General features: G+C 37.7%; 8 protein-coding genes and 3 long non-coding RNA genes across 20 annotated transcripts in view; all 11 read right to left on the bottom strand.

Moving 5' to 3' along the window:
- The window catches only part of LOC125271244 (polymeric immunoglobulin receptor-like), a 477349-nt gene extending 460288 nt beyond the window's left edge, over positions 1–17061 (bottom strand). For 3 of the 5 annotated variants that reach the window (XR_007185543.1, XR_007185541.1, XM_048195296.1), the window contains exons 1-3: positions 16182–17061; positions 15697–16017; positions 9218–9538 (exon numbers count right to left, since the gene is read on the bottom strand). Coding sequence is in view for 2 of the 5 variants with exons in the window: in XM_048195296.1 (XP_048051253.1) it covers positions 9218–9538; positions 15697–16017; positions 16182–16221 (682 nt within the window). In the remaining 3 variants the exon portion in view is untranslated. The remainder of the gene's footprint in view (positions 1–9217; positions 9539–15696; positions 16018–16181) is intronic. The other 2 variants (XR_007185542.1, XM_048195298.1) reach the window with 1 other exon arrangement.
- LOC125271319 lies at positions 4612–7442 on the bottom strand. The gene is made up of 3 exons (XR_007185557.1): positions 7348–7442; positions 7165–7264; positions 4612–7047 (listed from the first exon to the last, which is right to left on the bottom strand). It is a non-coding gene; the product is annotated as an uncharacterized LOC125271319 (long non-coding RNA).
- Positions 17062–21762: 4701 nt separating the features above from the next.
- On the bottom strand, positions 21763–22934 carry LOC125271320. Its single transcript, XR_007185558.1, has 4 exons — positions 22716–22934; positions 22539–22632; positions 22379–22421; positions 21763–22128 (listed from the first exon to the last, which is right to left on the bottom strand). It is a non-coding gene; the product is annotated as an uncharacterized LOC125271320 (long non-coding RNA).
- Positions 22935–23131: 197 nt separating this feature from the next.
- On the bottom strand, positions 23132–24982 carry LOC125271326. Its single transcript, XR_007185565.1, has 3 exons — positions 24523–24982; positions 24050–24358; positions 23132–23291 (listed from the first exon to the last, which is right to left on the bottom strand). It is a non-coding gene; the product is annotated as an uncharacterized LOC125271326 (long non-coding RNA).
- A 28122-nt stretch (positions 24983–53104) lies between these two features.
- On the bottom strand, positions 53105–74230 carry LOC125273097. The gene is made up of 13 exons (XM_048198365.1): positions 73923–74230; positions 73432–73758; positions 73024–73173; positions 64153–64243; positions 63993–64035; positions 63603–63680; positions 60721–60735; positions 57189–57345; positions 56089–56397; positions 55798–55908; positions 54708–54797; positions 54501–54538; positions 53105–54249 (listed from the first exon to the last, which is right to left on the bottom strand). The coding sequence occupies exons 1-13, from the start codon at positions 73960–73962 to the stop codon at positions 54172–54174; spliced, it is 1527 nt and encodes a 508-aa protein (XP_048054322.1). The 5' UTR covers positions 73963–74230; the 3' UTR covers positions 53105–54171.
- A 6108-nt stretch (positions 74231–80338) lies between these two features.
- LOC125271255 (CMRF35-like molecule 1) lies at positions 80339–85435 on the bottom strand. The gene is made up of 5 exons (XM_048195312.1): positions 84022–85435; positions 83528–83848; positions 81867–82061; positions 81549–81601; positions 80339–81464 (listed from the first exon to the last, which is right to left on the bottom strand). The coding sequence occupies exons 1-5, from the start codon at positions 84059–84061 to the stop codon at positions 81018–81020; spliced, it is 1056 nt and encodes a 351-aa protein (XP_048051269.1). The 5' UTR covers positions 84062–85435; the 3' UTR covers positions 80339–81017.
- A 938-nt stretch (positions 85436–86373) lies between these two features.
- LOC125271268 (CMRF35-like molecule 8) lies at positions 86374–94399 on the bottom strand. 3 transcript variants are annotated; one of them, XM_048195340.1, is made up of 6 exons: positions 93880–94399; positions 93444–93782; positions 91871–92008; positions 91673–91771; positions 90184–90236; positions 86374–86918 (listed from the first exon to the last, which is right to left on the bottom strand). In XM_048195340.1, the coding sequence occupies exons 1-6, from the start codon at positions 93917–93919 to the stop codon at positions 86829–86831; spliced, it is 759 nt and encodes a 252-aa protein (XP_048051297.1). In that variant the 5' UTR covers positions 93920–94399; the 3' UTR covers positions 86374–86828. The 3 variants fall into 3 exon arrangements, with proteins under 3 accessions (XP_048051297.1, XP_048051296.1, XP_048051298.1); XM_048195339.1 differs by lacking the exon at positions 86374–86918 and adding an exon at positions 89438–90101 and having other exon boundaries at positions 93880–94390; XM_048195341.1 differs by lacking the exons at positions 86374–86918; positions 90184–90236 and adding an exon at positions 91497–91556.
- Positions 94400–97284: 2885 nt separating this feature from the next.
- Positions 97285–107975, bottom strand: LOC125271249 (CMRF35-like molecule 5). Of its 2 annotated transcripts, XM_048195303.1 has the most exons (7): positions 107838–107975; positions 107350–107673; positions 106795–107049; positions 106546–106692; positions 105122–105171; positions 104738–104894; positions 97285–97904 (listed from the first exon to the last, which is right to left on the bottom strand). In XM_048195303.1, exons 1-7 carry the CDS (start codon positions 107875–107877, stop codon positions 97759–97761), a joined length of 1119 nt encoding a protein of 372 aa, XP_048051260.1. In that variant the 5' UTR covers positions 107878–107975; the 3' UTR covers positions 97285–97758. The 2 variants fall into 2 exon arrangements, with proteins under 2 accessions (XP_048051260.1, XP_048051261.1); XM_048195304.1 differs by lacking the exons at positions 104738–104894; positions 105122–105171; positions 106546–106692; ... (1 more) ...; positions 107350–107673; positions 107838–107975 and adding exons at positions 98254–98303; positions 98654–98800; positions 98903–99028; positions 99332–99658; positions 99823–100260 and having other exon boundaries at positions 97285–97992.
- A 1031-nt stretch (positions 107976–109006) lies between these two features.
- Positions 109007–131791, bottom strand: LOC125271291 (CMRF35-like molecule 1). 2 transcript variants are annotated; one of them, XM_048195372.1, is made up of 6 exons: positions 126979–131788; positions 116353–116664; positions 116144–116242; positions 113124–113198; positions 109233–109337; positions 109007–109143 (listed from the first exon to the last, which is right to left on the bottom strand). In XM_048195372.1, the coding sequence occupies exons 1-6, from the start codon at positions 127016–127018 to the stop codon at positions 109055–109057; spliced, it is 720 nt and encodes a 239-aa protein (XP_048051329.1). In that variant the 5' UTR covers positions 127019–131788; the 3' UTR covers positions 109007–109054. The 2 variants fall into 2 exon arrangements, 1 of the variants encoding a protein (XP_048051329.1); XR_007185545.1 differs by lacking the exons at positions 109007–109143; positions 109233–109337; positions 113124–113198; positions 116144–116242; positions 116353–116664 and adding an exon at positions 126248–126863 and having other exon boundaries at positions 126979–131791.
- Positions 118790–125562, bottom strand: LOC125271296. Its single transcript, XM_048195381.1, has 4 exons — positions 124615–125562; positions 121707–121817; positions 121578–121612; positions 118790–121458 (listed from the first exon to the last, which is right to left on the bottom strand). The coding sequence occupies exons 1-4, from the start codon at positions 124784–124786 to the stop codon at positions 121159–121161; spliced, it is 618 nt and encodes a 205-aa protein (XP_048051338.1). The 5' UTR covers positions 124787–125562; the 3' UTR covers positions 118790–121158.
- Positions 131792–133162: 1371 nt separating the features above from the next.
- Positions 133163–140261, bottom strand: LOC125271276 (CMRF35-like molecule 1). 2 transcript variants are annotated; one of them, XM_048195352.1, is made up of 9 exons: positions 139639–140261; positions 139534–139602; positions 139116–139424; positions 138939–138989; positions 138719–138829; positions 138536–138619; positions 138318–138431; positions 138086–138132; positions 133163–133609 (listed from the first exon to the last, which is right to left on the bottom strand). In XM_048195352.1, exons 2-9 carry the CDS (start codon positions 139571–139573, stop codon positions 133517–133519), a joined length of 849 nt encoding a protein of 282 aa, XP_048051309.1. In that variant the 5' UTR covers positions 139574–139602; positions 139639–140261; the 3' UTR covers positions 133163–133516. The 2 variants fall into 2 exon arrangements, with proteins under 2 accessions (XP_048051309.1, XP_048051308.1); XM_048195351.1 differs by having other exon boundaries at positions 139534–140205.
- Between the last annotated feature and the right edge of the window lie 3918 nt (positions 140262–144179).

Genomic DNA, 144179 nt, shown 5'->3' with positions numbered 1-144179 from the left:
GAGGAGCGTTCGCTGCCGGACGCGATGATGTCAAACATGGATGTCATCGTCATCCAACAACTCATTCTTGTCAGCCCCGGGGGGGCTGAGAGAGAATACAACTCTCTCAAACTTCCCAATGAGCTCACCTGCAAGCCCCATGATTGCAGCCACCGTTTTGCCTCAGCACAAACGGGGCCAGAATCACAGGCACAGATGCGGACACCTCTTCCCTCGAGAAGAGTGCCAAATGAGAACGGAGTGTCCCGATATGAAGACGCTCACAGTAAACAACAGACAAACACACAGACAGCGCCCTCAAGCACTGTCTATGCGCTCCTCTCCAGACAGAAAACGCCCAGAAATGTGTATATCAAGTGTTAAAACCTGGGACACGGATGAACACACTCTCTTGAACGTTTGTAAGGCATATTATATATTCCCTTACCGGAGTCGATACAATCGCGATCACAAAGACGAAAATATACTGACTGTTTCTCCAGGGGCTCCTTTTATACTTCCGGGTCAAGCCATATTACGTCATAGGCTGTCGCCGTCCAATAGGATTTGGAGTTGTTGTATATTTGGCTTTCAGACACTGGGTCACGTGTGATGTTCCCATAGCGTTTCAAACGCAGAGGGTGTTCCCTCTCGAAAGGGAACATAGGCATTTCATAGTGCTTCCCTATGTAGAAAATCACTTCCAGCCCTCCATCTGCATTTTGCGGCACCCTGTGACGTCATGTGCAAACAACCTGTTAAAAGAGTAGAAAATAAACAATGAAACTTAAAAATGAACAGACCAGAGAAACAGATAAAAAATAAAAACTAGAAATGTGACATATTATAATTTATTATATTATATTATATTATATTATATTATATTATATTATATTATAATTATATTATGACAATAGTTTATGAAACACATCTGTAAAATACAGTTGTAATTGTGTCTCTGTCCTCTGGATCACAGTGACGTTCAGCATCTTTGATCTACAATCACAGGAAACATTATTAAGTTAGTTAACAGAGAAAATATCTCTATTTACAGTTTTAACACAGAAATATGATCATTCACACACAAATTGCTGGAGATTCAATGTCAAAGTACTGAAGATCAGTAAAAAAACAGTTTCTGTTTCAGTGTCATTACAGTGTTGAGAAAGAAACAAAATCTGTGTTTCAGTGAATCTGCTAACACAATTACTGCTGTAAAACACTTCGAGTTCAATAAATAACCATAATCATCAGTTTCTGATCACTCACCTGTTCATAAAACACTGGATTAAACTCTTCCAGCAGACCTGTGAAATAGATCAATGTTAGATACTCACTTCTTCAATTATCATATAGTTCATAATTATAAGATCCGTTATTGCCATCCAAATTCCAACTCTAGGCAATCTTCAGTCATTTGTTGTATGCCAAAAATGCTGAAACATAAGAAAAATTACTTTAGTGTAAAATATTACCTTTCTTCTTCTTTTTATTTCTCACATACACTGTAATCAGTGGAACTGCTATCAGGAGTAAAACCAAAGCCTCCACTGTGACGATAATCACAACTGAAACAGTCAAAAGAATCATAATAGAAACCGGTTTACAGAATGATTAAATAAAAGACTAGGGGGAAAAAAATGGAAAAAAGAAGGATGTGAGGATTATTGAAAGTTATGTTGCCAATGACAACCATCAGTCACTTCCTGTTCTGATGACAGTGTGATTTAAAGGGTTAATTCACCCAAAAATGAAAATTCTGTCATTAATTACTCACCCTCATGTCATTCTACACCTGTAACATCTTCGTTCATCTTCAGAACATAAATTAAGATATTTTTGATGAAACCTGAGAGGTATATGACTCGTCCATAGACAGCAATATAATCAACACTTTCAAAACCAAAACAAAAATAATGACTTTATTCAACAATATCTTCTCTTCTGTGTTATTCTCATGTGTTGTTTACGTCCAGCGCTTCCATGTTTACGTCAGAACATCGGCTCAGTATTGGCCTGCTCCTGCGTCAGCATAACACATGCTGATCATATGATCAGATTCAGCCAATACTGAGCAGGCGTTCTGATGTTCTCTGTACATCAGTTCCCTGATGTACAGAGAACTGAAATATAAATGTCTGTTTGATTCTCATCTCTCGTGATGAAAGTCAAACAACTGAGCCAACATACATTGTCTTTGTGTGCGTTTGATGTTGAGGGGCAATGTGTGTGAAAATGCATCTCTGTGAAACTCAGGAAATGAGCTCAGCTCTGAACTTTAATGCTACACACTGACCACAAGCAGTTTTGTCTGTGCAGCGAAGCTTCTTTTTTCCTTTCAGTATTTTATTTTTTTCTTTTCAGTATTTTTATTTATTTATTTTGTATTGTGTCATAATGGAATGCAAACCAAAAGGACTTTGGACAATTAATATCTAAAAAAAAAAAAAAAAAAACTTTATTGGTCATACGCTTCCTTTCATGACACACGAGAGCTTTTATAGGCCTACAAATCTTACTTTATAACAGAATGGAGAATGCATCCTTCATAAAACGTATTCCTTTCTTCCTGAATAAATGTATTAGTTTAAACGTTTATATGCTCTTTAACACAATTTTTTTTTTTTTTTTCAGTGCAATTAAAGACTACAGGGGGTTTCAGCAACCAATCCATCTCCACACTGACCTCTTATGGACAACATATGAAAATAAAATATAGACTGAACCGAAACATATTAAAAGTCAAATGTTCAAACCAATTTCCTGTGATGTGAGTTGAATTATGGGTAATATTCCTGTAGTATTTCCTGTTCTTGTTCCTGTTTCAGTTTCTGTTTGATGAGCTGAAAGACACCAGTGACGTGTGAATGAGCTGATCATGTGATAACAGAACAAATATCATTGTTTCGTTATCTTGCCTCCCGAGTCTTTCTAATTTCTTCATCAGTTCAGTTCAGAGAATCAGTCTGAAACTCTCAGAAGCTATTCTGACTTTCTGAAACTCAAATACCAGTAATACTGTGCTCTTTTATCTGAGAGTAAAAAAGACATTTATTGCTCATCTTACATGATTCAGAGTGTTTCCATGTGGTGTTCGATGAGAAAACGCCTCTTAGATTTGACCAGTAAAGTAAATAATAAAATGCATAATAAAAACAATAAAATCATTAATTGTTAATTCAATTTGTAAGTAAAAATCAGCTTTTAATAAGTAAGAAAGTAACAATAAACAAGTCTTTAACCAAATATATCTGAGTACATTAATGTTGCATGAGATCAAAGGAAGAGAAGAAGAGCGAGTGAGATGCAAGAGCTCATAAGCTTTGCCAATATTAATACTAAAGTTCAGATCAGAACAGGAAGAGTATGTTAATAATGTCAAAAATATATTTTCTAAGAATCAGCTCTGGCCTCTTGGTTTTATATTCTGCCAGCGTAGAGAAATATTGTGGTTTAACACTATAGAAGCAGCGAGAGCCAAATATGTATCTTCACCATGTCTGGACATTTTAATATGAATATACAAGGTCCAAGCTAATGGACACTGATCACCATTGAGGTGACTTCAACACAATTACAGTAATAAACAATATAATTTCTTACAGTGGCATGATTAAAGACCATTTTATCATGTCATTTCACAGTAAAACTAGAATAGTAAAAAATGACTGTGATGTCAGGATCATTTTGTTGATGATTAACAGTAATGCGTAAGAAAATGACCCAAATTTCACTGTAAATTTCTGACTAAAGTAATTTATTGTAAAATAATACTCTTTAAGCCAGTAAAGTCCCATTTTACAGTGTATCACTGATACTGGCCTTCACTCATGAAATGATACCATTAAACAAATATTTACAATATACTGTCTTTAAGTTGTTTCTACATTAATTTGAAGAGTAACAGTGAAATTATTACAATATAAAAATATTAAAAACTCACAACAATGTTATTAATTGTGATTAAAAATTGCAAGGCAAGGCACATTTATTTATAAAGAATATTTCATACACAATGTAAATTCAATGTGCTTTACATATGAAAAGGAAACAAATACATACGAATTAAAAGATAAAATGCATTAAAACAGTTCAGTAAATACAGTGCAATCAGTTAATACAAGTAGAAAATAAAAATTGATTAAAATAATATAAGTTTAAAATAAAAAGAGGATACATAAATAAAATACAGTGCAATCAGTTCAGACATAGCACAGCGCTCATTCAGTCATGCATGTTAGCTCGGACTTGAGGTCTAAATTTTCTAAATATTCAGTGTTGGTTCTGGGAATGTAAAGTTTTCGTTCTAGAGGAACACTTTTTATAAGGTATAATCTTCTTCAAATGTTCTTTCAACTTAATTTTGATCTAAAATTCAACATTGTAGGAACGTTGATTTGTAACATTCCAAGAACATGAAAATGTTCAGTTTCCTGAAACATTCTTTCAATCATTCAAACACCTGCTGTGAACAAACACTGAGAGAAAGAGAAATAAGAACACAAACTACAACTTTCTTCAGCCACAGCCTTAGATGAACTGAAGATAAAAGACATTAAATCTCTGAAGATCTGATTAAACAACTCCACAAACAGCATTACCAGCTTCACTTATTACTAACCAGACTGACTTTATTTCTGTCACATGTCTACAGAAGATCTTAATGAGATTAACAAAAGTTTAGATGTTGATGTCTTACTGAAAATGTTTAGTTTGAGGTCACCACAATGGAGATCAGTATTTGCTTTAGTTGAGCTCTTCACCCTTGAATTTTGTAGAGGTGCTTCTTATTCAGCAATTGCAGATGTTTTCAGAAAACAATTCTGCATTGATAAAGCAGATCAACATGTCTGTTTCAATAACAGATAAATGACTGCATTAAATTGGTTTAAATAGCTGTTCATTTATTTATTTATTTTTGCTTACTTCTGGAATTGAAATGTTATATGAGAAGGAAATAATAAACTCAAATGATGTGATAACTTTTTGTAACACAAGTGATTTGTGTAAAATTGTCAAACTTTTAAAAGTTAAAAATGACACACTTAGACATCAGCAATCTTCATACAAACCTCAACAATGGTGACAATCTGTTTGGGTTGGAGCTGCGTCAAGTTGATTCCTAATTGTCTGTTTTTCTTCTTAAAATCAAATTCATAACCTATTTTTTTTCCTTTTACAGCGGGTGAACAGATCCCTGACATTTTCCTATATAAAAAAAAACAGTCAGATTGCCTTGATATCGCTAGTTTTATCTGACTTCCCAAACATCCGCTACTAGCTTTAGCCCGTTAGCAATAGTAGTGTGTCCTCACTAGCATTTGTGCTGTTTGCAATTCTCACTCACATTATTATTCATCTATTCTAATGGCGAAGCTATCAGATGTGTCTCTACCTTTGAGTGTAGGTGAGGACATGTTCGAGCTGCATGCGGTGCAGTTGGAGCTGGAGGCCGTGGAGAAGCAGATCCACAACCTACTAGAGAAGCAGGCCGAGCTACGGGATTGACAAACAGCGCAGGAAACATCCCAGGCTGACGCTTACCAATCCGCTGCAAGTTTGCAGCGTGATATTAACAGTCCTGGTTCCTCTACCCTGTGTGTTTATCTGCACAGGGCCCGAGCACCCAGAACACGTTATTCCCAGCCCTCGTTCACACTGGCACCGACACACCAGGGACCGTGGGTGCTTCAGCAGTGGAAGGCGTGATCCAGGCCTTGGAACCGGACCTCTCCCCCTTCGCCACCCCGTGGTCTTCGGCATCTCCACGTGAAACTGCTTCTATTCTCTTCACAAAACGAGATGCAACGCTGTGGTCATTGGAGACTCAATCGTCCATCATGTCCACACTACCTCAGCTAAAGGTAAGGTGCAGTCACTGTTTTCCTGGTGCTCGTGTTCTCGATGTCTGGGGTGAACGACACCCGGCTGCGGCAGATGGAGGTTCTGAAGCAGGACTTCAGGAGCCTGATCGAGACGGTACACAGCACATCGCCCGCGACGAGGATCATTGTGTCTGGACTGCTTACAACGTAACGACAAGGACATGAAAGGTTCAGTAGATTATTTGCTTTAGATGAATGGTTAATGTCTTGGTGTAATGAACAGAAGCTGCTCTTTGTAAATAATTGGAATCTTTTCTGGGAGCGACCCAGGCTCTTCCGTGATGACGGCCTGCACCCCAGCAGAATAGGAGCGGATCTTCTTTCAGAGAACATATCTAAGACGCTATGCACCGTATGACTAGTAAGTCAAACCTCAAATCAGTCTGTGTTCTGCCCACTTAATTGATACAAATGTGAGTGTAGTACAGTCTATAGAAAATGTGACAGAAATAAAGTCAGTCTGGTTAGTAATAAGTGAAGCTGGTAATGCTGTTTGTGATGAACATGTTTGAATGTCTGGGACAGACAGAGAAAATGATTTAACAGATTACATGAGTTTTGAATGCACAAACTCTTTTGCATGTGTGGCTTTTGATATTTCACTTACGCACGTCAACATATTTTGTTGATCCTGGAACAACATTCCAGGCTGACAATTTAGTCTTAACCCTATTCCTACCCCTAAACCTAACCCTACCCATAAGTTATCCCAAAAATCAGAGGGAAATGATAGATGAATAACACTGATGTAGAAGCACCAATTCATGATTTTAAACCTAAACTTTACATAATCTGTAAACTTGTCCCTCAAAGTGCTTCACGCACTGTGAGTGTGTCGTAGGGGTCAGATGATCTGGACTTGAGGTCAAGAGCTGCATATGTGCCTGCACTGGGATCAACGTTCTACAGGGAAACGGAGAGAAAGACTTACAATACAAACATTGAAACATTGTGAGTTCACATCTCAATCAGTGTCTGTCAGTTTGCTATGAGATGTTTGAGCAGTCTCATAATTTCCCAACATATGATGTGATATGACTTGAACACAAGTTGGACCAGCCATAAAAAAAATTCTAAATATATAAAAAAGCTAATTTTATTCTTTTAGTACTATTTTCTGTGATTCTTTGATCATCTCACCTCGTACTCATTTATAGATCTTCTGTTTATCCTTTTCTTCCGACTGTCAAAAACACAAACAAGTAATTTCATTGTTTCATGTACAATTAATAATCAAATATCTTTATGAATTAGTTTGAAAATATATTTATGTACTTTTTATTGATAGATTTTTATTTACATTGTAAATATGATGATGATGATGATGATGGTGATGATGATGAATAATCCTCCAGATGTCGCTGCGATCACAATCACATTCCTACCAGCACCATGATGAACTGAAAGAGGAAGATCATCATGATTAACTCTCCAAACTGATGAATGATGTGAAGATACAGGAATGTGTTAATAAAAGCTTCACCTGTGACAGTTACAGCGTCTGATCTCTGAGATCCATGTTGATTGTGAGCCTGATGCTGCGTTCACACCGAACGCGTCTGATTTACATGTTAAAGGGTTAGTTCATCCGAGGGGAAGTGTTTAGGGGAGTTTGCGAGTGCGTGTCTAAAACTGGAGTGAAACGCAGCCACGTCTTTAACTCATTTTGTGTGTTTGAGTTCGTCGAGGTAAGATCTCCATGGGTGAAAACATGAAGACACTGGATAGCCGCTTTATAGTATGAAATGAAGTTGTGCTTGTAAAAAAAATGAGGCACTAACATTGTTCTTCATGTTTGATACTGTAAAGCTGCTTGATTTTAAGCAATTTATTGAATAAAGTGCTATATAGTAGCACTATATATATATATATATATTAAAGTGATACTGTTAGAAAAGATTCTGAATAAATCTGTTCTTTTTAACTTTTTATTAATCAGTAAATCCTGAAAATAGTATTGCAGGTTCCAAAAAATATTCAGCAGCACAACTGTTTCCAACAATGATAATAACCAAGTATCAAATTAGCGTATTAGAATTATTTCTAAAGGATCATGTGACACTGAAGTAAATAACACATAATTGCTGCAATGAAAATATATTTATTTTTACATATTTACTAAATTCAAATTAATTGAAAGTGAAAAATAAATAACTTATTTCATGTTATGACCAACACAATGTTTATATTTGTTTTTATATGATACTTTTTATATAAATATTATACATTTATATAAATTTCCCAAAATTTCCAATTAATTCCCATAAATTCCCGTAAATTCCCATAAATTACTATTAAGTTTCCAAATTGGAATATTTCCAAAATTCCCCAGGTTAAGATCCCGTTGAAAGTTTCCAGAAATTTACCAGAAATTTTCCGCCCCTTTGCAACCCTAAATCTGACCTTGCTGTGAAAGGCCTGTTTGTGAAACTCTTGGTGGTTTCTTGCTTCTCTTCCTACACCACACCATCAGCATCATGAAGAAGATGATCACCATGATGACTAACCCAACACTGACGTATATGACAGACCCTGAATGTGAGATGTGACCTGTAACACACATTTAAGCCGCGCACACTTAACGATTGTAAGGCTGATTATGAATGTAAATTGATACTTATTGTAGAAGAGGAAAGTCAACTGCGCCATCTCCTGGACACTCTTAGGCATTTAGGTTAACAAGCATCCAGGCCACCATAGTTATCACGCACCGATCACGCGAAGGGACAGCCAATCACACCACTGCATTGTAGGGTGACTGTTTAAATAGAACCGTTAATTTTGTTTGTGCTCAGTCAGAAAGAGATGGTTTGTGTGTTTTTCTGCAGATTCCTGTCGAAGTTGTGTGCGTTAATGACCAAAAGTGTTTATTAAGTAAGTGTTTATTACATGCTGCTGTTGGTTAATGAAGTTTTGATGGATGAACTCGCGGTTCAGTTAGTCTCTTGTCATGTCAAAAGTGATAATACTTTTCAGTTTTATGGACGTCGCCATCTTTAATATTACGTTGGTCACTGTTGTCATGGTTACTACACTGATAGCACACGTACATCTCGGAGAAGTCTATTTGATGTGTGCGTTTATGTCTGGAAGACGTATTTTTTAGAGTGTTTGCTCATCTGCAATACGTCTATAGGACGTTTCCTGTCAGATGTCAAATAGACATTTAGAAGATGTGTTTAAGATGTTTATGATTTAGAATGTATGTAAAACTGACATCGTAAAGATGTCTATCAGATGTTTGTAAACAGCAGATGCTTTCTAGATGAAGTGATCTTTAACAGACATCTTGGCCTGTTCATTTGTAGTTCATTTCTACTGAAGCTCCACTTATAAAAAATATAATCACTTACCATATTTAACCAGCAACATAATCTCTGATAAGACATCAGGACCTGTCTTCTCCACACCACACCAGTATTGTCCTTCATCCTCTGTTCTCAGATCAGTGATGGTGACGGTGAAAACTCTGTTGGTCGTGTCGTCAGTCAGAGAGAATCTCTCGTCTTTAGCTGGAGATCCTGATTTAACCATGAAGTTTCTATTTCCAAAGATACACTCGCCTTTACAAAAATACTTTACATTTGATTCATATCCAGGTTCATATGGGCATCTGATCTCAACTCTCTCTCCTCTGTGTCCTGTAACTGTATCTGGAGCTCCTACAACAACAGCTGAAACACAAATATCATTATATAGAGCTGTTATGTGTGAGCAAGAGACATCAGCAGGCCAGAATAATAACTTACAAATATCATTCATATGAGTCTGATGATCATGTGCACTGTAAAATGTAATTAGTTGAGTTTACTTAGAAAGCTCAATTAAACTGTTGGGTTTACTTAAAAATCTTAAGGAAACCGATTGCCTTAAATTTAGCAAGTAAGTTAACTCATCATTTTGAATTGATAAAACTAGCTACCACACAGTACAGAGTACTTAGAAATCTTGAGTATTCACTGCAAGGGCGTAGATTTGGTTTCAACATTGGGTGGGTTGAACGTTGGTATGCTGTCTGTTTTTTTTTATTTTTTTTAATTATTATTAAAAAAATAATAATCTGTTTTGTGTGTAACGTTTATTGGATAATTTATTTCCTGTCTATCTATCTATCTATCTATCTATCTATCTATCTCATAACTTTATGAAATTTATGTATAATCATTCATCAAATTCTAACATAACTGTGATTCTAATGCTGCGTTCACACCAAACGCGAATAGAACGTCAAATTCGCGTCTACCGAGTCTAGTTTGCCGCTTGAACATTTTGAATGCATTCGCGCGTCTAGAGCGAAATAGACGCGCGTAAAAAACAAGCGTTTGAAGCGAAATTGACGCGCGTCCGAGGCGAAATCCGCTTCTTGTGGGAGGGGCAAGTGCTAGGCGGTTGTCTGTTTGCAAGATGGCTGATGTTGATTGTGCGTTCATCGAGAGAGCTACCGCTTTGTATTTGCTCTGGAGAGCAGAACAGCGGCGTAGGGGTCAGCGTCGCGGGAAGGCCGCGGGTCGATAAACGTGTACGTGACTCAAAAGTGAAATGTGTATTTACAACTTACCAGGTAGCCCAATCTCCTCACCGACACTCTTCCAAGCAAGGTCCTTTTTATTCCTGTCTGAAGTATGAACTTGTGTCATAAATCTCTGGGTGACTGCTCACTGATAATATCAGTCGTTCCTCCATTTTGAATGAGTGATTCCGGGCGGGCCTGCCGCCACAGCAGCAAGCAGGCTCCTGATTGGTTAACGCGGCGCGAATTTACGCCAAAGTTAAAATTTTTCAACTCGGGCGTCAGACGCGAATTCGCGTCAAACGCTAAATGCACAAAAAGCACCATTCGCGCGAAACGCTCAATTCGCGTCATTCGCGCGAACTAGACGCGCGAATGAGGCGAATTTGCGTCTTCCGCGCCGCGCTAAACGCCTCATTCGCGCCGCGAGACCTCCAGACGCGTGTAAACGCGTCTTTACATTGACTTAACATTGAAATCATTCGCGCCAGACGCTCTATTCGCGTTTGGTGTGAACACAGCATAAAAAGAAAGAAATTATGTTAAATATTAACACCGCCAGTAGGTGGCAGCGATTCGTTTTTTTTATTGAGTCAGTCACTTAAATCGTTCATTCAGCCAATTCGTTCAAAAGTCAGATTAATTTAGGAAGAAAACAAACACCGATGTGAATACTTTTGTCATTGATACAGACACTATTAAAACATGAACTAACAAAACAGATGGCTGTTTTGGTAACTGGTTGCAGTTACACTGTTAGCTATGGCTGAATTGCAATGGATTAGCTCGCTAAAATATATGTGGACTGTACCTAGCTATTACAATATTCTCATACCTCTTTCTCAGTACATGCTTTATTCTTTTTAACGTCTCTCTTTGACCCGCAGTTTAATATAGTTGGCTGGGAAGCGGTTCTCTTCATTTTTGAGCTACCCGTACTCTCTCATTCAAACAGTAGAGCGCCACTCGCGTTGTTTTGGTGAAAGTGCGACACGCATTGGTTGGACGTTACCAATCGGTTCAATGGAGGGGGAGTATTTTTTTCTCTAATTTATTATGACGAACTCATATTTGAATAGAAACGAAATTATTGCTTCAAAATAAATTAATTCTACATATTTTTCATCTGATCTATGGTGATTTTTATGTTGAAATATTGGGGGGTTGTAACTGAAGCATTTGAATATTGGGGGGGGTTACCTCCCCCCATCCCCCCCACAAACTACGCCCCTGATTCACTGTAAAATGTAATTAGTTGAGTTTACTGAGAAAGCTTAATTAAACTGTTGGGTTTAGCTACCACACAGTACAGAGTACTTAGAAATCTTGAGGATTGGTAATTCAATTTTACAAATTGACTACTTAGTTCAGTCATGTTAAAAATCTTGTTCACATTATGTAGAAACTGCCTTAAATTTCTCAAGCATTTTTTACTCAATGTTGCAACAATGGACCATACATTTATTTGTATTTATTAAACTGGAGATACTGTTGAAAATAATAAAGTTTGATGTCACCATCATGATGGAAAGTGTTTGCTTTAGTTTGGCTCTTGACCTTGACTTTTAACATTAGTGTTTCTCTGGCTGTCGTAACTCAGTGTTTGTAAGACACAGCTGTTATGGTGAAAAAAGCCAAGAGAAATGCTGGGATTGATCTGTTGGATCTGTACTTATAATGTCATCATCAAAAATCCACAGATTTCATTCCAAGGTTTGTACTTGATCAAAAGTGTACTTTGTTACTGTAAACAATTAAATGTTTTATTGCTGAAACTAGATCAAGAGACTGAGCACGGTTGAGATCATATATTTTTAAAATTATTTTTGTCAAAAAACATTTTGGGCTACTTTAAGACACACAGAGACATCAATAATCAGTGTGTAAATCTCAACCATGGTGACATGCAATGCATAGTGGGAGACATCATAAGCTGTGTCCCAATAGACCCCTTAATCGCCTACGTCACTGTGACTTCACCGCTCTAGCTGGAGGCAAAACATAAATAAGAACTAATAGCGGGTGCGCTAAAAGTTTGAGGATTTGACTTTAAAATGTCGTCTTCTTGTGTTTTTGGCTGCCAGAATAGAAGGAACAGGACTTTTGGTTCAAAACTAAAGTTTTACCAGATCCCGCCAGACATTCCTGCACAAAAATCAAAAAGATAATTGTGGTTGAAAGTAATACGCCGTACAGACTGGACTGACACGATCATAAATAATGCTCGTGTTTGCAGTGCACACTTCATATCAGGTAAAATAATCGATGCATATGTAATGGTGTGTTGGTTTTATCTAGTACAAATCAGCACGTTTCTGTTTTATAGGTGAAAAGTCGCCCACTAGCTAGCTTAAATGTTAAACAAACATACAGCGACAGATGTGTGTGCCATCCTTTGAATGGTCTCTTAAAATAATCATTTTAACACATTGCTAGCCATAATCATAGTTAGCCCAGCGTTAGGTTACATTAGACATTAAGCCTTGACAAAATTCCCCGAACCACCCGAAAGTAATTCATATGTTGTCTAGGAAATATCCAAAACTTAAGTTAATTTACAAAAATATCTGTCACGGTCCCGCAGAGTCAGTGACTGTACATATTCGGACAGTTCTGAACCTTCTTCTGCATCTATGTTTAATAAATCCCTCCTAAAACATGCTAGCTTACGCTTGTCAACATTGAGTCCAGCGTCTCTTTTTGCCTCCAGCTAAGCCCCGCCCACCAGGAAACGTTGCAATGTTTACAAACTTTTAAGGGGTCTATTCAGGGGTCGCACACTTCGAAGTGCGTGAAAGGGGTGGGGTTTTGGAGTGGAGGGTTGCCAGGTCTGCGCAACAAAACCATCACAAACTTGGCGCAAGTGTAAAAGTATCCTAATCACAGACGTGGCAACAATGAGCCGAGCGTCGTTACATGGCTTGCGGCTGTGTGACAGACAGCTGATGTTTGTGTGCATTTTAAAGTTTGATTTGAAGTATGACTTTATGGGGTTTTGACATGCTTCACTGCCGAAGACGACGGGACACTGGACCAAAATATGTATGGTGTAAGGACTTAGCCTATTTATTAGCTCAATTTAATTGTTACAGGGAATAAGAATTGAATCAACTGTAAATGATTCACTGTAAATGATTCAGAATTAATATTTAACACTTCATCAATTATTCGTCCAGCGAAAATTGAGGTTAGAGTATTTTACCAATTCTGGACAAAATATTATCCTGCGGCCAACAGTAACAATATTTTATTATGATTATTGTTATTATTGTAATTATTATATTATAAGCAAGAGGTAACTTTGATCTTTGAGTTTAAGACAGTAATTTGATACACAGCACAAGAAACTCGTATATGTGAAAATCAAAACAAGATTTATTGACTACTTCTAATGATTACAGGAAACTAAGGCTAAACACACACACACACACACACACACACATACATACATGCACACACATTCGCGGAGTTGATGAGTTATGAAAAGTCCCAAGTTCAGTGCTAACTTAACTCATAACCTGAGGAAAATCACAAAAGCAGAGCTTTGGCTTGATTCTTTAGGTTTAAAGGAGTTTCACCAGTTTCCAGCAAGAGAGAGAGAAGTTTGCTTGTACCTGCGTTTGCTGTGACAGCTGAGGTAGTCGGGTTGTTCCGTGACTCGTGTACAGCGGAATCCCGTTCTGGATTGGCTGTCTTTCAGGTGACGTCTTCTCGGGAAAGCCCTGTGGGTTGCGCGGAAGCTTTGAAGGATGCTGCTGGCTGAGCATCTGGCTTGAGCGGCTCTCTTCTTGGGAGACTTTGGTCAGATATTTCACGAAGTGTTTTGGAGTCTGGATGTGACGGCTGTCGAATGATCAGCGGCGCAGCTCGTGGTTGAAGTCGGGTGTTCGATGGAAAATCAGCCCCGGTCAATCAGTTATCAATGACCCATGCGACTTTTCCGCCGTGGTCAAAGTAGCGGTGTTTCGGCTACCGGCTTCTGACCGATTTCGAGCGATTTCTGACCGACTTCTGGCCTTTTCTGACTTCCAGCTTCTGACCTTAGCTTGTTCGGACAGCATAGTTTTAAGGGAGCGATCCTCCAATGAGACGTTGCTACGGAGATTAGACACGCCTCGTCTATTGTCTATTGATCACATCGCGTGATATCTGCAGAACATTCTCCTGTTTTATTAACAACTTTATAAAGTTTCTTAATATTTTCCTGATACTGAATTTCAATGTTTCATTCACACAGAATTACACAGAATTATAAATTCTGTATTTAGAACTCAAACATGACACTTCTTACACACATATTACTAGACTGACCTAATTAAAACAATGATTACAATAATGCATTTGAAGAAAACCCACATATTGAATACATTGAATAGACATGTTAGTAATTACATTTTATTATTCTGTATATAGTTTAAAAATGATCTCTTAATGATGGTCCATTTGAAATTCAAGATTGAGTCTGTAAGCATAAAGTCATTGAACAGCGACCGGAGTCACAAGTGACCGGGTCAACATGGATTGCTCCACACAAAAGGGGGTATAGAGAGGACATATTCGTCTTTAAATCCGTTGATGGGTCTTTTCCTGTTCCGTCCGATAATACAAGAGGGTTTTGTGAGAGAATCAATAGATTTAATGTGATCAGATCCACGTGATGGGTTCTGATTAGTTTATTGCTGATGAGCTAAGAAGTCCTTTAGACAGAGTCCTTTGTTAAAAGAAGTCACGTCATCACTTCAGGAAATGGATCTTTTGGACCAAATGAAGCTTTGTTCAATCATGCCTCTGGCTGATGAAGCCATTTGGTAACGTCTGTCGAACGAGTCCCTACAATGGTTAAATTATGTAATGTTAGTTTTAAATCGTTAGCAACTAGTTAAACTTGTTTGTTTTTATGTTAAATGAAATGTTAACTGTCAGTTGTTTTAACTAAAAGAAACTTGCACTGACAGCTTAAAATATACCTGCTGAGCATGACTATTTGTAACAGGCAAGAATTTTAAAGCTATGATGACTATGACGGAGAAGTCTATTTGATGTGTGCGTTTATGTCTGGAAGACGTATTTTTTAGAGTGTTTGCTCATCTGCAATACGTCTATAGGACGTTTCCTGTCAGATGTCAAATAGACATTTAGAAGATGTGTTTAAGATGTTTATGATTTAGAATGTATGTAAAACTGACATCGTAAAGATGTCTATCAGATGTTTGTAAACAGCAGATGCTTTCTAGATGAAGTGATCTTTAACAGACATCTTGGCCTGTTCATTTGTAGTTCATTTCTACTGAAGCTCCACTTATAAAAAATATAATCACTTACCATATTTAACCAGCAACATAATCTCTGATAAGACATCAGGACCTGTCTTCTCCACACCACACCAGTATTGTCCTTCATCCTCTGTTCTCAGATCAGTGATGGTGACGGTGAAAACTCTGTTGGTCGTGTCGTCAGTCAGAGAGAATCTTTCGTCTTTACCTGGAGATCCTGATTCAACCATGATGTTTGTAAATCCAATGATGCACTCGCCTTTACAAAAATACTTTACATTTGATTCATATCCAGGTTCATATGGGCATCTGATCTCAACTCTCTCTCCTCTGTGTCCTGTAACTGTATCTGGAGCTCCTACAACAACAGCTGAAACACAAATATCATTATATAGAGCTGTTATGTGTGAGCAAGAGACATCAGCAGGCCAGAATAATAACTTACAAATATCATTCATATGAGTCTGATGATCATGTGATAATCAAGAGATCATGTCAAACTGTGTGTAAAAGAGCTCAGAGTCTCAAACTCACCTGTACAGATGCTGGAAAAGAGCAGCAGAACGTCCCACATGATCAACTTTGACAAGCGTTTCACTAAAATAAAAGACCAATCTCTGCGTGACAAACGTTACTGTCGTTCTCTTCTGAGTGAACAATGTGGCGTCAGCAACTAATATTGACTAATATTAGTAATCTCCTTCCCCTTCTGTCTCTCTAACCACATCAGCTCTACAGGACATCATGGAAGAGCACATTTACTCTGACAAACTGAACATGCTTTTCTTATATAATGATCTAAACAGCTCAATACTTAGTTTCATTATATATGGATGTTATTTTTACCAAAATCAAAACTAAAGGCAGGAACACACCAAGCGGACGGTCGGCCGTCGGGTAGTTTTTTTGTTCATTGGCTGACTAACGCCTGTTTCACACTGCAAGCTTTAAGCCCCGGGTATACTTCAGCTGTTCACGTTCGTGCACCGTTCGCAAGACGTAATTTTCGTCATGCGGAGGGCTCGCGGCCGGCCGCACACCCCGTCTGTGTGCAGCCCAAATTTCGAGGCTGCGCGGACGGTGCGCGTGCAACAGTGCATGCGCAAGCAGGAAATAAGAGTCCACTAGGTGGCAATACGCACAGTACTGAGCACAATGAGCAGTCGTTGAAGAAGAGTGTGTGAAGAGTGAAAAAAATAATACGATATTCAAAGATATTCAAAAATAAGACAAGCAAACTCAAAAGCATGCCCTCTACATCGTTTTTGATTCCTGTTCTCTTGGTGCATCTTCTGAACTATGTTGCAATGGTGGATGCACTATTTTTCTTCTCCATTCCTGCCCAGCGAATGTCCCGTTGATGACACGGTGTCTAGTAAAGAGTATAGAAAAAATTGTACTGCGCATGTGTCGAACTCGGTCATCCGCACGCATTCGTGGTTAGTATTCTTTGAAAAGGCCGGAACACACCAAGCCGATGCAGACGAACTAGTGGCGACGAAAGCAGACTGCGGGGTTGGCTCACGTCGGAAGCGTCTGTAAACAAAGGTGGCCTGACACACCAAACCGACACTTGACAGCCGACGGCCAAGTAGCACGTCAGTTCTGCGCCTGCGTGAGATGAAATGCCTTTCCGAACCAGCAGGTGGCAGTAGCTGAACATCCAATCAGAATGATCAGATGGCCCGACGGACCGATGAGCTCAGACACCGATTCAACATTTCAAATCTGCCGAAAAAAAGGCGACAAGGACCAACTTCAGCCGACGGTGCGAAAACACTGAGAAAACTTAGTCGGCCGACCATCGGCTTGGTGTGTTCCTGCCTAAAGATGCGTGGAAGCGACTGCGCGCGTGATGAGTCCGGGCGAGGAAAGTGAAGTATACCTGGGGCTTAAGCAGCGCGTGAGTAGCGCATATGTTCTTTTTAACTTTTTATTATTCAGTAAATCCTGAAAATAGTAGCGCATATTTTTTTCCGACATGCATGTTAACCAACGGATGCATTCACACAGGCAACAGGAGCAGCGTCAAGCAGGAGTGTTGCGTAAGCAGCAGTGAAGCGGGGGTTTCGGCACCGAGTCTATTTTTGCTGTGCTGTTGACGCTCAATTAAAGTGAAAGCACACTTTTGATGGACAAAATAAATATAATTTTACACAAAACGTGTTCAAAATGCACAGAATAAGCATGTCTAATGTGTTTTAATAAGAATTTGAGTATGACAGAAAAGAAAATTAAGAATCAAAAATAATTATAGAAGACTTACCCATTTAAACTTGTTTTTAATTATTCAGTTTGGGTTAAAGTATAGTGTATAATAAAAAAAAAAAAAACTTGTAATGTCTGTTGTGTGTTCTCAAATGAAGAACGGCGATGATCGAAATGCAAGCAGTTTATTCCACACTAAAACAGTCACATGAATACAAACTTGGTTCCAGGCATGACAAAGTAATCCACAGGTTTGCAAGGCATGAATCCAGGCATGGCAATAACATAAACTCCAGACAAGACAAGGCATGAACACCATGAAAGAACAACACACAAACACTACGTTGAGGATCTCAAACAATAACCAACAAATGCAGACTAAAACAGGGACCTATTTATACAGAGAAGGCTAATGAGGTAACAAGGTAACAAGGGGGAGTGGGAAATCGTCATGGTAACTAACAAGGGAGTGAGGACAAGCACAAGGTGAAGACAAACATGACAAGACAAGAATATACTTCAAAATAAGAGTCCTGAACTCAGACACGCATGTTTTGAGTTCCTTACAAAACTAAAGTAAACCAGCCAGAAAATATGATATATAAACATTATTTTAGTTATTACACAGAGATATATATAGGCTGCAGCATACCCAAATCAAACCAGAGTTTGCTGGCTTTTTTCGCCGAGTTTGCTGTCTTTTAAACGTGCACGCGGCAGAGGATGTCAAACACAAAGTTACCTCATTCGTGTGCAGCAATGGATGGATGATACGAGGATTTTATTTATTTATTTATTACGTTGATATGAGAATGTTGTACACCTCCCCATGTTAACAAACTTTCAAGACTCTCAAGTTTATAAATGACCAACTTATAAAAACAAATGTATAACTGTCTTTGTAAAGAAATGCTCACTTTATATGTAGCTTCGAGCTGCTGCTGTGACGCTGTACAAACGCTTCCAGTGTGAATACTCGTGCATCTCTGCAGCTGCAGTGACAGTGTAGTGACGCTCATGCTTGTAGTGTGAAACAGCCGTTTTCTCAGTGTTTTCGCACCGTCGGCTGAAGTTGGTCCTCGTCGCCTTTTTTTTGGCCGATTCGAAACGTTGAATCGGCGTCTGAGCTCATCGGTCCATCGGGCCATCTGATTATTCTGATTGGCTGTTCAGCTACTGCCACCTGCTGGTTTGGAAAGGCATTTCATCTCACGCAGGCGCAGAACTGACGTGCTACTTGGCTACTCGGCTGTCGAGCGTTGGTTTTGTGTGTCTGGCCAATTTTGGATCATAGCTTTGGACACAGATGCTGCCGCTGTTCCCAAGTGCCAGGGACTAGATTTGATGGATTGCAGTTGTTGGATAGTTGGCTTTCAGACATCAGGTCATGTGTGACGTTCCCCATAGTGTTTCAAATGCAGAGTATGTTCCCTTTCAAAAGGGAACACCAGTGATGTGTGAATGAGTCGCTCATGTTATAATATAATAACAGATAATAACAAACAGACACATAACATTGTTTGTCCTGTGCTAATGCTGCACATGAACAAAGGTTGTGTTATTACTGTTGTGGAGACCAACGAGAAAAATTCTTAAACCACAATAAACAGATGGTAATTAATGGAAATGTTTTTAGTGATAAAGATGTTTTTCTCATGATGTGTGTGTTATATTCTTCATATTGTGATGTCTGTCAGAATGGCTCCTCCTCTTTCTCTGGTAATTCTGCTCATGATTCACAGCGTCACATGTCTACAGAAGCTCTTATTGAGAATTAACAGAGTTTTAGATGTTGATGTTTAGTTTGAGGTCACCACCATGGAGATCAGTATTTGCTTTAGTTGATCTCTTGACCCTTGACTTTTGTTGAGTTTCTTCTGTATCAGAAATTGCAGGTGTTTTCTGCTGTTTGAACATAGAACCGCCCTGAGCGAGTTCACAGCGAGTCCGCCATTGCTGCACTGACGAGAATGACGAGTTTCTTGATTCTTGTTGCTTTTATTCTTATTTTTTATTTCTTTGTTTGTTTGTATTTATATATATATATATATATATCCATGTACAAACAATCCTGAATTTGAAATAAGATATTGGTAAATCTTTATGCTGAAATAATGCTAATAATAGTATAGTTTGACTTAAAATCAGCCAATTAGCTTATTGTATATTCTAGTTTGTCACTGTTTTAGGAAATCTTTCATTTGTCACACTTCTGACTTAGATAGATCAGACATTTTAATATGAATATACAAGGTCCAAGCTAATGGACACTGATCACCATTGAGGTGACTTCAACACAATTACAGTAATAAACAATATAATTTCTTACAGTGGCATGATTAAAGACAATTTTATCATGTCGTTTCACAGTAAAACTAGAATAGTAAAAAATGACTGTGATGTCAGGATCATTTTGTTGATGATTAACAGTAATGCGTAAGAAAATGACCCAAATTTCACTGTAAATTTCTGACTAAAGTAATTTATTGTAAAATAATACTCTTTAAGCCAGTAAAGTCCCATTTTACAGTGTATCACTGATACTGGCCTTCACTCATGAAATGATACCATTAAACAAATATTTACAATATACTGTCTTTAAGTTGTTTCTACATTAATTTGAAGAGTAACAGTGAAATTATTACAATATAAAAATATTAAAAACTCACAACAATGTTCTTAATTGTGATTAAAAATGGCAAGGCAAGGCACATTTATTTATAAAGAATATTTCATACACAATGTAAATTCAATGTGCTTTACATATGAAAAGGAAACAAATACATACGAATTAAAAGATAAAATGCATTAAAACAGTTCAGTAAATACAGTGCAATCAGTTAATAAAAACAGAAATAGCAATACAAGTAGAAAATAAAAATTGATGTAAAACAAAATAAGTTTAAAATAAAAAGAATACATAAAAATACATAAATAAAATACAGTGCAATCAGATGTGTTTTGAGTCTGGATATAATGTGGCTACTGTTGGAGCACATCTGATCTCTTCTGGAAGCTGGTTCCAACTATGTGAGCCACAACAGCTAAAAGCAGACTCTCCTTGTTTAGATCAAACTGTTGGTATTTCTAACTGATGTGATCCTATTGATCTGAGTGATCTGTTATATATCTGCAGTTCTAAGCCATTGTGTGATTTATAAACAAGTAACAGTACTTAAAAATAAATTCTAAATGCATCTGGAAGCCAGTGCAAGGACCTGAGAACTGGTGTGATGTGTTCATATTTTCTGGTTCTGCTCAGAATCCTGGCAGCAGCGTTCTGTACGAACTGCAGCTGTCTAATGGTCTTTTTGGGAAGACCAGTGAGGAGTCCATTACAATAATCCACCCTGCTGGTGATGAAAGCATCAACAAGTTTCTCTAAGCCTTGACTGGAGAAAAAGCATCTAATTCTTGCAATATTTCTGAGATGATAATATGCTGTTTAGTTATTGTTTAGTTATTGTAGGGCTACGTAAATCTCGGTGTCATTTGCATAGTTGTGATGTACATAAATAAAGCCAACACTAAAATGGTACAAATAATCTTTCTTACAGATTTTAAAAAAGTGATTACTTTTAAAATTGGTTGTATAGTATAGATTGAAAAGACTGAATGTAAGGACTGTTTAGTATCTTTTGAGTAATAGCAATGACAGTTTCTTCTTGAGAGGACTTGAGGTCCCAGACAACAGAATTTTGTTATAAGAACGTTCTCTAAATATTCAGTGTTGGTTCTGGGAATGTAAAGTTTTCATTCTAGAGGAATGTTTTTATAAGGTATAATCTCCTTCAAACATTCTTTCAACTTAATTTTGATTTAAAATTCAACATTGTAGGAACGTTGATTTGTAACATTCCAAGAACATGAAATTGTCCAGTTTCCTTAATGTTAGTAGAATGTTACAAATCAACGTTCCTAGAACATTATAATTTATAAAAACTTTCCTCTAACGTCAAGAAAACTTGATGTTTTTAATGTTCCGAGAACCAACACTGAATGTTTAGAGAACGTTCTTATAACATAATTCTACTGAAGAGACAGATTCTTATATTCAGAAGAGTTATATTCACTGGTGAACAGCATGTCTGGGATGGACAGTCTTTGTGAAAGACAGAGACTATTATTTAACATATTACATGAGTTTTGAATGCACAAACTCTTCTGCATGTGTAGTTTTTGATATTTCACTTACTGTGAGTGTGCCATAGGGGTCAGAAGATCTGGGTCTGAGGTCAAGAGCTGCATATGTGCCTTCACTGGGATCAACGTTCTACAGGGAAACAGAGAGAAAGACTTACAATACAAAAACATGGGATTTGAAACATTGTGAGTTCACGTCTCAATCAGTGTCTGTCAGTTTGGTAATGAGATGTTTGAGCAGTCTGATAATTTCCCAACATATGATGTGATATGACTTGATCATAAGTTGGACCAACCATATATATATATATATATATATATATATATATAAGCTAATTTTATTTTAATAGTATTTTTCTGTGATTCTATGATCATCTCACCTCATACTCATTTATAGATCTTCAGTTTATCCTTTTCTTCTGACTGTCAAAAACACAAACAAGTAGTTTCATTGTTTCATGTAAAATTAATAATCAAATATCTTCATGAATTAGTTTGAAAATATATTTATGTACTCTTTATTGATAGATTTTTATTTACATTATAAATATGATGATGATGATGATGATGATGAAGAATAATCCTCCAGATGTCGCTGCGATCACAATCACATTCCCACCAGCACCATGATGAACTGAAAGAGGAAGATCATCATGATTAACTCTCCAAACTGATGAATGATGTGAAGATACAGGAGTGTGTTAATAAAAGCTTCACCTGTGACAGTTACAGCATCTGATCTCTGAGATCCATGTTGATTGTGAGCCTGACAGTAGAAGCGTCCACTCTGTAGTGCACTGAAACTCTGTCCAGATCCAACAGCTGAGCTTTCATTCTCCTTAAACCAGCTGAAGTTCAGAGCAGGAGGGTTTGAATCACTGCTGCAGATCAGAGTCACTGAACCTCCTGACACTATTTCACCTGAGATGGACACTAAGACATTCTTTGGAGGATCTAAAATAGACAACACAATCAATTTTTAGAGGACAATGTTTAGAGGATTTAATGGCAACAGTTACTGAACCATCATTAACTCACACATGATGTTTAAAGTCACAGCATCAGAGTATTTCTCTCCATGTTCATTGATGGATCTGCACTTGTATTCTCCACTGTCATCAGAGCTGATCTTTGAGATGCTGTAGATTCTTCCAGATCCTACAAACGTTCCTCCTTTAAACCAGCTGATTTCTGCAGGAGGGTTTGAATCACTGCTGCAGATCAGAGTCACTGAATCTCCTGACACTATTTCACCAGATGGACTGATGGACACTGAGACACTTTTTGGAGGATCTAAAACAGACAAAAATGAAGATTCATATAAATATTAGAAAATCATGAATTTAGATGTGAACAGTATGTTGTTTGGTTCAAAACTTTTCTGAAAGTGGAACAAAAGATCAAGCTGAATTCAGTTATTACATTTATATATTAGTACAGTCATCTGGAAACTGCATATAACCATGAATCAAGCATTTTATTGACAGTTATATAATAATATGAAGCTGCTGGCAGATTTCCATCTACAAACCCAATTCCAAAAAAGTTGGGACACTGTACAAATTGTGAATAAAAACAGAATGCAATGATGTGGAAGTTTCAAATTTCAACATTTTTCCGCAGCATTGAGGGAATTGGTGATCCTCTGCCCATCTTGACTTCTGAGAGACACTGCCACTCTGAGAGGCTCTTTTTATACCCAATCATGTTGCCAATTGACCTAATAAGTTGCAAATTGGTCCTCCAGCTGTTCCTTATATGTACATTTAACTTTTCCGCCCTCTTATTGCTACCGGTCCCAACTTTTTTGGTATGTGTAGCTCTCATGAAATCCAGAATGAGCCAATATTTGACATGACATTTCAAAATGTCTCACTTTCAACATTTGATCTGTTATCTATATTCTATTTTGAAAAAAATATAAGTTTATGAGATTTGTAAATTATTGCATTCCTTTTTTATTCACAATTTGTACAGTGTCCCAACTTTTTTGGAATTGGGTTTGTACATTTCTACTGTAGATATATTTGCATGTCACAAGAATCACTTACTAAGTTTAAGCAGCAACAAAATCTCTGAATAGTCATCAGGACCTCTCCTCTCCACAGCACACCTGTATTGTCCTTCATCCTCTGTTCTCAGATCAGTGATAGTGATGGTGAAAACTCTGTTCGTCGTGTCGTCAGTCAGAGAGAATCTCTCGCCTTTAGCTGGAGATCATGATTTAACCGTTGCATATTTACAGTCTCCTTTACAAAAATACTTTGAATTTGATTGATATCCAGATTCATATGAGCATCTGATCTCAACTCTCTCTCCTCTGTGTCCTGTAACTGTATCTGGAGCTCCTACAACAACAGCTGAAACACAAATATCATTATATAGAGCTGTTATGTGTGAGCAAGAGACATCAGCAGGCCAGAATAATAACTGACAAATATCATTCATATGAGTCTGATGATCATGTGATAATCAAGAGATCATGTCAAACTGTGTGTAAAAGAGCTCAGAGTCTCAAACTCACCTGTACAGATGCTGGAAAAGAGCAGCAAAACGTCCCACATGATCAACTTTGACAAGAGTTTATATAAAATAAAAGACCAAATTCTGTGTGACAAACGTTACTCTCGTGCTCTTCCGTACTGAGTGAATGATGTGCAGCATCAGCAACTGATATTAACATTTCCTTCCCCTTCTGTATCTCTAACCACATCAGCTCTACAGGACATCTTAAAAGAGTGTTTCATTAGTGTCATATAGTCACTGGTTAGTTGTGTAACAGTGTTCCTCTCGTGTGCAGCAGTAAACTCTCTACAATCACCTCAAACTTGTATTTTAAATACATATATTGATTTTTCCACACTTGATAAAACTGCATGCACTGAATATATTTTTGGATCTCTTTTGGTCGAATACTGCATCTTTCATGACAATGAAACAGTGTCAATAGGCCTACACTTAACAAAATGATAAATCTAATGATCTGTTTTATTCAAGTCTAAAATATTATTCAGCATCATTGGATCAAGCTAAATACATTAATTGATACCAACAACACTTTTATGGGTTAAATCTGGTAGAAATAGCTAAGTGCATGTATGAAAGATGCACCTTTCCATTCCTTTAGGTGTATAATTGTGTTTTAGAAATAATACTTCTTGGTATAAATGTATTACATGTACAGCATCTTTACACATCTTACAACACACAATTTAAAAGTCATTTAAATTCTCAATCAAAAGCTAGTTTGTCAACACTACCCTGTTCTTGTCGAGTGGTTGAGGTTTAGCTGGTTAGCTGGAACCAATTAACGTAGATGGCGTAACTACACTATATTTCTTCAACAGCATCTGTCTCCATTGATGGCCATTCAAACTGTGTTTCCTGACTGAGACAGTTTGTTTTCTTGTGAGGTCATCAGCCAATCAGTCGTGTCATGATGTCATTGTTTTGATTATCCACTCCCTAATTAGTGAAAACATTATCACCCATTTTACATGTATTAGATTATTGAAATTATGAGATTATTTAAAGGTCCCGTTCTTCGTGATCCCATGTTTCAAACTTTAGTTAGTGTGTAATGTTGTTGTTAGAGTATAAATAAAATCTGTAAAATTGTAAAGCTCAAACTTCAATGCCAAGCGAGATATTTTATTTAACAGAAGTCGCCTACATCGAACGGCCAGTTTGGACTACATTCCTCTATTTCCTTCTTTAATGACGTCACTAAAACAGTTTTTTGACTAACCTCCGCCCACAGGAATACACAAGAGTTGTGTTTGTAGAGTGTGTTTGTCGCCATGTCGTCGAAACGCTGTTATTTTCATCCCGCAGTCCAATCACCGGGTCTGATTCCAGCTCAAATTGATAGGGTAAAATTAAAGACATGTTTACAATAACACTGAGCGCGTGCATCTCCACGTTATGGTAAGAGGCGTGACCTTTCCGGGCAAGATATGCGCTAAACTGCTGTCGAATCACAACACAGGAACCGCTGGCACAATCAGAACTCGTTACGTATTTCTGAAGGAGGGACTTCATAGAACAAGGAAGTCATCAGCCCGTTTTTATGACAGTGGAAACAGCGGTATAGATAAGTAAATTATGTGAAAAATACTGTGTTTTTTTACACGCGAAACATGAACACATGTTATATTGAACACTATAAACACAATCAAAGCTTCAAAAAACCACGAAAAACGGGACCTTTAAGACTACGGTACCATTTTTCAAAGCATAATGAACATTCACAACAAAAGTCTGATGTCTGTTTAGTTGTTCATTTGATCAATATTGTGACCGATCGACTCTTCTTGAGCAGAATCAGCTGTAAGACACTGATAAATGTCACTCTGTCTACTGGCGTCGAGTTCTGTGTAGATCTGATCCAGATTCTGACTGTTTGTCACTGTGTCTGCTGGTTCTGTGTTCACAGGTCTGTGAAACTCATTTGTTGCCGAACTATTATTATGTTCAATGAAGATGATCCTGATTCCTGACTCACCTCTTTTCCTTTTTCTAATGTCAGATGAAGCCCTTCAGTGGAGGAGGAGACCGGACCTGTGACAGATGAATGTTATTTAAGTTTAAAAACTTACATAATTTCAGTCCTTCATGTTAGCTTGAATCCAGACATTGTGTCAGTGTCTCAATTTTTGGGTTTAGACAGCAATAATCTGACTAAAAAAAACTAATAATTTGAACAGAAATAAAACATGAAATCCTATTTTACAAACCCAACTGTTTTAATCTAAATGATTACATCTGTTTTTATGTATTTTTTCCCATCATTAGGGACTATAAAGTGTTAACAGATTACATTAGAGTGGGGACTGCATTTACTGATTTAATGTAGATTTCATTTATTCATATTAGTGTTAGTAGCCAAAACATTTGCATTTTAAACTACTGATACATACCCAGATAGCGAGCAACCATTGAAACAATGTCAAAGGTGCCCTAGATTGTAAAATTGAATTTACCTCAGCATAGTTAATTAGAGTTCAGTACATGGAAATGATATACAGTGAGTCTCAAACACCATTGTTTCCTCCTTCTTATGTAAATCTCATTCGTGCAAAAGACCTCTGAAGAACAGGCGAATCTCAACATAACACCGACTGTGACGCAACAGTCGGGATTATTAATATGTACGCCCCCAACTTTTGCATATGCCAGCCCATGTTCAAGGCATTAGATAAGCCAGTATTAACGTCTGGAGCAGCACAGCCAAATTATCAGACGTGCAGGTATTGTGAAGCATGCAAGGACAATAGTGAAAAATGGACAATAACTGTTCATGATCCATGATATCATGATATAGTGATATTTGTAAATTGTCTTTCTAAATGATTTGTTAGCTTGTAAAAGCAGCTGCACTCTGACTGACAGAGCAACATTCATCTGGTACAGAAACTCACAGAAGATATTAACTGAGAGAAAATCCAGTAACAAACACAACTTCAAGTCAGTCAGAAGAGAGGATGCAGGCAGATATAGCTGTGCTGTACACGGACACAATCACGAATGTTTGCAGCAGTCTGTATGCCTAGGTGCTTGATTTATACACCTGTGGCCATGAAAGTGATTGGAACACCTGAATTCAATGATACTTTTGGCAATATAGTGTATTCATTTAAAATATGTATAGCTTATTATATAGTGAATAATAACACAAACTTATTGTAATTTGTTTCACTTGATAAACTGTTAATTACTGATAATAATATAATAGCAATAGCCAATTCATTGAATAATTGAACATCATTACATTGTTCTTTTTATAACTGAAATATTTGGGCACACTGTAAATCATAAAAATCATTAAAAAATGGTCAGACTGTCAGCTACGGCTGCCAAACAAAATCTGTAAAATTAATATTCTGTAAAAAAATATTCTAATTTAAATACAGTGCAAAAACGTCAACAGAAATTTTCATTAAACTTTTTTTTTTTTTTTTTACAGAAAAACACTTTTATTTTACAGGTATTCCCTGAATTATTACAATAAAACCCATTTACTGTAAAAAAAAAAAAAAAAAAAAAAAAGGTCAAATGTCTTTCAGCAACTGCTGCCAAACAAAAACAGTAAAGCTAATGTAACATATCCTAATTTAAATAAATTTCAAAACACTTTTAAAGAAAAAACATTTTACAGGTATTTCCTGAATTATTACTAACAAAACACATTCAATGTAAAATGTGAATCTCTTGCATTTAAACAGAAATAGCACACATGCATGAATTAATGTAATTATATATCACTGCATCACCAACTGCAGTCACTGTCTCTGAAATAAAGCATCATGCAGCAGAACATCAGTGTTTTCTGGCTCATCCTGGACTGAAGCACAGGCTCTACTCTTAAATCATGCAGAAAATATTAAGACAGGATGCTGGCAGCCCTAAGTGGGTCTGTAAAGGCTTGTTTGCAGAGTCACGGACCATTTAAAATTTGGGCAGAGAATTGTTGCATCACTTTTTCCTCTGTTCGTGTGGGCAGGAGTGAAGAAAGAGGAAGAAACATTTTTTGTTGCAAGCATTTTAAAATGAACAGTGTGTAATCATGAGAAATCTATCAGTTTAACATCTGCTGAAGATCAGACTCACCAGAACACAGCAAGAGTTACTCTGGTTAATATATGAATATAGTATGTGAATAATATGTAATTATTACTGTTGTGGAGACCAATGAGAAATATTCTCAAACCACAATGAACAGATGGTGATTAATGGAAATATTCTTAGAGATAAAGATGTTTTTTCTCATGATCTCTGTGTTATATTACTCTTATAGTGATGTCTGTCAGAATGGCTCCTCCTCTTCCTCTGGTGATTCTGCTCATGATTCACAGTGTCACACGTCTACAGAAGCTCTTATTGAGAATTAACAGAGGTTTAGATGTTGATGTCTTATTGAAAATGTTTAGTTTAGTCACCATCATAGAGATCAGTGTTTGCTTTAGTTGAGCTCTTCATCCTTGACACTTGTTAAGTTACTTTTTACAGGAATTGCAGGTGTTTTCAGAAAACATTTGCATTGATAAAGCAGATCAACATGTCTGTTTTAATAACAGATGCTTGACTGCATTAAAGTGGTTTAAACAACTGCTACTTCTGTATTTGTTGACTTCTGTTTCACGCACATTTGATGTTTAATGTATCGTGACTTCCCTGAATGACGCATTTGAGAAATGATGGTAAGATCAAATGTAGGACATTTTCTGCTTAATATTTTATAAATGAAAGTCAATTTTAAAGAAGCCTTTAAGCTAAAGATGTTCTAAGTAAGGAGAGATGTCTTTCATGTTTAATAGGTTATTTATATATTTTCTACAAGCTGCTTAATCCATGAAATTTAATTAAAATAAGAAATAAATGTAAACAAATATAATGAATTAAAACAAATGATGGAAACCTATAAAAAGTTCCAGGTATGAATCACCTGACAGAAGCCTTTAAGGTTCAATTTAAAACCGCAAACTGTTAAACTGTAGCATTAACTGTATTAGAAGAATCAGAGGGGTTTGTGGGTAATTGTGGAGTAGCATAAACAGTATCAGAAGAACCAGAGGGGTTTGTGGGTAATTGAGGAGTAGCATAAACCACATTAGAAGAATCAGAGGGGTTTGTGGGTAATTGTGGAGTAGCATAAACAGTATCAGAAGAATCAGAGGGGTTTGTGGGTAATTGTGGAGTAGCATAAACAGTATCAGAAGAATCAGAGGGGTTTGTGGGTAATTGTGGAGTAGCATAAACAGTATCAGAAGAATCAGAGGGGTTTGTGGGTAATTGTGGAGTAGCATAAACAGTATCAGAAGAATCAGAGGGGTTTGTGGGTAATTGTGGAGTAGCATAAACTGTATCAGAAGAATCAGAGGGTTTGTGGGTAATTGTGGAGTAGCATAAACCACATTAGAAGAATCAGAGGGGTTTGTGGGTAATTGAGGAGTAGCATAAACAGTATCAGAAGAATCAGAGGGGTTTGTGGGTAATTGAGGAGTAGCATAAACAGTATCAGAAGAATCAGAGGGGTTTGTGGGTAATTGTGGAGTAGCATAAACAGTATCAGAAGAATCAGAGGGGTTTGTGTGGTAATAGTGGAGTAGCATGAACAGTATCAGAAGAATCAGAGGGGTTTGTGGGTAATTGAGGAGTAGCATAAACAGTATCAGAAGAATCAGAGGGGTTTGTGGGTAATTGAGGAGTAGCATAAACAGTATCAGAAGAATCAGAGGGGTTTGTGGGTAATTGAGGAGTAGCATAAACAGTATCAGAAGAATCAGAGGGGTTTGTGGGTAATTGTGGAGCAGCATAAACAGTATCAGAAGAATCAGAGGGGTTTGTGGGTAATTGTGGAGCAGCATAAACAGTATCAGAAGAATCAGAGGGGTTTGTGGGTAATTGTGGAGCAGCATAAACAGTATCAGAAGAATCAGAGGGGTTTGTGGGTAATTGTGGAGCAGCATAAACAGTATCAGAAGAATCAGAGGGGTTTGTGGGTAATTGAGGAGCAGCATAAACAGTATCAGAAGAATCAGAGGGGTTTGTGGGTAATTGTGGAGTAGCATAAACAGTATCAGAAGAATCAGAGGGGTTTGTGGGTAATTGTGGAGTAGCATAAACAGTATCAGAAGAATCAGAGGGGTTTGTGGGTAATTGAGGAGTAGCATAAACAGTATCAGAAGAATCAGAGAGGTTTGTGGGTAATTGTGGAGTAGCATAAACAGTATCAGAAGAATCAGAGGGGTTTGTGGGTAATTGAAGAGTAGCATAAACCACATTAGAAGAATCAGAGGGGTTTGTGGGTAATTGTGGAGTAGCATAAACAGTATCAGAAGAATCAGAGGGGTTTGTGGGTAATTGAGGAGTAGCATAAACAGTATCAGAAGAATCAGAGAGGTTTGTGGGTAATTGTGGAGTAGCATAAACAGTATCAGAAGAATCAGAGGGGTTTGTGGGTAATTGTGGAGTAGCATAAACCACATTAGAAGAATCAGAGGGGTTTGTGGGTAATTGTGGAGTAGCATAAACAGTATCAGAAGAATCAGAGGGTTTGTGGGTAATTGTGGAGTAGCATAAACAGTATCAGAAGAATCAGAGGGGTTTGTGGGTAATTGAGGAGTAGCATAAACAGTATCAGAAGAATCAGAGGGGTTTGTGGGTAATTGTGGAGTAGCATAAACAGTATCAGAAGAATCAGAGGGGTTTGTGGGTAATTGAGGAGTAGCATAAACAGTATCAGAAGAATCAGAGGGGTTTGTGGGTAATTGTGGTGCAGCATATGCACACGTATCAGGATAATCAATAAACTTGGGAATGTTCAGAACGCTTTTAGCATGCTGGACTGGGTTGTAAAACCATTTCGGCTCCGAATAGTCTGCCATAAGATGAGCCCACTTGACACTTTTGTGGACCTGCGATGGTAAACAGTAAAGTCCAACTTCCTCTCTTTGGTGACTTCAAAAGGAGCACCCCCCCCAGAGACTGACCAGATCCACATTCCAACACCCCACACACACAGGAACACACAAAAGCACACACACAGGCACGTACAGAAACACACAATCATACATTTTTAACTGTATATGTGAACTACCACTATGCTGGAATATATATATGATATATTTTAGAGCCTATGCATGTTTCCTAGTGTTTAAATGAGTGTATTTGTGCTAGTGTGCATTTTAACGATATAATTTTGTCTGTAAACCATAACTTGGTTTCTATGCCTTTCTGACCTATCGAGTTTGATCTCGTTTCAAAGCTCCGGACTTGAGCTATTCATTGAGACATGTCACAAAACGGACAAATGCATTTTTCTATGTGTTTAATGATCCTGTGAAGAACACACCCCATCTCGAAATCCGATCTGATAGCCATTAAGTATGCAAATTCAGCTAGGAGACCAAACAAAGCAACTTTGCCCGCCAAATAGTGCTGCGCCTCTATTGGCTGCTACAATTCAGGAGGTGTGTTAGCTTGGGTTTCCATAAAGACAACGACACACACCTTCGCTCACTCTCTTGTCTCTTCGCGCTGCTCTTCTTCTTCTCCTTTGTCTCCCGACTGACTCACGAGCACCTCGTGCACGGACGCCTCAGGTGACCGCGCTTCCCAACCACGCGCGCAGTTCGGGAGGACCACTTCTTTAGACTCTCTCTCTCTCTTCGGCTAAGTTACTTAAGCTTAAACCTCTTTTGAAAACCCCGCCGGAGAAACCCTCTCTGAAAGGACCAACCCAGCCAGGCGCATTGAAACTGCTACACACGGACTTGAACCAATAAGCAAGTATTATCATTTATCTGAATTTGTCTAAACTGATTTCTGTGCTGGCTCTCTCTCTCTCAAAAGGGTTTACGTTAACTGTGTAATTTGCCATCCTTTGATCATCTTCCTTTCCATGTCTTTTCTTCATTCTCACTCGTGTATATATATGTGTATACTTCTGTATATATTTTTGACGTATAATCTCGGTAGCCGTAGCTGCATATATTAAACACATAATTCATGCTCGATTGTTCTGTTGTTCTTTCAACTGAAGACCAAGTCACTTTAACGTTTTTCGATCGCTTTATGCTTTAGTTATTTTCATGCCCAGAAAATAACTCTGTTTATAATATTCTGTGAGGGACTTAGTTTGCTGGACAAACGAACAGTTTCTCTAGATAATTATTAAACCAGAACTAATCATATATGTAATTGATTATAATTCGTTGTAATTGATTCACAATATATGTTTAATTCCCCGTTGGGTTGATATATGAATCATAATTCATTCATAACATTATGAATTATTATATTCATATTTCATCCATAAATTAATTAATAACTGTACGAACCGCTACATTCGTTACAGTGGAGTAGCATAAACAGTATCAGAAGAATCAGAGGGGTTTGTGGGTAATTGTGGAGTAGCATAAACAGTGCTAGTGTCAGAGGGGTTTGTGGGTAATTGAGGAGTAGCATAAACAGCGCTAGTGTCAGAGGGGTTTGTGGGTAATTGTGGAGTAGCATAAACAGCGCTAGTGTCAGAGGGGTTTGTGGGTAATTGTGGAGTAGCATAAACAGTATCAGAAGAATCAGAGGGGTTTGTGGGTAATTGTGGAGTAGCATAAACAGTATCAGAAGAATCAGAGGGGTTTGTGGGTAATTGAGGAGTAGCATAAACAGTATCAGAAGAATCAGAGGGGTTTGTGTGTAATTGTGGAGTAGCTTAAACAGTATCAGAAGAATCAGAGGGGTTTGTGGGTAATTGAGGAGTAGCATAAACAGTATCAGAAGAATCAGAGGGGTTTGTTGGTAATTGTGGAGTAGCATAAACAGTATCAGAAGAATCAGAGGGGTTTGTGGGTAATTGTGGAGTAGCTTAAACAGTATCAGAAGAATCAGAGGGGTTTGTGGGTAATTGAGGAGTAGCATAAACAGTATCAGAAGAATCAGAGGGGTTTGTGGGTAATTGTGGAGTAGCATAAACAGTATTAGAAGAATCAGGGGGGTTTGTGGATAATTGAGGAGTAGCATAAACAGTATCAGAAGAATCAGAGGGGTTTGTGGGTAATTGTGGAGTAGCATAAACAGTATCAGAAGAATCAGAGGGGTTTGTGGGTAATTGTGGAGTAGCATAAACAGTATCAGAAGAATCAGAGGGGTTTGTGGGTAATTGAGGAGTAGCATAAACAGTATCAGAAGAATCAGAGAGGTTTGTGGGTAATTGTGGAGTAGCATAAACAGTATCAGAAGAATCAGAGGGGTTTGTGGGTAATTGTGGAGTAGCATAAACAGTGCTAGTGTCAGAGGGGTTTGTGGGTAATTGTGGAGTAGCATAAACAGTATCAGAAGAATCAGAGAGGTTTGTGGGTAATTGTGGAGTAGCATAAACTGTATTAGAAGAATCAGAGGGGTTTGTGGGTAATTGAGGAGTAGCATAAACCACATTAGAAGAATCAGAGGGGTTTGTGGGTAATTGTGGAGTAGCATAAACCACATTAGAAGAATCAGAGGGATTTATGGGTAATTGTGGAGTAGCATAAACAGTATCAGAAGAATCAGAGGGGTTTGTGGGTAATTGTGGAGTAGCATAAACAGTGCTAGTGTCAGAGGGGTTTGTGGGTAATTGTGGAGTAGCATAAACAGTATCAGAAGAATCAGAGAGGTTTGTGGGTAATTGTGGAGTAGCATAAACAGTATTAGAAGAATCAGGGGGGTTTGTGGATAATTGAGGAGTAGCATAAACAGTATCAGAAGAATCAGAGGGGTTTGTGGGTAATTGTGGAGTAGCATAAACAGTATCAGAAGAATCAGAGGGGTTTGTGGGTAATTGTGGAGTAGCATAAACAGTATCAGAAGAATCAGAGGGGTTTGTGGGTAATTGAGGAGTAGCATAAACAGTATCAGAAGAATCAGAGAGGTTTGTGGGTAATTGTGGAGTAGCATAAACAGTATCAGAAGAATCAGGGGGGTTTGTGGGTAATTGTGGAGTAGCATAAACAGTGCTAGTGTCAGAGGGGTTTGTGGGTAATTGTGGAGTAGCATAAACAGTATCAGAAGAATCAGAGAGGTTTGTGGGTAATTGTGGAGTAGCATAAACTGTATTAGAAGAATCAGAGGGGTTTGTGGGTAATTGAGGAGTAGCATAAACCACATTAGAAGAATCAGAGGGGTTTGTGGGTAATTGTGGAGTAGCATAAACCACATTAGAAGAATCAGAGGGATTTATGGGTAATTGTGGAGTAGCATAAACAGTATCAGAAGAATCAGAGGGGTTTGTGGGTAATTGTGGAGTAGCATAAACAGTGCTAGTGTCAGAGGGGTTTGTGGGTAATTGTGGAGTAGCATAAACAGTATCAGAAGAATCAGAGAGGTTTGTGGGTAATTGTGGAGTAGCATAAACAGTATCAGAAGAATCAGAGGGGTTTGTGGGTAATTGTGGAGTAGCATAAACAGTGCTAGTGTCAGAGGGGTTTGTGGGTAATTGAGGAGTAGCATAAACAGTATCAGAAGAATCAGAGAGGTTTGTGGGTAATTGTGGAGTAGCATAAACAGTGCTAGTGTCAGAGGGGTTTGTGGGTAATTGAGGAGTAGCATAAACAGTATCAGAAGAATCAGAGAGGTTTGTGGGTAATTGTGGAGTAGCATAAACAGTATCAGAAGAATCAGAGGGGTTTGTGGGTAATTGTGGAGTAGCATAAACCACATTAGAAGAATCAGAGGGATTTATGGGTAATTGTGGAGTAGCATAAACAGTATCAGAAGAATCAGAGGGGTTTGTGGGTAATTGTGGAGTAGCATAAACAGTGCTAGTGTCAGAGGGGTTTGTGGGTAATTGAGGAGTAGCATAAACAGTATCAGAAGAATCAGAGAGGTTTGTGGGTAATTGTGGAGTAGCATAAACAGTATCAGAAGAATCAGAGGGGTTTGTGGGTAATTGTGGAGTAGCATAAACAGTGCTAGTGTCAGAGGGGTTTGTGGGTAATTGTGGAGTAGCATAAACAGTGCTAGTGTCAGAGGGGTTTGTGGGTAATTGTGGAGTAGCATAAACAGTATCAGAAGAATCAGAGAGGTTTGTGGGTAATTGTGGAGTAGCATAAACTGTATTAGAAGAATCAGAGGGGTTTGTGGGTAATTGAGGAGTAGCATAAACCACATTAGAAGAATCAGAGGGGTTTGTGGGTAATTGTGGAGTAGCATAAACCACATTAGAAGAATCAGAGGGATTTATGGGTAATTGTGGAGTAGCATAAACAGTATCAGAAGAATCAGAGGGGTTTGTGGGTAATTGTGGAGTAGCATAAACAGTATCAGAAGAATCAGAGGGGTTTGTGGGTAATTGTGGAGTAGCTTAAACAGTATCAGAAGAATCAGAGGGGTTTGTGGGTACTTGAGGAGTAGCATAAACAGTATCAGAAGAATCAGAGGGGTTTGTGGGTAATTGTGGAGTAGCATAAACAGAATCAGAAGAATCAGGGGGGTTTGTGGGTAATTGAGGAGTAGCATAAACAGTATCAGAAGAATCAGAGGGGTTTGTGGGTAATTGTGGAGTAGCATAAACAGTATCAGAAGAATCAGGGGGTTTGTGGGTAATTGAGGAGTAGCATAAACAGTATCAGAAGAATCAGAGGGGTTTGTGGGTAATTGTGGAGTAGCATAAACAGTATCAGAAGAATCAGAGGGGTTTGTGGGTAATTGTGGAGTAGCATAAACAGTGCTAGTGTCAGAGGGGTTTGTGGGTAATTGTGGAGTAGCATAAACAGCGCTAGTGTCAGAGGGGTTTGTGGGTAATTGTGGAGTAGCATAAACAGCGCTAGTGTCAGAGGGGTTTGTGGGTAATTGTGGAGTAGCATAAACAGCGCTAGTGTCAGAGGGGTTTGTGGGTAATTGTGGAGTAGCATAAACAGCGCTAGTGTCAGAGGGGTTTGTGGGTAATTGTGGAGTAGCATAAACAGCGCTAGTGTCAGAGGGGTTTGTGGGTAATTGTGGAGTAGCATAAACAGCGCTAGTGTCAGAGGGGTTTGTGGGTAATTGTGGAGTAGCATAAACAGCGCTAGTGTCAGAGGGGTTTGTGGGTAATTGTGGAGTAGCATAAACAGCGCTAGTGTCAGAGGGGTTTGTGGGTAATTGTGGAGTAGCATAAACAGCGCTAGTGTCAGAGGGGTTTGTGGGTAATTGTGGAGTAGCATAAACAGCGCTAGTGTCAGAGGGGTTTGTGGGTAATTGTGGAGTAGCATAAACAGCGCTAGTGTCAGAGGGGTTTGTGGGTAATTGTGGAGTAGCATAAACAGCGCTAATGTCAGAGGGGTTTGTGGGTAATTGTGGAGTAGCATAAACAGTGCTAGTGTCAGAGGGGTTTGTGGGTAATTGTGGAGTAGCATAAACAGTATCAGAAGAATCAGAGGGGTTTGTGGGTAATTGTGGAGTAGCATAAACAGTGCTAGTGTCAGAGGGGTTTGTGAGTACTTGAGGAGTAGCATAAACAGTCTCAGAAGAATCAGAGGGGTTTGTGGGTAATTGTGGAGTAGCATAAACAGTATAAGAAGAATCAGAGGGGTTTGTGGGTAATTGTGGAGTAGCATAAACAGTATCAGAAGAATCAGAGGGGTTTGTGGGTAATTGTGGAGTAGCATAAACAGTATCAGAAGAATCAGAGGGGTTTGTGGGTAATTGTGGAGTAGCATAAACAGTATCAGAAGAATCAGAGGGGTTTGTGGGTAATTGAGGAGTAGCATAAACAGTGCTAGTGTCAGAGGGGTTTGTGGGTAATTGTGGAGTAGCATAAACAGTATCAGAAGAATCAGAGAGGTTTGTGGGTAATTGTGGAGTAGCATAAACTGTATTAGAAGAATCAGAGGGGTTTGTGGGTAATTGAGGAGTAGCATAAACCACATTAGAAGAATCAGAGGGGTTTGTGGGTAATTGTGGAGTAGCATAAACAGTATCAGAAGAATCAGAGGGGTTTGTGGGTAATTGTGGAGTAGCTTAAACAGTATCAGAAGAATCAGAGGGGTTTGTGGGTAATTGAGGAGTAGCATAAACAGTATCAGAAGAATCAGAGGGGTTTGTGAGTACTTGAGGAGTAGCATAAACAGTATCAGAAGAATCAGAGGGGTTTGTGGGTAATTGTGGAGTAGCATAAACAGTATCAGAAGAATCAGGGGGTTTGTGGGTAATTGAGAAGTAGCATAAACAGTATCAGAAGAATCAGTGGGGTTTGTGGGTAATTGTGGAGTAGCATAAACAGTATCAGAAGAATCAGAGGGGTTTGTGGGTAATTGTGGAGTAGAATAAACAGTGCTAGTGTCAGAGGGGTTTGTGGGTAATTGTGGAGTAGCATAAACAGCGCTAGTGTCAGAGGGGTTTGTGGGTAATTGTGGAGTAGCATAAACAATGCTAGTGTCAGAGGGGTTTGTGGGTAATTGTGGAGTAGCATAAACAGTATCAGAAGAATCAGAGGGGTTTGTGGGTAATTGAGGAGTAGCATAAACAGTATCAGAAGAATCAGAGGGGTTTGTGGGTAATTGTGGAGTAGCATAAACAGTGCTAGTGTCAGAGGGGTTTGTGGGTAATTGAGGAGTAGCATAAACAGCGCTAGTGTCAGAGGGGTTTGTGGGTAATTGTGGAGTAGCATAAACAGCGCTAGTGTCAGAGGGGTTTGTGGGTAATTGTGGAGTAGCATAAACAGTATCAGAAGAATCAGAGGGGTTTGTGGGTAATTGTGGAGTAGCATAAACAGTATCAGAAGAATCAGAGGGGTTTGTGTGTAATTGTGGAGTAGCTTAAACAGTATCAGAAGAATCAGAGGGGTTTGTGGGTAATTGAGGAGTAGCATAAACAGTATCAGAAGAATTAGAGGGGTTTGTGGTAATTGTGGAGTAGCATAAACAGTATTAGAAGAATCAGGGGGGTTTGTGGATAATTGAGGAGTAGCATAAACAGTATCAGAAGAATCAGAGGGGTTTGTGGGTAATTGTGGAGTAGCATAAACAGTATCAGAAGAATCAGAGGGGTTTGTGGGTAATTGTGGAGTAGCATAAACAGTATTAGAAGAATCAGGGGGTTTGTGGATAATTGAGGAGTAGCATAAACAGTATCAGAAGAATCAGAGGGGTTTGTGGGTAATTGTGGAGTAGCATAAACAGTATTAGAAGAATCAGGGGGTTTGTGGATAATTGAGGAGTAGCATAAACAGTATCAGAAGAATCAGAGGGGTTTGTGGGTAATTGTGGAGTAGCATAAACAGTATCAGAAGAATCAGAGGGGTTTGTGGGTAATTGTGGAGTAGCATAAACAGTATCAGAAGAATCAGAGGGGTTTGTGGGTAATTGAGGAGTAGCATAAACAGTATCAGAAGAATCAGAGAGGTTTGTGGGTAATTGTGGAGTAGCATAAACAGTATCAGAAGAATCAGAGGGGTTTGTGGGTAATTGTGGAGTAGCATAAACAGTGCTAGTGTCAGAGGGGTTTGTGGGTAATTGTGGAGTAGCATAAACAGTGCTAGTGTCAGAGGGGTTTGTGGGTAATTGTGGAGTAGCATAAACAGTATCAGAAGAATCAGAGAGGTTTGTGGGTAATTGTGGAGTAGCATAAACTGTATTAGAAGAATCAGAGGGGTTTGTGGGTAATTGAGGAGTAGCATAAACCACATTAGAAGAATCAGAGGGGTTTGTGGGTAATTGTGGAGTAGCATAAACCACATTAGAAGAATCAGAGGGATTTATGGGTAATTGTGGAGTAGCATAAACAGTATCAGAAGAATCAGAGGGGTTTGTGGGTAATTGTGGAGTAGCATAAACAGTATCAGAAGAATCAGAGGGGTTTGTGGGTACTTGAGGAGTAGCATAAACAGTATCAGAAGAATCAGAGGGGTTTGTGGGTAATTGTGGAGTAGCATAAACAGAATCAGAAGAATCAGGGGGGTTTGTGCGTAATTGAGGAGTAGAATAAACAGTGCTAGTGTCAGAGGGGTTTGTGGGTAATTGTGGAGTAGCATAAACAGTATCAGAAGAATCAGAGGGGTTTGTGGGTAATTGTGGAGTAGAATAAACAGTGCTAGTGTCAGAGGGGTTTGTGGGTAATTGTGGAGTAGCATAAACAGTATCAGAAGAATCAGAGGGGTTTGTGGGTAATTGTGGAGTAGAATAAACAGTGCTAGTGTCAGAGGGGTTTGTGGGTAATTGTGGAGTAGCATAAACAGTATCAGAAGAATCAGAGGGGTTTGTGGGTAATTGTGGAGTAGCATAAACAGTATCAGAAGAATCAGAGGGGTTTGTGGGTAATTGTGGAGTAGAATAAACAGTCCTAGTGTCAGAGGGGTTTGTGGGTAATTGTGGAGTAGCATAAACAGCGCTAGTGTCAGAGGGGTTTGTGGGTAATTGTGGAGTAGCATAAACAGTATCAGAAGAATCAGAGGGGTTTGTGGGTAATTGAGGAGTAGCATAAACAGTGCTAGTGTCAAAGGGGTTTGTGGGTAATTGTGGAGTAGCATAAACAGTGCTAGTGTCAGAGGGGTTTGTGGGTAATTGTGGAGTAGCATAAACAGTATCAGAAGAATCAGAGGGGTTTGTGGGTAATTGAGGAGTAGCATAAACAGTATCAGAAGAATCAGAGGGGTTTGTGGGTAATTGTGGAGTAGCATAAACAGTGCTAGTGTCAGAGGGGTTTGTGGGTAATTGTGGAGTAGCATAAACAGCGCTAGTGTCAGAGGGGTTTGTGGGTAATTGTGGAGTAGCATAAACTGTATCAGAAGAATCAGAGGGGTTTGTGGGTAATTGTGGAGTAGCATAAACAGTATCAGAAGAATCAGAGGGGTTTGTGGGTAATTGTGGAGTAGCTTAAACAGTATCAGAAGAATCAGAGGGGTTTGTGGGTAATTGAGGAGTAGCATAAACAGTATCAGAAGAATCAGAGGGGTTTGTGGGTAATTGTGGAGTAGCATAAACAGTATCAGAAGAATCAGGGGGGTTTGTGGGTAATTGAGGAGTAGCATAAACAGTATCAGAAGAATCAGAGGGGTTTGTGGGTAATTGTGGAGTAGCATAAACAGTATCAGAAGAATCAGAGGGTTTGTGGGTAATTGTGGAGTAGCATAAACAGTGCTAGTGTCAGAGGGGTTTGTGGGTAATTGTGGAGTAGCATAAACAGCGCTAGTGTCAGAGGGGTTTGTGGGTAATTGTGGAGTAGCATAAACAGCGCTAGTGTCAGAGGGGTTTGTGGGTAATTGTGGAGTAGCATAAACAGCGCTAGTGTCAGAGGGGTTTGTGGGTAATTGTGGAGTAGCATAAACAGCGCTAGTGTCAGAGGGGTTTGTGGGTAATTGTGGAGTAGCATAAACAGCGCTAGTGTCAGAGGGGTTTGTGGGTAATTGTGGAGTAGCATAAACAGCGCTAGTGTCAGAGGGGTTTGTGGGTAATTGTGGAGTAGCATAAACAGCGCTAGTGTCAGAGGGGTTTGTGGGTAATTGTGGAGTAGCATAAACAGCGCTAGTGTCAGAGGGGTTTGTGGGTAATTGTGGAGTAGCATAAACAGCGCTAGTGTCAGAGGGGTTTGTGGGTAATTGTGGAGTAGCATAAACAGTGCTAGTGTCAGAGGGGTTTGTGGGTAATTGTGGAGTAGCATAAACAGCGCTAATGTCAGAGGGGTTTGTGGGTAATTGTGGAGTAGCATAAACAGTGCTAGTGTCAGAGGGGTTTTGGGGTAACTGATTATTGCACTGTTTATGCCACTCCACAGCAGGGTTTATTGGTAATTTAGCAGAATCGTAAACAGTTTTACAAGAATCAGAGGGGTTTGTGGGTAACTGGGTGGTTTTGCAGTCAAGCCTGGTGTCTTTAATCTCATCGTAAATGTGCAGCATTTGAGGAACCTGGGAATAGAAAATGAAATTATTTGCAGTTTTGATTAAGGCCATCAAACACTTTCTTATATCAATCAATGTGACTTTACAAACCGCTTCACTGTTTTCTGTTCCAGTTTCAGAAAATTTAGCGGCTGAATCAGCATCTGTAATAATAAACACACTACATTAAACATCATTTCACATTAATGCTCAAGATATTAGACTCGCATTGACTAGTTGTGACCAGCAGGGGGAAGCAACATCTTTCTATTCACTCATTNGGAGTAGCATAAACAGTATCAGAAGAATCAGAGGGGTTTGTGGGTAATTGTGGAGTAGCATAAACAGTATCAGAAGAATCAGAGGGGTTTGTGGGTAATTGTGGAGTAGCATAAACAGTGCTAGTGTCAGAGGGGTTTGTGGGTAATTGTGGAGTAGCATAAACAGTATCAGAAGAATCAGAGGGGTTTGTGGGTAATTGTGGAGTAGCATAAACAGTATCAGAAGAATCAGAGGGGTTTGTGGGTAATTGAGGAGTAGCATAAACAGTATCAGAAGAATCAGAGGGGTTTGTGTGTAATTGTGGAGTAGCATAAACAGTATCAGAAGAATCAGAGGGGTTTGTGGGTAATAAACAGTGAAGAATCAGAGGGGTTTGTGGGTAATTGTAGCTTAAACAGTATCAGAAGAATCAGAGGGGTTTGTGGGTAATTGAGGAGTAGCATAAACAGTATCAGAAGAATCAGAGGGGTTTGTGGGTAATTGTGGAGTAGCATAAACAGTATTAGAAGAATCAGAGGGGTTTGTGGGTAATTGAGGAGTAGCATAAACAGTATCAGAAGAATCAGAGGGTTTGTGGGTAATTGTGGAGTAGCATAAACAGTATCAGAAGAATCAGAGGGGTTTGTGGGTAATTGTGGAGTAGCATAAACAGTATCAGAAGAATCAGAGGGGTTTGTGGGTAATTGAGGAGTAGCATAAACAGTATCAGAAGAATCAGAGAGGTTTGTGGGTAATTGTGGAGTAGCATAAACAGTATCAGAAGAATCAGAGGGGTTTGTGGGTAATTGTGGAGTAGCATAAACAGTGCTAGTGTCAGAGGGGTTTGTGGGTAATTGTGGAGTAGCATAAACAGTATCAGAAGAATCAGAGAGGTTTGTGGGTAATTGTGGAGTAGCATAAACTGTATTAGAAGAATCAGAGGGGTTTGTGGGTAATTGAGGAGTAGCATAAACCACATTAGAAGAATCAGAGGGGTTTGTGGGTAATTGTGGAGTAGCATAAACCACATTAGAAGAATCAGAGGGATTTATGGGTAATTGTGGAGTAGCATAAACAGTATCAGAAGAATCAGAGGGGTTTGTGGGTAATTGTGGAGTAGCATAAACAGTGCTAGTGTCAGAGGGGTTTGTGGGTAATTGTGGAGTAGCATAAACAGTATCAGAAGAATCAGAGAGGTTTGTGGGTAATTGTGGAGTAGCATAAACAGTATTAGAAGAATCAGGGGGGTTTGTGGATAATTGAGGAGTAGCATAAACAGTATCAGAAGAATCAGAGGGGTTTGTGGGTAATTGTGGAGTAGCATAAACAGTATCAGAAGAATCAGAGGGGTTTGTGGGTAATTGTGGAGTAGCATAAACAGTATCAGAAGAATCAGAGGGGTTTGTGGGTAATTGAGGAGTAGCATAAACAGTATCAGAAGAATCAGAGAGGTTTGTGGGTAATTGTGGAGTAGCATAAACAGTATCAGAAGAATCAGGGGGGTTTGTGGGTAATTGTGGAGTAGCATAAACAGTGCTAGTGTCAGAGGGGTTTGTGGGTAATTGTGGAGTAGCATAAACAGTATCAGAAGAATCAGAGAGGTTTGTGGGTAATTGTGGAGTAGCATAAACTGTATTAGAAGAATCAGAGGGGTTTGTGGGTAATTGAGGAGTAGCATAAACCACATTAGAAGAATCAGAGGGGTTTGTGGGTAATTGTGGAGTAGCATAAACCACATTAGAAGAATCAGAGGGATTTATGGGTAATTGTGGAGTAGCATAAACAGTATCAGAAGAATCAGAGGGGTTTGTGGGTAATTGTGGAGTAGCATAAACAGTGCTAGTGTCAGAGGGGTTTGTGGGTAATTGTGGAGTAGCATAAACAGTATCAGAAGAATCAGAGAGGTTTGTGGGTAATTGTGGAGTAGCATAAACAGTATCAGAAGAATCAGAGGGGTTTGTGGGTAATTGTGGAGTAGCATAAACAGTGCTAGTGTCAGAGGGGTTTGTGGGTAATTGAGGAGTAGCATAAACAGTATCAGAAGAATCAGAGAGGTTTGTGGGTAATTGTGGAGTAGCATAAACAGTGCTAGTGTCAGAGGGGTTTGTGGGTAATTGAGGAGTAGCATAAACAGTATCAGAAGAATCAGAGAGGTTTGTGGGTAATTGTGGAGTAGCATAAACAGTATCAGAAGAATCAGAGGGGTTTGTGGGTAATTGTGGAGTAGCATAAACCACATTAGAAGAATCAGAGGGATTTATGGGTAATTGTGGAGTAGCATAAACAGTATCAGAAGAATCAGAGGGGTTTGTGGGTAATTGTGGAGTAGCATAAACAGTGCTAGTGTCAGAGGGGTTTGTGGGTAATTGAGGAGTAGCATAAACAGTATCAGAAGAATCAGAGAGGTTTGTGGGTAATTGTGGAGTAGCATAAACAGTATCAGAAGAATCAGAGGGGTTTGTGGGTAATTGTGGAGTAGCATAAACAGTGCTAGTGTCAGAGGGGTTTGTGGGTAATTGTGGAGTAGCATAAACAGTGCTAGTGTCAGAGGGGTTTGTGGGTAATTGTGGAGTAGCATAAACAGTATCAGAAGAATCAGAGAGGTTTGTGGGTAATTGTGGAGTAGCATAAACTGTATTAGAAGAATCAGAGGGGTTTGTGGGTAATTGAGGAGTAGCATAAACCACATTAGAAGAATCAGAGGGGTTTGTGGGTAATTGTGGAGTAGCATAAACCACATTAGAAGAATCAGAGGGATTTATGGGTAATTGTGGAGTAGCATAAACAGTATCAGAAGAATCAGAGGGGTTTGTGGGTAATTGTGGAGTAGCATAAACAGTATCAGAAGAATCAGAGGGGTTTGTGGGTAATTGTGGAGTAGCTTAAACAGTATCAGAAGAATCAGAGGGGTTTGTGGGTACTTGAGGAGTAGCATAAACAGTATCAGAAGAATCAGAGGGGTTTGTGGGTAATTGTGGAGTAGCATAAACAGAATCAGAAGAATCAGGGGGGTTTGTGGGTAATTGAGGAGTAGCATAAACAGTATCAGAAGAATCAGAGGGGTTTGTGGGTAATTGTGGAGTAGCATAAACAGTATCAGAAGAATCAGGGGGTTTGTGGGTAATTGAGGAGTAGCATAAACAGTATCAGAAGAATCAGAGGGGTTTGTGGGTAATTGTGGAGTAGCATAAACAGTATCAGAAGAATCAGAGGGGTTTGTGGGTAATTGTGGAGTAGCATAAACAGTGCTAGTGTCAGAGGGGTTTGTGGGTAATTGTGGAGTAGCATAAACAGCGCTAGTGTCAGAGGGGTTTGTGGGTAATTGTGGAGTAGCATAAACAGCGCTAGTGTCAGAGGGGTTTGTGGGTAATTGTGGAGTAGCATAAACAGCGCTAGTGTCAGAGGGGTTTGTGGGTAATTGTGGAGTAGCATAAACAGCGCTAGTGTCAGAGGGGTTTGTGGGTAATTGTGGAGTAGCATAAACAGCGCTAGTGTCAGAGGGGTTTGTGGGTAATTGTGGAGTAGCATAAACAGCGCTAGTGTCAGAGGGGTTTGTGGGTAATTGTGGAGTAGCATAAACAGCGCTAGTGTCAGAGGGGTTTGTGGGTAATTGTGGAGTAGCATAAACAGCGCTAGTGTCAGAGGGGTTTGTGGGTAATTGTGGAGTAGCATAAACAGCGCTAGTGTCAGAGGGGTTTGTGGGTAATTGTGGAGTAGCATAAACAGCGCTAGTGTCAGAGGGGTTTGTGGGTAATTGTGGAGTAGCATAAACAGCGCTAGTGTCAGAGGGGTTTGTGGGTAATTGTGGAGTAGCATAAACAGCGCTAATGTCAGAGGGGTTTGTGGGTAATTGTGGAGTAGCATAAACAGTGCTAGTGTCAGAGGGGTTTGTGGGTAATTGTGGAGTAGCATAAACAGTATCAGAAGAATCAGAGGGGTTTGTGGGTAATTGTGGAGTAGCATAAACAGTGCTAGTGTCAGAGGGGTTTGTGAGTACTTGAGGAGTAGCATAAACAGTCTCAGAAGAATCAGAGGGGTTTGTGGGTAATTGTGGAGTAGCATAAACAGTATAAGAAGAATCAGAGGGGTTTGTGGGTAATTGTGGAGTAGCATAAACAGTATCAGAAGAATCAGAGGGGTTTGTGGGTAATTGTGGAGTAGCATAAACAGTATCAGAAGAATCAGAGGGGTTTGTGGGTAATTGTGGAGTAGCATAAACAGTATCAGAAGAATCAGAGGGGTTTGTGGGTAATTGAGGAGTAGCATAAACAGTGCTAGTGTCAGAGGGGTTTGTGGGTAATTGTGGAGTAGCATAAACAGTATCAGAAGAATCAGAGAGGTTTGTGGGTAATTGTGGAGTAGCATAAACTGTATTAGAAGAATCAGAGGGGTTTGTGGGTAATTGAGGAGTAGCATAAACCACATTAGAAGAATCAGAGGGGTTTGTGGGTAATTGTGGAGTAGCATAAACAGTATCAGAAGAATCAGAGGGGTTTGTGGGTAATTGTGGAGTAGCTTAAACAGTATCAGAAGAATCAGAGGGGTTTGTGGGTAATTGAGGAGTAGCATAAACAGTATCAGAAGAATCAGAGGGGTTTGTGAGTACTTGAGGAGTAGCATAAACAGTATCAGAAGAATCAGAGGGGTTTGTGGGTAATTGTGGAGTAGCATAAACAGTATCAGAAGAATCAGGGGGTTTGTGGGTAATTGAGAAGTAGCATAAACAGTATCAGAAGAATCAGTGGGGTTTGTGGGTAATTGTGGAGTAGCATAAACAGTATCAGAAGAATCAGAGGGGTTTGTGGGTAATTGTGGAGTAGAATAAACAGTGCTAGTGTCAGAGGGGTTTGTGGGTAATTGTGGAGTAGCATAAACAGCGCTAGTGTCAGAGGGGTTTGTGGGTAATTGTGGAGTAGCATAAACAATGCTAGTGTCAGAGGGGTTTGTGGGTAATTGTGGAGTAGCATAAACAGTATCAGAAGAATCAGAGGGGTTTGTGGGTAATTGAGGAGTAGCATAAACAGTATCAGAAGAATCAGAGGGGTTTGTGGGTAATTGTGGAGTAGCATAAACAGTGCTAGTGTCAGAGGGGTTTGTGGGTAATTGAGGAGTAGCATAAACAGCGCTAGTGTCAGAGGGGTTTGTGGGTAATTGTGGAGTAGCATAAACAGCGCTAGTGTCAGAGGGGTTTGTGGGTAATTGTGGAGTAGCATAAACAGTATCAGAAGAATCAGAGGGGTTTGTGGGTAATTGTGGAGTAGCATAAACAGTATCAGAAGAATCAGAGGGGTTTGTGTGTAATTGTGGAGTAGCATTAAACAGTATCAGAAGAATCAGAGGGGTTTGTGGGTAATTGAGGAGTAGCATAAACAGTATCAGAAGAATTAGAGGGGTTTGTGGTAATTGTGGAGTAGCATAAACAGTATTAGAAGAATCAGGGGGGTTTGTGGATAATTGAGGAGTAGCATAAACAGTATCAGAAGAATCAGAGGGGTTTGTGGGTAATTGTGGAGTAGCATAAACAGTATCAGAAGAATCAGAGGGGTTTGTGGGTAATTGTGGAGTAGCATAAACAGTATTAGAAGAATCAGGGGGTTTGTGGATAATTGAGGAGTAGCATAAACAGTATCAGAAGAATCAGAGGGGTTTGTGGGTAATTGTGGAGTAGCATAAACAGTATTAGAAGAATCAGGGGGTTTGTGGATAATTGAGGAGTAGCATAAACAGTATCAGAAGAATCAGAGGGGTTTGTGGGTAATTGTGGAGTAGCATAAACAGTATCAGAAGAATCAGAGGGGTTTGTGGGTAATTGTGGAGTAGCATAAACAGTATCAGAAGAATCAGAGGGGTTTGTGGGTAATTGAGGAGTAGCATAAACAGTATCAGAAGAATCAGAGAGGTTTGTGGGTAATTGTGGAGTAGCATAAACAGTATCAGAAGAATCAGAGGGGTTTGTGGGTAATTGTGGAGTAGCATAAACAGTGCTAGTGTCAGAGGGGTTTGTGGGTAATTGTGGAGTAGCATAAACAGTGCTAGTGTCAGAGGGGTTTGTGGGTAATTGTGGAGTAGCATAAACAGTATCAGAAGAATCAGAGAGGTTTGTGGGTAATTGTGGAGTAGCATAAACTGTATTAGAAGAATCAGAGGGGTTTGTGGGTAATTGAGGAGTAGCATAAACCACATTAGAAGAATCAGAGGGGTTTGTGGGTAATTGTGGAGTAGCATAAACCACATTAGAAGAATCAGAGGGATTTATGGGTAATTGTGGAGTAGCATAAACAGTATCAGAAGAATCAGAGGGGTTTGTGGGTAATTGTGGAGTAGCATAAACAGTATCAGAAGAATCAGAGGGGTTTGTGGGTACTTGAGGAGTAGCATAAACAGTATCAGAAGAATCAGAGGGGTTTGTGGGTAATTGTGGAGTAGCATAAACAGAATCAGAAGAATCAGGGGGGTTTGTGCGTAATTGAGGAGTAGAATAAACAGTGCTAGTGTCAGAGGGGTTTGTGGGTAATTGTGGAGTAGCATAAACAGTATCAGAAGAATCAGAGGGGTTTGTGGGTAATTGTGGAGTAGAATAAACAGTGCTAGTGTCAGAGGGGTTTGTGGGTAATTGTGGAGTAGCATAAACAGTATCAGAAGAATCAGAGGGGTTTGTGGGTAATTGTGGAGTAGAATAAACAGTGCTAGTGTCAGAGGGGTTTGTGGGTAATTGTGGAGTAGCATAAACAGTATCAGAAGAATCAGAGGGGTTTGTGGGTAATTGTGGAGTAGCATAAACAGTATCAGAAGAATCAGAGGGGTTTGTGGGTAATTGTGGAGTAGAATAAACAGTCCTAGTGTCAGAGGGGTTTGTGGGTAATTGTGGAGTAGCATAAACAGCGCTAGTGTCAGAGGGGTTTGTGGGTAATTGTGGAGTAGCATAAACAGTATCAGAAGAATCAGAGGGGTTTGTGGGTAATTGAGGAGTAGCATAAACAGTGCTAGTGTCAAAGGGGTTTGTGGGTAATTGTGGAGTAGCATAAACAGTGCTAGTGTCAGAGGGGTTTGTGGGTAATTGTGGAGTAGCATAAACAGTATCAGAAGAATCAGAGGGGTTTGTGGGTAATTGAGGAGTAGCATAAACAGTATCAGAAGAATCAGAGGGGTTTGTGGGTAATTGTGGAGTAGCATAAACAGTGCTAGTGTCAGAGGGGTTTGTGGGTAATTGTGGAGTAGCATAAACAGCGCTAGTGTCAGAGGGGTTTGTGGGTAATTGTGGAGTAGCATAAACTGTATCAGAAGAATCAGAGGGGTTTGTGGGTAATTGTGGAGTAGCATAAACAGTATCAGAAGAATCAGAGGGGTTTGTGGGTAATTGTGGAGTAGCTTAAACAGTATCAGAAGAATCAGAGGGGTTTGTGGGTAATTGAGGAGTAGCATAAACAGTATCAGAAGAATCAGAGGGGTTTGTGGGTAATTGTGGAGTAGCATAAACAGTATCAGAAGAATCAGGGGGGTTTGTGGGTAATTGAGGAGTAGCATAAACAGTATCAGAAGAATCAGAGGGGTTTGTGGGTAATTGTGGAGTAGCATAAACAGTATCAGAAGAATCAGAGGGGTTTGTGGGTAATTGTGGAGTAGCATAAACAGTGCTAGTGTCAGAGGGGTTTGTGGGTAATTGTGGAGTAGCATAAACAGCGCTAGTGTCAGAGGGGTTTGTGGGTAATTGTGGAGTAGCATAAACAGCGCTAGTGTCAGAGGGGTTTGTGGGTAATTGTGGAGTAGCATAAACAGCGCTAGTGTCAGAGGGGTTTGTGGGTAATTGTGGAGTAGCATAAACAGCGCTAGTGTCAGAGGGGTTTGTGGGTAATTGTGGAGTAGCATAAACAGCGCTAGTGTCAGAGGGGTTTGTGGGTAATTGTGGAGTAGCATAAACAGCGCTAGTGTCAGAGGGGTTTGTGGGTAATTGTGGAGTAGCATAAACAGCGCTAGTGTCAGAGGGGTTTGTGGGTAATTGTGGAGTAGCATAAACAGCGCTAGTGTCAGAGGGGTTTGTGGGTAATTGTGGAGTAGCATAAACAGCGCTAGTGTCAGAGGGGTTTGTGGGTAATTGTGGAGTAGCATAAACAGTGCTAGTGTCAGAGGGGTTTGTGGGTAATTGTGGAGTAGCATAAACAGCGCTAATGTCAGAGGGGTTTGTGGGTAATTGTGGAGTAGCATAAACAGTGCTAGTGTCAGAGGGGTTTTGGGGTAACTGATTATTGCACTGTTTATGCCACTCCACAGCAGGGTTTATTGGTAATTTAGCAGAATCGTAAACAGTTTTACAAGAATCAGAGGGGTTTGTGGGTAACTGGGTGGTTTTGCAGTCAAGCCTGGTGTCTTTAATCTCATCGTAAATGTGCAGCATTTGAGGAACCTGGGAATAGAAAATGAAATTATTTGCAGTTTTGATTAAGGCCATCAAACACTTTCTTATATCAATCAATGTGACTTTACAAACCGCTTCACTGTTTTCTGTTCCAGTTTCAGAAAATTTAGCGGCTGAATCAGCATCTGTAATAATAAACACACTACATTAAACATCATTTCACATTAATGCTCAAGATATTAGACTCGCATTGACTAGTTGTGACCAGCAGGGGGAAGCAACATCTTTCTATTCACTCATTTCTCAGACAATGAAATTCGCTGGCAAACAACTGTAAACATTATTCTGACAAATAAATGACTGTGACAAACCATTAAGTTGGTAACATGACATGCAAAATTATCTGAACAATATCCAAAGTTCTGATAACATCATTAGCTGAGTTATCTCGAGTCTGACGCTTGTAGAGAGTCACAATGCATGACATGAATCCAATGATGAGCAGAAGCAGAATCACAGTCATACCGATGATCAGAGATGATGAAGATGATGATGATGATGGTGGTGGTGATGGTAACAAAGGTGGTGGATTTGTCTTTGGCTCTAAAAATGGAGAAACACATTTGCTGTGACAAACTTTGAAAACTTACGAAACCCCATCAATTTTCCTTTTTGCAAATAATAAATCTTCATGAAGTTTGATTTTCATAAACCTTGAGTTTATTGAGAACGAGGGTAGAGCGGGGCACAAAGTAACACCTTTTGACTTTCTCAGTTTGTGTAAATTCACTCAGGGTTCAGAGTATTTATTTTTTCCTACATTAATTTCACACATGTACAGTATAATTATGTGGTTTTGTTTCATTAATACAGTGTATATTTTTTTCTTTATTTACCCCAAAAGAACGGAAGTGAAATGTGACAACATGACCTATAGGTGGAGCACATTGTAACATGACCGTATGACAGCTTCAAATATTTTAGTTTGTCTTGTGTGTGTGTGTGTGTGTGTGTGTGTGTGTGTATATAAATATATATATATATATATATATATTATTATTATTATTATTATAATTATTATTATTATTATTATTATTATTATTATTATTATTATTATTATTATATACTTCTCTGAGCCCCTCTATAACAGACAGGAAGCCAAATCTGTTTACCAATAACACTAAGATTATATGGGCACACAAACTTGTGAAGGGAACAATATGTGAAGTTTGGGGAATAAAGGATTAACAACCAGGAAAATTAACAAATTATTTATACTGTAAGTATTTTAGAACTAGGGGTATATTCTGCTTTTATGATAGTCAACAATCGAGCAATTCAGCGAGAACATACTCTGTGCAGTTTTTGCAATAATAGCGTACCACTGTGACCACATGGTGAGATCACTGTGAGTTTAACTTGTTGACTGGGCTGTGCTCATTCATCAGATATTAAAAGAACATGTTTGTTGCTTGTCTTATGTGAGGAAAGTCCAACTGTATGTCTATCTGGTGTTAGGTGTGAAAATGCCTCTCAGTTTTGACCAGCAAATTATTCATGAACCACAACCTGTTTCCTGTCCTCTGTGTTTCTGTCTTTAACATGCTTGAGTGCTTTTCTGTTGCCCTTTTACTGTTTTTCTACTACTAAATTATTATTTTTTTTAAATATATATTTCAAAGCATGTTAATCACATATTAAGTACCATCCACATATAGAAAGAAAAAGTCAAACATTTTAAAGAAACAATCATTGCCAAACTTTGAAAAAGACATGAAAAAGCTTTGGGGGTGAATAGGAAATGCTTGTTAGGGTCATTTTATGTGGTAATCTTCACCATGGGAATGATACTTTTGTTTAAAAGAAATAATAAATAATGCAGAACAATTGCTTGAACCTTAAGATTACTCTTTCTTCATCATATGAGCTGTGAGTGAAGAGTTGCCTTGTGGGAAATGTAGTTTGTGTGCTCAGCTGACGCATCAAAGCTCTTTCTGTGGCTGTAGTTTCACTTTCTGTTTAAGTAACTGCCACAGACATTTCATGTTTGACTGAAGCAAAAAAGGGCTCCTAGTATTTTGTTGATAAAAACATTCTGAAAAATTAGCATCTCAATGGCAGTTGCTTTTGGGAGCCTCCAAAATGCCTGTGCCGTTATTGTTGCTTGCAATGATTTAGCAGGATATACAGCTACATATACAGCAGAAATAGATCCTCAGTATAGTACTATAATCAACATTTTTCACAATTAGTTAATCGTGACAGCTGTAGGCCCTAATAACAAAAACATGGCAAAGTTTTCGCAGTGGGGGTTTAATCTCTAACTGCCTGGCAGCACCAGTTCCACATGTAAGACTGATTTCAAATGGAAAGATGTCAGCCAATCACAGCAGTGGGCGTTTACACTGAAGTCTCACAGCAGACACGCCCCTTACAACGCAGCGTACAAATCAGAGGGCTAAAATCAGGGTTGAAAATAGTCTTTAATGTCTAAATTATGACAATTTTTTATGTAAAAAAAAAAAAAAAAAATCATACTAACATTATAAGTTAATCTCAAGAAACACTATGAAATAATAATAAAAAAATGCAGTTCATGACCCCTTTAATGACTACAGACATACAAAAATATATGCTTCGCTTGCAATCGAGAATAACATGATTTTATTTGTCCATTAAAGTATCTCATGAGACAAAAAAGAAAACATTTACATGTATTATATGATCCATATTTCCAAATGTAAAACTAATGATAATTACAATAAAAACAAATAATCAAGTCATATGAATCTGATCTTTCTGAACTCTAAAGACAATACAAGATTGATTATATTATATTATATTATATTATATTATATTATATTATATTATATTATATTATATTATGTAACCCTTTTGTTAACCCTAGGGGTTAATTTGAATACTTTTTTTCACATAAGAAAACCTGGATTCCCGGCAATTGAATAGTGAATTTGGCCGGTATTTTTCTCTTTAAATGATGATAATCATAAATTAACTTTTCCCCTATACCGATTAGAAAAAAAAAAAATATATATATAGTGTACTAAAATTTATTAAACTAAATTCTTTGTAGTATCCCAAAAATCAGTACCTTGTTAAATAAGTTAACTTGCCAAACTTAATAAAACAACACAATGCAACTTTTTAAGGAGAAAAGGAATAACAGAGATTTATTTATTTACATTAAGATAATTCCCACACTCCATTTTCTCCAGAGTCACTTAAATCAGTAAAGAAAATGTACACACTTCTCTTAACATCAATTAAACACTTCAAAAAAAAAATAATAAAACCTGTGTTTAACAACATTCAAGCTCTTTCAGTTCAATATTACGAGTCAGTGACGCAGTCAAATATACACGAGTCAGTGACGCAGTCAAATATACTGTTCGTTTCGTTACCGTTGGGGCCCAGCTCGTTGGTGCACATTAACAACTGACGAATTCAATGTAATTCACATTCAACAGCCTTAATGATGAATTCACTTACATCCATCCGATGAAATTGAAGCAATGTTGAGATTACATACGCCACGAACACTGTTTCCCATCACGAGCAGTCACGAACACACGATGAATCCAGTAGATCCACGTCCCACGACGATCCACACGATCTGTCCAACATGTGATGAATCCACGAATGTCCAATAACTTTCTCAGTTATTGTTCCGAACTTGAAACATCACTAGCTGTTAAGCCCTAGTCACTCTCATACACGACTCGGGAAAAAAACTAATAAATGGAATAATGAAATACACTTTAAATAAAGAATAGAAACAAAACGAGCACCGTTTCTGTACACTTTGGGCCTAATATTTCAAAGAAATATATGAAGTCTCCAAAATGACGCACTTCTAACACACGAACTTTCTATCAGCCTTCTCTTGCCATGTGCGATGCTCCTCCTCCTCTTCTTCCGTACGTAACTCACGTCATGATGTAACATTAAAGCTCAACAGTCATTGGCCAGCAACATAACACTTGCATTAAACAATTTCTGACTGGACATAAAAATACAGTTACATATTTTGAAATAAAAATTAAAACAAAATACATTTTGACTCATGTTATTTCTCAACATGAATCATATTCAAATAGACATTTTAGGGGTCCCTACATTATATTATATTATATTATATTATATTATATTAAACTCATTGTGTTTAGGAGTTCATGATGGAGTGCTGGATTCTCATATAGCATAATAGTTTATGAACCACGGCTGTAAAATACAGTTGTAATTGTGTCTCTGTCCTCTGGGTCACAGTGACGTTCAGCATCTTTGATCTACAGTCACAGGAAACAAGAGATAGTTAATAGAAAATAAATCTGTTTAAAGTTTTAACACATAACTATAATAATTCACACACGCTGATTGAGATCTAATGTCTGAAGATCACTGCCATCAGTCTCTGTTTCAGTGTCATTACAGTGTTGAGAAAGAAATAAAATCCGTTTCAGTGAATCTGCTAACACAATTACTGCTGTAAATCTCGAGTTCAATAAATAACCATAATCATCAGTTTCTGATCACTCACCTGTTCATAAAACACTGGATTAAACTCTTCCAGCAGACCTGTGAAATAGATCAATGTTAGATACTCACTACTTCAGTTATCTTATAGTTCATAATTATAAGATCCGTTACTGTCATTCAAATTCCAACTCTAGGCAATCTTCAGTCATTTGTTGTATGCCAAAAATGCTGAAACATCAGAAAAAAATGGCTTTATGTAAAATATTACCTTTATTTTTCTTTTTATTTCTCATAGCCACTATAATCACTGGAACTGCTATCAGGAGTAAAACTAAATCCTCCACAGTGACAATAATCACTGAAAAACACAAGAGGAAACAAGCAAAAGAATCAGAATAGAAACCGGTTTACAGAATGATTACAGTAAATGAAAGACTTGTATGGAAAAAAGAAGGATGTGAGGATTATTGAAATTTATGTTGCCAATGACAACCATCAGTCACTTACTGTTCTGATGACAGTGTGATTTAAAGGGTTAGTTCACCCAAAAATGAAAATAATGTCACCCTCATGTCATTCTACACCTGTAACACAATCTTCAGAACACAAATTAAGATATTTTTGATGAAATCCGAGAGGTATATGACTCATCCATAGACAGCAATATAATCAACACTTTCAAAAACAAAACAAAAATAATGACTTTATTCAACAATATCTTCTCTTCTGTGTTATTCTCATATGTCGTTTACGTCCAGCACTTCCATGTTTACGTCAGAACGTCGGCTCAGTATTGGCCTGCTCCTGCGTCAGCATAACACATGCTGATCATATGATCAGATTCAGCCAATACTGAGCCGGCGTTCTGATGTAGAACCTGGATCCACTGGACGTAAACGACATATGAGAATAACACAGAAGAGAAGATATTGTTGAATAAAATTGTTATTTTTGTTTAGTTTTTGAGCACAAAAAGTATTCTCGTCTCTTTATAACATTAAGGTTGAACCACTGCAGTCACATGACTATTTTAACGATGTCTTTAGTACATTTCTGGACCTTGAATGAAGGTAATTACATTTCTTGGGAGGATAAAAACACCTTGAATTTTATAAAAAAACTATTTTGTGTTCTGAAAAAGAATGAAGGTCTTACAGGTGTAGAACAACATGAGGGTGAGTAATTAATTACATAATTTGAATTTTTGGGTGAACTAACTCACTTATGCATGTGAGAGAATTAATAGTGCAGTGAATGTGTGTGATGTGTGTCAGGTTAAGACGTCAGCATTAAATGACAGTCATGGCGAATATTGAATGAAATATATTACTTAGAGAGATGAAGATCAGAAGATGAACCTGTTGAAGAGCTGATCTGATGGTCTGTGATCGTGATGCTGCTGGATTGTGGGTTTGTGTCTGATGTTCTCAGATAGGGCGGCGTGTTTGAAAATGAGCTGATAGTTTGATCTGAAGGGGAATAAAGACTGAGCTGTTATACTGACACATTAATGAACATAATCATGGGTTTATGTGAAGAGAAACTTGAGCTGGAAGATTAATATTAAATACCAGGCACCTGAGCGCAAGGTGAAGGTCATAAACATGAATGATGAAGCAGATTGTTGTTTAATAATGAACATCAGGCACCTCTGATCACGTTTAGTAGGATTTCTTTATAGTCTCTCCATCCAGCTCCACAGCCGTATATTCCAGCATCTTCCATCTTCAGATCACTGATGGTCACTGTAAATGATCTGGTCTGACGATCATCTCGCAATGAGAATCTGGGTGAGGTCTTTTTCCCATGAGATTGTAGAAAAAGGACACGGTGTCTGTAAGGTCCTTTGTAGAAGTATTTGTATAATGTTTCATATCCTCTTGGATAAGGACACTTAATGAGCACTTGTCCTCCCTCCTTTCCTATCACTGTAATGTCCACAGACAGTGACCTGATCACTGTACACACACACACACACACACACACACACATCAGCATACTAATAAGCCATAACATTACATAATAAATATCTTTAGAAGAGATCTTGAGCACCCAACAGCAAAAACACACAAACTGTCAGTGGGAACTTCAATTTCTTCATCAGTTCAGTTCAGAAAATCAGTCTGAAACTCTCAGTCAGGGCTGCCGCTGCCAACTTTTGAGTTTAGCTTGGAGTGAGAATTATGAATAGGGGCGGGAGGATTTGATTCATAAGCTTGCGATTCAATTCTGATCTTGAGTCAATATTGATTAATTTAGCTAAATATCAGGGTTTTTTCTCAAGAAAACAAATCTCTCTTAACTAATGAGCTAATGCTGTGACCATATACAGGAAAACTTGTCATTTGGTATTATTATCAAAGTGGACCTATTGTGCAAAATTCACTTTTACATGGTGTTTGAACACTAATGTGTCCACCCACTCATTTTTCAATCCCCATAAATCATAAGCAGTGTCACAGAATAAACAGTTCCCTTGCAATACTACACGAATACTGCGTCGTTCATCTTATTAATTAATATTAATTATTAATAAGACAAAATGCAATGGGGAAAACTCTTTTTTTTTGTGATTCTGAAGCCTTTATACAACCACGCAGTGTTAACTGCATGGCCATTGGTTTGTTAAGTTAAAGTAAACGAATTTGAAACCAATGACATCACAAAATCCCAGAGCCAATGGTGAGTGAGCCTGCTCGAGCCAGCCAAAAGGGGCGGGGCATCGGGCTTTATAACCATGTCAAATCACCATGGCAAATCGATTCATTCTCCTTCAGCAACACAGATATGATCTCTTCAATTGATCTACGAGACTTGAAGCCACCTTCACCTGCAAGCAGCTGGAATTCGCCGCTGATCAGACGCAGCTTATATCTTAACCCTAAATCCTCAGTGTTCAATGAACACTGCTCATTGTGCACACTAGAGAGTGTCAGAGTAACACTGAAGCAGTGTTGAAGTTAATGAGATAATTAAGTGATTAACTAAAGGACTGAGCATTAGTGATGAACACCTGCTGTTAACAAGCAGAAGGACAGAAGAGATAACAAGAAGACCCTTGACTTTATAACATTAGTTTTCTCTGGTTGTTGTAATTGTATGCTTAAAAGGCACATTTGTCATGGTAAAAAAAAGCCAAAAGAAGTGAGATGTGATGAAGAGATAAGATAAATCTGCAACATAAGATCTAGTAAAGAAAGCTAACATTAAGCCAAGAGCCATCTAAAGAAAACACAATGATCACCATAATAGTGACTTAAAATGAAACATTTTCAATGAAACATCCAAACCTCAATAAGAACTTCTGTAGACTTTTGACACAAATAAAGTTAAACTGGTCACTAATAAGTGAAGCTGGTAATGAATGTCTTTTTTATTTTCAGTTGATTTCATCTAAGGTTTTATTATTATTATTATTATTATTTTGTTTTGTTTTGTTTTTTTTGCTTAGTTTTTTTTTTTTTGGGGGGGGGGGGGGTATTCACAGTTACAGGTTTTTATGTTATTTTATATTATATATGTACATTGTCTATTTTTGAAAAAAAAATGATTATATTAAGTATATTAAGTATTAAAAAATACAAATCACTAAAACTAAAAGAGAAATTAAATAATTTTTTTTAAAGATTTTAGAATTAAAGATCAGAACTCACCCATCAGTATGAACACAAAGGCTGTTTGTGAGAAGCTCATTCCTCTGGTCACATCATTTCTCTTAAAGTTCAAGTATTCAGTATCTCCAAATGTCTCTTCTATCAGAGAACTGAAATATAAATGTCTGTTTGATTCTCATCTCTCGTGATGAAAGTCAAACAACTGAGCCAACATACATTGTCTTTGTGTGCGTTTGATGTTGAGGGGCAATGTGTGTGAAAATGCATCTCTGTGAAACTCAGGAAATGAGCTCAGCTCTGAACTTTAATACTACACACTGACCACAAGCAGTTTTGTCTGTGCAGCGAAGCTTCTTTTTTCCTTTCAGTATTTTATTTTTTTCTTTACAGTATTTTTATTTATTTATTTTGTATTGTGTCGTAATAGAATGCAAACCAAAAGGAATTTGGACAATTAATATATATATATATATATAAAAAAAAAAAAAAAAACTTTCATGACACACGAGAGCTTTATAACAGAATGGATAATGCATCCTTCATAAAACCTATTCCTTTCTTTGTGAATAAATGTATTAGGTAGAACACAGGCAAAGAACTTCCTTCAGTGTGATTAAAGACTACAGGGGGTTTCAGCAACCGATTCATCTCCACACTGACCTCTTATGGACAACCCTACAACCCTCAGGACGTGAGCTACGGACGGGGCTTACGCCAAAGAACTTTATCTTGTGATATTTCGCTTGCTTATTGGTAATAAATATCATTGTTCCGATATCTTGCCTCCCGAGTCTTTCTAATTTCTTCATCAGTTCAGTTTAGAGAATCAGTCTGAAACTCTCAGAAGTTATTCTGACTTTTTCCATGTGGTGTTCGATGAGAAAACGCCTCTCAGATTTGACCAGGAAATGATCTGTGAATTCATAAACCACAACCTGTTTCCTGTCCTCTGTGTTTCTGTTCTGACTTTAACATGTTTGAGTGCTTTCTCCTCCCTTTATACTATAAAATTATTATCTTTTTAATATTTCTGATGCAGTGAGATCCAGTCAGAAAAGTGATGAATCAAAAATGATTTTATGGCAACACTTTACAATAAGATATATTAGTTAACATTAGTTAACTACTTTAGTTAACATGAGCTAATAATGAACTGCACTTCTACAGCATTTATTAGTCTTTGTTAATGTTAATTTCAACATTCATTAATACATTATTAAAATCAAGAGTTGTATTTGTAAACATTAGTTAATGCACTGTGAACTAACATGAACAATGAACTTCTGTATTTATATTAACTAACGTTAACAAAGATTAACAAACACAGTAACAAATGTATTGCTCATGGTTAGTTCATGTTAGATAATACATTAACTAATGTTTAACTAATGCACCTTATTGTAAAGTGTTACCGATTTTATTTATAAGTAAATAATAAAATGCATAATAAAAACAATTAAAGGTGCTTTAAGCGATCCTGGGTGGAGTAACTTCCTGCTGATGTTCGAAGTGTTGTCAAACAAAACAGAGGCTAGCTAGCTATAAAGACAACTTTATAATGTCATTTCACAGTAAAACAAGAATAGTAAATGACTGTAATGTCAGCAGCATTTTGCTGATGATTAACAGTAATGCATAAGAAAATGACCCAACATGCATTAATTTCACTGTAAATTTCTGACTAAAGTAATTTATTGTAAAATAATACTCTTTAATTCTTTAAATTACCATTTAACAGTGCATCACTGATACTGGCCTTCACTCATGAAATGATGCCATCAAACAAATATTTACAATATACTGTCTTTAAGTTGTTTATACATTGATTTGAGTAGAGTAACAGTGAAATTATTACAATATAAAAATATTAAAAACTCACAACAATGTTTTTAATTGTGATTAACTACAGAAAAATATGTTATTAATTAGTGATTTTTTTTATTGATTGACAGCACTACTGCAAACATTTTTAAAATGCCAAGGAAGGTACATTTATTTATTTTGAATATTTCATACACAATGTTAATTCAAAGTGCTTTACATAAAAAAAGGAAACAAATACATAAGAATTAAAAGATAAAATTCATTAAAACAGTTCAGTAAATACAGTGTAATCAGTTAATAAAAATAGAAATAGCAATAAAAGTAGATAATAAAAATTGATGTAAAATAAAATTTTAAATAAAAAGAGGATACATAAATAAAATAAAGTGCAATCAGTTCAGACATAGCATAGTGCTCATTCAGTCATGCACAGCTAAACAGATGTGCTTTGAGTCTGGATATAATGTGGCTACTGTTTGGAGCACATCTGATCTCTTCTGGAAGCTGGTTCCAACTATGTGAGCCACAACAGCTAAAAGCAGACTCTCCTTGTTTAGATCAAATTGTTGGTATTTCTAACTGATGTGATCCTATTGATCTGAGTGATCTGTTAGGTTTATATTCTATGAGCATATCTGCAGTCCTAAGCCACTGAGTGATTTATAAACAAGTAACAGTACTTAAAAATCAATTCTAAATGCATCTGGAAGCCAGTGGAAGAACCTGAGGACTGGCATGATGTGTTCATATTTTCTGGTTCTGCTCAGAATCCTGGCAGCAGTGTTCTGTACGAGCTGCAGCTGTCTTATGGTCTTTTTGGGAAGACCAGTGAGGAGTCCATTAAAATAATCCACCCTGCTGGGGATGAAAGCATGAACAAGTTTCTCTAAGCCTTGACTGGAGACAAAGCATCTAATTCTTGCAATATTTTTGAGATGATAATATGCTGATTTAGTTAATGTCTTTACAAGGCTACTGAAACTCAGGTCTGACTCTAAAATCACACCAAGATTCCTGACTTTATTTTTTGTTGTTTGACCTCTAGAGTGAAGGTATGCGTTCACCTTGAGAACATCTTTTTTTTTTTCCAAATGCAATGACTTCAGTTTTGTCTTTGTTTAACTTAAGATAGTTTTGGCACATCTAATTTTTAATTTCATCAATGCATTAGCACAGGGAGTCAATGGGGCTGTAGTCGTTAGGTGATAGGGCTAGGTAAATCTGGGTTCCATTTGCATAGTTGTGATGTACATGAATAAAGCCAATGCTAAAATGGTACAAATAATCTTTCTCTCAGATTTTAAAAATGTGATTACTTTTAAAATTGACTGTATAGTATAGCTTGAAAAGACTGAATGTAAGGACTGTTTAATATCTATTGAGTAATAGCAATGACAGTTTCTTCTTGAGAGCACTTGAGGTCCCAGCCAACATAATTTTGTTATAAGAACGTTCTCTAAATATTCAGTGTTGGTTCTGGGAACGTAAAGTTTTCGTTCTACAGGAACACATTTTATAAGGTATAATCTTCTTCAAACATTCTTTCAACTTCATTTTGATCTAAAATTCAACATTGTAGGAACATTGATTTGTAACATTCCAAGAACATGAAAATGTTCAGTTTCCTTAATGTTAGTAGAATGTTATTTAAAGGTTAGTTTGATGTTCCTGAAACATTCTATCAATCATTCAAACACCTGCTGTGAACAAACACTGAAAGAAAGAGAAATAAGAACACAAACTACAACTTTCTTCAGCCACAGCCTTAGATGAACTAAAGATAAAAGACATGAAATCTCTGAAGATCTGATTCAGCAACTCCACAAACAGCATTACCAGCTTCACTTATTACTAGCCAGACTGACTTTATTTCTGTCACACATCTACAGAAGTTCTTACTGAGAACTAACAGAAGTTTAGATGTTGATGTCTTATTGAAAATGTTTTGTTTGAGGTCGCCATCATGGAGATCGGTGTTTGCTTTAGTTGAGCTCTTCACCCTTGAATTTTGTTGAGGTGCTTCTTATTCAGCAATTGCAGATGTTTTCAGAAAACATTTCTGCATTGATAAAGCAGATCAACATGTTTGTCTGTTTTAACCCTCAGGGGTCTGAGGCTGATTTGGGGCCTGGAGAAGTTTTGACATGCCCTGACATTTGTGCTTTTTTCAGTTGTTCATAAACATATTAATGGAAAAAGTGTCATTACACTGTATTCAGCACAAACTAGGCTACAATAATATGTGAGGAACATGTATGTACATGTTTGTGTTTTTGAAGGAATAACGTTTATGCGTGGTTATTGAAAAAACAAAAAACTTAAGTCACTGAAATAAAGCCAAAAAATATATATTAAATCTGTGTTCACAAGACTTCTGGGTATTGGAGGTTGTAGCCTAGAGTTTTTGCTTAAAAATTATGTAAAAATTATCATTCCTACTCCTTCATATAAAACAATAGAGAGATTTAAATTTTCTAAAACATATTTGGTCAAGAAACACAGTATGCGTGGAGGCGTGAATCCTCATGAATAATGGGTGATTCTCACCTGAGAAGACAAAAGAATCACATAAAGAGCTCTAATGACCTGCATAAATAATGAGCTCTTTCAGTCAGGTAGGCTGTGAAAAAACCCTCTGTTGATCATGTCTCAAGCTCATCATAATGTAAATCAAACATACAGAAAAAACAGCAATACTGTGAAATATTGTTACAATTTAAAATAATGGTATTCTATTATTAAAATATAATGCATTTCTATGATACAAAGTGTCTGAACAATTATGTTACCTCTATGGCATTTCATATAGGCTTTTAGCTTAAAAGCATGCACATTTGGAGAAATATTGATGGATTCTCATATGTTTTTCAATTTTCTATACAGAGGAGTAATATTTATTCAGGTTTTACTGTCATCACTGTGAGCGCTGGATACTGTGTTTTCAATTCATACTTGCAGCCGGAGGGCGCTCTGTGCACCTTTAGTCCACAAATGCCTGCTAAAGAAGAATAGGCAATCTAGGAACTAACCGAACAAACAGAGGCCAGAGATCGCTAACTATGGCTATTCAAAACACTTTTTAAGACAATAAATACACGATTGAGATGATGTATGCATGTATTGACTGAATTTGCATCTGAATAGCATTTGCAGATAATGAGCTGAATCACGGACTTCTGACATGGCTCTCTTTTCATACAGATTACATAAACAAAGAATATTTGTTTTCGATTTGACTTACACAATTTAAAACCTGACATTTCAACGTTTCTTTAGACATAAGTCTAATTTTTTTGTGATTAGTATTCACTAAATTACAGTTCATTTTCTGAGAACTATCAGATTGGACTTCGTTCAGAGGGAGACGAGAGATCACGCATCATGTTAGTTTTCTTTATTTTGCAAAAAGCACAACATTTTGTTTTTACTCTGAGTGTACACAAATAAAAGAAGATAATCCACAGATTAAAATGGTGTATAATTCTTAATTGTATGTGCAACATTGACGGAGTATTTTGAGTCTCTTTCACACTGGTAAGAAAAAAAAAACGTGGTGGTATCGCCGGCGATACCTCAGACCTCAGAGTGTTAAACCTAAACTAGACATAATCTGTAAACTTGTCCCTCAAATCTGATTGGTTGATTTGAATGTTGTTCCAGGATCAACAAAAACATTGACCCAGGAACATGCTGAACTCAGCAAAATCAGGTTATGCTTCACTTACTGTGAGTGTACCATAAGGGTCAGAAGATCTGGACCTGAGGTCAAGAGCTGCATATGTGCCTGCACTGGGATCAACGTTCTACAGGGAAACAGAGAAAAATACTTACTATACAAAAAAAAAGGGATTTAAAACATTGTGAGTTCATGTCTCAATCATTGTCTGTCAGTTTGGTATGAGATGTTTGAGCAGTCTGATTATTTCCCAACATATGATGTGATATGACTTGAACACAAGTTGGACCTGCCATAAAAAAAATCTAAATCTAAATATATATATATATATATATATATATATATATATATATATATATATATATATATATATATATATAATAAGCTAATTTTATTCTTTTAATAGTATTTTTCTGTGATTTTTCTTTGATCATCTCACCTCATACTCATTTATAGATCTTCTGTTTATCCTTTTCTTCTGACTGTCAAAAACACAAACAAGTAATTTCAATGTTTCATATACAATTAATAATCAAATATCTTTATGAATTAGTTTGAAAATATATTTATGTACTCTTTATTGATATATTTTTATTTACATTGTAAATATGATGATGATGATGATGATGAACAATAATCCTCCTGATGCCACTGCGATCACAATCACATTCCTACCAGCACCATGATGAACTGAAAGAGGAAGATCATCATGATTAACTCTCCAAACTGATGAATGATGTGAAGATACAGGAGTGTGTTAATAAAAGCTTCACCTGTGACAGTTACAGCGTCTGATCTCTGAGATCCATGTTCAGAATCAGAATCAGAATCAGAAAGAGCTTTATTGCCAGGTATGTTGTTTACACATACTAGGAATTTGTTTTAGTGACAGAAGCTCCACAGTGCAACAGAGTAACAGCGACAAGACAAGACACATATTAAAAAGAATAAAATAATAATATACAAATTTACAAGATAGACAAAGTGCAAAAAAAGCAAAAGACAATATATATTATAGACAATTGTATGTACAATTATGTGTGCAAATTGAGATAGAAATAAGTGTTTTAAGTAAATAATGTGTAATAGTGTTATGTGTTCCCTGTTTGTCAAGTGTTCATGAGATTGATTGCTTGAGGGAAGAAACTGTTCCTGTGTCTGGTCGTTCTGGTGCTCAGGGCTCTGTAGCGTCGACCGGATGGCAACAGTTCAAAGAGGGAGTGTGCTGGATGTGAGGGGTCCAGAGTGATCTTCTTTGCCCTTTTTCTCACTCTGGATAAGTACAGTTCTTGGAGAGTGGGGAGGGTTGATTCCAATGATGCCAATGATTCGCTCAGCAGACCGGACTACCCTCTGTAGTCTTCTGAGGTCAGATTTGGTAGCTGAGCTGAAGGATGGATTCGATGATGGCAGAGTAGAACTGTTTCAGCAGCTCCTGTGGTAGGTTGAACTTCCTCAGCTGGTGAAGGAAGTACAACCTCTGCTGGGCCTTTTTCACAATGGACTCGATGTGGTTGTCCCACTTCAGGTCCTGGGAGATGGTGGTGCCCAGAAACCTGAATGACTCCACTGCTGCCACAGTGCTGTTCATGATGGTGAGTGGGGGAAGAGCAGGGGGGTTTCTCCTGAAGTCCACGATCATCTCCACTGTCTTGAGCGTCTTGAGCTCCAGGTTGTTAAGACTGCACCAGACAGCCAGCTGTAAGCAGACTCGTCAGCGTCCTGGATGAGGCCGATCAGTGTGGTGTCATCCGCAAACTTCAGGAGCTTGACAGAGGGGTCTTTAGAGGTGCAGTCGTTGGTGTAGAGGGAGAAGAGCAGTGGGGAGAGGACACAGCCCTGAGGGGCACCGGTGCTGATGGTGAGGGTGCTGGATGAGAATTTTCCCAGCCTCACTAGCTGCTGCCTGTCTGTCAGGAAGCTGGTGATCCACTGACAGACAGAGGTGGGCACGGAGAGCTGAGTTAGTTTAGGCTGGAGGAGTGATGGGACGATGGTGTTAAAAGCAGAGCTGAAGTCCACAAACAGGATCCTCACATAAGTCCCTGGTCTGTCCAGATGCTAGAGAACATAATGCAGTCCCATATTGACTGCATCATCCACAGACCTGTTTGCTCGGTAAGCAAACTGCAGGGGGCCCAGTAAGGGTCCAGTGATGTCCTTCAGATAAGCTAGAACCAGGCTTTCAAATGACTTCATGGCCACAGACGTTAGAGCCACAGGTCTGTAGTCATTTAGTCCAGTAATTTTGGGTTTCTTTGGGACGGGGATGATGGTGGAGCGTTTGAAGCATGATGGGTCTTCGCACAGCTCCAGTGATCTGTTGAAGATCTGTGTGAAGATGGGGGCCAGCTGGTCAGCGCAGGTTTTCAGACAGGCTGGTGAAACGCTGTCTGGGCCTGGTGCCTTTCTTCTCTTGTTCTTTCTGAAGACCTGGCGCACGTCATCTTCACTGAACTGAAGTGGAGGAGTGGGGGAGACGGGAGTTGATGGAGGTGTGAATGGTGATTTTTCAAACCTGCAATAAAACCCATTCAGATCGTCTGCCAGTTGTTGATTCTCCACAGAGCTGGGGGATGGTGTCTTGTAGTTGGTGATAACTTTCAGACCTTTCCACACTGAAGCTGTGTCATTAGAAGAGAACTGATTCCGAAGTTTATCAGACTAATTCCTCTTTGCCACTCTGATCTCCTTTTCCAGTGTGTATTTGGTCTGTTTGTACAAGACTCTGTCCCCATTTCTGCGAGCATCTTCTTTGGCCTGACGGAGCTGGCTGAGTTTTGCAGTGAACCAGGGATTGTCGTTGTTGTAAGATAAATGAGTCTTTGTAGGAATGCACAGATCCTCACAGAAACTGATATATGAAGTTACAGTCTCTGTGAGCTCGTCCAGATTGGTGGCAGCAGCTTCAAAAACACTCCAATCAGTCCATTCGAAACAGGCTTGTAAAGCCCATTGATTGTTGATGTTGATTGTGAGCCTGATGCTGCGTTCACACCAAACGCGTCTGGGGCATCTGATTTACATGTAAACGCGCGTCTAGATGTCCTGCGGCATGAATCAAGCGTCTAGTGCGAATTGGCCGTTGATGTGCGAATTGAGCGTTCACGTGTCTGACGCACGAATGGAGTGTCTGACGCCCTAGGTGCCAGAGTTGAAAAATCTGAATTTTGGCGAAAGTTCGCGCCGCATTAACCAATCAGGTAGTGACGTAGCGAGCTGAGGCAGAAATCGGAAACAACAATGGAGGACAAAATCATCGTCGCTGTACATTTTCATACTTTTATAGAAAATGATGATCTGGTAAGTTATAAAAAATGGTCTTTACTCAATTTGAGCTATATATATATAGATAATAGGGGTGACCCTGAATAGTCAACGATTCGAATCTTCGATAGGAGGAGCCTGATTCGACTACCAATCTCACAGTCGAATCGTCGCAGAGGTGTTATGAAACGAGATATGGGGGCGCTCAATATCTGATTTTACATAGATATACCGGTTCTTTCCCAATAGGTAAGTATACAGCCTATTATGTTAATACTATAAATAAAAATGTGAAAAGAAAGAAGCTTTTAATAAATATTTTTTTTTAATGTGCGTGAATAAATCCAACCTGTGACCAATTTAAGTTTCACTTCCATGATCCGTGACCGGCAGATGAGCATCTTTACGGCAGGGATTAAATCTTCAACAATGTCTGGGATAAAGTGTAGAATTGGATGCACTTTGAAATGGTAAAAGATGTTTAAAAAAACGTATGATGCAAGTTGTGCCAAAAGCTCATGTCCTAGAACTCAACAACGACAAACACTGTGGCGTGCTTCTGCCGGACTGTCATCGAGCTGACTATAGCGCGCTATTTGAAAAGACTCAAACGGACACAGGCAGATCGCGTGAAAGACTGGATTTTTGTCTCTCAATCAGGTAGGGTAGCTACAAGTGATTTCAAACTATTCCAGCCGCTTGTAATTTGATTTTTGGATGCTGTTAATGTTTAGCTAAAAAGACTGCCACTCCAGTTTAGCGTTTATTGTCTCTGCAGTTAAAAAGACAAGTTGACAATTCTATCTATACGTTCGTTGTTTTAATAATTTCTTTAATTTTAATTTATTTATTGATCACTCTATTATTAATTGAACTACTTCTGGCTTGTGTTTTGAATATATGTTCCCCTGCATTTTGCAGTTTGACTTGATCATATTTCATTTTTTTAATTAGGCTATTTTCATTTATTTGAACGGTATGTTCTGTTCTAATTCAATTCTGTAAATTAATGTTTGATAAAAAAAATTACAGGCTAATTTTTTTAAATTAAATTAATACTTTTTTTTGTTTGTTTTTGGTGCATCAATGTTGAGCTGTAGATTAGTTAAAGCTTGCTCGCACAGACAATTTAGCCGATGTAATTTGATTTGCCGACATATGAAATGTACGGTACAGTCCAAAAGTTTGGAACCACTAAGATTTTTTATGTTTTTAAAAGAAGTTTCGTCTGCTCACCAAGGCTACATTTATTTAATTAAAAATACAGTAAAAACAGTAATATTGTGAAATATTATTACAATTTAAAATAACTGTTTTCTATTTGAATATATTTCACAAAGTAATTTATTCCTGTTATGCAAAGCTGAATTTTCAGCATCATTACTCCAGTCTTCAGTGTCACATGATCCTTCAGAAATCATTCTAATATGCTGATCTGCTGCTCAAGAAACATTTAATGTGTACAATTGTACAAAATATTTGTGTACAATATATTTTTTCAGGATTATTTGATGAATAGAAAGTTCAAAAGAACAGTGTTTATCTGAAATCTAATCTTTTGTAACATTATAAATGTCTTTACTGCCACTTTTGATTGATTTAATGCATCCTTGCTGAATAAAAGTATTCATTTAATTTATTTTCAAAAAAATAAAAATAAAAATTCTTACTGACCCCAAACTTTTGAACGGTAGTGTATAATGCTACAGAAGCTTTGTATTTCAGATAAATGCTGTTCTTTTGAACTTTCTATTCATCAAGGAATCCTGAAAAAAAAAAGTACACAACTGTTTTCAACATTGAAAATAATCATAAATGTTTATTGAGCAGCAAATCAGCATATTAGAATGATTTCTGAAGGATCATGTGACACTGAAGACTGGAGTAACGATGCTGAAAATTCAGCTTTGCATCACAGGAATAAATTACTTTGTCAAATATATTTAAATAGTACACAGTTATTTTAAATTGTAATAATATTTCACAATATTACTGTTTTTTTACTGTATTTTTAATTAAATAAATGTAGCCTTGGTGAGCAGACGAAACTTCTTTTAAAAACATTAAAAATCTTAGTGGTTCCAAACTTTTGGACTGTACTGTATATCTATCTGCAGTGTGGCCTTTCTGCAGTTATTATATATATATATATATATATATATATATATATATATATATATATATATATATATATATATATATATTTTAAAGTTTATTTATCCAAAATGTTTTTATTCATTTTCTTCTATATCTTTGAGAGTGTTCTGTACATCGTGGCTGTGAATGTTTATCCAGATTGCCTTTCATTTGTTTAAAAAAGATAAAATCATTGTCAGTTTCGACTATCACTTGACAGGCAGTTTGATTGGTTTATAAGATGTTTCTCTGTGCTGTGTGTGAAAGAAAATAAAAGATGTCTTAAGCCGCGGGTAGATTATAGCCAGGCCTACTTCATTTTCCGTGTCCCGCTCCATCTCGTGCACAGTTCAGCGCGCGAACATTTCAAAGTCCGTGCGCACTCTCTAGTGGACTGCTGTTTTTCAAGACCCCCCCCCCCCCCCCTTATGATTTGACTATCAGTCGAATATAGGCAATCTGATTCGAATCGGATTCGACTATGTAAATCCGTAGTCGAGGACACCCCTAATATATATATATAGCTCTTGCGTGAATCACGCTGCATCATTCGCCTGAATCACATCATTCGCGCGAATCGCGCCGCAGGATGTCTATTCACGTCTTTGCATTGGCTTAACATGTAAATCACTCGCGCTTAACACTTCAATCGCATCTGGTGTGAACGCGCCATTAAAGAAAAGCATCGCAAGCATCTTTTGCTTTTCTGTGAGTCATCCTGTCTTGTGACTGGAAAAGCAAATGCTGCCAGACATTGGATTTCTGTCGGATTTCTACAACTGCAATGAAAGCACATGCGATGCTGTTGCTGAGTAGGTCACGTCGGCAGCTCAACCAATAAGATTAGTAAAAGTATCGTCATGACTCTATGATACATATCGTAACATTTTTGCATCACGAAATATCGTACTGCGATATTTCGTTACACCCCTACTAAATAGACAATAAAGAGCAATAATAATTCACTGCACTGAATAGGATGTATGATACAATGACATGCGCACAGTTTAACTTAATTAAAAATTAATGCGTTTAGTTCTATATAATTTATCATTTTAATAAGAGAACGACACCAATAAACTTGGGGTAATCATAAAAAAATGTTTTATTCATTAATTGTAGTGATGGCAGTGCAGTGCAGCATGTTAGTTTGTTTGTTTGTTTTTTCATTTCATTTTTGCCACACATAATCACAGTTCAGATCTGATAGTCTTATGATAAGCCTTTCCTTCTTTTTGTATGTGAAATCAAACCTATGAGATTTTGTACACATTATTTGTAGTTCTGCAATGTCTCGTTAGACACAATGTAATCTTCACCACATTAATAATTAACAAAAATAAACATTCTATAAAGTTATGCAGTGGATAAAAGTGCAGAGCTGAGGGTGAAGTTATGCTCTAAACATTATTTGTGTTTGTTTTATCATTTGACAGATGGGAACATGGAGATAATGGCCACTGGAGATGAGGAGCCACAGGCCATGATGCTGGACTCCAGCACTGATACTAGCACTGATGACTGAAAAATATTAAAAAATAACAAACAGCTCATCCCCTTTTCTGCAAAGAAAGACTGAATGTAGGAAACAGGATGTTAGCTAAGGTTTGAGTAGATTAAGTAGATACGTTTTGTTTTTCATAATTTACAGTTCAAGTTGCTTTGCCCCTACAATGACATGGTAGAGACTTGTTTGATTAGTGCTGCCAGTGCAGCATGTTTATTTTATTTTGTTGTTTTGTTTTTGTTTTATGTAATGTTAATTGAAGTAAAGTTTGATACAACATGATTAGACTGTTCAGATCTGATGCCCTAGTGAACAATGGGTTTGTATAAATATATTGTTAATAAACAACTTGCTCTAATATCCTGTCTGTAGTGTTGCTTCTATTGTAGTTCATAGTCTGGTATTAACTTCTCATTTTAAACAGTAAATATCTGGCATATAATTAATGGATGGCTGTATGTTTTCTGTTGATAGCTTATAGACTTTCAACTGTTATCAAATGTTTTTCACTTTAATTGGATAGTCCTAAAATATATCTACAAATGCTTAGTTAAGAATGTCTAGTGATGATCTTCTGAATGTAAACTTTAGACTAGTTGACAAGCAACAGATGCACAACCAATGTTTAGTTGACTATCAACAGATAATAAACTAGTGATCTTGATAAAAATGAAATGGTTAAATAATTATTAATTTGATGCATTTGAGACCCTTAAGTAAGGATGATATAATATGCTCTTGATCATATGTTGACATGACTGTAGACTTTCAACTGACAGATTGATTTTGAGTAGTTGGTAGACAACTTAGAGGATGGTAACAATCTACGGAAAGTCAGCTGACTGTTAGTTAACAACCTGTTGCGAAATAAATACTGACAGTCAGCATGTACTTTTTGTAAAATCTATAGATTAGAAATTAAAATGTGCCTTATAATCTACAGGCAGTTAGCTGAATGTATGTTACTTGTCTGTTGAAACAATGTTGTTGAATGTCAACTGATGCACTGTCGACATGCTACTATATGAGTACTGATAACTAGTAGAGTGTCAACAGATGGACTATCAAAATAAAGTGTTACCCAGAGGTTTAGTAAAAGTCAATGACTGGTAGACTTTGATATTTTATTGAAAATCTGTTATGTAAATTTGAAAAACAACCGGGTAAATTTTACCCCGTGGTGGTTCTAGTGTTAAACCCTGATTTATCCAAATGGAAAATCCCCCATTTAAAAAGCAACTGTAAGTAAATGTGTGTGTGTGTGTGTGTGATTCATATCTAAATCTGACCTTGCTGTTAAAGTCCTAATTGTGTAACTCTTGTTTCTCTTCCTACACCACACCATCAGCGTCATGAAGAAGATGATCACCATGATGACTAACCCAACACTGATGTATATGACAGACCCTGAATGTGAGACGTGACCTGTAACACACATTTAAGCTGCGCACACACTTAACGATTGTAAGGCCGATTATGAATGTAAATTGACACTTATTGTAGAAGAGGAAAGTCAACTGCGCCATCTCCTGGACACTCTTAGGCATTTAGGTTAACAAGCATCCAGGCCACCATAGTTATCACACACCGATCACGCGAAGGGACAGCCAATCACACCACTGCATTGTAGGGTGACTGTTTAAATAGAACCGTTAGTTTTGCTTGTGCTCAGTCAGAAAGAGATGGTTTGTGTGTTTTTCTGCAGATTCCTGTCGAAGTTGTGTGCGTTAATGACCAAAAGTGTTTATTAAGTAAGTGTTTATTACATGCTAATGTTGGTTAATGAAGTTTTGATGGATGAACTCGCGGTTCAGTTAGTCTCTTGTCATGTGAAAAGTGATAATACTTTTCAGTTTTATGGACGTCGCCATCTTTAATATTACGTTGATCACTGTCGTCATGGTTACTAGTAAGAGAATACAGGCTCTCGCCAAAGTCCCTTTAAGACAAGTCATTTCACTCGGCGGCCATCTTTGAAACGCCTCTCCGGCATCCTGGGCATCATGCAATCTCTTTGAATGGGGAAACATCAAATTCTCCAAAACTGTTCGCCAACCTTATGATTAAATTTCATATTTGAAATCACCAATGAAAACAACAACCGGCTCATAAATTTAGTTTCTAAACGCTCGAATCATGACAAAAAAACTGTATTTTTCAGGCTGGATCAAGCTAATGCGCATGTGCAGACCTAAATGTGCGTCTCTTTGGAGGCGTGTGTCTGACTGTTTCTATAGAAACCGGTGATTATAACGGCCGCTTAAGTGACGCGATGACTTTACCAGTTTGCGATTATTTAGAAGGCGGGACTTATTCCGCCATATTGCGCGTTACACTTTCTCCCATTCAAAACAATACGAGTGACGCGTCTTGTTATTCTATAGTCTTTGCTCTCGCTGCACGTTCATACAGACAGTGTTCCAAACGTTACTGAAAGTTGCTGTGTGAACGAGACATTTCGAGACTCACACCTGTTAGTAAATACAGTTGTCAATCCCAAAAAAATGACAGTGTGAACATGGCCTAAGAGTTATAAAGAGCGGCAGACAGATGAACTGACCTGTTTGACCTAGGTGATTCATGCTGGTGGATTGTAGATTCAGTTCTGTTGTTCTGAAATATGTTGATGCTGATGATGTTGATGATGATGATGATGATGTTGGTTTCTTTGAAAAAGGTCTGATGGTTGAAACCTCAGGAGGCTTTTCATCTGATGAATGACAGGAATTAAACGTAAAATAAATAAACATTTATCTGTTCTATTGTCTTCTGTAGAGCTGCTTTATAGCTGAAAATGAAGCAATGTTATAATTGATTAACTTTGCAACAATGAAACTGTTATTTTCCTGTTTATTACTGTGAAGCTTTGAAATAATATTGTGATCTTATTTTATTTAATGACCATTGGCCTGTTCCCTTGTAGTTCATTTCTACTGCAGCTACACTTCTAATAAATATAATCACTTACCCGGTTTAACCAGCAACAAAATCTCTGAATAGACATCAGTTAAAGGCAAACTCCTCTTCACAGCACACCAGTATTGTCCTTCATCCTCTGTTCTCAGATCAGTGATGGTGACGGTGAAAACTCTGTTCTTCTTGTCGTCAGTCAGAGAGAATCTCTCGTCTTTAGCTGGAGATCCTGATTCAACCATGATGTTTTTATTTCCAATCGTACACTCTCCTTTACAAAAATACTTTGAATTTGATTCAGATCCAGGTTTATATGAGCATCTGATCTCAACTCTCTCTCCTCTGTGTCCTGTAACTGTATCTGGAGCTCCTACAACAACAGCTGAAACACAAATATCATTATATAGAGCTGTTATGTGTGAGCAAGAGACATCAGCAGGCCAGAATAATAACTTACAAATATCATTCATATGAGTCTGATGATCATGTGATAATCAAGAGATCATGTCAAACTGTGTGTAAAAGAGCTCAGAGTCTCAAACTCACCTGTACAGATGCTGGAAAAGAGCAGCAGAACATCCCACATGATCAACTTTGACAAGAGTTTCTCTAAAATAAAACACCAAACTCTGTGTGTCAAACGTTACTGTCGCTCTCTTCCGTACTGAGTGAACAATGTGGCGTCAGCAACTGATATTAACATTTCCTTCCCCTTCTGTATCTCTAACCACATCAGCTCTACAGGACATCATAGAAGAGCACATTTACTCTGACAAACTGAACATGCTTTGCTTACATACTGATCTAAACAGCTCAATACTTAGTTTCATTATATATGAATGTTATTTTTATCAAAATCAAAAATAAAGGCAGGAACACACCAAACCGACGGTCGGCCATTGGGTGTTGGTTGTGTGTCAGGGCAACTTTGGACTATTGGACACAGACGCTGCTGAAGTGAGCCAACTACTAGGGCCCTGTCCCAAATGGCACACTCCGGACTTGTGGACTTCCTCAGAGTCCACACTTTGGTGACGTCATGAAGTGCAGACCTATAGTGCCCTTGTCACGAGTCCACGAGGGCGCATTGAGAGGTATTTTTGGGACAGACTCGATCGTCACGCCGGAAATAACGGTCTGGTTGTTTTTTGACAGGAGCTGCAGGTTCGGGGATAATATTTAGCATCAAGAACAGGTTTCTTTTCTTTTGCAAAATATTATGTCCATGTCAACTGCACAGCCTGCTTTGGTTTATGCCACCTGGGCATTAGACAATATATACATGCTTATTTAAATAATGTATACAGTTGTAATAATACATAATGTTCCATTTGAACTAAGATTACAATTTTAACACATGATAAACATGTGCGTGAGTTTCAGATGAATTTACAGGTTTAAATATAAATACTAGGTTTACATATGACTCAGTAAAGTCCTGACATTCGGTTCTATTTATTTAATGACTCATAATGCGATCGTATTATTCAATTTTATTATTTTTATTTTTATTTTTATTATTATTTTTGAGATATCAACCACTGGTCGATGACCATAATGTTTGTATAAACTGTAGGTAACAACTGGTAAAATGTACACCTAGGTCATAAAAACCGTAATGATACTTAAATATTTTCTTCTCAGCCATGTCATCAATTGCTCTTGAGCGAAATCTCCTCCCCTCCGTTGTCTGATTGGCATTTCGCAAGGATTCCTGGGTAGTTAAGGTGTGCGGAGCCTGCATCTATGCGGGCTTCGCGGAAGACCGCTTCAAGGGTACAAAGGGGGCGCTGCTGAGCACACTTCAGAGCGTTAAAATGCTGAATGGGACGGCCTACGGACTCGTAGACTCGACGAGCACGCGCAATTTAAGTCCACGAGACCGAAAGTCCACATGAAGTGCGCCATTTGGGACAGGGCCTAGTTCTTCGGCGTCGGCTTGGTGTGTTCAGGTGTTACAATATATTCGGTTCCTGAAATATTCTGTTCCACTGGGTGGCGCTTACGCGAATATTCATGATATCCTCCTTTTGTGGGCGTGTCCTTGAGACAACGCGCAAGCGAATGGAACTGAAAATATTAGTACACGCTCCTCAAATCGCATCGGTTTAATGGATTATTTCGAAAAGGTAATAAAATATTCCTTTGGAATATAAACCCTTAGTTTTGATGACAGTCTTCATGCCAACAGCTACTTAAAGAATGTTATTTTTGTTTAAAATATTATAATTATGATTGGAAATTATAGTTTAGTTTCATTTTATTTAAAGTTTGACAAGGCAGGATATTGCAGCACAAAACCCTGAAATGTGTCAAACATAACTGTGACGAGCAGGGCGGGCGAGAGCCGTGAGGGAACGGCGCGAGGCCGGTGGCGCGAGTGATAATGAGCATCACCTGCGAGGCGCGCCGGCCTCGAGTCTCTCACGGAGGAGCTCCGGAGGCATAAAAGGAGGAGCGACGACCGTGAAGGACGAGAGAGGACCAGGCCTGGACATTATGTTATGTTTTATTATGTTTGTGTGGCCGGCAGACGTTCGCGAGGGTCTGCCAGCATTACTTCCGTTTTGTTCTTTGTTTATTTTATATTAAAGTTTGGTTGAATGTTCGCCGGTTCCCGCCTCCTTCTTCCCGTATCTACTAACCGTGTTACATTGGTGCCGAAACCCGGGAGGAAGGAGGGACATGCTGTCGGAGAGCCCTCGCTGCTGAGGGGGAGTGTGAAGACCGCGGGAGGCTGCCCGAGGCGGTGGTGCTGGAGCCTAGTGACAGGTGGGACGGAGAGCTCGAGGCCGTGCCCCTGGGACGAGGTGGGGTGGCTGCCATCCAAGAGGGAGCGGAGGAGTCACCGTGGGCCGGAGCCTGCTGCCGTCCGCCATAAAGGGGAGGAGCAGGGAACGGGGGACTCGCTGCCGGCTGCCCTCAGTCCGGAGGAGCCATCGCCGGCCGCCAGGAGGCGGTCGAGGATCGGGCCGTCCACCGAGCGTCCAGTGCCACCGCATGGCACCGCGAGGAAGAGCCTCCCGGCTGGCTGAGGACCGAGCGGCAGTGTGTCGGGGAACCGGACCAAGATTTTTTTTTTTTTTTTTTTTTTTTTTTTTTTAACATTCAACCAAACTTTAATATAAAATAAACAAAGAACAAAACGAAAGTAATGCCGGCAGACCCTCGCGGACGTCTGCCGGCCACACAAACATAATAAAACATAACATAATGTCCAGGCCTGGTCCTCTCTCGTCCTTCACGGTCATCGCTCCTCCTTTTATGCCTCCGGAGCTCCTCCGTGAGAGACTCGAGGCCGGCGCGCCTCGCAGGTGATGCTCATTATCACTCGCGCCACCGGCCTCGCGCCGTTCCCTCACGGCTCTCGCCCGCCCTGCTCGTCACAATAACATACTCAAACAACCTTATGTACCTGATTTAAAACAATTTCAAAAGCAGTCAAATAAAATAATTCTGATAATAATATAATTTATTTCTGAGGTAATACAGCACAGATACACAGAAAAAATAGACAGCTAATTTACAAGATGACGTTATACTTGTTATTATCACCAATGTCATAATATGGTTTTGTTTTGCATTTGTGATGTTTCCACATTATTCTCATCATCTTGTAAAGTCACTGTCTGTTTCAGGCTGGATGTGGCTCTGGCAGTGTGTGATCCGGACATCCATGAAGGCTGTTCCCAAGTGTCAAGGCCCTGTTTTAATATTTACCTCAGAAGCTCACATTTTGCATTGCTTCTTTTCACACATTGTTTTGAATTTTTAAATGTCTTTTCAATTTGAGTTACATTCATAGAGTAATAACTTCTGTACTTGTTAACATTTAATGAATTAAAGCTGCTGTAGGGAGTTTTTAGAAAACATTGACTTAGCCTGAAAATTTGAACAAGCACAACTCACAGGTCACTCCCCCTTGCTCTATGCTGCGCTACAGCCCTCCCTCCACAGCTCCTCCCCCATCACAACGGAGCCTGCCGTGAACGCGCAGGCTAGTAAGCAAGGCGGGCCACCGATGACGGCGAATAAACAGTTATGGCACATTCACTGGTACAGACGAAACATCAACAATATGATTTACATTGACTATGGCCTGCTCATACTTTGACTGCAAACTTGGTCCTCAAAACATTACGTATTTTGCAATACATGTAATGTAACTATATGACGTTGCACTATTTCTATAAGTAATAAATAGCTAGTAAGATAATATAACGGTAACTAACGTTACAGTATGCAAGTAATTATTCTATCGATATGTAATGCTAAATAAGGTTTGCTAGTACATTATTTCAGCAACACGACAAGCCAGTGAATTAGTAGGTTTCAATAGTTGCTTTGCACAGTGTGTGACATTTTATCTGTATGTTATGCGGCTAGAGTTTTGACACTGAGTCAATGGGCTTTGACGAGGAAATTACACCCACAGCGACTTCGAGGAGTCAACGGGCGGGGAGAAGAGGAAGCATCAGGCAGGGGACAGGCAGGCCTGTTTTGAAATTATCTTAGTTGTATAGCTCTTATAAAATGAAACAAATCAAGAAGGGATACTTACTTGTCAAGCAGAAATGTGGCTAACTCTGCATCGGTTTTTAATCCTTTCAGGACACGTAGCACTTGGGTAAAGTTGGTTTTATATTTGCACATTCGGACATCCGTATTCAATAGCCTTGTTAATCACACTACATTGGACATTCAGTGGACATTCACAAGTAAATATGCCATTAAAACAATACTTGCCTATTTTGATCGACTGTGAAAAATGTTGTAAGTTGACAATCGTTGGTTGTCAATATCATGTTGCTGCTTAAAATTCGCAAACATTAATTTATTGCACATTTATTGGAAAGTCTGAATTTATCAGAAGTCCGAATGTGCGAATATAAAACCAACTTTACCTAAGTACACGTAGCTCCCTCCACCTCGGAAAAGCCGCTCCGATATTCACCCTCGTTTTATTTCGGGCTCTGTCTAATTCTTTCTTTTTGCCTTTTTTATCATCATCATCTGTCTTTTTCCGTTTACCTGTCTTTATTTTATGAGCAGGTGCCACTCAAGGAATTGGCAGTTTGGATTGTTTTTCCGCCATAAGCAAAGCTGCGGCACACCGGTAATCTTGAATTTGACGCCTGTACGCGCTGGCGCTCTGCATGAGAGGGGTGTGATCAGCACGCATGCGAGCTTGATTGACACTGCTAAGACACTCCTTCTGGCTCTGATTGGTTGTTTCTTACCGGGAGCGGTGTATTTCTGCAAATGGCAATAGGACCACTGGGAGGAGCCAGAGGAGCTTGATTTTTTCACAGATTATCTGTCTCAAATTCTACTGTCAGGACATAATGACAGGTTTAACAAATATGTAAAAAAGACATTTTTACAAAAGTTACCTACTGCAGCTTTAAGTATGACACTTAAGGCATGATTTCCCCTTAACTAAAGGAATGACTTTAGTGTTTCACAACAGCAACCCACGTTTTGCTGTTATGAAATTCTACTGTTGCCATGGACACATTATTTGTTAATACCGATCGCGACATGTTTTCACAGAAAACAACTAACGATGGATAAGGAAAACAATAAATAAAACCAAATATAAAAGAGAAAGACCAGACAAGAAACTCACATTGATAGTTTACTCAAAATTGAGATTTCTGCCATCATTCACTCACCCTCATGTCATTCCAAAACCATAAGACATATATTTGAATAACAAATAAAGATATTGTTAATATTCTCTCATCATTTATTTATGTCCATTCATTGAAAGACATCCATATGAATAAGGCAGTTTCGGAAGTTTGAAAGTGCGCGCAAGCCTAAAAACCAATCAGGTTTGTTCAGGTTCAAGCCCAACCCCTGAAAAACAACCCCACACCATAATCCCCCTCCACCAAACTTTACACTTGGCACAAAGCAGTCAGGCAAGTACTGTTCTCCTGGCAACCACCAAACCCAGACTCGTCCATCAGATTTCCAGACAGAGAAGGTGATTGGTCACTCCGGAGAACACGTCTCCACTGCTCTAGAGTCCAGTGGCGGCGTGCTTTACTCCACTGCATCCGACGCTTTGCATTGCACTTGGTGATGTAAGGCTTGGATGCAGCTGCTCGACCATGGAGACCCATTCCATTAAGCTCTCTACGCACTGTTCTTGAGCTAATCTGAAGGCCACACGATGTTTGGAGGTCTGTAGCTATTGACTCTGCAGAAAGTTGGCGACTTCTGCGCACTGTGAGCCTCAGCATGCGCTGACCCCGCTCTGTGATTTTACGTGGCCTACCACTTCATGGCTGAGTTGCTGTTGTTCCCAATTGCTTCCACTTTGTTCTGATACCACTAACAGTTGACCTTGGAATATTTAGTAGTGAGGAAATTTCACGAAAGGACTTATTGCACAGGTGGCAACCTATCATCACGGTACCACGCTTGAATTCACTGAGCTCCTGAGAGCGACCCATTCTTTCACAAATGTTTGTAGAAGCAGTCTGCATGCCTAATGCTTGATTTTATACACCTGTGGCCATGGAAGTGACTGGAACACCTGAATTCAATGATTTGGAGGCGTGTCCTAACACTTTTGGCAATATAGTGTATTAATTTAAAATGTGTATAGCTTACTATATAGTGAATAATAACACACACTTATTGTAATTTGTTTCACTTGATAAACTCTTAATTATTGATAATAATATAATAGTAATAGCCCATTAATTGAATAATTGAACATCATTACGTTGTTCTTTTTATATCTGAAATATTTGGACACACTGTAAATCATTCAAATCATAAAAAAGATTTTCATAAAGGTTCAAAGACTATCAGCTAGGGCTGCCAAACAAAATCTGTAAAATTAAAGTACAATATTCTAATTTAAATAAAGTGTGAAAACTTTCATTTTCATTAAACTTTTTTTTTTTTTTCAGAAAAACACTTTTATTTTACAGGTATTTACTGAATTATTACAATAAAACCCGTTTACTGTAAAAAAAAAAAAAGGTCAAATGACTTTCAGCAACTTCTGTAAAGCTAATGTAAGATATCCTAACAGAGGTTTAGATGTTGATGTCTTATTGAAAATGTTTCGTTTGAGGTCACCATCATGGAGATCAGTGTTTGCTTTAGTTGAGCTCTTGACCTTTGACTTTTGTTGAGTTGCTTCTTTATCAGCAGTTGCAGGTGTTTTCAGATAAAGCAGATCAACATGTTTATTTTAATAACAGACGCTTGACTGCATTAAAGTGATTTAAACAACTACTACTTCTGTAATTATTGACTTCACGCACATTTGATGTTCAATGTAGCGTGACTTCCCTGAATCACGCAGCATTTGAGAAATGATGGTAAGATCAAATGCAGGACATTTTCTACTTAATATTTTATAAATGAGGCCCCTTGAGTCAGTTTTAAAGAACCCTTTAAGATAAAAATGTTCTAAGTAAGGAGAGATTTCTTCAATTATTGCATAATTATTTCATGTTTAATAGGTTATTTATAAATTTTCTACAAGCTGCTTAACCCATAAAATTTCATTAAAATAAGAAATTCATGTAACTAAAAGTAATGAATTAAAGCAAATGATGGAAACCTATAAAAGGTTCCAAATATGAATCACCTGACATTTAAAACCGCAAACTGTTAAACTGTATTAGAAGAATCAGGTGGGATTGTGGGTAATTGTGGAGTAGCGTAAACAGTGCTAGTGTCAGAGGGGATTGTGGGTAATTGTGGAGTAGCGTAAACAGTGCTAGTGTCAGATGGGTTTGTGGGTAACTGATTATTGCTCTGTTTATGCCACTCCACAGAGGGGTTTATGGGTAATTTAGCAGAATCGTAAACAGTTTTAGGAGAATCAGAGGGATTTGTGGGTAATTGTGGAGTAGCATAAACAGTGCTAGTGTCAGAAGGGTTTTGGGGTAACTGATTATTGCTCTGTTTATGCCACTCCACAGAGGGGTTTATGGGTAATTTAGCAGAATCGTAAACAGTTTTACAAGAATCAGAGGGGTTTGTGGGTAACTGGGTGGTTTTGCAGTTAAGCCTGGTGCCTTTAATCTCATCGTAAATGTGCAGCGTTTGAGGAACCTGGGAAGAGAAAAATAAATTATTTACAGTTTTGATGAAGGCCATCAAACATGTTCTTATGTCAAACAACTTGATTTTACAAACCGCTTCACTGTTTTCTGTTCCAGGTTCAGACACTTTAGCAGCTGAATCAGCGTCTGTAATAATAAACACACTACATTAAACATCATTTCACATTAATGCTCAAGATATTAGACTCACATTGACTAGTTGTGACCAGCAGGGGGAAGCAACATCTTTCTATTCACTCATTCCTCAGACAACAATGTAATTCGCTGGCAAACAACTGTAAACATTATTCTGACAAATAAATGACTATGACAAACCTCTAAGTTAATAACATGACATGCAAAATTATCTGAACAATATCCAAAGTTCTGATAACATCATTAGCTGAGTTACCTCGAGTCTGACGCTTGTAGAGAGTCACAATGCATGACATGAATCCAATGATGAGCAGAAGCAGAATCACAGTCACACTGATGATCAGAGACGATGATGATGATGATGATGATGATGATGATGATGATGGTGATGATGATGATGATGATGATGATGATGATGATGGTAACAAAGGTGGTGGATTTGTCTTTGGCTCTAAAAATGGAGAAACACATTTGCTGTGACAAACTTTGAAAACTTACGAAACCCCATCAATTTTCCTTTTTGTAAATAATAAATCTTCATGAAGTTTGATTTTCAGGAGAGCGGGGCATTAACACTTTTTGACTTTCTCAGTTTGTGTAAATTCACTTGGGGTTCAGAGTATTTATTTTTTCCCACATTAATTTCACACATGTCCAGTACAATTATGTGGTTTTGTTTCATTAATACAGTGTATACTTTTTCTTTATTTACCCCAAAATAATGGAAGTGATATGTGACAACATGCCCTATAGGTGGGGCACATTGTCACCTGACCATATGACAGCTTAAAATGTTATCTGATCTATATATATATATATATATATATATATATATATATATATATATACATACACACACAAGACAAAACAATATTTTGTCAATAAAATGCAATTATTAACTTATTCATATAAAATATTAGCATTTTTTTAATAATTAAAAATAAACAAATTTTTGCGTTTGAGAACAAAAACATCTATATAGCATAGTTCAAAACATAATAATAATTAATAATTTCTGAACATTGACTCTCAGGCTTTATTCACCTTTTTCTTGTGGTTTCTCAATAGAATTCATAATCAAATAGCATAGTTTTAATAGGGGCACATTGTAACGCAGTGTATTGTGCCCCACCTGCGCAACTGGGATTTAAACATTCTGCTGGTTAAATACCTCAACTGTTAAATAAAAGATATAAGATTAAAATAATATCAGAATATCTTCCAAGGTTTTTTTTTTTTTTTTTAATTTTGACACATTTTTTTTTCTCAATATAGTGTTGATATGGCAACTAGTAAATACACTAAGTTTCGTCATGCTGGCATGTGTGGAAAGTTTTAAACCGTGTTTGTTAGTACTAGCACCGCATTACCTTGCGCCCTGCTCTTGCGCTCTGCAAACATCCTGCCTCTCATTATGATCATACTACACCTTCAGCTATAAATATCACACAATACAACCTGAGATTATATAAATATTTACATAGGTCTCTAATAGAACAGACCAACTAAATGTGCTTTCATGTCTTTAAGACACGGTTTTAGCTCATTGTTGTCTTGTTTAGGGGAACATTTGGACATACACGCATGTTTATATATTAACTTCAGCAAGTGAATTTCACTTTATTTAGCTGCTCCTGTTGGCTAATTAAGTCTCTTAGTGCCGACATTTGCCCTTTAACATGATTTATGTTCAAAATTGCTCAAAAATAACAGTTTTACTCAAAAAAAAGGGAATTTCTATTTTTTTCAATATAAACAATCTTGAATGAAGATGCATTTGTTTGAGATGCAAAAAAAAAAAAGTGACAATGGGGTCAGGAAAATAAACTTAATTTAAAAAGAACACTACTGATATACCTTTGCATTAAATTGCCAAAAACAACAGCATTGGTGATGGTCACTGTCAAAATTACTCACCTCTTTTAACCTTCAGATTCACTTCAGTGTGTAAATCTTCTCCAACTCTTTCAATTCCACACCAGTACGTCCCAGAATCCAGTTCTCTCAGATCTCTGATGGTCACATTAAAGACTGCTGATCTTGTGTCGTTGTCATACAGAGAGAATCTTCCGGAATGAACCCAATTATTTTTCTTATCAGTCTTGATGAGGTCAGAACATGTTTTCAACTGTACTTTACAGAAATACTTTTTATTTTCTGTATATATTTTATCATAATTGCATGTGATCATGACTTCTCCTCCTGTATCTCCTGTCACACTGTTGGAGTTCACGACTCCTACAACAAAAACACACTTTAATAAAACACTAAAATATACTGAACTGGGATTCATTTCAAAGTGTCTTTAATTTCACCATTTTAGTTTATGTAGACTACATATTTAATATTAAATTATTGTTCTGGTTCTTCTGATGTGATTGTTGGATCAGAACTTGAGTTCAGATTCTTACCAGGAATCATCAGCAGAGTGAAAGTCAAGATGATCTTCATTCTTCTCTCTTATTAAATGATCTTCTCTGTTGTCAGTAGATTCAGTTCTTCTGAAGCTCTCTGTGTGTTTCAGTGTTTCCTGATAGTGTTTTTGTCATAAATGTGATGAGAAGCAGACTTCCTCTTGCTTTGTCTTCTGCTGCTGTATTTGTCACAGGTACAAGTTTCCCATAATTATGCTCCTGGCTTTTGAATGAAAAAAAAAAAAAAAAAAAAATTATAATAACAAGTAGTAAGTGAACACACTTCTCACTCTTTCACTTCCTCTTTTTTAAAAAAAAAACTGCGTAGATTTTTGTAATAATAGTGTACCAATACATAAAACTTTTTTTTTTTTTTTTTTAATTTACAGGTACATATCAGTGCGTTTATACAGTAATTTTTTAAAAGCAAAAAAGCACTCATTAAGTTTGGGCTTCAGTGTTTCAAGGCAAGTAAAACTATTGCAAGTTTTATTTAAATACTGGGGAAATATACTCTTGTTTCATGAAGTTACAGGATAAGTGTGACATTACAGGCTGTAAATTAAAGTGGTGCTTGTTACACTCTTGCTCTATAAAGTTACAGGCTAAGTACAATAAAAACACATACACCAGCTGATATCACTGACTCGAATCCTTTATTTGAAAAAACAACTTATTTCAAAACAGTAGACACTTCTTTAATCAATATTTCATTTCAAATGCTAAAGTCCTCACTTTTTACTCATCTTTTACCCACGTCATTCGACATCTATGATGTTCTTTCTTCAGATGAATACAAATGAAGGTTTGTAGAAATATATATATCTCTGCTAATGCAAGTGTTACCAATTTAGTTCTGCAGAACTTATCACAAGCTAATAACTGCTAAAGCAGAAGTCAACAGAAAGAGTTTGTTTAATAAATAAATAATATATGTAAAGGTTGAAGATCTGTATTATTAGTATAGATTTGTTTTTAGTTATCTTCGAGTCTGTTTCCTGCTTCTCATTTTATTAGGCAAAGCATTTCATCCTGTGCGTCACATCAGTCTAAATAATTATGTAAAATATATTGAGCTTTATCCTTTTCAAAACATTTAATAAGATGAAACACTGCTTGCATTTCACATAAATCACTACATAATACACAAATAAAACCTGCAGTGAGTAACATACAACTACAAAAAGCTGCAACCCAGCTAACACGTTTTTCAAACATTCGTTTTGGTTATGGAAACGTCAAAATGTCTAGTTTTCTTAATGTCAGAGGAAAGAAAAACAACAGGAACACAAACTACAACTTTCTTCAGCCACAGCCTTAGATGAACTGAAGATAAAAGACTTTAAATCTCTGAAGATCTGATTCAACAACTTCACAAACAGCATTACCAGCTTCACTTATTACTAACCAGACTGACTTTATTTCTTAGCATTTATTTCTTATTGAGAATTAACAGAAGATTTATTTGTTTATTCATTTATTTTTGAAATTGCTTTGTTTGGTGTCACCATTATGGTGATCAGTGTTTATTTGGGCTCTTGATTCTTTACTTTCGTTAACTTATTTCTCCTTTAGCAAAAGCAATACTGTTTCCAGAGAAAATTTGTGTGCTGGTGAAGAAAGAGAAAGGTGAAAGGCAGATTTGATTATTAGCAGTAAAATGACTGCATTAAAATGACTTAAATAATTGCTTCTGTAGTTTCATGACTGTTTTCAAAAATTATGAAGTTGAAGCATTAAGGAATAATAATAAGAAGAAGAATAAATCACTTGTGATACTTCTTGTGTCAACACTCATACAAACCTCAAAAATCAAAAAATATAAATAACTCAAATATAAATAGTAAAATAATTCAGCAGCATTGATATTTGTGCCGCATTGAATGCTGGGAGCCATGCATGTGTTTTGTATGCTGGCATGAAGCATGTCACCATTGTTAAGTTTCATTTGCTAATTGTTGTTGTCTGTGAATGTTCAATATAAGTTATTAACTTCCTGCTTACAACATGTTTTCATTTTTTACGAAAATATGATTTTCACAATAGCACGTCAAGGTCAGTAGCACATTACACAAAATCGTAGTATTTAAATGAATTAAGGAAGGTGTAGGACATACGGTGTAAGCTTTTTGAAGAATACGGAAAGCTGAAGCACTTACAAGCCATTCATTTGTGTTTATAAAGCATATACAGTTGTATTTTTTTCGAAAATGACCGATCGTTTCACTAGATAAGACTCTTATTCCTCGTCTGGTATCATTTAAAGCCCTTTGAAGCTGCACTGAAACTGTAATTTTGACCTTCAAACGTTTGGAGGCCAGTGAAGTCCACTATAAGGAGAAAAATCCTGGAATGTTTTCATCAAAAACCTGAAGAAAGAAAGACATGAACATCTTGGATGACACGGGGGTGAGTAAATTATCAGGAAAAGTTTATTTAAAAGTGGACTAATCCTTTAATTAACAGGCAAAATCATGTGTCATTTTGTCTCCTATTCTTCTGACACACTAAAAGTGTTTTCTGAACACTAGTACTACAGCCAGATAAAAACTGATAAAACCAACAAGAGACAAGAGCTCAACTACAGGAAACACTGATCACCACAATGGTGTCAAATGTTTGTTCCTGCTTCAGTGTTATTTGAACGCTCTGTAGTGTGGACACATATGAACACTGAGCATTGTTACACAGGGGGTTTTGCTGTGGGTTAGAGTCTCACCAGGAATCATCAACAGAGTGAAAGATGATCTTCATTCTTAAAATGATCTTCTCTGTTGTCAGTAGATTCAGTTCTTCTGAAGCTCTCAATGTGTGTTCAGATGAGTTTTGAGTGTTTCTTTCCTGGTTACATGTTTAACATGAAGTGCTGAATGTGACGGAGACGCCCACTTCCTCTGAGAGAGAGAGAGAGAGAGAGATTAATAAAGAAGGAAGTGAAAGTAACACTTCACACATGCTTCATTTGACAGTGACATCATTTGATGGACACAAACACAAACAGCAGAGGTTCACTTTGTCTCCTTATAAATGTTCATATATAAATTATCAATGTTTCTGGTTGATTAATATGGTAAATATTTGTAAAGTATCAATATGGTTTAACAAAAGTTTTAACTTTTGACAATTTTCTAGATGTCATGTTAAAATAGAGACAAATTTAAGACTTAATTTCACATCATTTACATCTTTAAGTTTTAATGCATTTGCTATTAAATTATTAAATATAAGTGAATTCACATTCATTAAACTCACAATCTGTTGAGTTTTCTAACCTAGTTTTGTTTGAATGACATATGGAACAAATAAGACCAAAACCTGTTCAAAACTGAAAGTGAAAATAATTCAACTAATTAATGAACTAATTAAAGCCTGAGAGTGAAGCGGCTCCCTCTAGTGTTCAGATGGTGTTCAGCACCACAGACAGCAGCTGATCTGCTGCACTTGACTGAGGCCCTGTTTGAATTTTTACACCTGGTATTTTAATCATTCTCTTTCATTCACTTCTGTCCTGATTTCGTAGAGTGGAGGGTCTGTGAGTGGGGAAATGTATAGGCTTATCCAGACCTTTTGATCTATTAGACAAAAACAGCTCACACAATGTACATATGATGACAGAAAAACATACGGAGCACTTTTTTGTTGTTGTTGTTTGTGAGCGTTTACACTACGAAAGCAATCTGGTCAAATGTGTTTTCGACTACCTCTGGAAGTGGTCAAATGTAGACAAGCTCAAAACGTTTTAGACCTTGTTTACACCTGTATTGAGCATCATCCACTTGGGATCTGATCGACCAAAACACATCTTAAAGGCAGAGTAGGTAAAAAAATGTATAAAAAACTTTTTTTCAAAATTTGTTTAAACTTTATTTATATATCAATACATAATTAAAATGTAAGTACTCTGAAAAAGAAAGTATAAAAATCGAGTGTCTGTAGACCTCTCACGACTGTTTTAAAGACAGCTCATTATTTCCATTCACTCCACCCCCTCCCTTCTGGGCTCCTTCCAAAGCCACGCCCCCAAAACGCATGAACGTGTGACTCCGACCACTGAGCTGGAAGACGCATTATTTACCTGAGACGAGCGGAGAGGAAGGAGCACAGTGCATGTAGTGACATCATGTCAGAATCACATGTAATAAAAATAACTTTATAATTATGAAGATAAACAAACAAGATTTTAGTACTCACTATCAAGCTAGCATATTGATATTGGTAAAGTTTAAAATATATATTTTTTGATTCGCTAACGAGCTAGTTATCTATAAGGCAAAGCTAAAAACAGGTTGCATGATACACGTTTTTCCATTACCATCATTTACACTGTGATGAAGATGAATTTCGTGTAAGATTCATAACATATACGTTGTTCTACAGATAAACAGAGTAACATACACTCAAATATCAACTCACAACTGCATTGCAGACACAAAATAATAACACACACATACAACAAAGTGTGTACGACACACACAGATACAAGATAAAGACATCAGTAAACATAGGTAGAGAATATAAAAACAAAACAAAGGCGAAAAAAAACGTGCAGGTAAACTTACAGGTGAACATGGTAAAAGAGTTAGACAGAGGGTAAATATAGTTCTAAGAAAAGTTCCTAGATGCGGAGTAACGTTAGGCCTACTATCTGTTAAACATGTATTTAGTTATCTAAAGCAAAATTATGCACAATTCAACACTATAGCTATCATCTTGAGCTAGGCCTATAGATTATTTATCGTCTCTACTACGGCTCGCTAAGTAATGTTATGTTAGCTATATTACGCAGCTACGTGTGCTAATGACACATGCTTCATGAAAAAATAAACAAAAAAATATGTATGATCAAAATACAAAAAGAAAGATTTACCTGTCCAGCAGAAATAAAGCCATCAAGGAGTCACTTTTCAGCCCCTTGAGTTCCCTCAGTTCTCGCCATCGCTGGAGAGCCACGCCGATATTAACTCGCGTTTTATTTCTTTGTTTATCCAAAGACTTTTTGTTCATTGCCTTTTCTTGTGCTGTTACTGTCTTCCTTTTTTGCCTGGTTTGCCTTCACGCACTGTGAATTTTGCTTGCTGTTTCTCTGCCATTGTTTTGGTATTCCTAGGATCCATGCCTCTTGAATTCCCCAAATCAAACATGCGCGCGCAAGTGGGCAGGTCATGTGTGGCAAAAGGGTGGTTGCCATGGTTGCGAGAGAGTGACAGTCGCCTAAGCCAATCCTATGTTTCGTCCCGGATGGAAATAATGAGCTGTGTTTAATACAGATTAAACGGTCTAGAGTCACTCGATTTTTATACTCTTTTTTATCAGAGTACTTACATTTTAATTATGCATTGATATATATAGAAAGTTTAAACAAATTTGGAACAAAATTTTTTGCCTACCCTGCCTTTAATACCAGGTGGAAAGATTAGATTAGAAAACTTTATTAATCCCTGTAAGGGGAAACTCATTCACCACCATTACACAATACAAACAACACAAATAGACAAACATTTTTAAAAACAAACAAACAAGATTTACACAACTTCATTAAACTGCAACTACGTGATTTATCTGGACAGACTTGAGCTGCTGAGTTTGTAAGAACAGGAACATCAGTTACCTATGAGATTTGATGTTAAAATAATTACACATTATTGTTATATAGAACAACTATCTTTAGTTAAACAGAAAAACATACATTTTTTAAGTGCATTGAGCAAATAACAATCGGAAAAAGGTTGATCACTAACATGCATTTGCTGTAATCTCTGACTCACAACTGCATATAATGAACGTTATTAAAGAGGAACATCATCTGGATCATCTGTCATTCTGTACATCATGATGAAACAACAAGTCCTGCACTGTTAAACAGTAGCGTAAACTGTATTACTATCAGAGGAGTTTATGGGTAGGCCTAATTGTGGAGTAGCATAAACTGTTTTTGGAAAATCAGAGGGGTTTGTGGGTAGTTGTGGAGTATCATAAACAGTTTTGCAAAAATCTGAGTGTTTTATGGGTAACTGGGTGGTTTTGCAGTCAGTGTGAAGTCTGGTGTCTTTAATCTCCTCATACAGAGTTTGATGAACCTGAGAATGAGAAATTATTCACAGCTTTTGATGAAGCTCATTCATTCAAACACAATCTGATCAACAATGTGACTTTACAAACCGCTTCACTGTTTTCTGTTCCAGGTTCATATATTTCAGAGGCTGAATCAGGGTCTGTAAAAAATAGTAATAATGATAATTCACATTTAATAATATTATTTCACAGTGTTGCGATCCTGAAGGATCACTACAAATAAGGAGAGGACAAGTACATCAAAAAACAGCTGAGCTTTATTTGACAATCATGCAATGATCATTCTTCAAACATTATTGGGGCGTTACTTTTGAAAGTCCTTGAAACAAATACTAACATTTAAAAATGTTAGATGAAAGTCCAACTAAAACATTTCAGAAAGAAATGCTCCATGTATAAATAACGTTTTAATGCTAATGTTTTAGAAACATTAATAAAGACCAGAAAAAACTTTGAACAAATGTTCTATTAAAGGTGCAATATGTAAGAATTTAGCAGTAAAATATCCAAAAACCACTAGGCCAGTGTTATATATTTTGTTCACTTGAGTACTTATAATATCCCAAATGTTTCCAACTATTTGTAAATCGTGAGAAAATTGCAGTTTTAAACAAGGCTCCGGGACGTGTGAGGAGTCGCCTGTCAATGGCGTCATACCCGCGTTACCCTCGGTTTCTGGTTTGATTTTGTAGAAACCATGGAAACACCAAAGACGCTTTAATATATTACATGTTTTAATAGACAAGGGAACAACTGTTTTGATATATTTATAGACAGAAAACTAATCATTGTTATATAGCTCAACACATTTAGTCTTATTGTTTAAATCTAATTTTCTTGATTTGTCGCGAGTACCATGCTTTACCATGCCTCAGAGAAAAACACTATTTTGTGAAGTAGCTAACATAGCATAATCAGATGCAGCTTTATTTTTAGTAACAGTAATACAGCATTTTCTCCATCATACAATATGTTTTAAAATTAATTGCATGCCATTTATCAACACAAGCCATCCAGCATTTAATATGATATTGTAAAATCGATCTTACTGCAGTGTGTAACAGTGTCTCACAGCAGCCGCCGAGCGAACGCACAGAGTAACGTTATAACATCATTTTCAACACTCTCAAATGTGTCTAATATGATAAACAGAGCTGTGTTACCTCATACCCATGACCGGAAAAGTGGAAGTGGCCCGGCGACTGTGTCATAATAAAAGTCCCGCTGCTTGTGAGGCGTAATCGCTCCAGCTCCTCGTTCAGCTCCACAACACTCGCTCCTGCTCTGCTTCATACTACAGTAACGTTAATAATCGCATCCATGAACATGATTTTTGCTTGAGTCCTATCCCAATTCTTTTCCACCGGCCGTTGAGGTAAAGACCACATGTCCCAAGATTCTGCGATCAAACTTGGCATCATCAAGCTACGCCTTTGTTCTGAATGGGCCTCTAGCGACCTCTAGAAAATTTTACATATTGCATCTTTAAATGAAGAAAGTTACTGGAAAAATCTTTGTTCATAACTTTGAGAAAACCTTACCAGAACATCAGCTAAAGTTCCATTAGCTAAGTTACCTCGAGTCAGGTGTTTCTTGTAGAGAGTCATTATGCATGACATGAATCCAGTGATGAGCAGAAGCAGAATCACAGTCACGCCGATGATCAGAGACGAACCTGAGAAAACAGGAGATGAACTCACAACAAGAATCTGATTCTCTCTAATATCTGCAGGAAAATGTTTGAAAATGAATGAACAGTTTATCACCAGAATACCTTTTGAGATAGATGGAGAAGCCGATGTGAAATCAGATGTTGATGATGGCTGGAAATTTTGCGAAATATGTGATGATGATAATGATGATGATGATGATGATGATGATGATAACAACGGTGGTGGAAATGTGTTTTGATCTTAAAAACAAAGGCATTGGCTGTGACAAATGATGTAGACACTTTCAAGTTTTAAAAGCTTTTGAAACACCAAAAAGTTTTATTTTTGTAAATGGTAAACCATGAACCTTGATTTTTATAAACCTTGAGTTTGAGAATTCATTTCGATTACAGAGGATGAGTCGCAACTCATGAAAATGAATAGGCAAACATCCTGATCCTACTTACACCTTCAACTACACTGTAAACCCTAACGCTCGAAATACTTAATTCGTTTGAGTAGGACAAACTTAAATTAAACAAATTAGTTCAGTTAAATTAACAGTTATGAGTATTTAAAACTTTCTTTTACTTTTGAGTTCACAGCACTGACATATTTCAAGTAAACTAAACTGTTTTAGTTGCAGCAGATTTCTAATTCCCAGCATGCTTTGCATCAGACTGTCTAAATGTTGAAATTAAGTGTTATTTTGTGTGTTTTTGCATAAGATTAACATAGGGAGACATAAGTTAGTGTTTAATGTTGTGTTATGTTGGGATTGACAGGGGGTTCTGTTATGTTAGTTTTGTAGGGTTACCATTCTGGTGAAGAGTAGACCGTGTGGTTAGGTTGAGGATGGGCTGCAAAACTTTTAAGACCACATATACTGTATGTTGTTTGATTATATACATGCAAGTATATATTGACAGTCTCTTTGATAATTATAATAGCATGTGTTTTTTGCTAACTAACATTTAACCAAGATTTGAATGTGATGTTTATGTAAATTAACTATATGTACTTGAGTAGGGCGAGGCTGAGAACTGTGGGAGCGAAGGAATGCCAGTGATGTGATTGTTAATGAGAGACACCTGTGCACCACACTGGCATTGCTCCACTTCCATGGCTCTCGGCCCCGCCCCACTTGTCACAAAAAAATTAAGTTCTACTAACTTAAAAAAAATAAGTTAGTTAACTTAAATGTTTTGAGGTAATAAGTTTCCTCAAATGTTTTGAGTATTCTGAACTTATTGAGTTTTACAGTGTATAAACATCATATCATGTAAACATTTACACACAGTATGTCTCAATAACAGACACTCCAAATGTGCTTATCCTCCTCCTTAAACATGCTTCAGCTCCTTGTTGTCCACTTCAATGGAACATTTAGCCTTATGCGCATATGCACACTGAATTTCACTTGAGCACTTCTTGTATCTTTAGTTGTTCTGAACTTCCTGTTGACTAACAAAGTCTGTCTTGGTGCCAACATGAATCAAGATACATTTACTTGATGTTCAAAATGACATAATTTCTGCAAATTTAATACAATTAAGTGAGTCTGCCAGTGGGGTCAGAAAAATAAACTTGACTTAAAAGGAAAACTATTTTTGCAAATTAATATTAAATTGAAAAAAGTAATAAAAATAACAGCATTAGTGATGGTCAAGTTCAAATTGCGTCTGGGTTACTCACTTGTTAAAACGTTCAGCTTCACTTCAGTGTAGAAATCTATTTCTTTAGGGATATCAGCTGCACAGTAGTACGTCCCAGAATCCCGTTCACTCAGATCTCTGATGGTCACAGTGAAGACTGCTGATCTTGTGTCGTCATACAGAGAGAATCTATCCTTCTGAACCCATTTATTTTTCTCTTCAGTCCTAATGAGGTCAGAACACCATCCAATCTGTAGTTTATCTGGCTTCTGACCTCTACAAAAATACTTTGTTTTTTGAGTATATTTTTTCTCATATTTGCATTTGATCGTGACTCCACCCCTTGAATATCCTGTTATGCTCATGTAGGTCATGACACCTACAACAAACCAGCACATTTAAATACAACACTTTAAAACATTGATTATGAAGCTTAAATGTTCAAAATGCTTGTAAACTTTCTGTCAGATTCTTACCAGGAATCATCAGCAGAGTGAAAGTCAAGATGATCTTCATTCTTCTCTCTTATTAAATGATCCTCTCTGTTGTCAGTAGATTCAGTTCTTCTGAAGCTCTCTGTGTGTTTCAGTGTTTCCTGGTAGTGTTTTTGTCATGATTGCGGTGAGATGCTGTCTTCCTCTTCCTTTGTCTTCTGCTGCTGTAGGTGTCTCAGGTCTTAAACTGGAACAGAGGGATAGATTGTGTAAAAACAAAACAAAAAAAACATCAAAAACATACAGTTAAAATAAATTAGAAGCAAGCAAGAATCTATGATGACTCCTAAAATCTTGTTGTGTCATGGACAAGGAGACTACACATTGCTACCCGACCATTCATTGCATGCCATCTTTAACCGTGTGTGTGCTCTCATCGAGAAGGCGGGACTATCGACTGGCAGAAGGTGCCGTTGAGTGTAAACAAACAATGGCTAGCAGTGTGCTTGTGTTTTGTAGTCAGAAAAGCACAAAAATGGATACATATCTGGACTTTTTTCACTCTGTTGTGGTAACTTAGTCCCTCGAGGAAACATCATAAATGCAGGAGTATTGTTGCTATATAGCTCCACAAACATTTCCTCCATTGTAAAATCCACCTAGCAGGACCAATGCCATTGTCTCTCTTTTGTTTCAGCATGTTTGAAAGCATGTTGGAAGAAGCTTCTGTGCTTCTATTGGCCAGTGTTACACATGTGAGGGAACTCATCGTGGACGACCGAGAAACATGCTAGTCTTTTCACAAGCTGAAACACTTAAATCGTGCGTCCCGACTCCCATTGTCGTTTACAAATCCCTACGACACCCTACGTCAAGCAGATTGTGGCAAAATCAGGCTAAAATCAAATGATAGAGTTCTTTGTCTTTGCAGATGGAGATACTGAACAGGATACAGGAGAACTAGACCCAGGCTGAAAGTGGCTGCAGATAGTCAAGACACGTTAAAAATGGACGCACACATTCGGTTACTGTGAACTGCATTATACGCAGGACTGAAATGGTGGCTAACAAAGACATCTCTAACGTTAATTTTGATCACGGCTTGTCTTGACAATTTGACATTCGTCATAGGAGAAGTCACACTGCAGGACTGTGTGCCAAATCTTCTGACACTGCCAGAATTTCGTTGGAGGCAAAATTTGATCTTAAAGGTCATTAATCGGCTGTTGGTGAATATGTCAAACTAGCAATCAAAGACTACAGATTTTAGCCTAGGATTATAGGAATGTTTTAGGATTCTCAACATTTGTCTCAGAAGACCAAATCGTGGCCAAAATCGCACAGTGTGCACCCAGCTTAGGGTTTTATGGTAGTATTGATGAAGCTGATGGTAAACTGATGTGATGATTGCGCACAGTGAGCAGGTGGTGACCTGGGAGGATCATGGGAAATGTAGTGCATAGAGGTGACTGGACTGGTGAAAGGAGATTGTGACAGTAAGACTGGAATCAATTGTCATGAGTTCCTCTTTTTTATGCTTCTGACTTTTGAATGAAAAAGAAATATAATAATATGAAGAAGTAAATAAACACACTTCAATTTCACTTCCCGTCTCTCATGTTCAAAGAAAACCCTCGATTTCCACATTCTCTATACATGCATAAATTCAGTTCTGCAGAAACTACAGAAACACTCTCACACTTTACTGCATGCTTGAGACATTTATTCATTTAGGAGACATCAGCAATTTATCAGGAGCCAATAATAGCTAAAGCAGAAGTAAAACTGTGGAACAGAGGTTTGAAAAATGTGTTTAATAGTATATATGCAGTCATTTGTCCAAAAACTGAAGGTTCACCTGCATTGGACTGGCCATAAACACAACTGTTTATGTAAAATATATTGAGCTATATTCATGTAAACCCATTTGATAAGACAAGCCAATGCCTACATTTCAAATAAATAAAATAACACACAAATAACACCCGTAATGTCGTAATGAGTATAATACAATGTAGTGAATTAACTCAAAGGGGAAATATTAATAATTATTCATAACTCATTATGATTATTAATTATGATTAATTATGAATATGTAAATCCGTTAATCAGATTGACTGGATATAGCTACATTAAGATTAATATTACAATCAATTAACCTGTTGTCCAGTGAACGCTCAGTGTTGATTGTTTATTAATTCTAAGAAATGTTCATTTCCAGGTTATGGAAAAATAACATTCTTATTGTACCGTACTACTCAGAGCACCTAGTCGGGATCTAAATCACTTAAGAGGCAGTTTATCAGCAGACGGAGTCAGAACCAAACATGTATTGTGCACAATCTTTATTAACTAACTCACAAACACATAACTAAACTAACAAACACATAACATATCATACACAGGTCACACACATACATACTGTAGGTAAGAATGAGTAATGATAGGGTTGAACCGGAAGAGGTACTGTTACTAGAGCTATAGGAAAAAGTCAAAGACAATCTGGGAAAGAATCATCAGTTTCCTCAGTAATAAAACACCTTTGCTGACAAAGGTAAGTTTTACAAATCAATACTAAATCGCTGTTTAGTGTTCAAATGTACGATACTTGCAAGATGCCTTTAGGCTGAGGAGCATCAGATCTGCAGGCTGAGGAGAAATCTTGAGGTTTTCATCTGAAGTTGTTGCTAGTATCTTCTGCGTTGGACAAATTACTATGAAACAACTTATAGATGAGCACATGGCTTGGTTGTAGGCCGAGGCCGGCAGGCCTCCAGGCCTTGGCCTGGAGAGGCCTGCAGCAAGGAGGTCCGTTCGGTCGTCCAGAAGCAAGGAAAAGAGAAGGAGTGGCATTGTTCTCTAGCTTTTAACCTCTGGTCAAAGTCCAACCTCTTAAAGTTGATGTAGCCAATGAAGATGTTGTATTTCCGGGTGACAACACACCCCCTTGTCGGGGCTTTTACGACTAGGCAGATTAACTGGCAGAGTTTTTGAAGAAGAACTATTAAAGATTAAATAAAACTTGTAACTGAGAACTTCTTGGGGGGATGGAAGCCAGACCCCAGAGTGAGCTTAAAACTGTTGGTTAACTAACAAATAACTGTGTCTGATTTGTCCCAGTCATTACAACAATAAACTTAAAAAAAAAAAAAAAAACCCTGTAAACTTTCTCTGAACTTTACAATAGATCAACAAATGCTGAAAAGTGTCTTTTAGTAACTCCAGTGACTGACGGTCAGCATCTATTCCACAAAATTAAGTGGATAAAGGCATGGTTCTTCATTTAAACCCTCTAGCCTAAGTGATCTAGCTGAAGTTTCTTCTTAAAGCGGAACTCAGTAAGATTTGCGAAGCTCCCCCTACAGGTTCCTTCAGTGAATCACACTGTCGTAAATCCTCCAAGCGCAGCTCTGGACTACAACGACTACAACGCTCACCAGCGCAGTAGTTTTGCAAATACAGTACAAGAAAGAGGAGGTGGGTAATTTGCAAATACAGTACACTCGATGGAGGTGAGTAATTTTCGAAATTGTCTTATAAAGTCATAATATATACATTGTTTTTGAATTACCATAAAGCGTTTTGTCACTCTCACGTGAACGTGAACATGAGGCGAGATTGTGTCGGATCGATGTAGCTCAACTTGCAAGTGCTGTATTCTGGCGTAGACGTGCCAGAGGGGGTTAGTGCTCGCCTCAAACGCACCACTACAAGTCAATTAACCATCGTAAGGACTTAGAAAACTATTTATGAAGGTAAAAAAAGTTATTTAGTTCTGCTTTAAAATAAGGGATTGTTTTTGTCCTGTCACTGTTGCATTGTGGGTTGAACTTCCACTCCATGAAGCTGCTCTGAGACACAGTCTGTAAAAAAGCATCACTACAGTTTCTTTACTGTGGAGCAGATCATCAGATCAGCTAGTTAATTTGCAGTGGAGTAGATCGTCAAATCGTCTGATATTTCTGCAGTGGAGAAGACTGTTGAATCTGGTTTATCTGCAGTGTAGTAGATCATTGGATCTTCTGGTTTGTCAGCAGTGGAGTAGATAATTGGATCATCTGGACTTTCTGCTGTAGTGTAGATGGTGGTGGTGTGTTTGTTCTTGCACTGAAACTCGCTGATTTCCTGATAATTATGGTCATTCCAGTCAATGTCCTGCAAAAAAACTCATGTTATCTTCCAAACCCTTCCACATTTGAACATCTCAACAGTATTTGTTATCACTAGCAGATATATGTTGAGTTTTGGATGCTAGTGAACAGGAAAAAGATTCTGCAGCTTCTGCTATTTCCAGAGTCTGCAGCTTCAAACCAATGAACTTTTACCAGCACTGACATCACAGCTGGTGTTTTCAAGAGCTTATATATATATATAAAGATCATCATCATCATCATCATCATCATTATAAACACTCACCTCTGCAGATATCTCTGCTGTTGTATTCAAAGGCAAAATTTCAACAGGCACTGTAAAAACATGAGGAGAATTAAAGTTACATTCAAACAGCAAGTGTTAGAAAGAGACGTATGTGTATCTGTGTTTTTAGAGAGCCTCAATGACTGACATCTTTTCTGCAAGGTCAAACAGATGAAGACTTAATTCTTCATTTAAATCCTGATTTATTCAACATTTCTTCAAAAACTCAGGGATAGTTTTAGTCCTGTCACTGCTCACATGTTATTTATAACTAGCTGTATATAAAAACAATAGATGTCTATGGAAAATCCCCATTTATAAAGCAACTATAAGTAAATGTGTGTGTGTGTGTGTGTGTGTGTGTGTGTGTGTGTGTGTGTGTCATGCATCTAAATCTGACCTTGCTGTGAAAGGCCTGTTTGTGAAACTCTTGGTGGTTTCTTGCTTCTCTTCCTACACCACACCATCAGCGTCATGAAGAAGATGATCACCATGATGACTAACCCAACACTGACGTATATGACAGACCCTGAATGTGGGGCGTGACCTGTAACACACATTTACTGTCCTTTAAACTGATATATAGATGCATCACATTCAAATATTCAAGAAATAAGAGTCATAAAAAGCGGCAGACAGATGAACTGACCTGTTGAGGAGATGTTCTTCTCTGTGTGTGTGATGATGGTGGACTGTGGATTCATTTCTTTTGTACTGAAATATGATGATGTGTTTGAAAAAGGGCTGATAGTTGAAGCCTCGGTGGTCTTGTTATCTGATGGATGATAGGAAAGATAATCTTAAAGCCAATTTTTCTAAAATAAATGACAATAAATTAAACTTCAAATACATAAATATTAATTTGTTCTGATGTCTTCTGTCTTCTGCTTTATAGCTGAAAATTAAGTAATTTTATAACTGATTAACTTTGCAACAATGAAACTGTTATTTTCCTGTTTATTACTTTTAAGCTGTTTTGAAATAATATTGTGGTCTTATTTTATTTAATGACCATTGGCCTGTTCCCTTGTAGTTCATTTCTACTGCAGCTACACTTCTAATAAATATAATCACTTACCCATTTTAACCTGCAACAAAATCTCTGAATAGACATCAGTTAAAGGCAAACTCCTCTCCACAGCACACCAGTATTGTCCTTCATCTGCTGTTCTCAGATCAGTGATGGTGACGGTGAAAACTCTGTTCTTCTTGTCGTCAGTCAGAGAGAATCTCTCGTCTTTAGCTGGAGATCCTGATTTAACCATGATGTTTTTACTTCCAATCACACACTCTCCTTTACAAAAGTACTTTGAATTTGATTCATATCCAGGTTTATATGAGCATCTGATCTCAACTCTCTCTCCTCTGTGTCCTGTAACTGTATCTGGAGCTCCTACAACAACAGCTGAAACACAAATATCATTATATAGAGCTGTTATGTGTGAGCAAGAGACATCAGCAGGCCAGAATAATAACTTACAAATATCATTCATATGAGTCTGATGATCATGTGATAATCAAGAGATCATGTCAAACTGTGTGTAAAAGAGCTCAGAGTCTCAAACTCACCTGTACAGATGCTGGAAAAGAGCAGCAGAACGTCCCACATGATGAACTTTGACAAGAGTTTCTCTAAAATAAAACACCAAACTCTGTGTGACAAACATTACTGTCGTTCTCTTCCGTACTGAGTGAACAATGTGGCGTCAGCAACTGATATTAACATTTCCTTCCCCTTCTGTATCTCTAACCACATCAGCTCTACAGGACATCATAGAAGAGCACATTTACTCTGACAAACTGAACATGCTTTGCTTACATACTGATCTAAACAGCTCAATACTTCGTTTCATTATATATGAATGTTATTTTTATCAAAATCAAAACTAAGGTCCATGATAAAGGTTACAATTTGTATATTATAGGTTTTGTGTTTGCAAATGTTGTCTGGTTTCTTCTGAGTTTTAATATTAATTCTTACCTTTATTAGTTCATTTTAAATGGTCCTGTGCTCGACAAATAATAATTAAAAGTACAAACAGGCAATTCCATCTGAGCCTTAAATCGTTAATTTAATGAGCAAACTGCTGTTCATAATAGCTTTATGGAGTAAATCATCACATCACACCACAGGATAGGTCATGTATTTCCATGAAATACTGAACATTCAACTGAGAAGTGAAGTTATTTGTCCAATAAACAAAGAAGAGTGAACAAGGCCATACATTCACTTTCACAGTCTTTTCACGAGTTCACTGTCTCTTTGCAGCTGATTTCAGTCAATCTAAGTAGTTTTAGATGGAGATTTGCTACATAATAAGACCATCAGGAGTGTGTTGAAGCTCTGTGTAGTGTTTTACATCACCTGTAGAGGGCGTGATGTAGTGCAGCTCACTGAGCAGGGTTGCCAAGTGCTCCATTTTCCTGCAGAAATGGACTAATTTTAAACTCTTGCAGCAGGTGGAAGGTTTGACATTGTATAAATTATATCTGACTGAAATGCTTGTATTAAAAATATTTGGTTACACTTTATTTTACAGTGCCGTAGTTACATTGTAATTACTGAAATAAGTACTATTAATTAACTATGTACTTACTATAGAGTTACAGTTAGGGTTAGGGTTAGTTACTTGTAATTATGAATAATTTACTGTTATTACTATAGTAAGTACATGTAGTAACGTGTAACTACGGCACTGTAAAATAAAGTGTTACCAAATATTTTACCTATTTCCCAATAATAAAACCATTATCTATACTGAGTATACAGTGATTATCAAGTTAAAATTATTTGTAATGCATAACAGTGACTGTAAAATATCTATTTTTGGTATGGGAGTTGAATAATTTGAGCTCCGATGTAGAGGTCTCCCCTGTTCCCGTTCCTGCAAGGTTCTATTCCACACCCACCTGCTCCTGCCTAAAATTCACTGTGTTCAGTGTATCCGCTTATAATGATTTTCTTCCCAACCCAACAGGTCCCATTAATTTAGATCTTTTCCAGAATCTCACATTTAAAATTCCCCTAAAGAAAGAGAGTGATTGGGGATAACAAATGTAACATTTTGGATAACCTAAACAAGATTTTTATTCATTATTTGTCTTATGATGCTGTCAACACCGTAAAAATGTCACAGAGAAAAATGCATGCTGCAAGGAATCTCATTGGACCTCTAATCTGATGTTTGGATCAGGGTCACTAAGTTAGTTTTGTTTCGTAGATCTGGCAACCCTTACTCTGAGACATGCCAGAATCGGAGCTAAAAAGGCTAAAAAAGAAGGGGATTCAACTTTTTTTTTTTTTTGCTTTAACTGTACTAATTACATTTTTTGTACATTTTTGCATTTATTTGTGTTGTTGTTAGCAATATATATTGTTAGTAACACTAAACATTAACTTATAAACTTTTGTGGATGTGTTGCTGTCACGTAGATCAGTTCTATCCTGCTGTCCTGTGCCATTTCTGGTGACTTTATATTGGCATAATAATCACAGTCTGGATCTGTCACCTGATTGGTCGAGTGGGTTTGAATCAGGTGGCTTATTGGTTACTATAGCATAAACAGTAGACACATTTGCATAGTTGTTGAGGTGTGATGCAGGCGTCTGATTGGATGAAGACGCTGTCAGTGACATCATTGTTTGGATTCACTTCATAAATGTGGTCAGTCAGAAAAACAACACATATATCAATAATTTACAAACCCAATCCCAAAAAAGTTGGGACACTGTACAAATTGTGAATAAAAACAAAATGCAATGATGTGGAAGTTTCAAATTTCAATATTTTATTCAGAATACAACATAGATGACATATCAAATGTTTAAACTGAGAAAATGTATAATTTAAGGGAAAAGTAAGTTGATTTTAAATTTCATGGCATCAACACATCTCAAAAAAGTTGGGACAAGGCCATGTTTACCACTGTGTGGCATCCCCTCTTCTTTTAATAACAGACTGCAAACGTCTGGGGACTGAGGAGACAAGTTGCTCAAGTTTAGGAATAGGAATGTTGTCCCATTCTTGTCTAATACAGGCTTCTAGTTGCTCAACTGTCTTAGGTCTTCTTTGTCACATCTTCCTCTTTATGATGCGCCAAATGTTTTCTATGGGTGAAAGATCTGGACTGCAGGCTGGCCATTTCAGTACCCGGATCCTTCTTCTACGCAGCCATGATGTTGTAATTGATGCAGTATGTGGTCTGGCATTGTCATGTTGGAAAATGCAAGGTCTTCCCTGAAAGACACGACGTCTGGATGGGAGCATATGTTGTTCTAGAACTTGGATATACCTTTCAGCATTGATGGTGCCTTTCCAGATGTGTAAGCTGCCCATGCCACACGCACTCATGCAACCCCATACCATCAGAGATGCAGGCTTCTGAACGAGCGCTCATAACAACTTCGGTTGTCCTTGTCCTCTTTAGTCCGGATGACATGGCGTCCCAGTTTTCCAAAATGAACTTCAAATTTTGATTCGTCTGACCACAGAACAGTTTTCCACTTTACCACAGTCCATTTTAAATGAGCCTTGGCCCAGAGAAAACGCCTGCGCTTCTGGATCATGTTTAGATATGGCTTCTTTTTTGACCTATAGAGTTTTAGTCGGCAACGGCGAATGGCACGGTGGATTGTGTTCACCGACAATGTTTTCTGGAAGTATTCCTGAGCCCATGTTGTGATTTCCATTACAGTAGCATTCCTGTATGTGACGCAGTGCCATCTAAGGGCCCGAAGATCACGGGCATCCAGTATGGTTTTCCGGCCTTGACCCTTACGCACAGAGATTGTTCCAGATTCTCTGAATCTTTGGATGATATTATTCACTGTAGATGATGATAACTTCAAACTCTTTGCAATTTTTCTCTGAGAAACTCCTTTCTGATATTGCTCCACTATTTTTCGCCACAGCATTGAGGGAATTGGTGATCCTCTGCCCATCTTGACTTCTGAGAGACACTGCCACTCTGAGAGGCTCTTTTTATGCCCAATCATGTTGCCAATTGACCTAATAAGTTGCAAATTGGTCCTCCAGCTGTTCCTTGTATGGACATTTAACTTTTCCAGCCTCTTATTGCTACCGGTCCCAACTTTTTTGGAATGTGTAGCTCTCATGAAATCCAAAATGAGCCAATATTTGGCATGACATTTCAAAATGTCTCACTTTCAACATCTGATATGTTATCTATATTCTATTGTGAATAAAATATAAATTTATGAGATTTGTAAATTAATGCGCAGTTAAGCACATTTTTCACACTGTAAGTGTCAGGAAACAGAAGACGACAGGCAAGGTGATTATCAAAAATAACAGTTCTTTATTTAGGCAAAGACCAGGGCAGATGTGAGAGTGAGTAAATGGAGTATATCAACAGTTAAAGGGTTCACCCAAAAATGAAAATTCTGTCATTTATTACTCACCCTCATGCCGTTCCACACCCGTAAGACCTTCGTTAATCTTCAGAACACAAATTAAGATATTTTAGTTGAAATCTGAAATGATTGCGCATAGTGAGCAGGTTGTGACCTGGGAGGATCATGGGAAATGTAGTGCATAGAGGTGACTGGACTGGTGAAAGGAGATTGTGACAGTAAGATTGTAATCAATTGTCATGAGTTCCTCTTTTTTATGCTCCTGACTTTTGAATGAAAAATAAATATAATAATATGAAGAAGTAATTAAACACACTTCAATTTCACTTCCCGTCTCTCATGTTCAAAGAAAACCCTCAATTTCCACATTCTCTATGCATGGTTAAATGTAGTTCTTCAGAAACTACAGAAAACACTCTCACACTTTACTGCATGCTTGATCATACTGTTTTAATGTTTAAGTCAATGAGTAGAGTTGAATTAAATATTACATTTATTCATTTAGCAGACATCAGCAATTTATCAGGAGCCAATAACATCTAAAGCAGAAGTAAAACTGTGGAACAGAGGTTTAAAAAAATGTGTTTAATAATAAATATGCGGTCATTTGCCCCAAAACTAAAGGTTCTCCTGCATTGGACTGTTTAACTATGAAAAATATATTGAGCTATATTCATGTAAACTCATATGATAAGACAAGCCAATGTCTACATTTCAAATAAATAAAATAATACACAAATAAAACCTGTAATGCCGTAATGAGTATAATACAACAAACTTCAAACTTCAAACTTCAAAAAAAAAAAAAAAAAAAAACCTGTAAACTTTCTCCAAAAAAGATCAACAAATGTCTCAATTTCTTCTTAAAATAAAGGATTGTTTTTGTCCTGTCATTGTTGCATTGTGGTTTGAACTTCCACTCCATGAAGCTGCTCTGAGACACAGTCTGTAAAAAAAAAAAAAAAAACATCACTACAGTCTCTTTACTGTGGAGATCAGCTAGTTAATTGGCTGTGGAGTAGATCGTCGAATCATCTGGTATTTCTGCAGTGGAGTAGATCGTTGAAACTGGTTTATTTATTGTTGAGTAGACTGTTAAATCTGGTTTATCTGCAGTGGAGATCATTGGATCTTCTGGTTCTTTTGCAGTGGAGTAGATCATTGGAGCATCTGGACTTTCTGCTGTTGAGTAGATTGTGGTGTTTTGACTGTTCTTGCACTGAAACTTGCTGATTTCCTGATAATTATGGTCGTTCCAGTCAATGTCCTGCAAAATAACTCATGTTATCTTCCAAACCCTTCCACATTTGAATATCTCAACATTATTTGTTATCACTAGCAGATATATGTTGAGTTTTGGATACTAGTGAACAGGAAACAGGCGTCCAGAATCTGCAGCTCCAAACCAATGAGCTTTTACCAGCACCGACTTCACAGCTGGTGTTTTCAAGAGCTTAAATATATAAGATCATCATCATCATCATAAACACTCACCTCTGCAGAGATCTCTGCTGTTGTATTCAAAGGCAAAATTTCAACAGGCACTGTAAAAACATGAGGAGAATTAAAGTTACATTCAAACAGCAAACGTTAGAAAGAGATGTGTGTGTATCTGTGTTTTTAGAGAGCCTCAATGACTGACTGTCAGCATCTTTTCCACATCTCAACCAGATGAAGACTTAATTCCTCATTTACCGCTAGAACCGCCAAGGGACATTGTATACCTAAAACCGCCAGCGGGTAAAATTTACCCGTGCACATGATTATTGTTTTGATATGGCTAAAAATCGTATTGTGTCACTGTATTATGCCACTGTCTTCACAAAATAATATCTAGAGTCATGAAATGATTATTTTAGTCATCAACTATGTTTTTGTCCTGTTGTTTTATGCTATTTTAAGCAGGCTACACTAATAACTTTTTGGGTGAATATAGGCTATATAAACCAGCCTGCAGTGACAACGAGAAATAGACAGAAATAAATACGTATTTGGGTGCTGTAATATTAGAATAAAATTACATTAATCACATATTAAGATAACCCATGTTATTTAAAATTAATAAAATTCCCTAAATAGATAATAAAGAGCAATAATAATTAACTGCACTGCATAGGATGTGTGATGCAATGACAAATTCAAGTGTACAGTTTAACTTAATTAAATATGAATTTGTTTAGTTATATAATTTATAATATTAATAAGAGAACAACACCAATAAACTTGGGGTAATCATAAAAAAAAAAAAAAGTTTAATTCATTACATCATAGATTGGATTTGTTTTTTTTTTTGTTTTTTTCAGGAAATGCGCAGACTAGAATAAACAGCAGCAAACAATACACAATAAAAATGGCAATAAATAAATAAATAAATAATCCAAAGTTTGAACATTTATGAGTAGGCAAAAACATCTTCATTTGACCGTTTACAGTAAGCCTACATGTTGCTCAAACGCAGCACGAAAATAACGGTAAATTTGACCTGCTGGCGGTTTTAGGTATAAATGCCCCATTTTTAAATCTGGTTTTATCTAAACAATTTTTAACAACAGGGGATTTTAAATAATACAGTTTTAGTAAAAGTCAATGACTGGTAGACTTGGATATTTTATTGAAAATCTGTTATGTACATTTGAAAAACAACCATGGGTACATTTTACCCTGTGGTGGTTCTAGAGTTAAACTCTAATTTATCTGATTTATTTATTTAAGTGTCTTCAAAAACTCAGGGATAGTTTTAGTCCTGTCACTGCTCACATAGTATTTATATAAAATAATAGATGTCTATGGAAAATCCCCATTTAGAGAGCAACTGTAAGTGTGTGTGTGTGTGTGTGTGTGTGTGTGTTTCATTATGTAAATCTGACCTTGACATTAATCACATATTATATATAATATATCATGTATCTAAATCTGACCTTGCTGTGAAGGTCCTGATTGTGAAACTCTTGGTGGTTTCTTGCTTCTCTTCCTACACCACACCATCAGTGTCATGAAGATGATGATCACCATGATGACTAACCCAACACTGACGTATATGACAGACCCTGAATGTGGGGCGTGACCTGTAACACACATTTACTGTCCTTTAAACTGATATATAGATGCATCACATTCAAATATTCAAGAAATAAGAGTCATAAAGAGCGGCAGACAGATGAACTGACCTGTTTGACCTGTGTGATTCATGCTGGTGGATTGTAGATTCAGTTCTGTTGTTCTGGAATATGATGATGCTGATGTCAATGATAATGTTGATGATGATGATGATGATGATGATGATGTTGATGATGATGATGATGATGATGATGATGATGATGATGTTGATGATGATGATGATGATGTTGATGATGCTGATGATGATGTTGATGATGATTTCTTTGAAAAAGGTCTGATAGTTGAAATCTCAGTAGGCTTCTCATCTGATGAATCACCGGAAAAATCAACTTAAAGTCATCGTCTCTAAAACACTGACAATGAATTAAATGTAAAATAAATAAACATTTATCTGTTCTATTGTCTTCTGTAGAGCTGCTTTATAGCTGAAAATGAAGCAAATTTATAATTGATTAACTTTGCAACAATGAAACTGTTATTTTCCTGTTTATTACTGTGAAGCTTTGAAATAATATTGTGATCTTATTTTATTTAATGACCATTGGCCTGTTCCCTTGTAGTTCATTTCTACAGAAGCTCCACTTCTAATAAATATAATCACTTACCCTGTTTAACCAGCAACAAAATCTCTGAATAGACATCAGTTAAAGGCAAACTCCTCTCCACAGCACACCAGTATTGGCCTTCATCTGCTGTTCTCAGATCAGTGATGGTGACGGTGAAAACTCTGTTCTTCTTGTCGTCAGTCAGAGAGAATCTCTCGTCTTTAGCTGGAGATCCTGATTCAACCATGATGTTTTTATTACTAAAGCTACACTCGCCTTTACAAAAATACTTTGAATTTGATTCATATCCAGGTTCATATGGGCATCTGATCTCAACTCTCTCTCGTCTGTGTCCTGTAACTGTATCTGGAGCTCCTACAACAACTGAAACACAAATATCATTATAGAGAGCTGTTACGTGTGAGCAAGAGACATCAGCAGGCCAGAATAATAACTTACAAATATCATTCATATGAGTCTGATGATCATGTGATAATCAAGAGATCATGTCAAACTGTGTGTAAAAGAGCTCAGAGTCTCAAACTCACCTGTACAGATGCTGGAAAAGAGCAGCAGAACGTCCCACATGATCAACTTTGACAAGCGTTTCTCTAAAATAAAACACCAATCTCTGTGTGTCAAACGTTACTGTCGCTCTCTTCCGTACTGAGTGAACAATGTGGCGTCAGCAACTAATATTAACATTTCCTTCCCCTTCTGTATCTCTAACCACATCAGCTCTACAGGACATCATAGAAGAGCACATTTACTCTGACAAACTGAACATGCTTTGCTTACATACTGATCTAAACAGCTCAATACTTCGTTTCATTATATATGAATGTTATTTTTATCAAAATTAAAACTAAGGTCCATGATAAAGGTTACAGTTTGTATATTATAGGTTTTGTATTTGCAACTGTTGTCTGGTTTCTTCTGAGTTTTAATTCTTATCTAATTCTTAGCTTCATTAGTTCATTTTAAACGGTCCTGTGCTCGACAAATAATAATTAAAAGTACAAACAGGCAATTCCATGTGATCTTTAAATCTTTAATTTAATGAGCAAACTGCGGTTCATAATAGTTTTATATAGACACTGATATTGACACTGTCTGGGACACAAACAACATATCTTGCCAGGGAACTGGGATCTGTGTGAACGCCACCACTGCAGAAAGTTTAGTTCACTTCAAGTTAAAGTGTGGATGCGCTGTTGTCAAAGGATCTCAGGAGCAGCCGAGTTATTGTCAGACTGTCCGCTCCCGTCCAGAGAACACCAGAGTTACCGACCGCTACCACCTTTCATTCAAAATGTAATCCCGTGCCGCAGGAAATCTTATCGGACCTCTACTCTGATGTTTGGATCAGGGTCATTGAGTTAGTTTTGTTTCTTAGATCTGGCAACCCTCACTCTGAGACATGCCAGAATCAGAGCTAAAGAGGCTAAAAAAGAAGGGGATGCAACTTTTTATTTGCTTTAACTGTACTTATTACATCCTGTGTCATTTCATATGACTATAATAATCACAGTCTGAATCTGTCACCTGATTGCTTGAGTGGGTTTGAATCAGGCTGCTAATTGGTTACTATAGCATAAACAGACATTTTTGCATAGTTGTTGAGGTGTGATGCAGGCGTCTGATTGGATGAAGACGCTGTCACAGTGATGTCACCGTTTGGATTCACTTCATAAATGCAGTCAGTCAGAAAAACAACACATATATCAATAATTTACTAGTTTATACAGATAATACTCTCTGTTCATTAATAAACAATAATTTGTATTTCTGATCTACAGGTAAAGATTTGAACACCCACCTCTGTATTGTGCTGCACATTTTGCTGAACTAAAGCTGAATGGAGCATAAATAGAGAAAAAAGACCAAATCAAATCAGTTCAAACATTAAAAACAGGAATTTAAACTCAAAAGTAAAGCATTACCTGTCCCACATTTCCTTTTCCTCTTTTTCAGGATGAGGATTGTTCCAGAACACAGAGTCAGAACCAGCAGAACCGAACCCAGACCGCCAGCAACAGAAGCCAGGTCTGAACGCATGGCTAAACACATGATATTATAACATTACAAATATCTCTAGTTGTTATCTTGTGTAACGGAAGTGAAACTGCAATGGTAAACCTCGACTCTTCAGAAGAAAACACTTCTCTTTACGGTTGATGTCAAACTGAAATAACCACATGAAAGATTATATGCATCATTTTATGTTTATACAAGAGATAAAACGTGTCTCCACAAATGTTCAGAACTATTTCCTTTCAAAGAGTGATCATGTGATGTGAGTTGCATCATGGGTAGTGTAGTTTGAGCTTACTAGTGTTTGGCTGAAGGACTTCATCTGTAGTATTTCCTGTTCTTGTTCTTGTTTCAGTTTCTGTTTGATGAGTCACTGACCAGAAAAACACCAGTGACGTGTGAATGAGCTGATCATGCAGTAAGAACATGAACACATAAACGAAGCTCCACATGCACACACGCAAAACTTACATCATGTGAATATGAACAGAAGTTGTAGCCTATATTTTTTTATTCACAACATAGATTATTATATACTGAACATAAGTGACTGAATTTAGTTTAGTTGCTGTAATAAGAATACATGTCTTACTTGAACACTGCTGAGGAGATAAACAGTGTACAGCTCATTCAGGGCGGGGTCTATGCTAATAGAGCAGAGGCTGTCAGCAGTCGTGGGCGGGGCCTAAGCATTTTGTGACGTCACAAAAAGTAAAATCTGCAAACGGCTTGTTCTGAGACACTTATTATGATTCATGGGGAATAAAAAATCAGGAGTGAGTGGATTTTTACCATTCTAGGGTGCTTGTGTGCACACACTGCTGACACATATTTATATGTGAAAGTGAATTTTGCATAATATGTCCCCTTTAATGACTAATTAGTCAATTACTAGATATCATTTACAAATAATTAGATATCAATTTGTCATGTTTAACTTTCAACAAAATCTCTGAATAGTCATCAGTAAAAGACATAGCAGAACTTCATAGCACACTTTCATCATCTGTTCTCAGATCAGTTTCTGTTTAACAATGAACACTCGCCTTTACAGCCTTTACAGCCTTTTTAGGCTGGCCTCAGTTTCATTTAAGTTCACATTCAATAGTTTTTGGTCCATTTTTCTTGAGTTTGTTTACAGCAGATTCGGTCAAAGTACAAAGAGTAATTTTAAATGAAGATTTGCTACATAATCAGAGTCAAAGTTGCAGGCAGAGGCCCTGTGTAGTATTGTACTTCACCTGTAGAGGGCGCAGTGTAGAGCAGCTCTCTGAACTGAACTCACAGGCTGAACAGAAGACTAATATTAGTGATTATGCACCTACTGTATGGTGTGTTGGCATATATTGTTATTGACAGTCTTCTTCTTCTGCTCTCGAGTCTATGGCAGCCCATAATACCATTCATAGGAGAGTTGTGAATTTTGGTCTTAACATTAATCATAAGTGAAATATGCAACTCAAACTAACAGCTCAAAGTTGTGCTCATGTTTAAGGGCTAGAAACAAAATTCTGACATGAAAAATTTTCTGCTATTTTGAATTTTCCGAAAAACCTTCTATTTCTAAGTTATAGTTTTAACCATTTTATGGCTTTATTGGATAGGATAGGACAGTACAGATCAGACAGAACAGCATGGACCTTGAGCCGGGAATCAAACTCGAGTCGCCGGAGGCATTTGCGCTATATCTCAGCTATCGGCTCTGACAATCCTACTTGTTCTTAAATAGTTTGAGACTGTTGGTCTATTTTTGATCTAAATTAGCCCAGATTATCTTCAGACCATGCTGGCAAAAAATAATTAACTTTGGCATATTAATACAAAACTTGGTACACTTATTAGCCATCATACCCTGAGGGAACATGAGGAGTTTGGGCACATTGCCACCAAGTTTTGCCAAATAATGAAAAATTTACATGTATGCCTATATTGAATTGACTGAAACTCATAAGACTCTTTACATTCGGCGTGGTATATAGAGTCGAATGATACCCACTTTTCATGACGACCATTTAGAATTTTTTAGAAATATACTGTGTTTTATGAAAGCAACATTGTTACGAAATTTGATATGTGTCATTAGCACCAAGGAGCCTAAGAAGATTGGGATTGTCACCAACTAGTGGTCAAAAGATAACAAAATGTGCAAATATGCTTTTGGCCTTGTTTGATGCTATACATTTTTTGGTCCTACAGATTTTAACAATAAGCAATTTTACTATACAATATACAGACAATCAGCTTTTTTTCTGCGCAAAACTTCACGATTTTGAACTCCTGCTAACACAATTTCACACAGATCATCATCAGATCATGCTGGTAAAAACTTGTTATAAACATTTTAATATCTCAAACTGTTTTTCATAACTCATTGTCAAATTTGATATAAAAGAGTTGCATAGTGTTTGTTTGATGCAATATATTGACAACTTTACTGCATATTACACTTACACTTCATATTTTATATCATGGCCATGCTCAGATGCTCACTGACATGCTGGCTTAGCTGCTGATTTTTCACAGCTTGTAGCAACTTTTTACATTTTTTTTAACTGTTCATGAAAGGGTCTAATTAGAAAGAACACTGAATTTCATGTAATTTTTCAGGGTTTTTTTTATTTTTTAAATGTAACTTTTCTTGTTAGTAATATTACATACAGGACACTGAAAAAATGATTTGTACCTAAAAGTATGTCAAAAAATGTTGATTCATTGAATATATTTAGATTTTACCAGGTGTTGGCAGTCTTTTTAATTTATGGTTGATCACTGAATATATCGGACCCTTGTTTGTTGAGATGTTTTGTGGATGTGTTGCTGTCACGTAGATCAAATCTGTCTTGCTGTCCTGTGTTGGGTCAGGTGACATTATATTGGCATAATAATCACAGTCTGGATCTGTCACCTGATTGGTCGAGTGGGTGTGACCGGGGTTTGAATCAGGCTGCTGATTGGTTACTGTGGCATAAACAGCAGAGACTTCTGGGAGGTTGTTGAGGTGTGATGCAGGTGTCTGATTGGGTGAAGATGCAGGTGTCTGATTGGGTGAAGATGTTACCACGGCGACATCACTGTCGGGAATCTCTTCATACATGCGGTCAGTCTGAAAAACAACACATATATTAATAATTTACTAGTTACTTACTAGTAATACTCTCTGTTCATCAATAAACAATCATTTAACATATATTTCTGATCTACAGGTAAAGATTTGAACACTCACCTCTGTATTGTGCTGCACATTTTGCTGAAATAAATCTGAATGGAGCATGGATACAGAAAAAAAGACCAAGCCAAATCAATTCAAACACTAAAAACAGGACTTTAAAAACAAAAATAAAGCATTACCTGTCCCACATTTCCTTTTCCTCTTTTTCAGGATGAGGAACGTTCCAGAACACAGAATCAGAACCAGCAGAACCGAACCCAGACCGCCAGCAACAGAAGCCAGGTTTGAACAGGACATGATATTACATAAACAACACACTACTGATTATGATTATACTGTTAAATGAACAATAACAAAATTAGACCTGATATAAATTACTTTGATTATTGTACCATTAATAATATTGTAATATTGGAAATCTTGTGTAACGGAAGTGAAACTGCAATGGTAAACCTCGACTCTCGACACTTCTCTTTACGGTTGATGTCAAACTGAATTAACCACATGAAAGCTGATCTGTGTATCAATTTATGTTTAAACATCATGTCTCCACAAATGTTCAAACCAATTTCCTTTCAAAGAGTGATCATGTGATGTGTGTTGCATTATGGGTAGTGTAGTTTGAGCTTACTAGTGGTTGGCTGAAGGACTTCATCTGTAGTATTTCCTGTTGTTGTTCTTGTTTCAGTTTCTGTTTGATGAGACACTGACAGAGAAAAACACCAGTGACGTGTGAATGAGTCGCTCATGTGATGATATAATACCAAATAATAACAAAAACACATATAACATTGTTTGTCCTGTGCTGTTGCTGCATATGAATGAAGGTTGTTTTCTGTTCATAACACTGATTACTGATAATCACATGACATTAGTGCTCATTTAGAAGATGCTTTATTATCTGAACCGACAGTGTCACTTCAGATAAAAGTGTTTGTCAAATGCATGAAAAACTTATGTGAAGTAATGCTACTGTAACACTCATGTCATGATGATTTTTGGTGCAAGTTTGTGTAAGACATGAATTGTCTTGTCAGAACTATCTGGAAGTGTAATAATGGGAACTGCATTGTTAACATGGTGTATAGAAGCACTGATATCTCTGTATTCAGTATAATCAGACTGATTGCTTTGACTGTAGTTATGACGAGTTCTGAAAAGTTATGTGAATGTGACAGGTTGAGTGTCACTAATATTTATTTCGGTTCTTGGTTCATTTGAATTAGTTTTTCCATCTTAATGTTTGTGTACGTCTGATATGGGGTGACATACCCACTGGCACACACACCTGTGCGGCTCAATTAGGTTTAAGTGTCTAAATGTAGCGTTGTCGTTATGAACTTTATTCATGCTCTTACCACATTTTGTATTAATGATGCAAAATTAGTTTTTTTCCATTAATTTAGTGCATCATTTTTTATTTTTTTATTTAAAGTGTACTTTTTCTTTTTGTAATTTTCAATTAATTTCTCAAATTGGGATGCACTCAATTCTCAAATTGGGATGCACTTTATGTTTTTTAGTTAGCATAGCATACACCTACCTGATTAGCTTAGCGTAGCTAATATTTGGTATGTTTTTGCTTCCAAATTAGTTCCCAATTACACATTTCAATTAATGATGTTTATGTGTACTTAGCATGACAATTAATTGATTAAAAATGTATTATAGTATTATTATTATTATTGTTATTATTGTGTGAAATTAATATTAAATTACTCTTACAGAACATAGTATGTCACAACAATACCTATCCTTATAAAAAATACATTTTTAGGTATGGTTGCGTTTCCAGTTTGTTTTATTATGCAATACATTAGCATTCATTTTATATTTCAAGCATGTTGTTTGTGCACTTAATGTAATAAACAATATACAGTAATTAAATAGATTGTAATTACTCAAGACATTGTGATGATAACTTTTGATCAGGCATTACCACCTGGGTCCTAATTGAGACCCGATTCCTGTGGGGAAGATTTTAAATATTATTAATTGTGATTTAGTTTATTTTGAATTTATAAAGACCAGAGTTTTTTTTTTTTTTTTTTCTTTTGTTGTTGTTTTGGTTTATTTTTTGGTATGTTAAAGGGGTAATGTAATGGATTTTTTTATTATTATTGTGTTTCCTAAAGTGCACTTATAATGTTAATGTGATTTTTACATCAAACAATTGTCATAATTTAGAAATAAATGGCTATTTTCTAACCTGACATTAGCCTTCTGATTTGGACGCTGTTTGAGGGGCGTGTCTGCTGTGAGACTTCGGCGTAAACGCCCACTGCTGTGATTGGCTGACATCTTTGCAATTGAAATAAGTATTACATGCGGAATCCTTTCGAATACTTTTATCACATTTTTACAGCTGTCGAGATTAACAAATCGTGAAAAGTGTTTATTGCATTAAATCTGTTCCTATCAAATGGAAGGTTGCAGTGATGAGCACTGAGTAGATGACAGTCTGTTAATCTTGTGAATGCAGTGCATTGCAACTTGTCATTGCAACACGATTTCTGCACTCTCACGAAATGCTTTCACCATAACTAACAATGCACAGTTGATTTAAACACAGTAAGATATTCATTATGTAGTGTAAGAGAGTCACTATAACTGGAGTTTTGACAAGTTTCCAGATAAACAGCTTCAGCCATTATAAAAAGAGTGTTCTTTGAAGTAAAAATACTAGGATTATTCATTATGAATTTATCATTACTGGTTTAAAAAACGAAATGCATTACAGTATGTGGGGTCCTTGCTGATTCCAGAACAGTTGATTCCTGATTTTTGAGCAAACGTTTTTGGGCAAAGCCAGTCTCGTATTGCGACTTGCTCTCAAAACAGGCACTGGTAAAATGTACAATACGAACTTGACTAGGATGTTCGTTAAAAATAATCTGAATCCATTTTCTATGTCATCGGGATCCTTTGGCAGTTTATGCAAAGATGATGTTTTTCCACAGCCAGGAACAACACAATGTCTGCTTGGCATCTCAATCTTGTTATTATAAAATCTCATTGTAACAGGCTCACTTTAGATCCACTTGCTGCTCATCGACTGAACATTAGTGGGCGGGGACAATGATGTGATGATGTAAAAGTAGGTGTTGTTGTCTTGTTTCAGAGGCAGTCGTATGCAAATGATTGTGACCCTGTGATGTCACATGACACCTCTATTCTAAACGAAGCTTTTTTACAGCTTGATTATATAATTGTTTTCTATTGATGATGAGGATATTTTAAGTTATGGAACTTGCAGGATTTAATAATGATTCAAAGACCTCTTATGTGCCAAAAGACCAAGGAAATTTTGATTTCTCATGCCATGACCCTTTTTTTAGTGGAAGATTATTTTTTGTGAAATAAATCTGAATTGTTTCAAAGTCACATCTCTGCCTTTTAATCCAATTCAACCAGCAGCCTATTATTGCAGCCACATTTGGTTTAATTCTTTTTGGGGTATTTTTATTTTATTTTCATGGGTGTTGAAAACCTATAGGTGGTGTAGTCGGGTTTCCTTTTAGCCAAATATACTTTTCATACTTTTAGGCAAATGTTACATATATATAAACAGTAACTTCACAGTAATGATATTTTCACCTAAATGCATGTGAGTGTAGATGTCAGCAGGTGTGTGTGAGTGAGTTCAGGTACCTGTGCTGCTGTGTTCAGTGTCGTTGTGTTCAGTGCTGGTGTTTGTATACTGATGAATGGTGGATGTTGAGATCTGGACAGGTCTCGGTCTCTGTGGACCTGAGAAATGAGGAAGAGTCATCACACCATTCAAATTAAACAAATATATTCATAAAACAATAAACATGAATGATGAAGAAGCTTGTTGTTCAGTATTGAATATCAGGCACCTCTGATCACATTCAGATTGACTTCTTTGTAGTGATGATGTCCAGCTCTACAGCGGTACAGTCCAGCATCTTCCATCTTCAGGTCACTGATGGTCACTGTAAATGAACTCTTACGATCATCCTGCAGTGAGAATCTGCCGCTGGTCGCAACTGTCTTTGTTCCATCAGATTGTATTATAAGGACACTTTTTGAAGGTCCTTTGTAGAAGTATTTGGTAGACTTCTCATATCCTTTAGCATAAGGGCACTTCATAATCACTGATTCTCCCTTCATTCCTCTCACTGTAATGTCCACAGACAGTGAACTGATCACTGCACACACACACACACACACACACACACACACACACACACACACACACACACACACACACACTGCTTTACTCATGTACAGTGATAAAACAAGCCATAATAACAGATAATAAACACTTGTATTAGAGATCTTGAGCTCTTACCCGTCAGCAGAAACACACAAACTGTCAGTGGAAACTTCATTTCTTCATCAGTTCAATTCAGAAAATCAGTCTGAGACTCTCAGCAGTTCCTCAAAATACTTTCTGAAACTCAAATAACAATAATACTGCGCTCATCTATCACTGTAGAGTAAAAAAGACATTTGTTTCTCGTCTCACTTAAACTCTGGTCAAAACAAACTCTACTGTTCACTGACTGTGTGTCTGTGTTTCTACGTGGCATTTGGTGTTATAGAAAACGCCTCTCAGATTTGACCAGGAAATAAGCTGTGAATTAATGAACCACAAACTGTTTCCTGTCCTCTGTGTTTCCATCTGTCTTTAATATGTTTGAGTACTTTCTGTTGTTTTTTTATACTACTAAATTACATTTTTATTTTATTTTTCTGATGCAGTGAGATTCAGTCAGATAAAGAAGTGATGAATAAAAAAAAATTTTATTCATGAGTAAATAATAAAAAAATGCATAAGAAAAACAATAAAATCATGAATTGTTAGTTCAATTTGTAAGTAATAATCAGCTTTTAATAATAAGTAACAAAGTAACAATAAGGAAATCCTTAACCAAATATCTCTGAGTACATTAATGTTGCAGGAGATGAAAGGAAGAGCAGAAGAGCGAGTGAGATGCATGAACTTTGCCAATATTCACACCAAAGTTCAGATCAGATCAGGCAGAGTGTGTTAATAATGTCAAAAATAAATATATTTTCTAAGAATCAGCTCTGGCCTCTTGGTTTTATATTCTGCCAGTGTAGTGAAACATTGTGGTTTTGACACTACAGAAGCAGCGAGAGCCAAATAAGTATCTTCACCATGTCTGGACTTTATGCTAAACTCATGCAGCAGTTCATATTAAACCGGATGCCAGACTTTGTGCAGAGGAACATGTCTCACTTTAGAGAAGAGAGAGCAGAATTCAGACATGTATTTGGTCAAAGCAGAACTTTGAATAAGATATATGAGTATATGATATCAAAAAATACAACAGACAAAAAATATAATTCATTAATGGATTAATACAAGAATAATATGTTTGAAAGGATTAATCATGGAAATAACTGTAAAACAATAATCATAAGCATACATAACCTCCCCCCCCCCCCCCCCTTTTCCTCATACACCAATTTCAAAAACATGTTCATTACATGTCAAGCATCATCAAGTCAAACACTTTAACAAATCAATCCTTGCCAAACTTTGATTGAAAAGGACAAATGTAAAAGCATTGAGGTGAATAAGAAAAGCTTGTAAGGGTTATTTTCTGTGGTAATCTTCAGCATGAGAAAAACAGAAACTTTAAATAATGCAGAAAAAATGCTTGAACATTAAGATAACAATTTCTCCATCATTTGAGCTCTGGGAGAAGAGCATTGCATTGTGGGAAATGTAGTTTGTCTGTTCAGCTGAATCATAAAAGCTCTTCTGTGGCTGTAGTTTAACTTCCTGTTTGACAAGTGTGTGTCAAAGACATCACATGCTTATCTGAAGCAAAACCTATAGTAACATATTGATAAAGATATTCATTAGCATCTCAACAGCAGCTGCTTTTAGGAGCCCCCAAAACTTTGTGCCATTTATACGTTTCATCAGAATATGCAGCTACTTTTGAATGGTCATGAATGGAGAAAGATGCTCTCTGGCAGCAGATTATTGTAGTTTCAACATCAACCAGCAGGAGTGAACAGATGAAACTAACCTGAACTGAACATCCATATACACATTAATAACTGCAGACACACATTACAGTAATAATGAAATAAAATACATGCTTCACTTGCAATCCAGAATAACATGATTGAATTAGTTTATTAAACTGCAGAATGAAAGAATCTCATGAGACTTTCAGCTTCAAAAAATAATACATTTATTTTATGATCCATATCCAGAATCAAATGTAAAACTGCCACATTAATGATAATTACAATAAAAACACAAATGACCAAATAATCAAGTCATGAAGATTGTGGCAGTGCAGGGAAAAGTTCTGCAAGTAACTGATGAGATTTAAGCCTAGAGATGGAGCCATGCAGGGATCCGCCCGTCCTGTTAACGCTTAAAGATGGTATACTGCCACAGAGAGCGTTTCTTGGGAGTATGGCATATAATGTGAGGGAGTACATTAAACCATTATTGCGATGCTACAGTCGTCAGAAGTTTGGACATGTTGCTGGGTCATGTCAGGGTAAAAGAAAGTGTGCAAATTGTGGTGGAGATCATTTAATGTAAGGCAGAGGCTCCTGAGTGCCCTAACTGTGATGGGGATCATGCAGCAGGGTTTCACGGCTGTGAGTGCTTTGCTCAAGCTAGACTGGTGCAGGTTGTGAAGGATCAGAACAAGGTGACGTATGCAGAGGCAGTTCAAAGAGTGGCTGTAGACAGCAGAAATGATAGAGCAGTGCTAGGAGCAAGCTCATTGTGCCAAACTCAAAAGCCTCGAGTTTGGTCTGGTGTTCACAAAGAACATCAGATAACCAGGGGTTAGAGGGAGTAGCACATGCAGGCCTGGATGACAGAGCACAGATACTGTCTAGAGATGAAGTTAAGGTGGAACATAAAGTGTCTGTTGCTGTATTCACATCCAGAGATGAGAATTGTGTGGGTGAGGGAAAGGAGGATGATACTGCAGAGGAAAGATGAGAAGAAGAAAGGGAGCGCAGGTTTCATCTGAAGCTAACTGGTAGAGGGGTTGGTGGTGAACAAATAGGGAGATGTAGATTAAAAGTAATGAAGAAATGATCGGAAATGTGCAGAGGTTTTACCAAAATGTTGTCTGTGATACAGTTGCATGTGTAACAAGTAAGGAATACAACAAGCGAGTCATCATGAAGAGGCAAATAGACACAAGAAATGTCTATTTAAAGTGTCAGTCATTTATTTTTTTTTTGTCCATTTTTCTCGAGTTCGTTTGCAGCAGATTCAGTCAAAGTACAAAGAGTAATTTTAAATGAAGATTTGCTACATAATCAGAGTCAAAGTTGCATGTAGAGGCCCTGTGTAGTATTGTACTTCACCTGTAGAGGGCGCAGTGTAGAGCAGCTCTCTGAACTGAAGTCACGGGCTGAACAGAAGACTAATATTAGTGATTATGCACCTACTGTGGTGTGTTGGCATATATTGTTATTGATAGTCTTCTTCTTCTTCTGCTCTCGAGTCTATGGCAGCCCATAAAACCTTTAATAGGAAAGTTGTGAAACTTGGCACACAGATAGCGGATGGTCTGAACATTAACCAAATGTGAAATCTCTAACTTAGACCCTTCAGTGCCACTAACAGCTCAAAGTTGTGCTCATGTTTATGCTAATAACACTGACCCGTATGGGCTAGAAACTACATTCCCTCATGAAAAAATGTTCTGCTATTTTAAATATTAAAAAAAAAATATATAATCTTTTTAAGATATAGTTTTTTGGCCATTGTATGGCTTTATAGGACATATCAGACAGAACAGCATGGGGTGGAGAGAGACGAACGGGATCAGAAACGGACCTGGAGCCGGGAATCAAACTCGAGTCACCGGAGGCATTTGTGCTGCCCACGAGGCTATCGGCTCTGACAATCCTACTTGTTCTTCAGTTATTCGAGACAGTTGGTCCAATTTTTTAACTAAATTAGCCCTGATCATCTTCAGACCATGCTGGCAAAAATTTATTAAAACCCTTTTGATAGACCAAACTGTTCTTCTGTCACTTCAATTGTATTGTATGAAAGCAACAGCATATGGTTACGAAATTTGATATGTGTCATTAGCACCAAGGAGCCTAAGACAATTGGAAAAGTCGCCAACTAGTGGTCAAAAGATAATAAAATGTACAAATATGCTTATAGCCTTTGTGAATTTTGTTTGATGCCATAAATCTTACCTATTTGTGTTCTTTGGATCCTACAGAATCTAACAATAAGCAATTTTACAATACAATATAATCCGCCTTTTTTCTGCCCACTATTTTAAGCATTTTCCATAACTTTACTATTTCAAACTCCTCAGTCATCAGATCATGCTGGTAAAAAAAGGTTGTTAAAAACGTTTTAATATCTAAACACATTTTCATATAACGTATTGTCATATTAAAGTGTCACATTGTTTATTTTACATTGTTATTAGTTTTATTGAACTGTAGATGAGGTGGTCTAATTACAAAGAAAACTGAATTTCATGTAATTTTTCAGTTGTTTTATTATTATTATTATTATTTTTAATTGTTAGTAACTTTTCTTGTTAGTAATCTTACATACAAAATACTGATAAAAACTGTGTTTTGTACAGGAAAGTGTGTAATTTTTTTGATTCTTAAAAATAATATAGATTTTACCAGTTGTTGGCAGTCTTTTTTTATTCATCATTGATGACTGAATATATCGGACCCTCGTTTGTCGAGATGTTTTGTGGATGTGTTGCTGTCACGTAGATCCGTTCAGTCCTGCTGTCCTCTGTTGGGTCTGGTGAACAATCTGTCACTTGATTGGTCAAGTGGGTGTGACTGAGGTTTGAATCAGGCTGCTGATTGGTTATTATGGTGTAAACAGAAGAGACTTTTGGGTGGGTGTTGAGGTGTGATGCAGGCGTCTGATTGGGTGAAGATGTTGCCACGGCACCATCACTGTTTGGAATCTCTTCATAAACGTGGTCAGTCTGAAAAACAACACATACATCAATAATTTACTAGTTTATATAAATGATATTCTCTATTAATCAACAAAAAATCATTTAACATGTCTGAACTTCTACAAGAAAAAGTTCTGAACACCCACCTCTGTATTGTGCTGCACATTTTGCAGAAATAAAGCTGCATGAAAACAGATAATAGTAAATTTACATACTAAAACAAGACTTTATAATAATAATAATAATAATAATAATAATCACAAACAAACTGTCACCTGTCCCACATTTCCTTTTTCTCATTTTCAGGATGAGGAGCGTTCCCGAACACAGAACCAGCAGAACCAAAGCCACACCACCAGCAACATAAACCAGGTCTGTACGCATTGCTAAACACATGATATTACATACACTGTAAAACCCATCAAGTTAAGCTAACTCATTTACCTCAATTCAATTAAGTTTAAACAAATAGTTATGAGTACTCTGAACTTATTTTAATCGAGTCCACTAAAACAAGGATATTTCTTAATATACAATTAAACTTTACACTGCATTCAAATACTTTATATAGAAACTTTTACAAACTTTTAATGAACTTAGAGCACGTGCAGTTACTGCTAGCTCACATTAGCACACACAAAGGCAAATCCAATAAGTCAAGTTTATAAGTTTAGAAACCAATAGTTATGAGTATTCTGAACTTATTTCACTTGAGTTCACTAAAAGAAGATATACATTGCAGTTGAGACATTAAGTGATTAATTTAGACTGGCCACACACTTGAAGATTTTAAGGCCGATTTTTGAGCTCGATTTGCAACCCACGACAATCTGGGGGGTGTGGTCCGATTTGAGGCTTGTCGCAACCAGCTTTTTGTCCAAAAAATCCTCAATTGTATGGTGTATTGTATTACGATTTGTGGCGACCAGGGTGGGCAAGAGCCGTGAGGGAACGGCGCAAGGCCGGTGACGCAAGTGATAACGAGCATCACCTGGGAGGCGCACCGGCCTTGAGTCTCTCACGGAGGAGCTCCGGGAGCATAAAAGGAGGAGCGACGACCATGAAGGACGAGAGAGGACCAGGCCTGGATATTGTTTTATGTTTTATTATGTTTGTGTGGCCGGCAGACGTCCGCGAGGGTCTGCCGGCATTACTTTAGTTTTGTTCTTTGTTTATTTTGGAATTAAAACTTTGTTTGAATGTTCGCCGGTTCCCGCCTCCTTCTTCCCGTTTACGGACTGTGTTACACGATTATTTTACTATTCCCAAATGCTCCAGCTGCAAAACACCTTAGTACTATCATTGGTCCGTAATGAAATCGTAATTAAAGGTGTTCACTGAGGCTCCGCTTTCTTTCACATGGAACTCTGACTCATTTCATCTGTTGAGTCCATCAATTTAAGATCTCCACTGCTGAAAACACACTGAACACACTGGATAGCTGCTTTAAAGTAGAAAATGAAGTTGTGCTTCTGATGAAATGAGCTACTCCCACTGTTTTTCATGTTTGATATGATAAAGCTGCTTGCTTTTAACATAACTACTGAATAAACTTCATTTGAAGTTACCACTATGGTGATCTGTGTTTGCTTTAGTTGGGCTCTTGAGCCTTGACTTTATAATATTCGTTTTTCTCTGTCTAAGTTGTCATTTAGTGACTTGGTTTACTGATCTTTTCCAGAGATCTCTGATTAAACAGGTGATGTATTATTAGCTTAGAATTTATTATAGCAGATCTGTGATTCTACAGTGTAAAATCCTTTGTTGTTACAATCAGATTTAAAAAATCTCAAGCTGACTCACACAGATATCAAGAATCAGCATATGAACCTCAACAATGGCGACAGTTAACAAAATATTCAGATAAACCTCTGAACATCATAAAAAAGGCTACTAAAGTCACAATAAAAACAGCAAACATAAAAGCAAATAGTAAGAATAAAAGAAAATAGATAAATAGATCCACCTGTATTATTTATCCATGCCACAATGCATGCTGTGAGCCATGGTTGAGTGTTATACTGTGCTAGTACCCAGCATGCATTGCAGTATTAATTTTTTTTTTTTTTTTTAATAGTAACCATTGTTAAGATTCATATGCTGATTCTTGATGTCTGTGACATAGATAAAACTTTCTGTGCACAAACTGTTTGTAAACATTAAATCAATCATCACTAAATCATATGTAACCATCAACACCTGATCATATTTTCTCTTTGCGCCATAACAAATGTGTTTTATAAACACTTAATTACAGCAATCAAAGAAAAACGAATGTGCAAGGGTCAAGAGCTCAACTAAAACAAACACTGATCTCCATCACGGTGACATTAAACAAAACTCAATAAATCATCACCATCTAAACTTCTGTTAATTCTCAATAAGATCTTCTGTAGATGTGTGACAGAAATAAAGTCAGTCTGGTTAGTAATAAGTGAAGCTGGTAATGCTGTTTGTGGAGTTGTTGAATCATCCTCTGCTGAGATCTTGAGAGATTATCCCCCGGTTTCACAGACAAGCCTTAAGCTAGTCCTAGACTAAAATGCATGTTTGAGCTCTTTAGCTTAAAGTAACTACTAACAGATCTTAAAATATATCAGTGCCATTGTTTTGTCTTAAGATGCACACCAGTAATGTTTTATTTTTCTAGTGTACATTTATAAAAGCTACTTAAATGTCTGAACCAAGGCCTAATCCTATTTTAGGCTAAGCCCTGCCTGTGAAACCAGGCCTAAATGTTTATCTTCAGTTGATTTGAGTGAAATGAACTCACTTTTATTTAGTACTTATAACTGTTAGGTTTTACAGTCTAAAACACCACAATGCTTATTCTGATTATACGGTGAAATGAACAATAGCAACCTTCAAACTGATATAAATTACTTTGATTATTGTACCATTAAGAACACTGTAATATTGGAAGTACTAACGGTATTGTAAAACTGTTGTTATATTGTGTAATTGAAGTGAAACAGCAATGGTAAACCTCGACTCTTCAGAAGAAAACACTTCTCTTTACAGTTGATGTCAAACTGAAATAATCACATGAAAGCTGATTTGTGCATCATTTTATGTTTATACAGGAGATAAAATGTGTCTCAACAAATGTTCAAAACTATTTGCTTTCAAAGAGGGATTATGTGATCAAAAAGTTATATTATGGGTAGTGTAGTTTGAGCTTACTATTGGTTGGCTGATAGAGTTCATCTGTAGTATTTCCTGTTCTTGTTGCTTCAGTTTCTGTTTGATGAGACACTGAAAGAGAGAAAAACACTAGTGATGTGTGAATGTGCCACTTATGCAATATATTAACAAATAATAATAACAAACCCTGACAGTAGACAAAAACACACATAACATTGTTTTTTTTTTTCTGTTCATAACACTGATTAGTGATAATCACATGACATCAGTGCTGATTTAGAAGATGCTTTATTATCTGAAATGATACAGGGTAACTTTGGATAAAAGTATTTGTTAAATGCATGAAAACCCCACGTGAAGTAATGCTGCGTTCATGTCATGATGGTATTACTGTCCTTATGAGATGATTTTACTCAGAAACAGTCTCAGAATCTAGAACAAAAAAGTGGCTGTAAAATGAAACACTGGCTGTAAAATGACTAAGCAAACATTTAGTTTTTACATTTAAATCAAGCATTGTTGAATGTCACCACATTTAAATGTTGAGTGTGCTGCGATTTTAGTTTATTTATCAGAAGTTGTAGATTTGAAGAAATTCAGAGTTTGTGGTTGGTGAAAGACACAATTTGTCTAGTCTGAAACATGTAATTACAGGAATGTTATCATGATCATAATTGCAGCATTACAATTGTATAGAAGCTTTGACATCTCTATATTCAATATAATCAAACTAACTATTAATGTATTTATTGAAGTTATGACATGAAAATGTATATCTGCTTGACATAAATATATGTAATAACAGTAACTTCAAATTAACAATATATTTTCATCTAAATGCATGTGAGTGTAAATATCAGCAGGTGTATTCAGTGTGTGTGTGTGAGTTCAGGTACCTGTGCTGGTGTGTTCAGTGTGTTCAGTGTTGCTGTGTTCAGTGTGTTCAGTGTTGCTGTGTTCAGTGTGTTCAGTGCCGGTGTGTTCAGTGCTTGTGTGTTCAGTGTGTTCAGTGCCGGTGTGTTCAGTGCTTGTGTGTTCATTGTGTTCAGTGCCGGTGTGTTCAGTGTGTTCATTGTGTTCAGTGCCGGTGTGTTCAGTGTGTTCAATGCGGGTGTGTTCAGTGTGTTCAGTGCCGGTGTGTTCATTGTGTTCAGTGCGGGTGTGTTCATTGTGTTCAGTGCCGGTGTGTTCAGTGTGTTCAGTGCGGGTGTGTTCAGTGTGTTCAGTGCGGGTGTGTTCAGTGTGTTCAGTGCCGGTGTGTTCAGTGTGTTCATTGTGTTCAGTGCCGGTGTGTTCAGTGTGTTCAGTGCGGGTGTGTTCAGTGTGTTCAGTGCCGGTGTGTTCATTGTGTTCAGTGCGGGTGTGTTCATTGTGTTCAGTGCCGGTGTGTTCAGTGTGTTCAGTGCGGGTGTGTTCAGTGTGTTCAGTGCGGGTGTGTTCAGTGTGTTCAGTGCCGGTGTGTTCATTGTGTTCAGTGCCGGTGTGTTCAGTGTGTTCATTGTGTTCAGTGCCGGTGTGTTCAGTGCGGGTGTGTTCAGTGTGTTCAGTGCGGGTGTGTTCAGTGTGTTCAGTGCGGGTGTGTTCAGTGTGTTCAGTGCCGGTGTGTTCATTGTGTTCAGTGCCGGTGTGTTCAGTGTGTTCATTGTGTTCAGTGCCGGTGTGTTCAGTGCCGGTGTGTTCAGTGCGGGTGTGTTCAGTGTGTTCAGTGCCGGTGTGTTCAGTGTGTTCAGTGTTGCTGTGTTCAGTGTCGTTGTGTTCAGTGCCGGTGTGTTCAGTGTGTTCAGTGCTGGTGTTTGTATACGGATGAATGGTGGATGTTGAGATCTGGACAGATCTTGTTGTCTCTGGAGCTGAGAAACAGGGTCACACCATACACATGAAAAATAACACAATCATTAACTACATCACGGAGCATAAACATGAATGAAAAAAACATTATTATTATCATTTGTGTAATGAATATCAGGCACCTCTGAGCACAATAAGACTGACTTCTTTGTAGTGTTCAGCTCCAGCTCTACAGCTGTACAGTCCAGCATCTTCCATCTTCAGGTCACTGACGGTCACTGTAAATGATCTGGTCTTACGATCATCCTGCAGTGAGAATCTGCCTTTGAACACTGAGGACTTTCCTCCATCAGTTTGTAGTATAAGGACACTCTTTTTGTAAGGTTCTTTGTAGAAGTATTTGAAATAGTTTTTATATCCTTCTGGATAAGGACACTTAATAATCACTCGTCCTCCCTCCATTCCTCTCACTGTAATGTCCACAGACAGTGACCTGATCACTGCACACACACACACACACACACACACACACACACACACGGCTTTACTCGTACACTGATAAAAGGGCATTATTTTAGATAATAAACACTTGTATTAGAGATCTTGATCTCTTACCCGTCAGCAGAAACACACAAACTGTCAGCGGAAACTTCATTTCTTCATCAGTTCAGTTCAGAAAATCAGTCTGAAACTCTCAGCAGTTCCTCAAACTACTTTCTGAAACTCAAACACCCAGTAATACTGCTCTCATCTATCAGTGGAGAATAAAATAATACATTTGTTTCTCATCTCATGTGTTGAGAGTCAAACTCTACTCTCTACTGACTGTGTGTCTGTGTTTGCGTGTGGTGTTAGTTGTGAAACGCCTCTCAGTTTTGACCAGGAAATAAGCAGTGAATTCACAAACTACAACCCATTTCCTGTTCTCTCTGTTTCTATCTGTCTTTAATATGTTTGAGTGCTTTCTGTTGCCCTTTTATACAACTAAATTACTAAATCCAAATCCAAATATCTCTGAGTAAATTAATGTTGCAGGAGATCAAAGGAAGACGAGTGAGTGAGATGCAAGAGCTCCTCCAGTGCATGCATTTCGCCAATATTAATACACAAATTAAGATCATTTCAGGCAGAGTGTGTTAAAAATGTCAAAAATATATTTTCTAACAATCAGCTCTGGCCTCTTGGTTTTATATTCTGCCAGCGTAGTGAAACATTGTGGTTTTGACACTACAGAAGCAGCGAGAGCCAAATAAGTATCTTCACCATGTCTGGACTTTATGCTAAACTCATGCAGCAGTTCATATTAAACCGGATGCCAGACTTTGTGCAGAGGAACATGTCTCACTTTAGAGAAGAGAGAGCAGAATTCAAACATGTATTTGGTCAAAGCAGAACTTTGAATAAGATATATGAGTATGAGTGCATTATACCAAAAGTTACAATAGATCATTCATAAATGGATTAATACAAACATAATATGTTTGAAATGATTTTGAAAATAACTATAAAATAACAATCATATTAATCATATGTATACATTTCCCTCCCTTTTTTCTAATACACCAATTTCAAAACGTTATTACATGTTAATCATAATCCACTTATGGAGAAAAGTCAAATATTTTAAAGAAACAATCCTTGCTAACCTCTGATTGAAAAATACAAAAGTTACTGAAGCTTCAAAGCTCTTCCTGTGGCTGTAGTTTCACTTCCTGTTTGACAAGTGTGTGTCAAAGACATCTCATGTTTAACTGAAGCAAAAGCCTTGTGTTATGTTGATAAAGCTATCCATTAGCATTATCTCAATGGCAGTTCCTTTTAGGAGCCCAACAAATCTGTGTCATTTATATGTGGTTTGCAATGGTTTATCAGAATATGCAGCTACTTTTGAATGGTCATGAATGGAGAAAGATGCTCTCTGGCAGCAGATTATTGTAGTTTCAACATCAACCAGCAGGAGTGAACAGAAGAAACTAACCTGACAGACCTTGAACTGAATATCCATATGCACAGTAATAACTACAAAAATACAAAACTAATTAAATGCTTCACTTGCAATCCAAAATAACATGATTTAACAGCCTGGTCTCATTAATACGTAACTTTCAAAGACACAAAACATACATTTTTGTACATTTAGAAAGGAGCTGAAATGTACAATATTGTCGTATTTATAGCACTAAATCGTAAAAGAGACACACGTTTTTACAGTGAAAAAGTAAAATATTTATCAATCTTTCATGTTATGAAGATATATGTATAATTTCCATTTTATCGTTTTGTAGATAAATGTAAGATCCCTAAACCCAATCCCGAACCTAAACATACCCATTTTAGACAGAATGTTAAAGAATAATAGGCTACTTAACGGACAGAAATGTGTAGGAAAATGACAATTTTAGTAACAATATATCATTAAAACAATATTTTGAGCCACTAATCTAAACCTACCCCTAAACCTACCCATAACCATTTCTTAAAACTACATAGTGTTATAAATAAAAGAATAACAGAAGAGTAATCACAATCATTTATTTATTGCAATAATTTCAGAAGTGGTACCAAAAGTAGTTCAAATGATGATGAGTTGCAGTCGCAGTCCTCTCTGGCTGTAATAGTCTTTTATAGGGTACAGAGCAGAATGTATCTTATTAATCCATGAAAATATAAATTCGGCTTCTCTCCGTGAAGGCGTTGCTGTGTCAACGCGTCTGCCATGCTGAGGGCAAGACTGCGCTGTAAACAAATGCAAGTAAACGGGCAATCTGCGGTTTTTCTGGATAAAAAGAAATATAATGTTTACGTTTACCAACCGATTTTAGTGGTTTATGATGTACGTAGTGTACAAAAAGTTCTAGTTACTTAAAATCTCGATAGTTAGACTTATAAAATATTTATTTTAATAAGGAATAGTCAAAGCTCAGGCTTCTCTGTCATGTCTTCCATCTGATCTGTCCTATGCTGTCATGTCTCGTGCCTTTTTGTCTGTGCGTTTCGTTGTTTTTATACACATGGTTTTGTTTTGTCAGATCGCCATGTGCTCTGCTGTCATTGTGGCGTTTTCCCCTCCCCCTTGTTATTCCTTCAGCATTATTGCTCACCGCTCTCACCTGTCATCAAACTGACTTCCTTAATCATTCCCCTATTTAATCCCCTCGTGTTCGTTGTCTTGTGCCAGATTGTTTGTGTTCGTTACCTTGCGCTCCGGCCAGCCATGCTCTTGTCTTGACTAAAAGTTATATCGTGTTTTGTGTCCCGTTTTGAGGCTCCAGTGCTTGTTTGAGTTTCTTTTAGTTTTTTTTCTCTCTCTCCTTCTGCCGCCCAGACTGTTCTCTCGCTGTTCCTGCCTGGCTTGCTTCCCGTTCCCCGGATCGCTCCAGTTCCCTCGTTCCTCGCCCACCAGCGATCTCTCTCTCTGCCGGACGTGTATGGAATTACATTTCTGCCACAATTCTGCGCGCGCAAGATCATTTTGAGTACAGTATACATCTTGGGTGTGTGGGTCCTCCCTCCAATTTATATATAGATAGATCGGTATTGATCTATATAGATAGATCAATCGGTATCGCGTTTTTGCTCCCATTTATTTTCACACATTGATCACACAGTGCATACAAAGTTTAGTCACAAAGTGCGCACAACTGGAGAGATACACGATTACCTTTGATTTCGTTAGATAGAAAAGAAGCAGGGCCCTACGCAGGGTTTTATATTTACCGAGGTCACAAAATGTATTATGCTAGGGGGGTTCGGGGGCATGCTCCCCCTAGAAAATTTTGATTTCCTTGGTGTACATATATGCATTTTAAGACATTTTAAGGCCAACAAATTGGATAACAATAGCTTAAAACCATGTCAACAAATACATACATGCATGCACAGTTTTGAGGCAGATTTAATCGCATGTTTGGTAATTCCATGACTTAATTTACCTCAGAATAATGATGGCGCATGCCCGTAGTTTCTTTAGCGCTTTAGTTAAGCTATAATAAAGTAATATGCAGCGCGCGCCGGCGCATTTGCGCGAGCAATTCTTGAGTTCACGCTTCGAGCACAGTAGGCTATAGCCTAACGGCTGATTGGAGCTTTACTGACATAGCCTGACAACATCTCATCTGACCACAGTTCACTGTTGTTCAACTGAAGCTACCTTTTCCGCGCTCGTTTGACTTGCGCCTGGCGCTGAGGCGAAGATGGAATGCGCGTCTGAAAAAGTGTCCCGTTTGTTGTGGTCGTAAAGAGACATTTCTTTATAAACGCAGCATTTTACTTGGCGATGTTTTAAAAAATATTTTTATTTTTGCTATTTTTTATGATCTGTTGGTGGTTTGTGGAGTAGCATCACTGGGGGGGGATTAGACAAATGCTGAATTAGAGACGGTAAAAGTGAGTGGGTCCAATATCATTGGTCTTAAAACATGGGTGGGTCTTGTCCCTTATTTGCATATGTCATTGTTACCTACATTTTTATTTATTTATTTATTTATTTTATTATTATTATTATTATTATTATTATTTATTATTTTTATTATTTTTGTAATTATTTTTATAGAACAAGCCTGCATCCCAATGTGCATACTATCCATCCTAAATAGTGTGACGTATTTTGATAATTACTACATTACATTTCTGCATTTATTTGATATGTTTTATTTTTAAATATCCAGAGGCAAGTTTTGTACCTTGCTTATACACTTAACTAATTAAAAGGGCAAAAGTCTGTCCCTCTAATTACTGCAGTTCAGTAAGAAGTTACTTACCAGTTAACTGAGGTGTAGGAAATAATACGATATGATTTTGATTAAAAAATAATAATAATCTACGAGTGGTAGACATTTGAATTTGAAAATAAATAGCATCAGAGACTTTATATAGTCCTAAAGGGACTTTGATAGTGTTCAAGCCATTGAACAAATGCCTCTTATGTATTTTTCCTCTTCCTCTGTCGGTAAAGCAGGGAGTCTTGTGATTGGTTGTCAAGCCAGCCAATCAGAATTTAGCAGCGTCATCTCTGATTGGCTGGAATTGTGGCACATTGTAACGCTCTATGTTGAGCATGCGAGCCATTGGTGATTGGGAGCACGCAGTGTGGGTATTAGGAGAGCAAGCAAGTGAAACGTTGCACACGCGAAAGAAAACATCTGCACACATCCAAATAAACTTCTTTTAAATGCAAAATTGATTTTCGTTTGCTCAAAATACTTTTTTTATTTACGAGACGAACATTTCTACACAAAACTCAGTTCACGCACGTGCGAAATGCCCTTTTGCGCGCTCAAAATATGATCTTGTGTGCGGAATCGTGGCAGAAATGTAATTCCATAGGACGTGTCTCATCCTGTGGTGCCACGTTCCGTGAAGTGCTTGGAGAGACACCGCACCGGACCATGAGATGCTGAAAATGCCCTGAAACTGGCCTGCCATAGAATTGTTATTCCATCCCTCTAAAATCCAAAACACACACACACACACACACACCATCTTGAGTTGTTTGGATAAACAATGAAAGTCATACTCATCTGTGATGGAATTAGATGGAGTAAATTATGACAAATTTTTGATATATTTTTCATTTTGGGTGAGAGACAGAGAGGTTTGAATATGACCAGGGCCATAATGCTCACATCAGTTCTGGGTTTAACTAGATCAAATACTCACAGCATTAGGCAGAGGAGGATCAGTCTCTTGGAAACAATGAGAACAGTTCACTGACAGGCTCTCCTCAGCTTTCCTTGAGGCTTGTGTAGCCCTGGTTGCAATGGGCTAAAAAGGAAATAAAAAACAAATCACCATTCAATGGCAAGCTATTAAATCCTTATAATCAAGTATTGATGAACCTTCTCTTTGTAGATGAGTCGGGAAACTGAAGACCGTGTCACAGCAAACAAACTAAATATTACAAAATTGTTAAACAATTATTGAAATTTTATTAATTTTAAAGTTTCAAAGTGTAGTCTTGTTTTATGTAATCCTCCGAAACAAGTTTGCAGCACAAGTCACAAACAGAAATATTATTATTTCATATTAAGTAGATGAGTAAAGTCAAGTCGAGTCAAGTCACCTTTATTTAAATAACGCTTTTTACAATGCAGATTGTATCAAAGCAGCTTTACATTGATAACTGGTGCATAATTTTTGCTGCAGAGCAGCTCTTAAAGAATAGTGTCAATGCAGGCAGATCAAAGCACTGTTGAATAAATGTCAAGAATATTGTTGAATATAAAAATGTCAAGTCAAATGTCAAGTGTCCCCAACTAAGCAAGCCAAAGGTGACAGCGGCAAGGAACACAAACTCCATCAGGTGACATCAGGTGGCAAACAAGTGGCAAATAGGTGTTAAAATGGAGAAAAAAACCTTGAGAGAAACCAGGCTTAGTCGGGGGGCCAGTTCTCCTCTGGCGAACAGTGCTTTGTTACGAATCAGGTTGCTATCATAAGTCTGATAGGATTGCAACAATCAAAGTATTTATTTCAGTTCCATCCAGTTGAGGATTGTATTCATCACGCTGGTATGGACGGTCTGTTGAGGAACTGTGGCACTGGCTGTCGTGTTGATGAGGCCTTCACAGTGGATGATCTAGTCGACTCGATCTCTGCTGATACTTCAGGGCTGCGTTGTGGTCGTGTCCAATTGAGGATCGTATTCATCACGCCGGTATGGTTGGTTTGTTGAGGAACTGTGGCACTGGCTGTCGTGTTGATGATGTCTTCACAATGGATGATCTAGTCGACTCGATCTCTGCTGATACTTCAGGGCTGCGTTGTGGTCGTGTCAAGGCACAGGTCCTTGGTCTCAGCTGGATACGGCCCGGATCCGGTTGACTACTCGGTTGACTACTCGGGATAAACAGAAAGACTAATATTAGCGTAGATGCCATTCTTTTTCTGATGTAACGAGTACATCTGGTGTTATAGGAAGTGTAAACTGCATTTAATAAATGCGACTAAAAACATGTATTGATATGACAATTTAATACAACAGAATTAAAACAGTAATGCCACAATTTTAATATTAATGGGAATTCATACACATTCGTGGATACGTCAATGATTTACATTTAAATGATTTACATTTCATGTTCAGAAAAATGGTGAAAATGATGAGAAGGATAAAATGATTTGGTAGCTATATGTTATATTATATTATATAATATCATAACAATAGTTTATGAAACACACAGCTGTAAAATACAGTTGTAATTGTGTCTCTGTCCTCTGGATCACAGTGACGTCCAGCATCTTTGATCTACAGTCACAGAAACATTATTAAGTTAGTTAACAGAGAAAATAACTCTATTTACAGTTTTAACACAAATATAATCATTCACACACAAGCTGCTGGAGATTCAATATCAAAGTAGTAAAAATTACTGCAAACACAGTATCATTAAGAAATAAAATCTGCTAACACAATTACTGCTGTAAAACCTTGAGTTTGTGGGATTACAAATTTGTACTATGTTATATCTAGGTTTCAATGTAATAGTATATGAACTGAACAGGTTATGTACATTGTATTTTACATTTTGAGGTAAAGATAATAAGGAGATCAAGGCAGGCAGCCCAGGGGTCTGTGAAATTAACCTTTTGTCTTCACACTCTTCCTGACCATTTGGCAGGACAAGCTCAAGATGCAGCAGTGCCTTTGTCTCTATGATAATGTAAAGGTATGGGCGATACTGTCAGACTGATTGGATTAGCACCTATGCATTTGAATGCTTTGATCTTCCTACTGGAAGTCAAACTATGTGTGAATGTTTACATAGTCTTAGTTCTCATGACCAGCTACTATTTATACTATTTGGGGCATTATTATCTACACAGTCGGGGGTAATATCCTGTATTGTCTTTAGATGCTTTTGTTTTAGTGGTCACTTCTAAGGCTGTGTGTAAGGGCAGCACCTTTAAGGACTGCCCACTGAATGCCTATAAAACATCATGTATACACTGCATGAGTTAGACTTGAATGACTGCAGCGACGCAACAGCACGTTTCTCAATAAAGAGTAACTTCTGCTTGAAAGATATCCCAACGTCTCCTGATCTCTGTTTCGACGAGGGAAAAAGTTTCCAACAGTTTTGGTGCCGTGGACCAGATAGAGCTTCTCACCTCAATCCAGATTGAAACTTCAAGCACAACAAAGATCTGACCCAAAAGAAGATCCAGGCTGAATTTTCCTGTACACCCAAGGGTTGGTGAGTGATACTCTATCCAAAAGAACCATTAAGACCAGTACAAAGTTGTTATCCTCTGCGCCGTCAGAGAAGAGTTAACAGACAGCTGTAGGGTTTGGTTAACTAAGTTATCCTCTAAAAATGTTCTTTTAGAGATGAAGTTTATCCTCTGTTCAGACAGGGAAGATTAGCATTAAGTGCTAATATTGGTATCCTCTGTTCAGGCAAGGAAGTTTTAGCATTACGTGCTAAAGGTTGTTTATCCTCTGTTTAATCAGGGAAGGTGGTGCGTTAACAGAATAGCCATCCTCTACTTTGCTAGAGAAGAAGGTTCATCCTCTGTTAATTCAGGGAAGGTTACAACTGTTACAGTGTGTTAGCAAGTTGTTTCTACTCTGCTCGTCAGAGAAGGTTGAATACATTATGATGTGTATTAACTAGGTTAACCTCTGCTCTGTCAAGGAAGTGTTGAAGTGTATTGTTGTGCCAGAAAGACATTACAAAATGTTGAGAAAGAACGCTAGATTAATTCCAACAACTGAGAAAGGTGGACTAGCTACTCCTTTATGGACAGACAGTGAGTTCAAATCATTGTTAGGAAAGCACATGGACTCAATTGTGACTGAGTCAGTCAGATTGGATTTGACAAAGAAATTTGGGATTCATCCAGAAAAAGTATGGTCCATTGAAGAATGCAAAAAGGTACTTGGTGCTTGTATCCAGAAGAAAAATATGAAGGGCATTATCTGCTGCCACAGAGAATTTACTCTATCCATTGCAAAAGAACAAATCCAATTTATTGCTAATTTAGAAGAGCAGAACAAACAGTTGCACACTCGAGTGTCTCATCTCACTCAGAAGTTGGGTCGTAACAAAGCAACAACCAAAAGTGACTCAAAAGACAAACAGTCAGATGAAAGCTACCCTGACTTACAGTCTTTCTGTAGACTAGAGGATAATAGCAATACTGGATTGATGGATAAAGATGTAAATGCAGTTGAAGTGTGTGGAGCGAGACAAAAGGCTCAGAGTAGGGCAAAAGGGGTTGACACAGTTCCATCTGTAACCCCCATACTACAGTTAGAAGCAGTCAGTACCGCTCTAGGTCCTGAAGACATAGAAAGAATTGCTGAGAATTTGCCATCAGTGCATAGAAACTTTTCTGAGTTTAGGACAGAGTTGTCCAGAAAAATGAAGCTCTATGATATGTCCCTAGCTGAAGTCACCCAGCTAATGTCACAAATCCTGAAAGAGTCAATGATTTTGAAAGTGCTGTAAATAGTTCTGAGTTTCAGCATTCCAGCAAAGGTGAATTGAGAGAAGGAGTTCTGAGAGTGTTACAGAGCCTTGTTGGACCAAAGGTGGACTGGTCAAAGATAAATAGCTGTGTACAGATGAAGGATGAAACTGTAAGTGAGTACACTGAAAGATTTTGTCAGTTAGCTGCAGCATACAGTGGAATAGTTGACATTCTAGAGAAGGTGTTAGAGGATAATGGACCACTGGTCCGCATGTGGTTTGATGGGTTCTCCTCAGAATACAGAAATGCATTGCCTTTCTTAGACCTCACATGGTCCAATGGAACCCTGCAAAACAACTTGGATAGGTTAGCTATTTGGGAAAGAGACTCCGATGTCAAGACAAGAGTAAAGATTGCAGCAGCATCGTTTAAGGTCAACACAGAGAATCGACAGAAACGTAAATGTCCTAAGAGAGAAGGCAGTTGTCATTACTGTGGTAAACCTGGACATTGGATGAAAGAGTGTAGGAAAAACAAAAAGACATTAAAAGAAATTAACAGCTTTTCTCAGCTCCTACTCAGTCTACTTGCTACATTGAAACTGCCCCTCCCCTCTTCTCCAAACTCTTGGAGCAACAGCTTGCTGACATGTATTTGGGCTGTGAGTGTTTAATTTCCCCAGTAATCTACAAGAAAGCTGAAAGACTCATTCTGAACAAAAGATAGTTAACTGTCACTTCCACCATTTGGGGATACTGGTTAAGTACACTCACAGCCTTAAATGTTATGCTACAACACACTCCATTCACTTATCCATCCTCTTTGGGTTATGATGTCTGCTATGACTGATGTTTCAATGGAAGATGGAGATGTAGCACCTTACATTTGGAGTAGGACTAGAGAATAGGACACACAGACCAGTGAGGAGCCCATGGAAGAGCCGAAGTGCAACAGGCCTCAGGGGCCAACCCTGTGGTGAAGACTTCCTCATAGGTTTCCCCCTCTCTCAGTTTATCCCCACCTTACTGGTCTATAGGTGTCAAATTGATTAAGACTAGGTTAAGAAAAAGAAGAACAAAACCACTAAACGATCACTAGAAGTTTATTATGATAAGAGTTATACTTTATTATGAATACTGCTGGTCTGCTGTTTCTTTGTTTTCTTGTGTTGCAGGTATGTATATATGCCATGACGGCTCATAAGCAGCACCTGGTGTAAAGCATCATCTCAGATATCCATGTACAACCTTCATGACGACATCTGAGCAACTCGGAGTTGCACAACAACACAGAATCATCTTGGGACAAACATGGAAATGGACTCTATAGGGAACAGACTCCACAGATATTCAGGAGCCGTGGACTTTTAGGACTTCCACACTTATGCTACATGGTTTTCTGTGTCATCATGTAGTTTATACAACATGTTACCACCCTGCGTTGTATATGTGTGTCAACAGTATACTCAAGTACTTATGTAAATGTTGGACACGACATAGAATAAGATGCATGTGCCTGTAACTGTTATAATTTGTATGACTGGAAGATGGGACTTGTTAACAAACATAGGTTACAGAAGGGATTTATGAAGGAATTTGTATTATGTGAGAATTATTAGAACTCTCAAAGGGGTAACTGTGGGATTACACATTTGTACTATGTTATATCTAGGTTTCAATGTAATAGTATATGAACTGAAAAGGTTATATTAACCTGTATTTTACATTAGGAGGTAAAGATAATAAGGAGATCAAGGCAGGCAGCCCAGGGGTCTATGAAATTAACCTTTTGTCTTCACACTCTTCCTGACCATTTGGCAGGACAAGCTCAAGATGCAGCAGTGCCTTTGTCTCTATGATAATGTAAAGGTATGGGCGATACTGTCAGACTGATTGGATTAGCACCTATGCATTTGAATGCTTTGATCTTCCTACTGGAAGTCAAACTATGTGTGAATGTTTACATAGTCTTAGTTCTCGTGACTAGCTACTATTTATACTATTTGGGGTATTATTATCTACACAGTCGGGGGTAATTTCCTGTATTGTCTTTAGATGCTTTTGTTTTAGTGGTCACTTCTAAGGCTGTGTGTAAGGGCAGCACCTTTAAGGACTGCCCACTGAATGCCTATAAAACATATACACTGCATGAGTTAGACTTGGATGACTGCAGCGACGCAACAGCACGTTTCTCAATAAAGAGTAACTTCTGCTTGAAAGATATCCCAACATCTCCTGGTCTCTGTTTCGACGAGGGGAAAAGTTCAAGTTCAATAAATAACCATAATCATCAGTTTCTGATCACTCACCTGTTCATAAAACACTGGATTAAACGCTTCGATGGATGACAGCAGACCTGTGAAATAGATCCATATTTCTTAGACACTTCTTCATAAATAATCTTATAGTTCATAATTATGAGATCCTTTAATTCAGGTCTCATACATATCATCCTAAACCCAACTCTAGATAATCTTCAGTCTTTTTCTGTATTCTAAAATGCTGAAACATCAAAATGACTTATTTAGTGTAAAATATTACCTTTCTTCTTCTTTTTATTTCGTACAGTCACTATAACCAGTGAAACTGCTATCAGGAGTAAAACTAAAACCTCCACAGTGATGATAATCACAACTGAACCTGAAACGTACAAGCCTGAAATACAATAAAAATGCAAACAACCAGAAGAATTAGAAAAGAAGCTGGTTTACAGAATGATTAAATTAAAGACTTAAATGAAAAGAAAGGAATATGAGGACCATTGAAACTCATGTTGCCATGGCAACCATCTGTCTGCCCTTTGACTTCCTGTTCTGATGAATGGTGTGATGTGAAGTTCAGTTCTTCATGTGAGAGAAATATAGTGTGTCAGGTGAAGACATCAGCAGTAAATGATAAACACATATTTAATAACAGATATCACGAGAGATCAGAAGATGAACCTGTTGAAGAGCTGATCTGATGGTCTGTGATCGTGATGCTGCTGGATTGTGGGATTGTGTCTGATGTTCTCAGATATGGCGGCGTGTTTGAAAATGAGCTGATAGTTTGATCTGAAGGGGAATAAAGACTGAGCTGTTATACTGACACATTAATGCACATAATCATGGGTTTATGTGAAGAGAAACTTGAGCTGGAAGATTAATATTGAATATCAGACACCTGGATAGAAGGTGGAGGTAAAGATCTGGACAGGTTTTGGCCTCTGTGGAGCTGAGAAACAAGGTCACAGCGTACAAATGACACAAATACATTTTAATAACACAATCATTAACTACAGCATGAAGCACAAACATGAATGATGAAGCAGACTGTTGTTCAGTATTGAATATCAGGCACCTCTGAGCACAATAAGATTGACTTCTTTGTAGTGATCAGCTCCAGCTCTACAGGCGTATATTCCAGCATCTTCCATCTTCAGTTTACTGATGGTCACTGTAAATGATCTGGTCTTACGATCATCCTGCAGTGAGAATCTGCCCTTAGACTTTCCTCCATCAGATCGTCGTATAAGGACTCTCTCTCTGAAAACTCCTTTGAAGAAGTATTTGTAAGAGTTTTCATATCCTCTTGGATAAGGACACTTAATAATCACTGATTCTCCCTCCATTCCTCTCACTGGAAAGTCCACAGACAGTGAACTGATCACTGCACACACACACACACACACACACACACTGCTTTACTCATGTACACTGATAAAACAAGCCATAATAAAAGATAATAAACACTTGTATTAGAGATCTTGAGCTCTTACCCGTCAGCAGAAACACACAAACTGTCAGCGGAAACTTCATTTCTTCATCAGTTCAGTTCAGAAAATCAGTCTGAAACTCTCAGCAGTTCCTCAAACTACTTTCTGAAACTCAAATAACAATAATACTGCTCTCATCTATCAGTGGAGAATAAAATAATACATTTGTTTCTCATCTCACGTGTTGAGAGTCAAACTCTACTGTTCACTGACTGTGTGTCTGTGTTTCTATGTGGTGTTCGGTGTGAAACGCCTCTCAGGTTTGACCAGGAAATTAGCTGCGAATTCATGAACTACAACCTGTTTCCTGTCCTCTCTGTTTCTATCTGTCTTTAATATGTTTGATTGCTTTCTGTTGCCCTTTTATACAACTAAATTACATTTTTAAAAATATTTCTGGTGCAGTGAAATCCAGTCAGATGGAGACGTGATGAATTAAAAATGATTTTATAATAAAATGCATAATAAAAACAATAAAATCATGAATTGTTAATTCAATTTGTAAGTAATAATCGGTTTTCAATAAGTGAGAAAGTAATAATAAACAAGTCCTTAACCAAATATGTCGAGTAAATTAATGTTGCAGGAGAGCAAAGGAAGAGAAGAAGAGCGAGTGAGATGCAAGAGCTCCTCCAGTGCATGAACTTTGCCAGTATTCCTCTTGGTTTTATATTCTGCCAGCGTAGTGAAACATTGTGGTTTTGACACTACAGAAGCAGTGAGGGCCAAATAGGTATCTTCACCATGTCTGGACTTTATGCTAAACTCATGCAGCAGTTCATATTAAACCGGATGCCAGACTTTGTGCAGGGGAACATATCTCACTTTTTAAAGAAGAGAGAGCACTTTGTCAAAGCAGAAGTCTGGTTTGAATAAGATATATGACTATGCGTATATTACATCAAAAGATACAACAGACAAAAATATCATTCATAAATGGATTAATACAAGAATAATATGTTTGAAAGGATTAATCATGTAAATAACCATAACATAATAATAATAAAAGAATAATAATAATAATCATAAGCATACATCCCCTGATTTTTCTTATACACCAATATCAAAACATGCACAGCAAAAACTCCAGTGCTAAATTAACTCCTGGAAGTATATGTGAGACCACACTCAAGAGTGTTAAAGTGTTAAAGTAAGAGTGTTAAATGAACACTGAAGCGGTGTTAAAGTTAATGAGATATTTAAGTGATAAATTGAGTGATGATTGACCATTATTGAAGACACCTGATGATAACAAGTAGAATCACCAAAGGAGAAAATCACAATTTAAGTCACCGCCATGTAGATCAGTGTTTGTCTTAGTTGGCCTCTTGTCCTTGGCTTTTTAATATTAGATTTAGTTTGGGCTGCTGTACCTTACTTATAACAGCCAGAAAATCAAAGAAAAAAGATGATAAGGTGGAGTTGGCAGAACATGTTTTTTCTGCCATAGCAGGATGAATGCGGCTCCAAGCTTGTTGGCCAAACATATTATAGTGCGTCTGTCATGACGGGTGAACTAAATGGCATGCAGGCAAAAGTTCTACATAGTGAACAACCCATTAGATTGGGATGAAAAATCAATTCTCTCAACTGGGGGATTTTTGCATGATTTTCAAGATCCCAATTTTTTTTCTATTGGAGCTTTTTTCTGATGTTTTCTCTCGTACAGACGTGCTTTTCAACGTACTCCAATCAAAGGGTTCTGACAATGTTTTTTTTTTTTTTTTTTATAAAGGAAATTAAGAAAACAGCTGAGTACTTGCAAAGACAATGAGGGGAGATTGATCTCATCTTTGCGCTTGTAGAGGAACATCTTGACACTTCAAAGAGGAACAGAGATGCTGACAAAAATGAACAGTATAAAGTTCTCTTTTTTTTTTTCAAAACTTTAGACACATTTGATTTGCATATGGAGAAGAGCCTTTCCTCCATGGACAAACTGGTGTTTCTTAGCCTGTTGGATTCTACTAAATTCATGGAGTACGATAACACTTTTCCAGACACTGCATTTAGCTCTTTGAGATAATTTTTTTGTCCTTTTGTGCAGCTAGCTGAAAGTATTACATGCATTCCCTGAACTTGTAAAGAGAAATGTCTCTGAGTTCATGTTCATTCGTTCCACTGGCCTTTGTAACGGCATGACCCAACTGTACAAACTCTGTGAGTTGTTTCTAACGTGCCATCTACTACTGCGTCAGTAGAAAGAACATTTTCTGCACTGAAAAGGATTCAGATTAAGATTAACTGCACATGAGTGGTCTTGCTCTGATGTCCACTGAGAAGCAGATGCTGCACCAACTGAAGACATCTGACAGCTTCTACGAAGCAGAGAATGAATTTAATTTACAAATAAGGTTCGCATGCATTTAAAATGACACGTGCCATGGTGTAAATTCCTACTTGTCTCTGATTTAGATCTAGGCGAACACACTCAAATACAGACCTAAATCAGAGACAAACTTAATACATTTAATTCAGCCTGAAAAAAAATATATATTAAGTAAAACTTTTATGTGCTTTTTAATGCCAAATTAACAAGCTTTTTTCAGTGTGATTAGAAGTGTGAAAGACTTCATTGAGTTTCAGCAACTGATTCCTCTCCACACTGACCTCTGATGGACAACATATGAAAATAAAACATTGACTGAACCAAACCATATACAGTATATTACAATTCCATACTGTATCTTTATTGCATTACTGAGGCTGAAGAAAAAACAAGCTAATTTATCAAATTTGTCAAGATGGCTGCCCTCTTCTCACTGTTCTTGCCAAGTTGTTAAAGTTTATCAAGAACCCATTAACCCCTGCTGGTAGATGACGTAACTACACCATATGGCTTCAAAAGCATTTTTCTCTACTGACGGCCATTCAAACCCATCCCCATTTGCAGTATTCAAATTGTAAATATTTTTATTATATTACTGTAAAGGCTCTTAAAGTATCAAATGGTCTTACTTTTGTCCTGTCAGTTCTTGTTTTCATGTGATGTCATCAGCTAATCAGTGTTGTCATGACATCATTTTCCTGATTAGCCACTCCCCAATCACTTTTTACAGCATGTTTACTTGAGTTTAAGACAAAGATAAAGTAATCATATTTACACTCTTTTACATGTTTTAGACCTACAAGATTATTTCAGAGTACCATTCAATACATGATGCATACAAAACAAAAGTTTATTGATCGTTTGTTGATGGGGCTTCTTTGATCAGTCAGTTGTCTGATCAATGGTGATAGATCGACTCTTCTTGAGTATTATGTTGATAAAGCTATAAGCATTGTTTTAAAAGCCAAAAAAAAGTATGTGATATTTATATGTGGTTTGCAATGATTTATCAGAATATGCAGCTACTTTTGAATGGTCATGAATGGAGAAAGAAGCTCTCTGGCAGCAGATTATTGTTGTTACAACATCAACCAGCAGGAGTGAACAGATGAAACTAACCTGACAACCTGCCCTCGGTCAGGGAATAAAACAACTGGCTATGGGCTGTGTCCAGAGAGGCAAACAGATCTATCTGTGCGGATGGAGTTTCCTTTCGCCTGGAAGCAGAGGCTCGTCGTGAGAGCTCGTCGGCTGCACGGTTGAGCACGCCTGGGACGTGAATGGCACGAAGAGACCTCAGATGCTTCTGACTCCATAGCAAGAGTTGGCGGGTGAGTTGCGACATGCAATGGGAGCGTAGACCACCCTGATGGTTGATGTACGCAATGGTCGCAGTGCTGTCCGAGCATGCTTGTCTGACAAATGCTCCTTGAAGTGGCCCAGTGCAAGACGTACTGCTAGCAACTCGAGGCAATTGATATGCCAATGCAGTTGAGGCCCCGTCCACAGACCCGGCACTGTATGCCCGTTGTACGTGGTTCCTCACCCAGTGGCAGAGGCATCTGTGGAGACCACAGCATGCCTGGACACTTCTTCGAGGGGAACTCCTGCCCGCAGGAATGAAGGGTCCAACCACTGAGTGAGGGTACGACGGCAGTTCGGTGTCACGGGGACATGGAACGTACCGCGTTGCCACGCGCATCTCGGGACCTGGCCTTGAAGCCAGTGCTGAAGTGGCCTCATTTGAAGAAATCCGAGCAGCGTGACTGTGGCTGTGGATGCGGATGCCATATGCCCAAGGAGCCTCTTAAAGAGTTTCAGTGGGGCCGCTGTCCTGCGCTTGAGCAAATTCAGGCGGTTCAATGCTGACTGGACGCACGCCTCAGAGAGGCACGCTGTCCAGGCGACCGAGTCCAGTTCCATATCGAGATAAGAGATCCTCTGCCCAGGGGCGAGTTGCTCTTGTCCCAGTTGACCCGAAGACCCAACCGGATGAGGTGAGCTAACACCATGTCCCTGACTTCGCACAACTGCTCTTGCGAGCTGGCCAGAATTAGCCAGTCATTGAGGTAGTTGAGAATGTGAACGCCCTGTTCCTAGAGCGGAACAATGGCCGCCTCCGCAACCTTGGTAAAGACGTGGGGCGATAGGGCCAGCATGAATGGTAGGACTTTGTACTGATATGCCCGACCCTGGAACGCAAACCGTAGGAAGAGTCTGTGTCGAGGCAGAATAGAGACATGAAAGTACGCGTCCTTCAGGTCGATCGCTGCGAACCAATCCTGGGGATGAATGCATTCAAAAATGCGTTTCTGCATAA

Source organism: Megalobrama amblycephala, linkage group LG7, assembly GCF_018812025.1.
Source record: "Megalobrama amblycephala isolate DHTTF-2021 linkage group LG7, ASM1881202v1, whole genome shotgun sequence".
NCBI lineage: Eukaryota > Metazoa > Chordata > Actinopteri > Cypriniformes > Xenocyprididae > Megalobrama > Megalobrama amblycephala.
The sequence above is the reverse complement of the archived record's forward strand: the minus strand, read 5'-3'. Positions and strand labels throughout refer to the sequence as shown.

Bases quoted from the DNA above. Each gene is read 5' to 3' on its own strand.
- LOC125273097 (XM_048198365.1), bottom strand. From the start codon at position 73,962: ATGTGGGATGTTCTGCTGCTCTTTTCCAGCATCTGTACAG. The intron at 55,909-56,088 runs GTGCCTGATGTT...ATTCCCCTTCAG, and splicing joins CCTACTAAACGTGATCAGAG to ATCAAACTATCAGCTCATTT. The intron at 54,539-54,707 runs GTAATATTTTAC...TCTATTTCACAG, and splicing joins AAATAAAAAGAAAAATAAAG to GTCTGCTGGAAGAGTTTAAT.
- LOC125271255 (XM_048195312.1), bottom strand. From the start codon at position 84,061: ATGAAGATCATCTTGACTTTCACTCTGCTGATGATTCCTG. The intron at 82,062-83,527 runs GTGAGTAATTTT...CTCCATTTTTAG, and splicing joins GAATCTGAAGGTTAAAAGAG to AGCCAAAGACAAATCCACCA. The intron at 81,602-81,866 runs GTAACTCAGCTA...TTATTATTACAG, and splicing joins CTACAAGCGTCAGACTCGAG to ACGCTGATTCAGCTGCTAAA.
- LOC125271268 (XM_048195339.1), bottom strand. From the start codon at position 93,919: ATGAAGATCATCTTGACTTTCACTCTGCTGATGATTCCTG. The intron at 93,783-93,879 runs GTAAGAATCTGA...GGTTTGTTGTAG, and splicing joins CACTCTGCTGATGATTCCTG to GTGTCATGACCTACATGAGC. The intron at 90,102-90,183 runs GTTTGTAAAGTC...TCTCATTCTCAG, and splicing joins GAACAGAAAACAGTGAAGCG to GTTCATCAAACTCTGTATGA.
- LOC125271249 (XM_048195303.1), bottom strand. From the start codon at position 107,877: ATGTGGGACGTTCTGCTGCTCTTTTCCAGCATCTGTACAG. The intron at 105,172-106,545 runs GTCAGATTTAGA...ATGTTTTTACAG, and splicing joins ATCAGGACCTTCACAGCAAG to TGCCTGTTGAAATTTTGCCT. The intron at 97,905-104,737 runs ATAAACCAGATT...ACACTACAGCAG, and splicing joins TCCAATGATCTCCACTGCAG to AAAGTCCAGATGATCCAATT.
- LOC125271296 (XM_048195381.1), bottom strand. From the start codon at position 124,786: ATGTGTGTTTTTGTCTACTGTCAGGGTTTGTTATTATTATTTGTTAAT. The intron at 121,818-124,614 runs GTAAGCTCAAAC...TCATGTGTTTAG, and splicing joins ACTCTATCAGCCAACCAATA to CAATGCGTACAGACCTGGTT. The intron at 121,459-121,577 runs GTGGGTGTTCAG...GTTGTTTTTCAG, and splicing joins ATGTGCAGCACAATACAGAG to ACTGACCACGTTTATGAAGA.
- LOC125271291 (XM_048195372.1), bottom strand. From the start codon at position 127,018: ATGAAGTTTCCGCTGACAGTTTGTGTGTTTCTGCTGACGG. The intron at 113,199-116,143 runs GTACCTGAACTC...TTTCTCTGTCAG, and splicing joins CACTGAACACAGCAGCACAG to TGTCTCATCAAACAGAAACT. The intron at 109,144-109,232 runs GTAATGCTTTAC...TGCTCCATTCAG, and splicing joins GAAAAGGAAATGTGGGACAG to CTTTAGTTCAGCAAAATGTG.
- LOC125271276 (XM_048195352.1), bottom strand. From the start codon at position 139,573: ATGAAGTTTCCGCTGACAGTTTGTGTGTTTCTGCTGACGG. The intron at 138,990-139,115 runs GTGCCTGATATT...CTTGTTTCTCAG, and splicing joins CAATCTTATTGTGCTCAGAG to CTCCACAGAGGCCAAAACCT. The intron at 138,133-138,317 runs GTAATATTTTAC...TCTATTTCACAG, and splicing joins AAATAAAAAGAAGAAGAAAG to GTCTGCTGTCATCCATCGAA.